The 114,751-nt window shown below is 41.7% G+C and overlaps 3 protein-coding genes across 7 annotated transcripts; 1 reads left to right on the forward strand and 2 right to left on the reverse strand.

Moving 5' to 3' along the window:
- Positions 1 to 3,069: 3,069 nt before the first annotated feature.
- On the reverse strand, positions 3,070 to 18,748 carry ACP7 (acid phosphatase 7, tartrate resistant (putative)). Of its 2 annotated transcripts, none has more exons than XM_061551533.1 (14): positions 18,684 to 18,748; positions 16,081 to 16,249; positions 15,516 to 15,716; positions 15,118 to 15,300; positions 13,973 to 13,998; positions 13,742 to 13,839; positions 12,200 to 12,262; positions 10,955 to 11,069; positions 9,243 to 9,356; positions 9,023 to 9,089; positions 7,513 to 7,580; positions 6,724 to 6,795; positions 5,575 to 5,712; positions 3,070 to 3,441 (listed from the first exon to the last, which is right to left on the reverse strand). In XM_061551533.1, the coding sequence occupies exons 2-14, from the start codon at positions 16,190 to 16,192 to the stop codon at positions 3,376 to 3,378; spliced, it is 1,323 nt and encodes a 440-aa protein (XP_061407517.1). In that variant the 5' UTR covers positions 16,193 to 16,249; positions 18,684 to 18,748; the 3' UTR covers positions 3,070 to 3,375. The 2 variants fall into 2 exon arrangements, with proteins under 2 accessions (XP_061407517.1, XP_061407516.1); XM_061551532.1 differs by lacking the exon at positions 18,684 to 18,748 and adding an exon at positions 18,393 to 18,656.
- Positions 18,749 to 19,646: 898 nt separating this feature from the next.
- LOC133342196 (cytochrome c oxidase subunit 7A1, mitochondrial-like) lies at positions 19,647 to 22,563 on the reverse strand. Its single transcript, XM_061551164.1, has 4 exons — positions 22,408 to 22,563; positions 21,184 to 21,270; positions 20,821 to 20,902; positions 19,647 to 19,948 (listed from the first exon to the last, which is right to left on the reverse strand). Exons 1-4 carry the CDS (start codon positions 22,420 to 22,422, stop codon positions 19,893 to 19,895), a joined length of 240 nt encoding a protein of 79 aa, XP_061407148.1. The 5' UTR covers positions 22,423 to 22,563; the 3' UTR covers positions 19,647 to 19,892.
- A 3,880-nt stretch (positions 22,564 to 26,443) lies between these two features.
- Positions 26,444 to 59,876, forward strand: LOC133342392 (A-kinase anchor protein 6-like). Of its 4 annotated transcripts, none has more exons than XM_061551534.1 (8): positions 26,444 to 26,837; positions 29,392 to 29,800; positions 36,634 to 36,882; positions 39,855 to 41,939; positions 43,674 to 43,796; positions 46,745 to 46,841; positions 48,361 to 48,539; positions 59,679 to 59,876. In XM_061551534.1, the coding sequence occupies exons 2-8, from the start codon at positions 29,498 to 29,500 to the stop codon at positions 59,820 to 59,822; spliced, it is 3,180 nt and encodes a 1,059-aa protein (XP_061407518.1). In that variant the 5' UTR covers positions 26,444 to 26,837; positions 29,392 to 29,497; the 3' UTR covers positions 59,823 to 59,876. The 4 variants fall into 4 exon arrangements, with proteins under 4 accessions (XP_061407518.1, XP_061407522.1, XP_061407520.1 ...); XM_061551538.1 differs by lacking the exon at positions 59,679 to 59,876 and adding an exon at positions 55,208 to 57,746; XM_061551536.1 differs by lacking the exon at positions 26,444 to 26,837 and adding an exon at positions 28,529 to 28,666.
- The last annotated feature ends 54,875 nt before the right edge of the window (positions 59,877 to 114,751 follow it).

The following is a 114,751-nucleotide window of genomic DNA, read 5'->3' on the forward strand; positions in this document are numbered from 1 at the left end:
ATATTGCCACCCGCAAGAATAGAACTGTCCATTTTATAGCAGATGGCAAGACATTGGGAATTCCCTAGACAAACCACCAGGTGGTCACAGGAATAAACTCTATACAAACTGCCCCCAGTGGCAAGTGTGCTGACCACGAGGCTCAGAAATCGCCTTCGAAATGTTCTAACCCAAAATGTTTTGTTGTGCCGAGGATAATTACATTCCTTTTATGACACTCACAATGGCCCAGTTTATATATATACACACACACGTGTGTGTGTACACCCGCACAGAGCAATTTTAATAAGTGGTGTCTTTTAGAGCGTGCTCATAAAAACAACCCATGAACTTATATCCAGCTGTCAACACCCACAAAAGCACTCACACCTGCTAAAACGAGACGTTTTCCAACCGATGCCACTGCCCCTATAGTACAGGGTGATTCATTTATAAAGAAAAAACCTCACTAAAACATTGGAGACAAACTAGATAGAATCCAACATTTATTTGAAAGCCTCTCTACGTGTCTCCCACCAATCTCATTACACCAACACTCTCCTCTGTAAGATACGGAGCCATGACTTTAACGACACTATATTCAATAGCCGGTTAAGAATAGAACAAGAGGGTCATTATAAAGCAGTGGTGGATTTATAAATGTATTCAGTTAAAATGAAATACTAATTTCAATGAAATGCTGTTTTTTTGTCCATTAAAATGTTGACGATATTTTGAAATGGCGTTTTAAATCGGGAAACCTTGTTCCAAAACCCAATTATCGCAACTTGTTGAACATGCTGAAAAAAACCGCAGACACATCTGGTGGAGAGAAACAGAAGCAAACAGGCAACAGCAATTTCCATGGAAATAGCACCGAGTCTCTGGAATGTAAGACAAATGCTTCGTCTAAATCTGAAGTGTCTCGCTGCGCACGAGCCATTAAATGTCCCTCCAAACAAACACCAAGGGACATTAAAAAGACTGCCTGGTGCAGTGGTAGATCGGGATGTTAAAACATCACAGGGAGTTAGAAATAGATGTTTTCCCCATTCTCTTGTCACTTTTTGATGCATTGGTGGGTTAGAAATTAATTATTATGGAAACATTATCAAACAAAAATAGACCTGAATATTTATATGGGTATAAAACATTTTATGCCCTGGAATTAGTTGCAAGACTAAAGCCATGATGTGATAGTCGTGTGCTCAATTAGTAACTACACTACTATTTTTATTTTACCAGGTTTAAGTCCACTAAGCGATGTAGCTCTTTTTTCGGAAGCAACCCAGCCACGAAGTCGTTTATCATGTGGAAATGTATCGCAGCCAAATACTCTAAACGCATGTTTCGAAATGTGGGGGGGGGGGGGAACTCGAGGACCCGAATAAAAATCCACGCAACCACGGGGAGAACATGCAAACTCCAAACACAGACGTCAGGGTCGGGATTGAACCCACAACCATTCTGTATACCAGGCGAGGTAGCTAACATCTCGCCACCGTGGCGCCCGAGTAAGCATTTGCCGAACATTTACTGTGTCGATTTATCCACGTGAGAATCTTGAGAGGTTTAAAGCCAAAACATCTTAAGACAATGTTTAGGTTTTGTTTGTAATGGTGACAATGATGATATACAACTTTGAACCAGGGTTTAGCTTTTGAGATCCACTCTTATTAAACATTTACAATTAAATGAACAAAAAATATAAATCCACCATGGTTACAAAATGCAATTAAAACGCCTCAGATGTGGAAATGTTACTTTTGATCGTATTTGAAAAACGATGCAATACGTGTATTTTTGAAGATTTGACGGTTGTGACTTCCAACTTGCATGGCGTAACGAGATCCAATGGAAATTATAAATTTAATTCGGATTACCATTTCAAAATGAACACTATACCAGTAGTTTGATGAGTTGTAATCCCACACACAGTGACAAATGAATGCATAGACTAAGTAACCTTTTGGATTCTTAGAGTAGAATGTTTATACCCAAGGCTCAAAAAACAGCACCGTCAATGCCAGTCGTGGTAAAGCACCTACTTTCATTACATTAACATCTCGCAAAATATAACTGGAAATTAAGTGCGAGCTTGACTTCCTATTTATATACCACACATTTCGTTCAAGCACACTTAGCTCATAACATGCGTGTAACTTTGCAAGGTCAAATCACAAAACTGCCAAAATGGAAACAATTACTGAAGCTCCTTTTGTACCGTGTCTTTGGGAGCAACACAAGTGGTGCAATTTAATGTGCCGCCGTGTGAACAAAATAGGTTTCATATTAAACCTCTAACGCAGTAATGCATTGCTTTTTGAAGTGATTTATCACAAAAAATATCGTTCCCAATGTGTTCTATCGTTATATATTCGTGGCAATGGTTGGACATTTTGTGCTGTTCTGTGCTCAAGGCACATACATAGAAGGAATATTCTCGAATATAATTAGATGTTGATATGACATTTAGTTGCATTGGGTAAATAACACTTATATCAAGATGAAAATGCAGCCTTATCATATTTGAAACTATTAATTAACTTTCTTTAAAAAGATGTTCCGAAAACATTCACATGTTGTGGGGCAAAAGTTGAGCTTTGCTTTTCATTTTCACACCATCTGCTTATCAATATCCTTGAGACAATTGCAGGGATGTGAAGTGTTCTCCAATGGATGTTTAGTGTGTCGTTTGCACCTGTTACTAGTTACGAGTGATTACGCACGTATTACGGTAAGTCCAGGGACGATCCAAATAAACGTTTGCAAAGACTTTCACAGACCAAGAAGACAATTTAAATAATAAATTAATGTAAATCAAGGACCACAAAAAGTATGAATTTGGAGCAACCAAAAGGAACTTCATGAATATTAAATAACCCAGGAAATATAACAAAACAATAGTATGGTAGTAATTAGAGATGTGATTTCCGTATCTTTAACACTGTTGGACATTGCATAACGTATCCTCGTGTTATGAAAATGTTCTACATTATAATCTATTCTTTAGAGTTTTCTCCATCATTTAGATAAACGTTTAGGTAACACACCAACAGACACATTTAGAAAAAAACACAATGGTCAGTCTGCTGTGAACTTATTTTATTAATACATTTGCAAAATTGTAAGCAGTAAAATGCACACCTCCATTCAGCAGTGCATTGACAGATATCTGTGCATATATATTGCTTGTGAAAATGTACACGTAAAACATTATTTCAGCAACATTAAACATGTTGTAAAGTGATCATCTGTATTTCTTCATAAAGTGCATACTTGCATAAAAATTGCATTATTAAAAATTAATCACACTTTTTAAAAAGAACAATTACTCAGTAGCATATCAATCAATTGTGATGGTGCATCTTGGTTGTTTTTTTTATCTCTGCAAGTTCAAACCCATGCTGCAACGCCGTGATTTTCTTTGATGAGCCACATACTGTCAATCACCTTGCCACTCTATAAACAAAAACAATAGCGAACAATTAAAAGCCTCTTTGCCATCATCATGGAAAATGTCATTCTAATGGAATCACGTGGCCAGACCGTGCAGCACAGAAGCAAAATGAAAATCATTGCACTGCAATCAATAATATAATTGCCTCTCCACGAGTTATTTAAAAATGCTTCTGATACTATGTGCATCAAGTATCATGTGACTCAAAACATACATATACAGTTGAACTTTTAAATATTACATAATGTCTCAATCATTTAGTGTCACTGCAGAGAATGTAACATAAATAAGCGGATATATTTCCTTCTTCGTGGGACCTCCTTTGCCATTATCAAGGCATAAGAATAGGTTTAACCCTTTCTGGCAATAACACAGGTGTTAAAATGTTAAAACACCAAACTGAAACCCTTTTCAAGGAATCATGTCTGCATCAACCACATACACTTGTGGTGAACATGTAAAAAAAAAAACACCGTGCTCTGATATTATATGATGCATTCTCTTTGAAACGGATTGGTCAACACCAGAGACAGCTTTCTTTTGAGCCTCGTCTCAAACAGTGTCAGACCAGAAGACGCTAAAAAGCGAACACAGCACAAAGACAATGCCACTATCAGAACATTGAGAGCTCGGGGTGAGCAGCTACATCATGGGAACTCCCTTGTCATTATCAAAATATAAGAATACGTTTTTTAGTTTCATGTTCACCGCAAGTATATGTGGTTAATTGCAGACAGGATTACTTGCAAAAGGTTTCAGTTTTGTGTTTTAACATCTTAACACAACTGTGTCATTGCCAGAAAGGGTAAAACTAATTCTTATATAATTCCCTCTCCCCACATGTGTCTCTCTGCATAAGAACGAACTTATGTTTCCACATCCAATTGGCTGCACTGCCTTCTGGGAGTGCATATCTGAACGGGAAGACCTTTTTTCTGAAAATAAGATTTAAAAAACTTTAGATTTGCTTCATGTCGACAGACAAATATGGTAAGAAGGCATTATGGCATCTTATTTATTTTGTCACTGACAATCTCCATAACAATGCTTAGTTATTATTATTATTTCTAATATAGTTTTGACTTAACTCGGATCCATTTCTAACAGAAAGGCCTTTAAACACCGGGCAGTTCACCAGCATTGGTTGTATGTTTTATGTTGAAGTTATTTTGCACCGGACGTAGCCAACTGTGCTAATCGGAGGTGCAGTTTAAGCAAGCCTGGGTGCTGATGAGACATTCAATGCTGAAACTAGTCCAGTTTGTTCGTATTACACCAATGCTGATGAAAAAATGTAAACCATATTTTTCCTTTAATGTTGGAGCTAAATATGGGAGACAGGCATTTTGTCTCCAATTGTTTATTTAAATAATACGATCATTTGGAAATGTGTTAACTGTAGCTGTTAAGCCTTTGTCAATCGACTGCAGGATAAAGGCTTCCAAATACCATGTCGATCATGGAGAGTATTTCACCATACTTTACCACACTGGGAAATGCAGGTTAGTGAGGAGGGGGCCCAATGCTGGTACAGATATTAATCGCAAATGATCTTGGCCATGCATGAGACTCAAATTAAGGTTGGAGAGTTCATAGTACACAGAATTAGAACAATTCCCTCCACCTTGAATTTGTTAGTCATTATACATTCACAAAAAGTGAAATATGCCATGAAGAAGTGCATATTTCATGTCATTTGCCCAGTTATTTGTGAATACATAACATCACCATAGCCTTCTCATGAAAGGTTTGATTAAAGACTGTTCCAATGCATGCAAATGGTCAATAATGTCAGATGGGCAATTTATACATTTCAGCATTTGTTAAAAACACTTTTCGTTATGCAGCACCCTGCACACATTTTGTAAAGGTCAATTATTAGTACTGTTCGTCCGATCTATAATTACAATGTGCAAAACAATCAAAGCTGGCAGATTGCAAAAGATGAACAAAATGTTGTTGCACTGCTTATCGTTTACTTTGACAAAAGCTTTTAGGATAATTACAGTAATTTGAAAAAAAAAACTAATATTGCCCCCTCTTTCAGGCCATGCTTTCACGCTCCAAACTATTAATCTTTTCAACTAAATAATGATTTCTGCTACTGCATTTCATGCTGAACGTGAGATTCCTACCTGGTCATCGGACACCTGCTCCAGGTATACATGGCTGCCATTCTGGATCTTCAAACGTGTGTATCCGTAATCAGAGCTCCTGAAAGCACTCCAGTCTCTAGCATGAGGAACGAACGGATCAACCCTCTCTCTGCATCCCTGTTGAGTGCACACAAATCAACAAGTCAAGGCATCCTTTTACCCGTTTATGGCGATGGTTACAATTAAAGCATCTCGTGGTATAATTACACACTATCCAATTTGTACAGATTTAAATTAATACCAACCCTTTGTTATGTACCCTTGAGAAACATTTTCCCTATCATTTCATCCCATGCTGCTGTTACCAGTACATTGCTGATGATTACAAAAATTAATCTATCCAAACCAGGCGACAGCAATTTGATGTAAAGGATAACAAGTGGTGATGAATGATAAAATCTATACAATGCCTATGGTGCAATTACCTGGAATGCACCCAATCTCATCAGAGTTAGACAGCTAAGCAGGATTTATCCTGGATAGTACAGTCCTTGGATGGGTAACCGCCATGTCAGCGGTGTTGTTATATGATCCTTATGGCAGTACCCCGATGTACCAAGTAATACAAAATGGCTGAGGCAATTAAATATTTATTTCTGGGACACTTTGTTTACAGGGGTGTACTCAACTCCGTGACTGGGTTACCAATCAACCAGAAATCAGTGCTACTCCGCGATGTCGAAACGCAGCGAGGATGATTGCGCTGAAACCCTGAACGTTCGTATGCACCAGAGTGCATCGTGTACAGCTCGTCGAGATGAGTCGATTGCCGCATCGCCGACCATCAACAGACTAAAAATTACTGCATCACAGGCATTATGCGAGAGCCGGGGTACTATGGTACCCCAGGGTACCGCTATAAGGTTCATGTCAGTGAGCTTTTACAATGTGGTGGTAAGCAGATGACAGTGCACCAAAATCCATTGTTGGATTGTACTTCTATTCCCCCACATTTATGCTATTCCCCTTCACTAATCCAAATTTACTCGCCTATTAAAGTGAATGTCAAAATTACCCTCGTGACCTGGATTTATAAAAGCGCTGTAACACCTGCAGGTGCAATAATAAACAATGTAACTCTTTAAAGGCAGTATTCAAAAAAGAGCAAATCGATGAAGAGCTACGTACCGCAGAGCCTGTGATGATATGTACAGGCCCTTTGGGGTTCACATACGGAAAATCTCTGCTGCCGTTGAGAACCTTGGCAAACAATTAAGAAATGTGTAATTAAACATTGGCACATTTTTATTTCCAATTTTGCACTTTGTTAATAATTCCCCCGAGTTGCAAACAGCTCTGTAATCAAATTTTTCAACATACCTTATGCACATTACACGCATTTTTTTTTAAAATAGCAAAGCTTAATTGAAGGGGGCGGGGGGGGGGTCTCCTCTCCAGGACACTGACCATTTGCATAATGACAAAAAAAAACGTCAGTTACAGGGTTCAATGAAGGTGTCCTAATTAAAGTATTTCATTAAACACAGTTGCACTCCAAGGGCTTTCGTGTGCCGGGTTAATAGGCAACTTGAGATGCAATCACTGGATATCACCCACGTTACAATCATCAGGTGAGACAGACCCCATAAGTCTTCACAGGATGGTTTTCACCAGCTGCCTGGTAATGTTACTGTCAATCACGAAAAAGCAGTTTCTGCTCCAAGCTCTCGAAATGTATTAACAAAGTAAAATACATTCCTACATAGCTGTCCTAGTCAATATCAGTCAACAAAGTTTAAGCAGAGCTCTGTGGAATGACAATTTTGGTGAAAATTATATTTATTGTAATATTCAAAGGATTTAGACGTTTACAGTAATAACGTGTGTGGAATTTCACCGCCGGGGGATTGATGCTGGTTTTATATTAGCAATTTAAATAAACTCCAATATAGAAACAAAATAGTTTTTTTCTCTTACCTTGTAGTCATAGATTGGCCACAGCCTCTCGTAAGAATGCTCATGAGCCCAAAACTCAATATCAACACCTTCATTTGCAGACAATATAAGCAACAAGTAAACAGCAGCATTAGTCAACAGCTACCCTTCCAAAACAGACCATCTAGAAATACTCTTTGGTTCTTTCGGTAAAGTCACGTAGGTATAAAATAAAATAAATCACAATACCTACGTGACTTTACCGAAAGAACCAAAGAGTATAGATTCCTGCAGTCACGAAAGCTTCAAATCAACATCTAGAAATATATACCATTTGTGTCTAAAAATTACTCAAACACTGAGGCTGCATCTCCAGCTAAAAAAAAAATCATTAATATAACTATTTGAAATAACATTCATCAGGCAGTGAAATATTAACCAAAGTAACCAAGACATAACTAGCTTTCTTGGGACTCATTTAAAAAAAAATCCAATTATTAATACGCTGCCTATGACCAAATCACCCAGAATGTACTCAATCTTGCCAGATCTCAGAAGCAAAGCAAGATTGAGCATGGATAGTCTCCACGGATGATCATTGCGCACAAGCAGGTTGACATTGGGCTGCAGGGTTGCGTGGTGAGCAGCAGAGGGCAGTGCAGCATAACGAATTGTACTGTACAGGAATACCTCTTATAGCGCTGCCTCTTGTAACGCCGTTTCCTTATAACGCTCTTTGTCCTGGAGGAAAATTCCTGTCTGGATTAGCCCTTATATGAAAGAAAGCAGACATGGCATTGCCCGTAAGGGCGTGCCTTTGCCCATATATGGTCTTGTGGAACCTGAATCGAGATGTCTATTTTATCGATTCTGCTCAAAATCGAACCAACAACGATGTTAGAGTATCGATTCGTCGAGGGTTAATCACTGCATCGATTCAATGGCAAGCGATCCATGGATCGAGTAATCTCATTGGTTAGTATCGCTTCCCGTGGAACGTGTTTACGGCAGACGATAATTAATCTTACGGCAAGCCCTGACCAAATGCCCTGTGGTGAGTGCGAAACTTTGTATTTTTTGTCATCATTAATAGTAATGTTATTTATAAATGCTTTAATACATTTAGAATGTGTACAGTATCATTATTAAGGCTATTACCGATAGTCCAATCAAGCCCTCACATATCAATCATAGGTAAAAACATTACGCTGTCAGTAATGCTTCTCCATTGGAATGTTATGACTTCCTATAGCGCTGTTTCGTAGAGTGCTCCGATTATCAAGAACGCATCCTGAGCGCTATAAGAGGTATGCCTGTATTTAAAACATGCACATTTATGCTCCCCACCATCACCACCCCACACTGAACCACGTGGTGAAATAGGGTCCTACATTGCCCATGGTGTTGGGGAGGCCCTCATACAACAGTGGATGGAAACAAGGGCTGTACCATGTATCATAATGAGTTACAAATTGTATTTCAAAGTTACATCCCTAAATGAAACAAACACTTATAGCGCAAGTCAGTCATTCATTACGTTTTTTTGTCTTACCATATATGAAGAAAAGTTTCTCCAAGCCAGGCATCACTCCCAAGCTCGAGTTGAATCCCGTTCGGACCTATGAATTTAATACCAGACGATATGATTGTGTTTTATTGATGTCTGTCTTTAAACAAGAAAAAATATGAATATTTCACACGAAAGTTGGATATTATTTTTAAAAAATTTTTTACGACAACAGACTTTTCAAAATATTCTATTCAATTCTCACCCGGCTGTTGAATGTCTTGCAGTCATCGGTATCATTGTTGGAGCAGTACATGGGCCGATGTCCAATTGTGATGATCCAAGGAGTCTGTTTTTTGTTCTCTGGCAAGCTGGCCTCCTGGTTATCAAAACACATTGAAGATTATTCAAGACACATGTGTGTATAATTGCTACATTTCTATCTGGTGGGAGATTCACTGAAATATACAACCTATGCATCAATAAACTTTTGTTTTAATCAGAAGACTGTTACAGAGTGGCCGGAGGCCTCCCCATGGCAATGTCATTTAATTTATATTTTATTTTTTTATTGGGTGCAATTGTGAACAACAGACATAGCAAACATTAGTTCATCTAATCGGTATGATAATTGGTTCACTGCAGCTCAAAGTCTCAGTCCTACAAGGCATGTGATGAAGTTAGGAGATGTCCATGTGCTCAGCATTTGAAGGCCCCAAGACCAAAATTGTTGAATTCGCCGACAATGTGTTCAGCGTGGCAGTTCCTTATCTGGACAGCAGTGAAGGAAGCTTCTGTCCAGGGAGCATGTTCTGGCAACTGGGGGGGTAAAGGTGTGGCTTGGATCTGACTGTGTACATAGAAAACATTTCCTACATCCACCTTACTCACATGGTTGGTTGGACTCTAAAATGCCAATTTTTGTTCCCTATGATCAGTTACAAATAAATGCGAGTGTAATGGTAGGCGAATGGCTCTGTAATTCTTCGTATCAGTATTAAATCCATTTTAGAAAGCACGATTGACGCATCATTCCATTTAATTTGTGAAAACATTGAGTACACAGGTTCCATCATTTTGCTTCGTTGCTGGTCCTGATTCTTTAATGACTATATAATTGTTTTAATCACATACCACAGGAGAAAAACCACTTCCCACGTGAAGATGATGATAATGTTCTAGATATCACACCTGCAAAAAGAACCATGGCTCTACACAGTATGAAAATAGGGGAAAGCTCCCAGGTTATATGGAATAAGCCACTCTTTTTATTTAGTTCTATAAAATGTGCACAATGTCTCCATAACCTATATCGTTTTTTTTCCCAACAACCTATGGTTTTCTGTCACAAATCAACACAGCTTGGAATCAAGAGATAAACAGGAAAAGAGCAGCTAGTTCCAGGTTTTTTGTTTGAAATGTGAAGCGTTAACCAAAGAAATGCGGATAAAAGAGCAGGTTTTCATCAATGCAATTAACATTGAGCATTTTGGCCACAGCAGGCAAGTGAACCATGGAAACCACTTGCTGAGGCACTCAACAATGCGGAATATTAAAGGTCATTGAATAAATGGTACTTTAATTTAATTACTGCTCTCTCGTTCATCGATCAGAGCAAGATATTGATTTAAAAGGAACGTGGCACAGTCAAAACATAAAACTACAATTGCATAATTGAACCTTTGATCCCTCAGTTAATATCCCACATCCTAACAAAACAATTTTGCAATGCTAAAATGTAATAGGGAGTGTTAACTGGTGCGTATCTTCGACATTATCACAACCAATTACATTAGCCTAATTAACATCACCGTAATGCAAGCTTCCCCTGAGTCACATCAACAAATCCAATCAATTCTATGACTGCGTAAAAAAATGCCACCGAATATGCATGGCAAAAACCAAGTCAAGGTGATCCTATTATGTCAAAAATGAAGCGATAATAAGGCATAATCAAGTTAAAAGCTATGCAATTACCTCTAGATCCTTCTTGAGCCACTCGTATTGCTTAAGCAGAAGGTCCAGGCCATAGTCTGTATAATAATACACCTCTGTGCTGATGGAAATGATGTGTGCAGGACCAATGTTCCAGCTGTCCAAAAGAATGGAGTAATACATTATTGCTGGTTTAAGACATGGCTGAATACGTATTGCTCAAAGTGTAAAATGCTTTTTCACAACATTGTTAAAACATAAATGTGTTATTGAATCATGTTGTCAACACCTTACTCGAAATTATACGTTACGGTAACTATGTTTTCAAGATAAAACCCTGATGAAATGTATGAAAGAAGTGGTAGTGAACACGGCACAATTGTAGTGACAAAGTCATTAGTAATATAAGATGGTGAATTCTTTCATCATGTATCTTCTCATGCGCATTTGAAAACCATTGTAGTTCATCACCAATGTGATTTCATGAACTATAGAAAATCAAGGAAATGATTGAACTTAACAAAGATGAGAGAAGGGTTAAAGTTACATGTTATGTAAAAGTCACTGAACAAAAAGAAAAGTGCTGGAGGGCTTTAACAGAAAATACAGGGTATGTATATCTGGGTAACTACCAAAGGTGGAATTGGTTCAGAATGATGACATGAAGAGGTGAGCAATAAAGAGGATTGAGTGCTTAAAAAAAAACATTGATCATAAAAAGCAATATTGAAATGTACCCAAAGAAGATATCTTTAAATAAGTGAACGTGACTTTCTGTGAAATACGCATCAGAAACCCATAATTGCTGTGTTTATCATTCCGTACGCCGATTGCTGTGGCAATGCACCTCACCACCCTCTCGCCATTCAATTACAAGTGGTATCTACATTATTTTCATTTATGTGGCTGAAACTTGCAGAATTGCTTTCACAATTTTACAGAATTGCTCTTTTATTTTCAACTGTTTTATTTTTATACGAACAATTGTTGCCTATTACTTAAATGGTACAAAAAAAATTACAAAAACCATTCAAATATATTTTACGTAAATAGAACGTAGACGAATTAGTGTCTGGGCTTACTGTTTGGGAGCAAATGGGAGGGGGATTGTTTGTATCTAGACTAAGGTCGAATTAATATTATGGAAAAGTCAACCTTTGTTAACTGCAATCAATCTCAAGTCACTGAAATAGGTGTCCTGTCCAACAAAGCATATACCCTTGTGATGACTAGCACTTTCAGATTATTTTGCGACAGAGGGAAATGTCCATGACTGCAATTTCTCACCTGTACCAGAGGCCTTCTGTGTTTCCAGGCATAGAAAACCGATTTCTGTAATTTGAAAAATTGCTGTAAGGCAATAGGAAACAGTTTAAAAGTCAGAAATGTAATTACAACAAAAAAGTTGTTAACAATACAGGATCTTTAACATGAAAACACAGCCAAGTCTCCAGGTAAAATAATTACAAATGTATGATGTGATACATATGTATTATACAAATGTACCATGGTTATAAACATTGTTCACAGTTCTAACAATGACTTGAGTATGCCTAGTCATGTGAGGACATAATAAACTATTGGATTTAGATGTGATAGTAACATCCCATAAAACGCATTACACTATGGATTGTTTTATACGAACATGTGAATTAAAAAATAGCACTAAATTCAAGCATTATTTAAGTCTGAACGGATCAAAACGGCAAGCTGCTGGTGTGAATGCTTTTCCGCAAGGTAAAATAAGTTCTTGAATTTTCAAGCATGAATTTAAAGCAGTCTACCATACAACCTTGCTATCAAGTTCCCGTTTCTCAGTTATATCTGCACTTATCAATTCATGTAGGTCTCACATCCACATTGATATAATGTAACATTTTCCTGCAACAATCATCCCCATGTTTTTCACAAGTATTGTTAAGAATTCTGTAGTCAAACCATTTTTAATACTTTTCTACCTTTTTCTTATGTTGCGGAGTTTCAAAAACCATGATGCATGCTCTTCTGTGGATGTGCTCCGCATTAGTTAAGGTAATTTTGACACATTGCTGCTCACAATGTATCTCTGTGCAGTGTACCCACTGATCTTTGGCCAATACTCCATTTATCTCCATGCTGTGTCCCTGCTTCTCTCAATCAAAACATCTACAGTGTGAAGTCCCCACTTCTCTCGTTTCACACATCCCCACACTCCGCATGGCTTCACTTCTGTCTATATGGCCCAGCATTAAATAATGTGGCTGCTACGACGTGCTCGTTATAATGCATCATTAGTGACCATCGAGGCCAGTGGAGTGGGAGATGTGTGGAGAGCCATCATAGGCGCGGAGTTATTGAAGCAGAGACAGAGATTTATGGAGAAAACCAGAGAGAGAAAGTATAGAGCTGGATGGATGGAGCATTGAGAGACAATACACATAAATGTATGGAGTGACAGAAGCTGAAAGTGCATGGCAGAGGTATGGACTAAGAACGAATCTTGAGAGAGAGTTATACAGCATTAGAAAGGTAGTGGAAGCAAGAAAGGGAAGCAGATTAAGAAGACAGCATAAAATATGCACTTTTTATGGAAGAAACTAGCAGTCCACAATTAAATGTTTTTTTCTGGCTCCCTGGAAATTAAGTGATGTTTCACTGTCGTGCTATGAGATTTAATTACAGGATTAGAGGCGTGGCATCAGAACCCGGACACCTAGGTGAGAACCTAGTTCACCGACCACAATGCAATTAATCATTTTGTCTGCATCACAACAATACTCAGGGCTCCGTGAGGAACATTGTGCATTAATAATGTTACATGCTGCAAAAGACCAGATTGGTTGACCTTACTATGCATTCTCGTGATTTCCAGGACATGTCATGTAGGGTACATAGGCCGCGATGGATTCAATCTGTCTCATGAATTCATCTCCAATCCTGGCATTGTCCTGAAATAAGATAAAAATGAATCCAGTCAACAGGACAATTATAGCTGTGGATGTTGAGATTTCCAAGACAAATAGACAAATACATGGGCAAAAAAGAAAGTTAATGCATGGTCAATCATACATATCTCCCTACCTCATCCATATCGTAAGCAAAATCACCTAAAAAGTACAAAGAAAAAACAAAAAATAACAATTACATGTTTATAATAAAAAAAATACTTTCATAAAACAGGCAAAATAAAGAACACCAATGTCGCAGTGTCTTGTAATTTGCACTACAGGTATCCCTTAGAAACGTTCGTTTTTATTAAATTTTGCATTTCAGCACTTGACAAATTAAGGACACTTTTCTGTTAACGAAATCGAATTTCAGCGTGAACGAAATTTCACATGGCACCCCCAGCCATGAGCTCAAACATTAAGGACCTGGGAGGCTTCGTCATCCATCCGCGACAGCATCACGGCATTCCTACAGTGCAACAATAATGGCTCCACATAACCTTTCCAATCATTCCAAAATGCAGATTTTTTTGGTGAGTGCCCTGAAAAGGTTAATAATTTTAGTTTTAAATGTATTATTCAATAAATGTCATATTTGTTTTAATTATTAGTAGTTTTGCATTGTGAAAACTGACAGAGTTAGCGTGACTTTCTGAAACACGTCCCTCATTTATAGTACTAAATTAGTGGAAAATACCATTCCGTTTTACATTTAGTTTTACTCATCTTTTTTGGAGAATGCAATAATATGGACCTCTCTTCAGTATATGAATACAATACAGCAACATAAATTGTCACCTAACTTTATCATATATTTAGAAAGGTAACCAACATTACATTCAGATAAGCATTTTCCAGAATATACTGTGATTTGTTGAAGATTTTAGTATTTGAAAAGTATTATATTTATGCACATTTTTATTGACAAAACATACTTTGTGTCTTACAGCAGAATATTCCAATTTAATTTGGATAAACTACAAGGATGACAATGTAAAGATATTCCACGTTGAAAATATTTTGTTTACACAGAAATTATAGTACTATATTTAACTATTGTTAAGTAAGACAAAATGTTACAAAGACCATACATTGACTTCCCCCTTTATTTAAGCTGCCAATTTGAGCCCCAAAAAACCCATGCATATTAAAGTGCAAATAATTGAATAAGACAGGTGAATAAATGAGTGGCTGCATGCATTAACAAAAATCATAACAAAGTAAATAAATAATTATCCACTATTTTTTTTTTACATTCACAACTCAGTAACTCCTTACCGACGTGCAGTATGGCGTCATACATGCCCATCTGAGTCTCCTTCTGCAGGCGAGCTAGAGATTGTGGGTTCTCGTTACCCATGTCTCCAAAGACGGCAAGTTGGGGACTCCAGTCAGACCCCTCCCGCATGGCCGAAAAAAAGAACATATCACTCCAGCCATCTGTGCTCCCAGAGTGGTAGACTGTCACACACAAAACACAAACCATTGCTATCAGTCGGTATGTATGTTGAACTTCTTTCGCACCGTACGTAGCCAACCGTGTTAATCGGAGGTGTGGGTGAAGGTAGATGCTGAGCAAAGGAATTCATATTGATCCATGAGTCATACAGCATTAGAAAGGTAGGGGAAATGTACATTTTGAATATTTAACATGTTGGGTTCTGTGGTGAACAAACCATATTGTGCTCCAGGATCCAGCTCTTTGACGAGGACCCGGTGGATGTACATGAAACGCTTCTCAACTCCCCCATCTGTAAAGATAGTGCTGCTTCCAATGGCCTTCAGCCCAAAGAGCTTGGATCCAAAGCGCGAATACTCAACGATCGAGTCCGTTTTATTGGTCGTCACCCATGTCACCATGATGGAGCGTGGGTTCCCTGTGAAGAAAATAACAGCCTTATTTTTTATACATATTAAGATGTGTAATATCATTTGACCTTAAATCGTGGCACGTGAAATATAAAATTAAATATTATTTACAACTATATGTAATATAAGACGTTATTTTACTCATTGTGTATATTCACTATGGTTTCATAATGGTGTTACATATAATTGTTGGCTACGTACGGTGCTAAAGAAGTTCAACATACATATTGTACTGTACTTATATTTGTGTTGCAAACTGACACTTGTAAATAATCTGGCCTTAAAAACCGTGTGACAATTGTGTCTGCTTTACCTCCAAGTGGTTCTATGGCTTGCAAGAACATTAACGGAGCCGTGTTTTCTGTCACGTACCGGTAGAAGACAAGTGCATTTGTTCTGGCTGGAATCCGATTGGATGGTCCCCTTTGCTGGTCACAGCCAGCATCATCAGCAGCGCACCGCACGTCCACATTGTTCCAGCCATTTTCTTTCTCTCACCAGTTCCTCGTTGTTCCAGAAAGCGTCTTTAAATGTGGTAGATCTTAAGGAGGGATTGACATTTGGATAAAAACGAGGGGCACGTTAAGATGTAATAAACGTTAGTGTTAAGAGTGGCTTATACAAAAGGATGACTGATGAAATGCAGGGACTTCAATTGTTTAACAGCATCATGTTTTCAACTGGTATAACTATCCAAACATGTGACTTAACACTTGCATACAATGCATATTAACTCAACAATTCACCTCATCATGTGACGTGCCTCTCCACTGGCAATATCATATTTTACTTTCCCTTCTCAATTGTAAAGGGTAAATGATATCCTAAAATTATATATCAGATAAATTCCACTGTATAACCTAGATGGCAGGAAAGTGAGTTAAATAATTAGTCGGGAGGTAAAATCCTGATCAGGGTTATATGATCATCAAAATTCCCACTTTTTATTTGATAAAATGATTTATCACTTTGACAGGTCAAATAGTTGGTGTGTTAACGGTACAAAGGGTCCTTCATTAAAACAAAACATTGTCTTTCCATTGGAAATATCAAAATAAGATGTTCCTATCCAATTGTAAGAGGTCAATTATTTCTTCACAATTAAATGTCCTATTCTGTAATATAATTATAATGCACTAGCATTACAAGGTCGGTATAACCTAAATGTCGGGAACGTGAGTAAATGATTGCAAAGTCGAGATGTGAAATGCCGGTAAGGGTTAAGTGATCAACGAAAATGACAACAGCACCACTTGACAGGTCGCATGGCTGGTGCAGTAAAGATACACGGTGTCCTATCATGAAAACATTGGACGTCTCGTGATCCTGTAGTAATCATCTCCGTCACATCACCGGGGTGGAGGGAATTGCAAACAGCGTCACTTGGTGCAGTCACAGCTGTTGGCCCATCGCCACAGGAACGTGAAATGGTTCCGGAGAAATAAAAAGATTAGTAACAGAGATTGTTGTGTGCTCCGACTCAGAATGTGAAATATAACGTCACTCTAACAGCACAGAAAATCGGCATTTTGTGTGTATGAACGATTGGTTTCGAGCCATAGAAACGTGGAACTTCAATCAGGTGCTCTGGAAAGAAAAATAAGATTTTCTTGATACTGGTTTCTTCATTAACTTTTCACCTTACACCACTTGCTGTGTTTAAGAACACGACTGACTGACTCATCGTAATACAATAATGTGGTTATCTCTCCCGTCATATTCTGGACAAAATATATATAACACCATCCAGCTCGACAGACACACACTGGCAACTTACTACATACGTTAGAATTACAGATACTATAATTCGATACATTCAAGACAGAAGCAACCTTATAAAATATAGTAGATACGATCTTATACCGTGCCACTCGAGCTATCAGACGCGGGTCGGAAGGTTAATTAGGGGAAGAAAACTGGTAGGTCAAGACCAAGGGCCCTGCCACAACGCTCTTGTGATGATGCCGGTGCAACAATGCTTTGGACGTCAACTCGCCACGTCTATTTTCCCTCCCCAATGAACCAAGTTTCAAAACTAGGGTGTCGGAAAAAGCCCGATACACACAATCTACACACGCAACTATAACGGGCTTGTGTGAGCTAAAGTCTAGCGGCTTTAAGATCAACAAAACTCAAATGTTTTCGAGTTGCCCTCCAACACACCGGTGTGCTGTTGTACTAGTATTGAATTGGCATGTGATGTGTACGTGACAAACCTTACTAATTGGCTGTGCCGGGTGGTGGTGGGTTTAACGACACATTGTATATTTACGAGATCTAACCCCAAAAACCTCTATAGATGAAAAATACAAGCGAACAAAGAGAACAGATCATTAGACCTCCTTTGCCAATATAATGGGTTTTTTTCCCCTTTTCATGTCTGCATTAACACATTTATGCAAAACATGAATCCTTATTAAAGATAACAGAAACAACAAGGCCGAGAGCCACCGAGCGGCGACAAGACATCGCTTCACTTTTCAAGGGAGCGCATATCTGTCAACCCCGTATCAGTGCCTAGCTTATTACAGACCAAGTGAGACCTTATTGATCACCCCGTTACCTTATACATCGCAACGTTCAACTTTCAAAGTCCCATCACAAGGGAGAAACACACACAAATAAGACAATCACCACTACTGCACTCACCGCTACACTCCTGTCAACCCCTTATTAGTGCCTACCTTATTACAGACCAATTCAGACCTTATTGATCACCCCGTGCCCTTATACATCTCAACGTTCAACCTACAAATTCCATCACAAGAGAGAAACACAAACAAATACGACCGTGCGCCGTGTGGACTTCAAAAAACCCAACTTCCCCGTACAAGAATGCGGAGTAAACCGCATGAGTTAACAGGTATGAGAGCGAGTGAGAACTCTTGTTTTAGTTTCGTTACAAAGTCCACTTCGTTACGCTTTAAGCGGCTAAATCCGTGTGGGTCCGAGCCGCGACGTTGCCGGGACGTTACCGCGGTGCCGACGAGGATGGAGCGACAACTCCCAACGCGGGAAGGCCACCGATCAGGAAGTCACGTGGACGTTTGTTTACGTACGGCAGCCCGTGCTGCCAAGACTGAACGCGTTTGTAAAATGCCGAGCACGGCAGCATTGGTATATTGACACACAAATAAGTAATATTTAAAAAATGCTTTTTTTAAAACACGCTTTGATTAAATGTACCGTTACGAGTAATGGCAGAACTCCACGACTCCAGGAGGTGGCCCCGAAGCTTGCTATAACGTAAGGGACTGTGCTGATTTACAGCCAACGTGAGTTGAGTGTGGACAATTAGACCCAAGCCAAAACATAATATGTAAAAAAAGATTGATTAAAAAGATATTTATTTTATTTTTAATGATAGAATATGGTATTGTCATCAGTATGACATACGTATACCAAGTTTGCAGTCGACACGCCATTGGAAAGTGGGTTAAAATTTAGTTACAAGATTTGAGGATAGACAACAGAGTTGAGGATACAACAGTTAAATAAAAGCGTGTAATAATACAAATAATGTGCGTCGTCTGCGTTCTGGTGACACAATTGAGGTTGCTACATTTTAGTGATACAATTAGTAGTTTTTTTGTTATTTTCTTTGAACCTATCTCCATGACTTTACAGAAAGACCCAAAGAATAAAAACACAATTATAATTTTATCTGCCATAAAAAAATTTCACCCGATATTTACTGCAGGGAATGTGAAATATTATAGCCAATTACATACGTTTATTATTAAGCAAATACATATCAATGCACTTATCGTCCTTTAAGTTCAAATGGGCTCATATCTGGTTATTAACTAAATGCATTTCTATTTGATGAAAAGTCGGGTATTGAATATTTAGAATACTGTACCTATAAAACGTGTTTTAAAAACACATACATGTGAAGCATGCAATGAAAGTATATAATAAACACACAAAGCATCACATTATGGCTGAAATGTCTTTATTGCCTCAATTTCCAATAATCGAATATAACAATATATTCATTAGGCATTTTTAAAAGCTCATAGTAACCTTAATACCAAGTCACAGTGGTGTTTTCAACACAACGAAAACAATATATGTTCATAAGTGGCTACTACTGGTGCAAGAGGCACAGAGCGGTGACTGAGGTGCACATCTGTTGTCTGTGTGAGCAGTTGCAGAGTTGTCTGCAATTCACGCTGACACCTTCACTTGTTGTGAGGAAAGGCAATCCATACGAGGCTTCCGACAACCCCCATTGAACCTGAAAACACACGGGCATCAGAATGTACACAAATTTATCAATAGCTATGTTGGTCAGCACTGAACCGTGGTAATCAGACATTAAGTAGAGTGTATTCTTTGGGTCTTTCGGTAAAGTCACGTGGATAGGTACAAATGAATACAAATAATAAACAACAAATATATAAAATAAACATTGCTTGTGTTGTGATCAAAAGTCGTAGTTTATTTATTTATTTAATATTCATTATTTTTATTTGTACCTATCTACGTAACTTTACCGAAAGACCCAAAGAATATGAATCCCTGCAGTCACGAAAGCTTTAAGTCAAGATATTAAGTAGAGTGGGTAAAACAATGTTCACTTCTTAGCAGCAGAGTGGAAGTCCCCTTATTTCAGGGACGGATGTGGCTATGGGGCCGATCCTATTATGCATGTTTTTTTTTGCGAATTCTACTCTGATTTGTGAGAAGACATGCGGTTATAAAAGCAGATACAAACAAATATAACCAATTTCAGGTTATTCCTGTTATCAGCACTCGAGTGTGGACAACAGGATGAATAACGTAATTCTAAAATGATGCCTCCAGGTCAATTCCGGTCTGGCATGGGTAAAAGGACGATTGTGCCACAACTTATGGTTGCTTTTCCTATCTGTGCAAAACCATGGAAAATACAAAAAACAATTCAGATAACAATGTCTGCTGTCTGATTCAAGGACACCAGATAAGAGTGGGTTTTCACCGTTATACATTGGATGATGCAATTTGGTAAAATTTTGTCTCATATGACTAAAATTTATGAGAAGTGAATATACATCGTTTTAGGTGCTACATTGCAACATATTGATGGTGACTGATTATAACTCCAGTATTAGCAAATGATTTTCTTACCAAAGACGGTTATGCCCATGGTCAACATGTACAGCAGACGGTCTCCACTTCCTCCCTTCAGGTGCACTGGGTGGTCATTCGCCTGTTGCAAATTCCAAGCACACAACCTCAAATACACAATGGAATATTTACAGGCCTAAACAAAAAGAACGGTTGTGCATGAAGATAATGGCATGCCCAGATTACCATTTCATTGGGGGAAACTACAGCACAAGTCTTAATTTTAATGGTGCGTTACTTGCAATTGATCCTAATGTGTTAAGCTGCTTCAAGAATAGTTGGTGGGTGGCGAGGAGAATTGAACATGTCATTGAATGCAGTTGTATCACACATTGCACTGTTCATATTTCAGTGTATATGGACCTGATATAACTTTTGCTTCTCAAGAACTCGGTTGACGTTGCTTCGAGTACTGGTGGAAAACACTCGTCTTCCACACTGCTTTAGTATCTGCAAAGAGAGTGAGCAAGTACACACGTATCATACCAATCTGTTAATCATCTAAATTCTAAATCATCAGCTGCAGCAGCCAATCTGCTGCTGGATGACCACCTTACCAAGCGGGTTTAGGTCACAAAGCAAGGGGCGTTGAGGTCACGAACCGTCAGATTATTTTAAACGAGCGAATACAGCTGAACACCTACCACTGGATAAACATGACTGTGGTGGCAGGACAATATGAAGAAGAAGATGATGGTCCTGAGATGAATCCACACTTGCACATAAAGCTCATTTCGTCACTCCATCTCAGCAGTGGATAATCCACCCGGACCGCTGACTGCGAATATATTTAATTGAAAACAGCCTCACAACATTGTGGCCATAGTGGTTCAGCGTGAATTGTTTTGGGATTCAACTTTAACACGGGTTGTCCCAGAACATACGTGGGTTAGATTGTGGTTGAAATCCATGTACTGTACCCCTAACCCTCTTGGAAGGTTGCAAGTACTGACCAAGAATGTTTTTGGCCACGTGCTAATGTTCTAAAATTGGCCTCCGACATTCAAACAAGGTCGGCAAGGGCCACTAACACAAACGAAGCGACATATATTCATGGTTGAAAGTTTAAAGTATTGTTACAACATTTGTATTATGTCGTGTGCGGAGTCAATCCACTGCTGGATGAGTTCCCCGAGCCACACACCCCACCGAATATCTGACCATACTTCACCACGCTGGTAATCATTGGATGACTCTTATCTGGAACATCACCCTTAACGTGTATCACTGCGTAAATACAAAAGCCGTGGCCGTTAGTATGCGACACCAACATATTGTCCTGGTCGAGATCATGTAGTTGTTTCGTGTGCTAATAATACACTGCAATCTTTACGAAAGTTAAAACCTAACGGGAAACGATGCGAAACCACGCAATCATTACCGCCAGCAATGCGCATTGCGTGCAACACAACGAATGACTTCGTACCAACAAAGATTTCGTGTACGACTACAAAACCACACCACCCAAAACTAGAACAACATTAACTACAACAATTTCACCCTAAGCCCGTCATAAAACATCTTGCGGTCAAACTTTTGTAAATCTGTGCCGAAGTGAATTTCCGAATCACAAGCAAACATACATACCACGGCACCCAACATGTTCCCAGGTGCTCCCGAAGCCACCAAACAAGTACAACCAATCTGTTTCAGCCGCTGGTATATTTTCTTTCACTTGGTCTCGCACAAGGTCAAGCAAATGCGCAACGTCGGGTGTAAGTGGGTGGAGCACGCATGGCCAATCACCAAAGTTGTCCTCCACGTGAACATTAAGTTAGGTCACCACACGGGGGCATCAGTTGTTCACCTCCGATGTTTGCCAGTGGTGAGAATTCGTGTTCACAGATTTCAAAAGCACACCGGCCACGCTGAGCTTGAGTTGATTTTGATTTGTTATGCGACGGATGGTCCCGTTCGGTCAGTCGCCCGGTTGTTTTTCAAGGGAGGAGGGCACAGCAAGAGCTCAAACTAAAGACGAAAAGTATCCACATCACTGGGACCTAAAGGAATATATATTACACAATAAACGAATACATTGCACTGGAACCCTTATGTCAATCACCACCCTTATAAAAACTGCATAATATGCACATGTGCAGCCCTTTGTCAATTCAATGCTGGATGATGATAGATACAGATATTTTTAAAATGTGGAGTAAAAGGGTAGAGTTGTGTTTATGTTTGTATTTGTACTGCTCCACAACAACGCACGAGTTTGTATCAAATATTACTTTTTTGCATTGAGTAGAGTGGCATCGTTGAGATGGACTAATCTTGCCAAGAACATTTGGTAACCTAGAAAAATTGTTTAACATGACGTTGCTCTGCTTTATCAAACACTGGTGGACAATACTAGTTTGGAAAACCAAGAGGCAGATGGACTAAAACACATTTGCATTTATATGTGGAGACATCAAATTAAGGTCTGCTTATTATATGCTATGAATAAAGTATTGACTAGGCAGGGAGAGGTGAAGCTTTTTTTGAAAATGTCTAGCATTTTTGGTTCGGTGCCAATGGGGGAATTGGTATATTGAATTGTGTTTTTCCTAACTATATTCCAATTTGGCTCGTGACATCATGGACATTGTACTGTCGTATCCTAGCATGATAATAAACTCTTGCAGTTAGCAGAAGATGTTACAGAACTACTTCGAAAGTCTTTATCCTCACTTGGGGTACAGATCTTATATGCCCTGGCCATCAACGTGTCACGCTGGAGAACATGATTTAATCATGGAATCTCGTGGTCTGACATCTGAGCCACCTGGCAATCTCATGAAAATAAAAATCAACTACGGTACGTATTTGTATTAGTGTAATTCCTGGTGCGCCGAATGGGACCTTCAACTCGCTACACTCGAGAATCCGGTTTAATCACTCGTGGCTGGCTGGATTCAATCCTTTAATTGCAGGCTCAGTGGTCTTACATGGCATGGTAATAACCACTGTGCCACCTCGCCACCTTGGTTATTGCTATGTTATCTACTTAAACAAGTACTGATTGGCACACGCAACAAATGCCCCAGGGGCTGCACATGATCATCCCTGCACCGCTAAATCAGTCGCGGACATGTCATTAGTTATTTAATCTACGCAGAGCCCAAATTGGTGTTTAGATAGTTATAGTAATCCCCCCACCCTCACTTCCTTGCCAGCCTCGCTAAATTTGTTTTATTCTGATGCCTCTCAGAGCAACTCATCATAAAGTTATGGGAAAGCCTCAGGAGTGGATGGAGATTGGCGAATTTTATGTGGTCAGACCAATGCCCAACTTCAGTACAATTAGAAGTAAACAACTGATTTGATTTTATTCAAGTGTTTTTCCTAATTAACTACCCAAAAAATATATATTCATACCCAGTTTACATTTCCCAAAAAAGACAAGCAATGTCTTCATATATATGTATCTCTTCATGTGAAAAAAATATTTTTTAACAACCCATCAGCTGAATTGATTTAGTAAACAGATACTGAGACCAAGCATCTGCTTTTCCATTGCTATTTATATTCACCACAATGGTGCTAATCATGGTTATTTTGTGCTATGTACCTTTTACATTGAAGTCACCGAAGCAGCCAGTTACACATTTATATGATTGGTCACCCACTCTCTCTGTTGCCACACCAGACTCTGCTCGCTCAGCTTGGAGATTGGGCAGGACAAGTGTTATTATTAGATAGGTTTCAAATGTAAGTATTACAGTAGTCAAATAATGGTGTTTTCGGTTAGGTAGATAACTAAACAAAAATTTAAGCACTGTATCCCTTTAATTATAACAATGCTGGGCAATGCTTCTATTTCTGTTTCTCAGCCATGGTGGAAATTCCATATTCCTAGGGCGGGCGCCAGTACATCCATAGCAATGTATTGTATTAAGCCAAGGGAGGGCACAAGCTCGAGGTTACGCACACTGTGGTGATGGAGCGATAAAATATCCATAATAGAGTTTTTTTTTGGGTTAGATCGCGTAAATATATCAATGTGTCGTTAACACCCACCACCACCCGACAAAGCCAACTAGTAAGGGTTGTCATGAAAATAGAACATGTCAATTCGTCATTAGTACAGGACTAGTGTGTAGTGTATAGTGTAGTATACTAGTACAGCACACCAGTGTGTTGGAGAGCCAAGTCACAACATTTACAATCTGAGTGCGACGTTTCGCCAGTAATTACAACCAGCTTCATCAGGCGACAGCCAGATTTGTGATGAGTGACGAATTGGTACGTTCTGTTTTCGTGACAACCCTTACTAGTTGGCTGTGTCAGGTGGTGGCGGGTTTAATGACACATTTATATATTTACGCGATCTAACCCAAAACACCTCTATTATGGATATTTGTCGCGAAAGCCTACGTGTTAAGCGATTACATATGTTCATATGCAAATTGTTAGTTGCATCGATAGACCATGCGAGATGGCAACGCCATTTGGAAGCAATCATTCAGCATGGCTGTCCATGTTTTCAAATATCCACTTACAAGTTTCAGGATTTAATGGGCAATCATGTTCAAGAAAAAAATATAAAAAGTAACTAATCATCATTAGCACTGCTTTATAAATACAGAAGTCCAAAAATATCCTCCAATATTCTTATCCTAAAATGTGTGGATTATTGGAGTCATGTGGCTAAAACTCCTAAAATCTGCATTTTTTTCACACAACCTCCCCCATCACCACATGTGTTTTACGTTCGACTTGGAAACGTATGGAGTGACCGAGCATTAAAAGAGTAGGCCAATGACCTCTACACTCTTATAGAGGATCTCCTCTCGTACCTAGATAGGTTCTAGAGAGCTTCAGATAAACATAAGCAAGCAATTTCAGGGCTGCACCTTCGTATGTTACACAATACACAGTCATAGGCTGATGTTTTAAGCAGTGGCCCTTATTCAGTACACCACTGTACTATAATCACAAGGGGCCGTCCATAAATGACGTCACGCACCTGGGGGGGGGGTCAGACACATTTGTGACGATGTGTGACGAGGGGGGGGGTGAGAAATGTGACGTCACATCAAAATGCGCAACTTTAAATAAATATAGACAACACATTCTACTTAATTAAATAGACTTTTTAATAAATGTTTTCTCCTACAACATCAGAGTGCAGCGCCACATTAAATACGCACTACAATGACAATAGTTGAAAGCGATTTGAAGCATGTTTTTTTTTTTTGGGGGGGGGGGGGCAGAGCTTTGTGACGTCATAGTTGAGGGGGGGGGCTGACTTTTGTGACGCCATGTGACGAGGGGGGGGGGCTCAAAAATCGTCCAAAATCGCGTGACGTCATTTATGGACGGACAGCAAGTACCATTTGCGGCATCTCCAATCAGCAGTGGATAGATCATGGGCTGGTAATCATCAGACGTTCATTTCCCACGGAATATTTCCTGGGGCTTCCCTGCAAGGGGGGCTGTGGCACATTTTTCCGAGCTGAGCCTCGGGAAAGGCCGGGTTGCAAGTGACCAAATTAGATGCGCAGCTCCACAACGCGTCGAAGTTTTGAATTTCGTGGCTTTTCCCGAGTTTAGACACTGAAACTAGAGCGTGGTTTTCCCTCCATCATCTGGCAACACTTGTCCTGACCAATGGGCCTCTGTAGGCGTGTCCCTTCGCCTGGGAAGCAGAAGCAATGCTGGTTTTGGTTGTTGCTGTGGTTTTTTTTCTATTGGTGTCATGAACGCGTGCGTTGCTCATACCCCGAATGGCTTGGCTGGCTGGCTGGCTAGGAGAGAGACCAGCACCGTGCCGTGAATTGCGTGTGGTGCAGTGATTGATAAAGGGTCGTTTTTGGAGCATTGGAGAGAGACACATTGCCAATGAGATAGAGATGCACGTCCAACGTGGATTGTGGCGAATTCGGCTGCGTTGCTCAAAAGATCGGGGCCTCGTTTTCGTGCGGGTGTGCAGCCGAACGCACTCGGGGTAGCTGCATTGATTTATTTTTATAAAGAAAAAAAAACACATTTGTCTCCGGGTGACGATGGCCTGGCATCTGGACAAGACTACGGTAAGTTTTGTTGTTTTGTTATTTGATTTAATTGCCACTGTGCCCTCCCGCTTACCTTACCCATGGGGTGGCACGGATTGAATTTATCTCATGCAGAGGAGGCCTTTATTTTACCATGCCCATTGAGATTTGAGATGCTTCTTTTGGATCAACCACACGGTATACAGAAAAATAATGCGTGGAAACTTAAGGGATACATTGACATGGTACAATGCTATACTTTACCTGTACAAGGTAATGCAATATTTCTGCGTGGTGGACATCAAAGGGACATTGCTGCGAAATCCCCCCTGTTCTACTGTGCAGTACTTCTATGCGTCCACGTGTTTGAACCCCTCCTGCAACTGGGAATGACCAGCGTGGGGAAGTATGGTTAAACAGCACCCACATGCTGGAGTGGACTAAGCAATAATAGACCGTACACGTGTACTTACTTGTACTATAATTACGTGGCATTTAATTTTAAATAACGGGCAATTGCAAAGTTTTTTTGGGGGGACTAGCCTGATGAAGACCGCTTGTCTTGCGATCGAAACGTCGTGAGTTCTTTAGCTTTTTTTATCTTAAATTTATTATATATTTTCTATTTTCTATCTACGTGACTTTACCGAAAGAACCAAAAATATGGGACTAGCCCTGCGTTGTATATGTTACATGCTTGAAGTACAACACACGGACGTGCATTGACATTGTATTCAGTAGAGATGTGTTTAAACGTTTGGCATGTTCATTTTTTTAAGTGTAAATAATATATACCTTTATTTACCGTACCACGTGTGGACTCAAAAGAGGACCATGTGCGTTTACCCCCCCCAACCACAATGAGAAGAATACTGTACTGTGGGAAGTCACTTCCATCACGAAAAGGCAGTAAATCCGCAACAGATACCCTTGGTAGTTCGAACAAATAAAGTTTATATGCCCTTGTGTTAACCTCGACACTAATGCACACAGCACACGGGTTGACAATAACAATGAACTGTACAGTACTGTACACAAAACTAGTCAATGTTACATGATATATCCTGCACTGATCAATGAGATTTGTTGAGCTGCCCTCTGCCGACTACCAATTAGCACAGCCCCAGAAACATCTAGAACAACCTGGCATGCATGCTGGTCGCCCATCCAAGCACTATATTTAAGTTCAATCCTGCTCAGAATAATCGTGGTGTATCAAGTCGACATAAACTTATTTATTACTCTGAATGCACATGGAAACCTACAGAGGCCGTAGTGCTGTTAAAAATAATGTTGTATTTATACGACGTGTCATGTGACCAAAGAACACCAAGCTAGAGTTACAACAATTTTGCTTGCTTGCCCTTCTGCTTTAATCCGAGTGGGTTAAAATCTTCTTTATTGGGGGGGTGTAGTGTGGGTTCGCAAGCTATGTGTGGATGGGTCTGAAGGAATAGCTCAAAATAGAAAAGACAAAAGGTCTTGCCAAGAAAGGAAAGCAGATAACCAAAGAATGTCCCTTTGCCACACGGGCACTCTTACTTTGGTGAGAGCTTTGCTTGTGTCGTGGCTATCCCTGGCAGGCATTCACAAGCACAGTATTTATTGGGGCACAAATCAGTGGGGCACAAATCAGTAGGGCCAAACCAAAGGAGATGTAATTAACAGAGTTTTATGTCCGCTTGCCAACGGGTTGTTACTTGGTATAAATGCCCACAAGGGCCAGGGTGAGCAAACTTGCATGCGTGTCTGCCAATTCCATGGAAATGCAATGTTTTAAATGTCGAACGTGGCACTGAGGCAATGTATAGTTGTGGCTGTATTTGCAAACCCTGATTGTTTGCAGTTGTCAAGCAAAAGGTCAATATGTAAGTTGTTAACCGTGCAGGTCTGGGCTTGTATTTTTGTTGATGGTTTCTCTTTGGCCACACTTGGCAGAACTTGGTTGCTATACTCGATCACACTTATGTGATGGTTCAACTTGGATGTGAGAACAAGTGTCCTGCAACCTTATATAGCCAACGTCACGTAGGGAAAATACTATGCTTGAGAGGTTTTAATTTACCATTAATATTTAACAAGGTACACGACAGTAGTTTTATATGTAGAGCTAAAACGTGCTTCTTACATAATCATGTAAGTAGTTGTGAGCAGAATGAATGGTCATATGGAGCCATTGTATTTTTTGTGTGATGTCAGTGACAGGTGTGTAATCGATGTTTAAAAATATAGTTTGCTAAGTATCATCAGTTATACATTTGAAATATTTTAGCAAGTCTGGTTTTATTTGGCTGAATTACGCTAGCTGGTCTGAGTTTACGTTTTCAAACAATAGGTGCTGCAAGAACAATTGGAGAGTAAAGCGCCTTTATTTAATGTTCTTAAATAACAAAATGAAGCTTACATTGTTCAATTGCCTCTTTGGCCCCACCTATTGTACAAAATGTGGAAAACACAAACTGGATGATTTCAGCCAAGCCACCCGGAGCACGACTGTCGTCCTGCAGCTTTTGAATTTCAATTCGTGATCGCTAACGGAAAAAAAGTTTCTTTCTCCAACTCTGCGAATAATACTTTTTTTTGTTCTCCATAGGAAGGCGACCGCCTGGGCATGACAGCTGCGAAGGCGATCATCGTGGCTGGTGTGCCGTGCTGGGCTACGTTTGACGGTCACCGAGGCTGCTGCTGCTGCTGATGAAATGGAGGAAGCCAGTGGTGGTGCTTGTGCAGAGGACCCAAAAGTGGCAGCAGTGGAGGGGGATGAGGAGGAGGAGGATCAGGAAGATGGAGCCTCTGCTTCCCTTGTGCCGGAGGATGCCGTGGGCTTCCCTGCAGGCAGGCCTCCCCCCGTGCTGGCTGGAGCGGACTGGTCGGCCGCCCTCAGTTTGCCCGAGACTGAGAGCTGGCTGGCACACATGAGCGGACGTGTGGCGCAACTCGGCCGGGAGGTTCAGAGGGACGTGGAAGGTGTTCGGACTGAGCTTCATCTGAAGCAGTTCAAGGTGAGTGGCTGCATGCAGTGTTGTTCGTTTTCACAATTGGCAGAAATACATTCGGACAAAAAATTCCACTCTGTTGACAGGAGTGCACGTACATCTTAAAAATAAACTCGTCTCCTTCGTTGTAAACAATGTCTTATGAGAGAATCATATTTGGATAATCTTATTTTCTATTGTTACGTATTCTTGTGTTTATATCAGTTGCAAATACTCGTTTCATTCTCTACTGCCTATAGTGTGATGTATATATAACTTAGTATTTGAAGTTAACAGCCGCAACAAATATTTAATAGCTTATATTGTATTGCCGTTACTAAACATTTCCATCGGTGAGTAATCAGACATTTATAAAGGTGGTATTATTCATAGGTGCGACTCTTCTGCATTGTCAGCCCAATGCTTAAATGTGTGTTCTGTTGGAAGTGCAAAATTAAATATTGATGATTTTTCTTCCGTTTAACAAAAGAGATAATTACAGTTTATCTCACACTGCTGATATAGCTAGAACATATGAATTATTGATTTGAGCATAGTGTGGCAACCTTTTGATGGCACTGTTGTATGTCTATGTTTACTGTACCGTTTTATAATGAGCTGCAAGCATTTGACAGCAAACTAATTTATTTTAACTGAACAGCAGTGGCTGGACATTAGTTAGAGTGTTGTGTTGCTTTAACATGGAATACAAAATATTTTCCAAACTAAGGTTGCTTGTAAAATGATCGTCATATTGCTCAGTGAGTAGAGATGTAACGATTTTTAACCCAGTGGTTCGAGTAAATTACATACAACATGTAATACCCAAGATCATCACTTCTTACACATGTGATTCATGAGCCGAGGAATCAATATCAATAAGTGAATCGATTATTATTTTTGATCCACTCATTGCATTGAGCTTATATGGAATGATTGCATTTGTTTTCTGTGGCAAAAATAGCAAGTGTCGGTACGTGAAATTGCCACCCACGCCAAATGTGTGCAAAGGAAAGTGCTGGAAAGAATTTACTACATGATTAAAACAGTGTGCAAATTTCCGACTCTTATTTTCTGCGTGCCTGTGTAATAGAGGTTGATTGATTGATTGACTATTTCACATGTGACAACCTATTGTGAAAAAAGTTTGTTTTTCAAGTGTTACTTGGATCAACAGGGGACAATAACGTAACAAAGCTTAGACTTGTAGAAAACGCATAGCAGTTCTACAGGAGACGTTCAGTTAAAACATTAGCAATAGATGCAGATTGTTAAAACAAGCAAACCGAAAAAAGTCTTGCAAAAGCAAGTCACAGTACACAAAAGGCATAGATCACTTCGGAGCAACTTTTAAAACATACTTTCAAAACAGGGTGCAGAAATTATATTGAGTAAATATACAAATGTGATGTATTCACATATTCCCCAGTAGACTATCCAGTTTGTCATGAAAGACGATGGAGAGGGAATGGACTTGATCTCCAAATTACTACAAGTCTGCACGGATTATGTACGGACCTATAACTCTCAATACTTAACAGAGAACATTTGAGGCTCATTTTAAATTAAATATAACTGAATCACCTATTTAAATCAATGACCGGATGAAGGCCTTCCAAAACGATGGTGATCATTTGGATTTTCTAATAATACTTAATCATATACTGGTCAGCAGAAGGTTTGGTGAAGGTGGGGACCCAGTACCTGATCAGATATCACTACTGGTGTTAGCCTTGGCTGGGAATCAAACTTACATCACAAGTTTCATAGTACAGTGTATTAACGACTCTAGTAATACTGTTGGCTTGTATTGTAAGGTATTACGTCTTGAATAAGTAAATAATTAAGCTGAACGGGAGTTCACTGCTGATGGCTTTAAAAACATGAAATAATATATACCTCTCTGGTAGGATATTGGAAGATAATCTTACTTTCGCAGAAGTTGCAATGACTACTTTAACAATGCATTTATTATTATTAAATCTTAACCTCAGGTGCACGCACAAAATGTTGTGCGTAAAAACTACGGAGTATTTACAGGTAATTGGTTAATATTGCGCCTGCAAGCCACTAGTGGCCACTAGTGGCTGCTATACATTCAGCACAACGTATATATGCACTTTTATTAATGGATTGAAGCACAATCTTGAATAGTACCAATTCATCAAATTGTTTAGGGGGTTGGATACGTGTTACATCAACTATCCCTTAACCACAATGATCATGTAGGTGCTAACGATGCTTTGAAGGCAGTCCTTAGCGGTCTTTGTCGTTATTCTGGCTTCTATAAGTCCATGTTATCACATTTCTCACAATTGATCTTGTGTCATCCTCTCCTTCTGCTGGAAAGTCTCTTGATCGCGTGATCTGTATGCAGATATGGTGGCTATTGATGGCAGTTTTTTTTTATAACATTACTAACCCCTGGGATTGCTTGTTTGAAAGATACACCCAATATAAGAGGATGTCCTTTAAAAACATGTGAAATGATGTCAGCCGTCTGCAATTAAAGCGATAGGATCTTTATCCAAACAAAGCCACATTTAACTATAACAATTTAGACATGTTAACTTCTTAGATGCTGTACAGTTATCAAGAGTACTGTATATAATATTTTATGTATTGAGTTCGATGAAAAATCATGTCCGTTATATTGTAGCATTGGTATCATCGGCCACGATCTGTCCACTGCTTTAATGATGCTTCTCAATCCTGTGATGGAATAAACAATCTGTCGAGCTCCGATGCACGATCCGATCTTTACCTTCCATCTCTTCAGTCGTTGTACTCTCAGTAGTCTTTCCTATTTTGGCTGCCACTGTTATTAGTAGTCCCTTTCACCAGCCATCATTCTTTTACCGATGTGTCCTACCCCTACCCAAGCCCAATTACTTTTTTTAACAGTCATTATGTTTTTTACTTGTGTATTTCCTCTAATCTCTGTGTTCATCGTCATGCATTTCAGTGCAACTCCAAGCGTGCACTTTTCTAGGCCTACGCACACTCTTTTAGCCTTTATTTCTAATTTTCTTTGTCAATGTCCATGTTTTTTTATCCCTATGTCAGCAGGTAATATTCACATTTTAAAAACAATCTTTTATAGCTACGTTGTAATGTTGATTTTCATTGTTATGTTTCGTTTTACAAAGGAACTCCACCCTGTTTTTTTGTTGAAGGAGCTGGGAATCATGATATAAGTATATTTTCTTAAATAAAAAAAAATGGCAGGATGGATTTTAGTTGTCAGATTCGATATTCCACACATTTGACCAAGTCAGCTTCTCCTGCCACTCATCATGGTCATTGGTCCCCATCATGAAACAATGGTCTCGTTTGTGCTTTAAATACTCGATTGGGTGTCTTGAATTTGGAAAGGCTCACTCAGCAACAGAAACACGGAGGGGGGGGGGGGGGGGAAAGGGGGGGGTAATTGGAATGCTGTCCTCTGGTAATGGTTTACAGATTTATTAGTGTAACTGGTCTTCCTTGAAGGCAGTTGAATTGAGGGTTGCTGGCCAAAAAAAGTACTACATTTCAGCATAACAGTGCAAGAGTTTGTTCCAATAAATAATATACAACTTTAAATACAGAATAAAACTTGCTTGATGCATTGAAGCCAACAGCATTATTGATCCAGGTATATTCTAAGAAAAAAATATAATAATGTACAGGAAAGCCCTTTGTTAATCCACTGCTGGTGGAAGACCGCATAACTGCATCAGTCATGGAGGTTGTTTGACCATACTTCACCACACCGACCCGTGCAGGTTGGTGGAGTAAGGGGGCTCAGGACCGATTCAGATATCACTCACCACTGATGTTAGCCATTGCCAGGAATCCACTAAGGTCACTGGGGTTCACAGTGCAGTTTGACGGTCAGTGTGCCAACACTCCACCTTCAATTACTGTCTTCGGCTACATATGCTGATCATATACTGCAAAAATGTATCATCTTACATAGATGCTATTAAACTAATTGTTTTCGCATCATATTTTGCATTACCAAAGTAACCAAGCTTGAATGCCAAAGGACACGATGGTGGTAACCAGTAACCACAACAGTGCAGTCTCTATGCAAAGGCTTGAAAGGGCTTTTCAAACTGTACATTCCATACAAGCAAGAGTAAAACGATCATTGGGGCTGGCAAGGTTAAACACAGACCGCAGAGAAATAGAGTTGTGCAGGTAAGACTATCAGTCTATCACCTTCAATACGCCACTGTTGACTGATTTTATGCTATTCTCCGTGCAATCTGTAGCTATTTATCTTTGATGAACAGTTCCAATGGAAATCAGTGTAAGCCACAATTTCCTTTTAGCGCGATATCGTTCGTTTTCGACATACAATAGGGCACCTGAGCCTCCTATTTGATTCAGCTGGATAGCTGCTGTCGTTTTGCTTTCTGATGATTGCATTTACTGTGTGATAGGGTCAATAGTCACATGCAGTTTATGGTCATAAACATGCATTGGGGTAGGTCGTAGTTTACATCAAGAGATATTAGACAAGCTTTATTCCCAGGCACTCTCGCTTTGCCGAAGTTGTGTACATTAACCAGAGTGTGATTATACAACTGAGTGCCATTGTTTGGGTTTGCCTACATAAATTATGCAGGAAGTGACTCCATAATCGGAATGTTTTTGGTAAAAAAAACATAAAACATGTGTTCTCCTGGGAAATCAGGGGCCAGCCCTCATGAGTCATTGTGCAGCTTGGAAGGAGGGTATATTTGATGTACTGTTATGAATTGTATCACATGTAACCCATTATGATGAGCACAATTTTAATGAAAGCTATCCTGCTTTCAAAGTAATTGAAATACAATGGGAAATAACATTTTGCATAATTGCCTTCCTTGCTGTACAATGCCTGTCATTAGTAATTTGTGCTCTCTTAGAGGATTTCTCTTTTGGCCCTTATGTATGAGCTGGGTGTACACTAGACTTTTGGCTGCAAGAGCACAACCAATCAGATGCACAGGCACACGTATTTGGGCACCACCTTCAACCTCACGTAACAGTCTTTTTTTCATATTGATCATTTTATTTATATACTCGGTAAAACCTCACTCGGTCTCAAGACTGTTTTCAAGAGGATGCCGGATTGGGATGTTTGGCAAACTATGCTGGTGAATGTTTCACCAGATAACTCAATGAAACTCCGTCACATTTGTGGGGTGACCCTCAAAGCTCTGCAACAGTTATATTCAAGAATCCACTGCTATAGTGTTATTTCCTGGCTACTTCAATCCAAGTTCATACCACCTGGTATTCCCAGACAGTCACCCATCTATGTACGAACAAGGCTTACCTTCTGAGATCTGACGAGACCAGGCGTAATCAGGATAATTTGCCTACAGGGTGATCTAGTGATGGAAAAATTAACCCGTCCTTTATATGCGTGGCGGCTAGAGTTCTCTCGTCCTCTGGCTTGAGATGGCTGCCACCTATGGGTCAGATGATTGCCTGCCACCATTAAGCAATTGGTAATTACATATAAAAAAGTTTTCCTAAAAAGTGTAAAGTTATGGACATTGTTTTTCACGAAAATAAATTGTCACGCACAACGAGTCTGTGTGCAAAATGTCAGCTCGATTGGATCACGGGAAGTGGGTTAAAAAACGACCGAAAGATTTGCACGGTCGTAAGCAAGCAAGCAAGTGAACTTAATATAAAGGATTTAAAAAGCACGCTTATCCTGCTGTCTCGGCTCCAAATCACATGTTGCCGAATGTTAATTTCCATCCTATTTTTTTTTAATGTGCAGATGTCTTAATCATTAACAATTAGGCAAATCATTTAAAGTGAGGGATTTATGATGTTGCTATAATTGGTATGTCTTCTCGTCATTTAATACCTGATCAAATCTTTGTTAGCTGTTCCAAGTAGCTTAACTGTCAGACCTCTAAATGGTTTCATAAAATATCTGAATTTATTGAGAAAGGTTTCCTTCTATTTGTTATATATGATATACGCTTCAAATCTAGAAATATATATGACCAGTCTTTGACGTAATGAAAACATGGCTAAAATATTCTGAGCACGCTTCGAAATCTCAACGATCAAACTGATTGAATGCTAAGGTAAAACATAATTTACAGCAGAAGCTAACAGCGCTATAATAAAATGAAAATCCTGATGTGCCTGTGATAGAATGCATTAGGAGGAATTCATATACTGTAGTTAATTTAGGATTGGATTGTTTGACTTTTTTGTGAGTAATAACCATTTTCCCTTATTATTTATTACTGAAGCATTTTAACACGTAGGCTTTTGCAACTAATATTCATATTAAAGGTTTTTGGGTTAGATCGCGTAAGTATAAATGTGTTGTGTCGGGTGGTGGCAGATTTTAACGACACATTTATATATTTACGCGATCTAACCCAAAAAAAGCTCTGTTATGGAGATTAGTAATCAGTGAATTAGTATGTTTCCTCTATAAGGAATTGTAATTGTAAGATGTATTACTTAATAATAGGCTTCCAGGCCGCACTAAACCTGTAGCATTATATAAAAAAAAGTTGTGATGACACCCACTGTAAAATAAACCTTAGGTTTTTTTCAAGCTTTCCTTGTCTTATTTGTATAAAAAAATTCATAACATAATTCGCAGCCATGTCAATACACTGCTGGTTGCACCTTTTCTATATTCTGCAACTTAATTTGCCAGAAATGTAAAATGTAACAAAGCACCCACTTCACGGTTGCCAGTTCATGGTGCCGTCTGATAACCACCGCGCCGCCAATGTTCATCTTTTAAGAACCCCATTGTACATTGCGCAAGCTAGCGGACCATGCCAATAGCCTACCACATTCTCACCGTAATCTCCACCTTTATTTCGCTCTCGTCGCGGCAGGAGATTTGCGTGGAGGTGTCGGGCCGCTCGGAGTGCGTGCGCTCCCTGCTGGGGACCGAGTTCCCGCTGAGGCTCCTCTCCCCAGCGTGCGCGGTGCCGGGAGCTGTGCGGCACGCGGGCCAGCGCTGGCACCAGCTGCGAGTGTCGCTTCAGGTGCTCCAGGAACGCCTGCTCCGGGAGAGCAACGGGCGCCACCCGCCCGCCGCGCGGAGCCTGCGAGCGTCGATGGTGACGGCATACTGGGACGATGTAAAACATTTGATCACTTTTTTTCCTTTCTGACGTTGTACATGTATGTATATTTTCCATGCATTGTGGCCTGCCAGTTGCAGCGCAACGTCTAGATGAGACGTATGGCTTGGGAGAGTAGGCGGAAATACCCTCCTGGAGGGGTTATAGAGCTCACTCAAATGGAGATCCTTCTGTCTGCAGCAGTTTGAAGAAGAAATTGCAGGGCTGCACCAGTTACCATTAATTTACCATTTTTTTTTATGTAACTTCATTTGGGGAAGTGACCTGACCAAGAAGTTGCGCGTTCACCACTTTCACGGTTTCGTTCCAGCAGCCACTCTGGTTATTACGTATTAACCAACACATACTATGCGGAGTCAGCTTCACAGGCGATGTCAAAGATCCCCAGACGTCATTCACAAGAGTGGGCTGGCGTCATGGCCCAAATATGAAGAATTCCACTGCAAATTACTCAGGATTTTGGATTGCAACCTTCACCCTCCTACTCTGAAAACGTGACAGAACCCTCCTGAAAGAGAGTCATCAGACTCGGACAGGCTTTACATTGGCGAAAAGCAATATAGATTTGTCAGAAATTAAAATTAAGAATGTAGTAATTCTCCCCTCTTGACGGTTCAATAAATTGTCACAATTCAGGGTCATGATTCGATTATTATGAATCGGTTGTGTTTTGAATATTATTTAACCAGAATAGACCCTAAAGATTTACATCTCATTCCCCATTGAATGTATAATCAGCCGTGATGGTATGACTTGAGAATAGATGGTGCTTCAAACAAACAAATGAATAGGATAAAATGGCAGTGGTGCACACACACATATAAAAAATACTCAGAATAGTCACCTATAACATTGCCTAATAGCAGGGAAATATAGCTGACAGTATTACAAAAGGTTATCGTTTAAGATCACACTTACGTAAGAAATTATGACTACTTGGTATCATGGATAAAACTGGACAAATGTTATAATGTATGTCCGTTTGCAGAGTTTATAAATGCTTTTCTGTTGGTCACCAGCATGGGCTATACGCAGCCTGGTTGCTTGGTGAAAAAATGGCCCTGATGCTTTTATATATGGCCACATTTTTTATTGTGTGTCAGTCATTCTTCATGTGTGCTCGCGCGATATGATAAGACGAATGAAATGTCTTGACTCGTAAAATCATCGATACATTGTACATTAAATTGTAAATAAGCAATTTTCACATCATCATCAGCCTTAATCTATCCACTGCTGGATGAACGGCCTACCCAATAAAATCTCCAGCTTTGCTAAAATCCCAATTAAAAGCAATACATTTGAGTAGGCTGTGCAATTCTGTGAAATAGGATGTGTATATTTTTTGATCAAACGTTAATAAGTGAAAAACACACTTTTTGCAAAGTGTGCATTATAAATGTCTGCAATGGAGACACGCACACACACCAAAGGGGTCACGATGGTGGCTGGCCTCTTTTCAAAAAGCTTTGCCACCCTGGAGGTCTCCCCGACTGGAGAGATTTTAGATGCAGCGTTTACAATTAAAGAGCGAGATTGTGCTCCAGTAATACCGTGTGCCCCAGGGCTGCCCCCTTAGATGGGATTTTATGGGCATGGCTGTGTCCTGCTGTGAAAGATAAGGAAAGTCACCTTGTAATCGTATGTTCAATTTGTCCACACAAAACACTTTTTTTTTACCACGAGTAAATCTCCCCCCCTCCCTTTCCTCCTTTAATTGCCCGGTTTATTTGTCAATCGTTTGTTCTCAATCTCGGGTAAACAGAATGTTTTTGTCGATAACAAATTGTGGGATTTGTTATTATTACTAAAATTTAAATGCACATTTCAGATCTGTTATTAAACTCTAAATGGCTTCAAATGTGTACACCCTACCTTGTGTGGTGTCTTGGCGTCTTCCAAGTACCCGTTGCTACAGGTGACCACGATTGCCAGATGGCAGGGTCGGTCCGAATAAATACAAAATCTGCACTTTACGGGTCTGTAATGTTCATCAGCAATTTCTGAAAAGAAATAAAATGTAGCATGAAACATTTCTGCGTCTAATTAACAGTGTATTAATGTAAAATATACATTTATTTGAAAGTGCGTGACTTTCAGTAGTTTGTCTTTTCGAATAAAAAAAAAATCTGAAATTGTTAAAGTAATGGTGAATGAAGGGCTGATGCGTTAGAATGTCAAGGACTTTCTTGAAGCACGGTAAAAGCAATTTGAGTATAGGATGCATTAAGTTGCCAGCTAAAGTCATCAAGTCATCACTGTCTCAGATTTGGTGAAATTATTTTCTTGTAATGCCTCAACCCGTGAAACCTTCCTAGGGTGCCTCATTATACACTTAACTGCTTTTCTACAATGGGAATAGCAGAAGAGTGAGAATTAATGTGATGTATCTGACATGAATCTTCCCTTGAGACCGAGCCTATTGGACCGCCTAAATAGAGGCCATAGCATGAAACCAAACCATTACTTTCTCACACGTTGGCCCAGAGGGAATTTATTTGAAAATGTCTTAATTAACAAGTGTACATGTGGTTCTCGTCTACATATTTACACTGGGTAAATAGCCTATGCTTAAATGGTTTCGGGCATACATGTATATTAGAATTCTATTATTTCCGATTGTAATGAAAATTATTACATTTTCATAATGACTTCATTGAAATAAAACATGTATTCTATTTTACATAGTATGTTCGTTGAAATACAACTGCATAAATTAACAATCCCTATCAAGTTGTATATAATTATACAGGGTGTTTAAAAAGATGGACCCGATTTGAAATCGCTTTGCTTTGAAATTGGGTCCATTTTAAAACACCCTGTATTCTAATGTAATGGTAATAAAATATAATAAGTGCATTCAATGTTTTTTTAATAAAATGTGTTATATAATGTAAAAAATGTAGTTGATGAAATATTACGTAGATTTAAAATTAATAAAAAAACGGTGTGTGTTTTATCTGTTCCAGAATAAGAAACGTGTGTTCCAGGAAGTCATCGGTAATATTGACACCATACAAGCACGTGAAACATTGTTTATAAAAAGTGAGCTTCCCATTGGTTATAATAATGTTCCATCGGATGAATTGCTTAAATCTTTTGAGGCTCCGTTACAATCTTCCTGCTCTGGAGAGGGCAATCCAGATTTTGAAAAACAACTCTGTGCATCAACCAATTTGAGCACAAAACGTGAAATATACGAAACACACTTCTCTAAAGATTTGAGGATGGAATTTTCTGAGCTACCTTGGCCGTCTAAGCAGGGCAAGAAGGAAGATAATGGTGAATGTTCACAGGTCGTTCAGGCATTACAAAGCGAGCAACTCGTTCAAAGAATACAGACTGATACCGAGACCTTGCAGGAAAGGTCTGCACATCAACTTGTGCCTGAACAAAAGACCACGAGTGCGTTGCTAAATGAGTCTCAACTCTATGGAGCGGCCACCAATGAGGACAGTATGTTTCAATCCAGCAATGTGGCTTCAATGTCTGTTGATGGCAACTCAAACAATTGTGGAACAGACTATAAGTCGAATGATATTGTTCACTCTGACATTTCACTGAATGCAAAGTGTAGGAAAGGTCTGTCAGAAAACAGGTTAGCAGGACAAGAGGGCTCCAGCTCGGTTAACAAAAATGAAAGTGCGTGTTTCGACGAAGCTGTGTCCCAGGGCTTCTCAAACTCTCGAAGGTCTCTGGGGGCATTACAACAGAACACAGTTTCTCACGGTAACCACCACAGACATGAGGTTGAAGTGGATGAAGAAGAATATACTTATTCCCCTGTTCATCTCGGTTCAATTCATTCATCAATGCATCGAAGAGGTCATTCCCAAATGTTCAATGGAAGTTTGAAGGATCTGAGAAGCTGCTTACATTATAGGGCAGAGCTGGCCACTTCAAACTCACGCCTGCGTAGAAGCAAGTCTGTAAATATGAATAATTTATTACCGGCTGGTGAAAGTTCGTTTCGAAGGTTTCATGGAACCAAAGCAAGTTCAATGCAGTCTGTTTTATCCGCTCCAGAAACAATTGATTCTTTTAGTAATAGACTGCCACTGTCGTCGAGTCGTTACTTTTTAGATATGGAGTATGAAGCGATGCTGGATTTTGCTTATCCACTCCATGAAGATGGACGAACTCGGGAGGATACCGAGGAGTTGAATGACCTTTTGCATCAAATAAAAATCTATGAGAATCATAACCCTACATGTAACAAATTAACCAAGCAACAATTGTCCACACCATTTTTGAGGGATGACCGATCACACGAGCGCACATTTTGCACAGCTGCAGGTGCAGCCCACGACGTTACAAATCTCTTGTATGTTGGTGAAGGTTTCAAAAGACCACCTCAAGGGGAAAGCCTGTCACCGGATCACATCTCGGCATTTAAAGTTATGCCAGTGAGCTGCCGTGGGAAGAAGCGAAATCATAAACGGAATGTTACAGAGACGGACGATTGGTATGGCTCTGATGAATACCTCGCATTGCCCACCCAGTTAAAAGAGGCTGAGGCTGTAGCACAGAATCTGGAGAACTTGGTGGATATGTTAGACACAAGTTCATTGTACAGATCATCTCTGAGCATTGGTGACCTTGGAACAGCAAGAAGCATTGCTGAAGACATCTCTTCTATTAGAAGTCAGGATGCAGGTGACCTGAGGCCAAGCCACAAAGAGAAAGAGATGGGTCAAAGCAAACTGTCAGTTTCTCTACCACATGAAAGACCACGGAGTGTGTGTGACTCTGTGGAATCTGGCCCTCTTTGTGATATCATGTCTGATGGGATGTCACCTGTACAATTCTCAACCAGCAGTTATCAAGGGGGTGGGTTCTGTGGATCTTTAAACGAACACCAAAACCTGGGCAGTGAAAGTGCCCGGAGCGTCCAGCAAACCGGCTGGAAGCCACGTGACGCGAGTAGTCCAGTCAGCGAGGGGAGACCCCCCACCCTGCAGAACTGTGGTCGCCACCAATCGCAGCTGATCAAGGAGATACAAGATGACATTGAGCACCAGATCAACAACACAGCCATCTGGGAAAAAATCGAGGTATGATAATAAAGTTAAGGTGCAACCCAGAAATTGTTCGTTCTTGCCACTGTTGGCAGGTCTTCCACTAGAGGGAGCTTTAGAGAGCCCCTCTAATGGATATTGATTGGAGTTAATCGACAAATGGCTGATTAGGGTGGAGTTGTTCAGTGGTTGGCAACACTGCACCATGAACCCAGCGATCTCGGTTCAATTCCTGGTCGCAGCTAAAATTAGTGGCGAGGAAAACTGAACAAGTCCTAGACACACTTGCCCCTTCACCAACCCACACTGATCAGCGTGCTGACATGAGATCACACAGCCGCCATGACCAACAGCATGGCGATTCATCCAGCAGAAAGTATGTTATTTGTTCAACATGATATTTATTTGTCAAACAAGACACATGGGCCATTGATAACAAAAAAGGCCGCCTGTTATTGTATTTGATAATTATAAATGAATAATTTTCCGACTTTTCAATCCACTGCTGGCACCCTCATGCTGTGACATCATTTGAGCTCACGCTGGACAGTGAGGTTTGTTGAAGTTTAGGCCAACAACTGGTTCATAGATCACTTACCACTGATGTTAACCGTTGCCGGGGATTTAACCCAAGTCGCATGGCGCATTGTGCTAACCACTGTTCCATTTCATGTTGCATGAACCTTAATGGTTGCACGTACTGAATATGCTTTTGAGTTTTTTGCGAATTTTACACAGGAAATAACCAATGTAATCCACACTGAGACCTCCTTTAACAGTGGCAAAATATAGTAATAGGTTTTTACCCTTTCAACTGGTACAAAAACTGACACCTTTATACAAGGCATCATCAGAGTTTCTTTTTTTTTGCATTTTGACTGCTTGTGTTGTGGTTATTGCAAACATGATGTCTTGTATAAAGGTGTCAGTTTTCGTACCAGTTGAAAGGGTAAAAACCTATTACAATGTAATCTATTCAATCTTTCTAAATAACGTTGCGAGAAATAACCCAACTCCAGGAGGTATTTTAGTTTTTGTTGATGTTTTGATCAAAGATATGTTAAAATAAATTGAGTTTTCTGTCAAATGTTTTGCTCGTATAATATTAATGATGTATTGAACCATGTTTCATTCTGCTTAAAAATCGAGACCCAAAACGAGTCGAACCATCAGCATTACATAATAAATCGCCGTACAAATAAAACAATTCCTACGATGCCAGTTTGTATTTTTGAGAGGGTGTGAGCTGACCTGAGATGGGGCAAACACGTGTTCTCTGTTTGGCATTCATGCATTTCCAATGCATGAGACGTACCTTTGTCTCCACTAGCAGTGCCGTTGGGTAAGGGGCAAGGTTGTGGGGGGGGGGACAGTCAATCCACTTTTAACTTGAACCAAAAATAGTATAATTATACACCACTGTGTACACGTCACCTTGCTGGGTATAAGGTCACAGTGGTGGGAATGCACCAAAGGCACTGTCAAAGTTGGTCTGTAGTGTTGTCATCATAATCCGCCACGATGTATCCACTGCTGGATGAAGCCATTGCTATCTCTCATGATCTCCAGGATAAATAAAGATTCTGATTCCGATCTTACGATACAAAAATCCATCTATATGTATGTTGAACTTCTTTCACACCGTACGTAGCTAACAATGTTAATTGGAGGTGCAGGGGAAGGACAACAAGCCACAACACAGCTCCTGCACACTAATTGAAAAATAATTAAATTCATGTTGACTCGTGATGCTTTTTTTTTCTTGTTTAGATGTTTGTAAAGAAACTTGATGTGCTGATTGACTGGCTGTACGATGCCATGGAGACAACCGAAAACTGGACACCCCCAAAGGCAGAAATAGACAACCTGAAGGTCTACCTGGAAACCCACCTGGTCAGTCTTAGTACCCAATTAACAATAATTGTAATTATATGTATACATCATTTACAGCTTTGTTAATCCACTGTTGGAAGAATGCCTCTCCATCCCATTGTTTGACCGTACTTCACTATGCTGGCCGTTGTGGATTGAAGGGTTGGTGCGAGGAACAACAGGACCTGTGGATGATGTTAGCTATGGCTGGGTGGGTATGGAATTCGGGCAGCCGGGTTCACAGTGCAGTGCGTAAACCACTGGCCACTGCTGCTCCCCACCTTGGTTCCGAACACTTTTTTTATTATTGATGGATATCGCTGCGGGTGTTATTGGCCGTAAAAATGCGCCCCATCCGCTTTATAGTGACCATTAAAGTTCCCCATGATGTAATTCGCCAAAGTAACGACTGTTGTGTGCTGGCGTCATGCTCCAAATTTGTAAAATGACCCTCATTGGACACCTGGAAAAAGGGGCAGCAGACTGAGGTGGGGCTGTACGAATTGCGATTTTTCTGACAGATATTGCAATTTGATTGGCGATTAAATTTTTGTTAAGTCAAACCTCAGTTCAATATCCACCAGAGGTGGGACAAAGTCATTGTTATGCAAGTCCAAGTCGAGTCTGAAGTCATCAAATTCATGACTCGAGTCTGACTCGAGTCCAAGTCACATGACTCGAGTCCACACCTCAGATATCCACCGTCTAATAGATTTAAAACATGTGATGGAGCATTACCACATGATACTATCAAAATATGAACTGCTCTATATATTCTAATGCAAGGATGAGAATGTATTTATTAAAATGTTTTCATTGAAATAGAACAATCAAACATAGAATAATTGTTAAGTGAAATGTAGTTTTTTTTTGGGTCTTTCGGTAAAGTCACGTAGATAGGTTCAAAGAAAATAAAAAATAACAATGATGACGAATGCTTGTGTTGCGATCGAAACGTCGTAGTTTTTTCTTATTTTCTTTGAACCTATCTACGTGACTTTACCGAAAGACCCAAAGAATCTGAATTCCTGCAGTCACGAAAGCTTTACGTCAATGTTTAAATAAAGTTAAACAATTCCAATAAGAAATAATATGACTTTTCAGATCGTAAAAAATCGCAGCCTTTTCGATTTGCTAATCGCATTGTTTCAAATTGCGATTTCGATTTGAAATCGATTAATCGTTCAGCTCTACTCGGAGGCATTTCTGGGTAAACAAGAATAATACAGGGAGGAACAATGTTCCACACTGCCCACCAGGGATTATTATTTGTCTGTCTTTCGTGCATATTTGTCTGTCGTGCACGAATGTGCTGTCCAACCAAGTTCCTACCTGCCCACTCCGAAGGAACGTGTTACATGATAATAAAATAACGTCTTGGTGCACTGCTGCCCTCTGCTGTTAGAGGTTACCTTCGGCAATTACAAATGTGGGTTGACGGTCCTCGGACTCGCTCTTGAATGAACTAATCTGGCATCAGGTTAACTTCTGGATGTTATAACAAGTACGTTGATATAGATCCCCTCATTTAATTTTCAAACGTAGATAAGTTAAATCAATTAAAGGTGGGTGGCAAAAAGGTTTTATGTTGTCGTGTGCATTGTTTTGTGTTGGTTATGTGCTGTTGAAATGGGCAGTAGCCATGTGGTTGTACATGCAATCATTGACCAAAAGGTGGCAACATTGTACCGCTCGAACACGTTTGTCCCACTGCGTTGCTTTTGCAGTTGTGCGGAAGAGTTCTGCGGTGTGTTTTCTGGATGTACCGCGTGTTGTTTTTGGCACCATGTCCGACGTTTCGCGCCATGTGTTGGGAGCCATCTCAGTCCTTGAAGAAGCACGTGGATCGAATCGTCGGACATACCGACCTACTGAAAGAACCAAGAATATTTTTTTATTTAAAGCCTTCGTGACTGCTGGGATTCATATTCTTAGTCACGTAGAAGGGATCCAATAAAAGAATAAAAATATAAAACAAAATTCTCACGACGTTTCGACTGCAACACAAGCAATCATCATCAGGTGTGAAATCCACAGCATGAAAATTGTCTTGCTGATGATGATTGCTTGTGTTGCAGTCGAAACGTCGTGAGAATTTTATTATTTTATTGTTTCCCTTCTACGTGACTTTACCGAAAGAACCAAGCTTAAAAACCAGTCTATAGTCTACATTATAGACTGCCAGTACGCTCACCGAGGTTAAGAACCAGGCCACAGTCTACATTATAGACTGCCAGTACACTAACCCAGCTTAATAGCATGGCTACAATCTACACTATAGACTGCCAGTACACTCACCAAACTTAATAACCAGGCTACAGTCTGCATTATAGACTGCAAGTACACTCACACCGATTAAGAACCAGGCTACAGTTTTCATTAATGTTTTTAGTTTTATTATTATTTTTATTTAATTTTGATCATTTTTATTTATATTCTCTTAATTTGTATTATTATCTTTATATCTACGTGATTTTACCGAAATAACCAAATAATATGCCTAAAGCACTATTTAATCCACATTTTTCCAATTTAGATTTTTTTAAACTTCAACTTAACAAGTTATGTTTCACGCATTATTTGATAAACCATTTGTAACTGACGACAGTCTAATCCAATGCTGGAGAACCTACAGCCCGTAGCCCAAATAAGGCCTGCAACTTATTTCCATATACTCCGCGTCGACATCAGGTTTACTACAACTTCTAAACAGCCTGCGAATTGTTGTTATCAGTCACTCTCAGCATCCGAGCCGCACTAATCGAGTAATAGAGGGGAATATGTTTGGCCTGGCAGCACTGTTTCTAATTTAGTGAGATACAGGTGAGCCCTTATTATTTTTCATGTTTTTATTGAATAAGACTAAGCTGTGTATTAATGTGTTGCCCACCAAATATATTTGGAGGCTTGTTCAGCCATGTGCTAATCTGTAATAACGCACACTCAAATCAGATGTTGTTCTCTTGCAGTGCTTCAAACTCAACGTGGACAGTCATTGTGCTTTGAAAGAGGAAGTGGTACAAGAAGGCAGGAGACTTTTGGAAATCCTTGTTTCTCAAAAATCTGGTGAGTGTCTTGTCCAATTGTAAATCATCATCGAACAGTCCGTTAACCGGTGCAACGCCGTTCATTTGCAGAATAAATGTTTGATCTTGGACTCGCACCAAATTAATATTGGTAATCTTGACGCTGAGATTTTTCAGCATCGGTTTATAATTATGGCTGGTGTGTTCAAAACAATAGCAAATAGGGTACCTAAATACAGTAATAAATAAAAATTCCAATAGCACAATGGTTACATATTTACAAAAAATATACTTTTGTCTTCAGTGTTGAAAAATCAGTGCTTGAGCAACCTGGATGCTTTGAGCGAAGAAACCGGTGCTGCATTGTTAATTTGTCTGCCTAATGACTTCCTTTCATGTTTCTGGCTTGCTCCTGATAAAGGCCCATCAGGCAACACGTTGGCAGACTTACGGGGCATTTTCTCATCATTGCTATAATTAGTTTTAACGCTGTGGCATATGCCATAAATATCTTATGATAAACAAAGACCTCACATAATTATCAGCAAACAACAACAAAGTTATCTGTGCACACTTGAAGTGTGTGACGCTCATTTTTAATCCTGCGATTCGGAGGTGGGATTGGTGAATCACACATCGCTCACTATGCATGTGACTCTCAACCTACGGGACTGAGGTGGCAAATAGCAGCACAGCAAGTAGGTTGCTGAACCATTGCTCAAACGTTTTGAGTGCTGTCTCGTCACACTTGCAAATAATCTTCTCCAGGCCCACCAGTTTGTCTCATCCATACTGTGTTTAAGCACAATACTGCAAGGTCAAGACACTTCTCTTTTTAAATCCTTTATATTAAGTTCGCTTGCTTGCTTGCTTGCGTGCTTGCTTGCTTGCTTACGACCGTGCAAATCTTTCGGTCGTTTTTTAACCCACTTTCCGTGATCCAATCGAGCTGACATTTTGCACACAGACTCGTTGTGCGAGACAATTAATGTTCGTGAAATTTTTTTTCCAAAATTTTACACTGTTTAGGGAAAACAAATTAAATATTTAATTACCAATTGCTTAATACTGGCAGACAATCATCTGACCCATAGGTGGCAGCCATCTCAAGCCAGAGGACGAGAGGACTCTAGCCGCCACGCATATAAAGGATTTACAGTGAAAAACTTTGTTTTTACGGGTTATACTTATTAATTCTTCCTTTGTACTGCTCGACTGTGGAATTCCCTCCGCTCTTCTTTTTTCCCCAGGTTATTATAACCCTGCTCAATTTGGAAAATGCGTTAACTCGAATCTATGACACCTTTGATATCGCTGTTTGTTGCCGGCCGCTTGGCATTTTGGGCTTTTGGGCCTGTGCTCGGCAACCGTGATAACAAAAAAAAACAGTTTCCTGCCACGAGCAAAAGACACCCATTGAGGACTTGGTCAAACATCCCAAAATGCAGGAGAGACCGTCCTTTACGGTGAGCCATGAGTCTCACTTGTGAGGCATTCCCGGATGATGGGAGAGAACGTCGTGAATAAGCTCGCGGCGGGCGGATGCGTGCGCGGCACAGGTCTGAGGGACACGCTCGATCGCATCGAGAGCCAGTGGCAGCAGCTGCAGCAGCAAATCTGCCGGCAGCACGGCTGGGTGCAGCGCGCCCTCGCAATCATCAAGAGTGACGTCCTCACAGGCGCCGAGGCGCTGTCGGAACGCGGGGGCCTCGAGATCGTCGCTGCCGGTGCTTCGCAGGTAACCGCCACGGGAGTGACCATCCCCCAACATCCCTATCACCCTCTACCCCCTCCCACCACCCTGCCCTGCTCTCCCAGCCTCCCAGTGGACCTACGGGATGTAGTAGCAGAAGCAGCAGCTGCACACGCGAGCTCATCTGCCCGAAAGGCGCGTCTTTCTCTTTTATTTTGACGGGCGCCATGCATCGCGAGCGCGAGCTGCGATTATTCCCTTTGTGTCGCATGCACGCACCTTGCCGCGTAGGACACTGCAAGAGCAATGAAAGGAATCAATCACGGCGTATCGGCGGACGTGGTGCCGTTGGAAAATTCTTTATTTATTTGCGCGCTCGTTTATTTTGTAATTGATGCAATTTTAAACGTTGTGACACTCCCCAAAGGCGAGTGGTTGCATTCACTTGGTGTGATTCTTTTTAAAAACTGTCCTAGCGTCCGCGTCGAGGCATGGAACTATGCAGGTTACCCGACTCTTAATGTCAACGCCCTTTACTGTCACGCGCTTCTCAGATCCCAGCAGTGTGCCGTTTTTCTGTGGTCAAAAACATGTTATGATAAGATAACAAAACGTGTACATTAGTCTACATCAAGTCTTTGGAATAAGTCCAGTATTCAGCACAAGGAATATGTTTGAAGATTAATATTGTGTGCCACTTCTGTTCTTGTAATCATTTTTAGCATTGTATGTTGTTAATAAAATAAAAAAATATGAAGGATTTAGCATAATAAATTGTTGGAAATGTGGGATATTTCTTTAATAGAACACATTTTGTTGGTGTCAAAAGCCGTAACCTAACATTGTTAGAAAAGATGCACAAGCATTAATGGCTGAGTTAATGTTATTAATATAAGTTATTGAACACAATTAAGTTCACCAAAAGATGTTTATCAATGACCTCTAGTAAGTCTGAACATTTGTTATCGTGTGCTCTTATGAGTTCAGTCCGTCGCAAATGCGCGGTGATCACTCAGAGGCTAGAGGATGGATCCTGAACATTATCTGGTGGCTGGCCCAAAAACGGTGCTGGCCATATCGCACAAGGTTTGCCCACGGGTACAGCTTGGAGACATGTTATGTTTACCAATCATTATCAGCCGTGGTCAATCCACTGCTGGATAAATGCCCTCGTCGTTGGCATTCACAATTGTCCTACAATTCCACATTCCATCGTGCCTATTGACGATGAGCTAGTATCATTGTTCCATGCTCCGAGTGGTTGAACTCATGGGCATTTGCACTCGTTTTTTTCTATTACCTCACATTTTCAATGGGCAAAGCAATGTGTCCTGCTCAAACCCGCTTACATTACTTAATAGTCAATATGATCTATTTGGTCACTGTGTTCTTATATGTATTAACTAGCTTTATACTGCCCGGCTTCGCCCAAGACTTGGATTCTTGTCTTGGATTAATACATGCGGCGGGTGGGGGGGGGGGATGCGTGACGTCAGCAGGCACACTGCGTGACGTCAGCAGGCACACTGCGTGACGCTGCCGCATGCGGGTGACATCACAGATGTGACGTCGCAGCTCACTTGTGTGAAAAATATATCCATTTTTGTGCCCTCCCCCCCCCCCCCCCAAAATACAAAGTCTATTTTTATACTTTTGCATTGTGTACAGTCTGGAAGCTACCCACATGCCAAATTTCAAGTTTGTTGCAAGTTGGGAAGTATGCTAAACATTTCGAACAGTCACACATTCACAAATTTCTCTTTTTTATATATATATAGATTTGTGTGATTCCCACTGCCGCTCTCCATGATTCTTTGAGCAGTTTTTCCCCATGTTCTTAGTTGGTCCATGTGTATGATCCACATGTCAAATCAAGCAATATACACTGATTGAAAATAGTATTTTTTTTAGCCATATTGATATGTTGATTTTCGTTATCATTATTTTTTCTAAAACACTCCATCCTGCGCTCGCTCACCTCTTTCATGATTTTCATCCTGGTCCGCTTAAATTCATAATTGCCCTCGGTGTACATACTCTTGTTACGTTTTCCTGTAATGTCCGTCCGGTGATTATTTTTGTCCAAAATACTTGTTGTACATGGCTTTTGTATTTCCTAATCTTCAGCCGTATTTTTCAGCCTCCTCTGTTCCACGTGAAACGATGAGTCACTCACTCCAATTCAAATGTACAAAGTCTCGAAATTACTCAGCTGTGCTTCAATCTTAATAGCAACAGTCATTGTGTAAATCTTTTCTAAAAATACCCAGCGCATTATATAAAGAGCTCGTTTCACTGTATAGTCTATGCATTTAAATGTTAGAGATTGTTATGTGTTTTGTGGCATTTGTTGGCCTGCACAAATACAATAAATAACACATATATGCTCTGGCTCAACAGGCAAACATAAACCGGTAGCTAGTGATGCAAGTTTCTACACTGCATCGCTGTTTGCACCATGTATCTTCATGTCCCATTAATCCTCACAACTGAAGGTGAATGTGCATATTGTGATCAGTCTTGTATGATATCCAGCTGCCTGTATCATACATTTCTGTAATTCAGTTTTATACCTTGAAATTTGATGATATTGGGGCTACTGAAGTTAACTATCTGATTCATGCCCAGATGCTTTTTTGTTACATATTTAAATTTAGCATATTGATACAGCTTAGTTGTATCTGCTGTGTTGAAATTTTCTCATAGGATAATAGACGGGGGAAAATGCAGATGTATAAATAATTTTTCATCTATATTTGAAGTGGACAAATAGATTTGAACAGATTTCATATTTCATGAATTTCTCAAATCAGCAAAAAAAAACACTCAGTATTTTTGGCAGATTTATCCTGAGTATGTGAATGTTCAAAAGTCGAAGTGAATTTCCTGCTCAAATGAGTATTGGAGCAGTGCTCTTTTCCTGTTCACGTCCCTGAGCCAGTTGTGAAAATTCAACAGTCATATGGTGGTGGCAAGTCTATCCGTAGGACTAACCCTGTTGACTTCCTCACAAAGTGGTACTCGTTCAAAACCAAATTGCACGGCAATCTTTTTGCCTACACGTGGGTGCAGTGACACATGCCGCGCACCACATTGAAAGCTCTTTATGCCGCTTGACCGATGCAGCAGAATTTTGCGTCAATGTTTTCGCCAAGTTCATGGCGAGAAATCTATTGCGATCGTGAATCCAGATGTGATTGCCGCGGAAGTCCTTTGCTCTCTGAAATCGGAGCAGGACCATGAATTGTTGAAGATGCAGTGGTTCACTGAATCCCTCTGGTCTCTTAAGTGCCAAGCTCCACCAGATGAAAATGGATTATGTGACTGTTGTAATGCACAAAGTAGGCGATTGTGGGAATTGTATAGAACTGAACAATTTACTACTCCAACTCATTTACTTGGAGAACTTTTATTTATTCTTTTTTTAAATATCTTGCTTGAAAGCTCTTGAACATTCAGAGCTTGCATTTGTGGGTCATCTTAATACAATTTAACTTTTTAGCTTTTTCTCCCAATTATATTCCAAGTGTGGTGTCGACATCCAGGACACGATGCTAGGACATTTCTGTGTGAAACTTTCATAGCGAGCAGTGCACCACGTGGCATAGGGGATGACCCTGGAAGGTGACATCACGTAATAACTTCAGAAGTCTCCTGAGCAATAATCTTCAACCGCACAGGAGGCGTACTTATTATATGGCTTGCAAACGGTGTTTGACTTGTGGCAAGCTGATTTTAATGTTCTCAGAGTTAGTCTGCCAAATTAAGTGAACCATTTTTTTTTTCTGATTGTATTGCAGTTGTCATAAGTATCCATTCGGAATGCTTGCAGAGCAGTGCATTAACCTGAGTTATGGAATTGTCCACAGAAGGAGTATTGTAGAACTAACACCTGTTTTGTTGCCAGAAAAAAGGGGAAAACCTATTCTCATATTTTGGTACTGGCAAAGGAGGTCCCAATGTAGTAGCTGCTCACCCCGAGCTTTCATTACTCTGATAGTGCTTGTCTTTGTGCTGTGTACGCCTCCTGGCGTCCTCTTGTCTAACACCGTTTTGAGACTAGGCTTAAAAGAAAGCTGCCTCTGGTGTGGACCAATCAGTTTCAAAGACAATGCATATATTATCAGACTATTTTTTTTTTCGTTCTGACCACAAATATTGTGGTTAATGCAGACATGATTCCTTGTTAAAGGTTAACACCTGTTTTGTTGCTACAAAAAAGGGGAAAACCTATTCTCATATTGTATAACTACTTCTGATATCTTATTTTCACACGAAAGGCAATGCACAGGGAAATGTCACATGGCAAGCAAACTGATATATATTTTAATAGTTATAATGTTTCCAATATTCATGAAAAACTAATTGTTGTGCGGTTATTGGTAAATCCTGAAACTATCAAGTCACTACACTTGAGAACTCCGTTTAAGCACAAAGGTGGGATCTGGATTTGAACGCAGGATCTCAAATGTTACAGGCGAATGAGTGACCTGGCCAACCTTTGATGAAAAACCATATTCGACATGTTTGTTTTATATGTGCATGCATTCATTGGGCACCAGGGTGAGACCATCAACTGGCTATATTTGAGAATGCGGTTCAACCGTGAGTGGCTTCCTGGATTTAAACAATGGATCTAACCAGTGCTGAATCACGGCTCTGCCAGGAGATTCGCTGCCTGAGCCACAGCCACTTCTATGTTTTTGAAGGTAGACTTTTGGTTACGTAAAATGGGGAATGTGATATTAAAATAATCAAATACTGCATATATATAATACAATTTGTATGTATAAGGTCTCTAAATATGAGTGGATTGCAAGACTAGTCATACTAATTGCTTAACTTAGGATATGCCAACTGATGCTTTTTTTCGTTCAGTGGCCAACTTTTCTTTACCCGGATAATATCGACAATATTACTTTTGGGGGAAAATCAGTGTGAAGTGTTCCATATTGGGTATCTGAAAACTAATCGCATATTCTGTCAAAACAGGTTAAATCAAGAAAAGTATAACTGCTGCTCACTGGCCCTTTGCCAAAGTGATGTTATCTGGCACGCAGTGCGATAGAAAAAAATGCACACACACACACTTGCAACTTCAGATTTGGAGAAAAACATCTAATCTGTCACAATTTAATCTCATGCCCGCGTCTTGGACGTTGATGTTTGAAAGGGTTAAATCTACCCTTGTGTTCCCACCTAATGCTAGTGTACTGTAACCTTGAAACCGGAAAATCGTTACAGGCTGTTTATTTTCAGGCTGCAGTGCATGCGGTTTATTAGTAGCCATTACCCAAGAGTGCCGTTCTGACCGTCAGCAAAACTAATTACTGTGGCAGATGTTAGCTTTTCATTACAGCATTAATTATTTTTAATCTCCAACAAGCTCAAAGTAGTGCTTTCTGTCATGTAGAATCCACGTTTTGGTTATTTGTACATAAAACGGCACATGTCACATTGATTTCAGCGTACGACTGGAAGCTTCCGATATGCAAAGCAATGCAATTGCTCATATGGCGAGCGGGTGTGCATATTCTCAAGATGCCGATAAAAGCTCAGCGCGAATACATTAAAGGCGGTGTCGTGGCATTCTATTATTTACAAGTAACAATACTTTCACCTGGCAAACAGTAACTTTAAGGCTTAAATTAAAAGAAAAAAAGTTGCAAGCAGATGCCAGCCAGGAAGCTAATGGCATGATTTATGTAATTATTTTGTCATTTAATATTGTACTTTCAGACGTACAGCACAATATTACCACATTTAAACACAAACTCCACATGCACAATGCTAATGTTGCCCCCTTTTCACGTCTTAGGACTGAACAGAGAATTGGAATTCGGGTTGAAAACCTAATCAGGCTGTAATATACCTGAGAAACATAAATCACACGTTACATTAGGATCTGAAAATGAAATTTGAGAGTTGTTTTTGAAATGTACATTATAAATCGATATTAATTCATACAAGGGTGGCTTTAGGTGATTGATTGATTGGACAAAGAGCTCATTGTGATTGGCTGATCAAGATAAATACTCAATGTAGACAAATAGCCATTACTAATCTGCGTTTCTTCAATTAACAGGAAATATTGTGAGACATGGAACTCTGAGCAGTGGTAACCGGACCCTGCGCCCAGTGATCAGCAGTGATAATAAAATAGAAAGGCAGACTTGCGATCCCACTTGGTTAATAAACTTGGAAAAATGCGTTCACCATCTCGTCAGTGTTTGTCCTTCTGATATAAAATGACTCCCGAGAAAAAGATATCAGAGAGTTTGCACATGTACCTCGGAGGCACAACTTATGCCATGTTTCTCTTTCATGCGGTGTGGAGTTATGTTTTCACGTCGAGGCTGGTGAGTGGTGAACCAGCGGTTATCGCTTTAGGGGTAGTCTAGTGAATATCTGAATCGCTGCCTGCAAACGATCGAAGGGGCAGTGCCATATTATATGGTTTGGAATTGCTGACCGCAGTTGCACGGTGTGGGATATTCTTACATTTCCTTTGGTACAGGAGATCGTCGGATCTGCCGTGAAATGTTCTGATGTGATTCAATACTGGCAGAAAACGTGATAAAAACATAATCCCCATGTTATACCAGCGTAACAATAGAGATAACACAAAACATCTACGAAAGTGTTCATGTTGCATTCATTGACAAACATGATCATTAACAAAGTCGTGTCTCTCTCCCGCCTGCTGTCACCAGGTTAGATTTCTAAGCGAATGACGCCATTCTTTGACCAGAAGAAACTAATTATTGATCAAGACGCTGATACCAACGCATGCCCTGTTTACAACACATGGCAAGAAAAAAAAGCAATTATTTCCCAGTAGAGATGAAACACGTAGAGAGATGATTTCATCAGATTATGAAAAAAGCCTGCTTTCATGGATATAAACATTAAAGAGCTGCTTCTGTACCTAGCGTAAGTTAAATCATTTGATACATTGCCGGATCGCCACTTTGATGTAAGACAGAGTTCATTTAAAGGTATTGCATATTAAACTGGAAAACTGCATGATCGTTTGAAGTGCTCTGTAATTAATGTTTGCCATTGATGTTAGAGTTCTGTTGATTTATCCACTGGAGCCTGGAAGATTGTCCCTACATGATACTGGCTGTAAACAATTTAATTTGCGCCACCTTAATTACAGTTTATATTAAAGTTAATTGCATAAATTAATTGAACCGCAAGTAAATGCTTGCTTTGAGCAGTGATCTTGACTTGATTACATTTTAATTATCCAGATTTTACAGCACTACACTTGCTGAAAAAAATATCCTCTTGTCATCCTACATGCGTTTTTTTTAAAATACTAAATGCAAGTTTTTTTTAAAGCTGGAACTTTTATATTCGCAGTGATACAAAGATGTAAAAATAAAGTTCCGGTTTAAAAAAAAAATCCATTGAAACTTTTTCTCACGCGCAGACATATCGCTGTTGACATTGCGGAAAAAGCAAAACTTTTATTTTTATGGCGGAGCAGACCTCTACCGGCGACGCCTAAATCGCCCTCAAAATCCATTACACTCACAGTAGTCCGTGCAAGACAAATGCGTCACAGTGCACTGGGTTTCATTCCGGCTCCACATGAGTGGGAGAGTTCCCACTGTCAAGCAGTGAACAGACAGCCAACTGCGCAGACAACACCCCGAAGTTGTGTGGCTACAACGCACAACAGAAAGTGAGCATTTGGGGGGTAATCTTGGCTTTTTGATTTGTATCTGTATATTATATTGTTGTTCGATGGTTGTGGTTAGTCCCCCATATTTCGCAAGAACATAAAAAAATACGTGCGGAGCATTTAAATGCAGCAATTGTGCAAATGAATTGGCAAACGTTATTATGTATGGATGAAGGAAGCTATTTGCACGAAAAAAGTGAATGCAATGTTTGTGCCTGTATGAAATTGTTGTTAAGTGTGGCTATACATTCCCCCCCGACAGATGAAGGTGATTTTTTAAGAAGCATCATCGGATGCTATGTTTCCATTGCGGCATTGAATGAGATGTTGTGTGCATTAAATATCCTGAAAAAGTTCTTAGACGTAAAGTAATGGGTCACACAGGCACTTATTATGCACAAGAGACTTGTTTCTAATTGGTTTGCATTTGGTTGTCGGTCAACTTTAGAAAAAATATTTCAGAGATTCACACAACAGCAAAATTGACGTGCATTACTCCTGTTTACATTGTGCCTGCTGCACGCTTTTATTTTAACTGGATGAATGATGCGTCAAACAATTGCAATGGAAACATCGCCCGATACCACGTTAGGTTGTGTTTTGTTGTTGTTGTTGTAAAATTCAACTTGTGTACATAGAGATTAAACATTTGTACGTATATTTACAAATGTGCGGCACGCAAACAAATTACTATTTTCAGAAAGATAAAATCAAATAACGTGTTAAATACTTATGAACTAAGTTATGAATACAACAAATAGTATTACATCTTCAGGAATATTTTAACAAGCTTGCATACAGATTAAACATGTTTGCTTAATTATTTAATTCAGATAAAATATATTGGGTAAAATTTGATGAAGATAAGGGTTATAGACCAAGAAGAATTTCGGGGTTGGTTTGTATTTTAAATGATTAGATTTTTCTTTTTTAGTACAGACTTTATCCAGAGTAATTGCACACGCCAATATTATATATAATGAATGTTACTAATTTAACATTGATATGTTCTGCAAATTGTGTGCACGCTCTGCGTTATGTGCACAAATGTTCACATCAGACATTGTGTTTATAGCATCCGATATATTTGAGTATTTTTAAGAATCTTTAAAGTTTGGCTGATATATCTTTCACTGATGGGAATTTTTTTCTCTTCACATACCATCATATCTTTCGGTATACACCATGTTAAACTGCAAATATTGTGTAAAACCAATGTTTTTATTGCCATTATTAAAGTACCTTGCATAGGTCAATCTGAAGTGAAGGTCAAATGCTTACATGAAGGATGGAGCAAAATCAATGTGCTTCTTTAGCCTACCAACTTTGTTAGTATGCAGGTCACTTCTGCATTGCCTTCAAGCATGTTTGCACAAAAAGCTACACATAAAGGGCAAGCAACCAGCATTTGAATGCATTAACCGAACGTTTGCTCTAATTAAATGCATTCGGGTAGCAAACAGATATCAATAATTCAATGCGCGTGACCTAATCATTGCAAAATTATTTATTTGTTTCCCAAGCCAAGCTTCGTAATATAAAAAAGGTTTTGGGGGGGGGGGGGGGGAAACCAGTACAATGATTAATTCGTCATTGAGTGCAGTCCTCGGCTATGAATAGCATATTAATATTCCGTGCTGTTAGTCTAGACTTGATTCCCACCGTGTTCATTGCTTGTATTAGCTACAGCTGCGTAGTATAAAGCAGACGAGTAGCCGATCACTTTTCTGCACAATTGGACATTGAAAAGGTATGCTCAAAGTAGTATTTCACTTTTATGGCGTGTCCTCTGAACACGCATACAGTTTTCATTATAAATATGATATGCCACGGTGTATTTCAATCGATTAACTTTAGTGCTTTTCTGATAGTGAACAAGGTATTTACTCTGGAAAGAGATGGACAACAGATGTAGGCAGCTGTTGCTGGTGTTTATTCAAGCACTACTAATTTGCCAGCAGCAGAGGGCACAGCAAGAACAGGTTGGGATATGCAAAGAAAGAAGGGCCCACATTAAAATTCTGGGGAAAAGGAATTATTGATTGGCTGAAACCAATTAACAGCTGTGTAAGGGCTTACTTTTCAAGGTTAATTCAGATGTTTAGACCATCAATTAATGCAAAGCAAGTGGAATCGATATGTTTAGGGCACAACTATTGTTTCAGCCGGAGTCGTGGATGAATTGATCGACTTTTCTTTCTTTGAAAGGCACTGATACAATATAGCGTATTGCATCAATAGAGAAGATCACCGGGTGATTGCCAGAAAGCGAGCGAGCAGTTCTGACAGCCTAATTAGAAGCGCACACAAATGGTCTTAATTCACTTTTTGGTTTACCGCTTCAATTGTGTGCCTCCACCGAGGAGACATTCCCGCTTTATAATTCAGCAGCCTGTGCCTTAAGAGAAACGGACAAAAGACATTGGTCTTTTCACCTAAAAAAAAGCTTGGAGCTGGTAAATCAAAACGTTAAAATAATGAGCGGGGACGGGTGCTTGTGTCTGTGTGTGGTGTACCAAGGTGTCTTTACTCACCACGTGGTTCTTAAGAATGCAGTGGAATGCAGAAACCTCAGATGAATTGTATCAAATTTTTTGCCTTCAAATAAAATGCCATCTAATAAAAGCTTTTCCCATCATTCCCTTTCAAGAATAAAAATGGTAGTCACATCGGTGTAATGGAGTGTCATTTGAGACCAAGCACATTTTTGTACTTTTGTGTGAAACTATCTTATTTTATATTAATTAAAGGGCCTGTTGGTGTATTGTATATTATCCTTGAAGAAATTGTATTAACTTGCTTTTGCTGTAATTTGTGTTTAAAATGTTTTTGCCGAAAAACTACCTATTGGAATTGTAAAAACGGAAACATGTCAAAATAACAACTTCTGTGTGTAATTGTTTTTAATACCATTAAATATTGAAACCTATTAACATTTCGTCGTGTTTTATTTTATAGCTACATTACAGCAATGGACACTTAAAGCTTGATAGCCTGATCACTTAATATATATTTCTCGGGATTTGGAAGAAGGGGGAGGGGGGATTAATTTCACGTGTTATCCATACATTGTCACAGATTTAAACAGTAAAAACCCTGGGCGACATGCAAGGAGCATACACCTTCACGCGAATTCGGGTCATCCTCGCAGCGGCTTTTGGCTAGCCACTGAACAAAGGCGGTCACTGCATTGCGCCCTTTCGGATACGCTTCTGCGGCCGTCTGGAACGTTCTTCTGATATTAGGAATCCACTGGAGCTATGCGCTTTCAAATAATGGAGATTGAACACTCATTTCTTTAGACTTTTTTGTGTCTTTTAGATTTCCTTCCCCGACACCTCAAATGAACACAGTTGACTAAGTACGGTGCGAAAAGTTCTACATACATACACTGCACAGAATGCATGTTTTAAATCCTATTGTCATATTTGCAGCATCTTTGCACATGGCCAGTGATGTTCCTACGAAATGTATTGCCCCTCTCTGTTCAGAGCTCGCGTGGTAAGGGAGGAACTCACCTCAGAAATGAGTCGGTCCGTGTGTGTGCAAGCAGCCGGGATGATGCCACAATCCCCGGCAAGAACAGGTACATTCATGTTTGTATGTATGTTGAACTTCTTTCACACTGTACGTAGCCAACCGTGACAATTGATGGTGTGGGGGAAGGACAATAAGAAACACTAAAAGGAACGAAGGGAAAAGCAAGCTGAGTGTTGTACCGTTTGGTACTCAAGTTGTGGCAGCTTGCAAACATCGGTTTTGCTGCGCGAGAGTTAGGTTCGGCATTGTTAATAATATAAAACTTGTTTCGGCAGGATATTTAATATCACTGGCTAACAAATTATATCTGGATTTTTTTTTTGCATACGGCATGAAAGGTTAACTTTTATTTAATTAGCTGTTCACGTTCCTTGCGTGCATTTCTGTTGTGACGGGACGGCGAACTGCGAGTACGGCACTGAGTGAGTGGTGAGGGGTGGGGAGAGGGAAGTTGTCCACGTAAAACCCTGCAAGGGAAATAAAAAATATCCACGTTTCTACTTAATGAAGAGTAATTTGATATGTCAGGTGTCCTTGGGGAAATCTTTATTATGCGGTTAGACAGGCGTAGATTAAAGAATCGAGCCAGAAACGGTGACGGGTCTGTCAGACCGCTCGTCCACAAAGATTGTCTCTGCATGAGTTCTTGCAACTTTTCTACAAATAGTAAACACCCCAAGACAATCTGAAATCTGCATCATAAACAAATTCTAAGTCATCCTCTGTATATGTGCATCATAAACAAATTAGATGCCATCCTCTGTGGTTGTCAGCTGAGTTTTTTTTCTCATTCTGCTGAGAGCAATATCGTGTTTACAAAGTCTTGAGGTTTGGGTCGCCATTACAGCAATGTTGTACACAATTCAAAATAAATTGATTTACACAATTTCGGTGGAGTCAAATTGAACGAATTAAAAAAAAGTGTATAGCCCCGTGTACATCCACTGCTGGATGAAGATCTCCCTCTGTGCTGGTCATCAGAGAAGCAGTGACACCGTGGTTTAGCGTACAGCACAGCGAACCTAGCAGCCTAAGTTTGATTCCGAGCCATGGCTAACATCTGGTGAGTGATATCAGAATCACCTGAAGACGGGCGCTTGTGTTGCGTTCAAAACGTCGTGATTTATTTTATTTTATTTCTACCTACGTGACTTTACCGAAAGAACCAAAGCGTATGGATTCCTGCAGTCACGAAAGCTTCAAATCAAGATTGTACTGACCAGCATGATAAAAAATGGTCAAATAACCCCATGACTGACACAGGATGGGGAGGCCTTCATCCAGCAGTGGATCGTGAAAGGGCTGTAAATCAATCTTACACAATATATCACAAGCATTGTATATACGTAAATAATCTAACATGTTGCACATCAAAGTGTTTATGCCTCCACAGATTCCCATATACGTTTTATGTTTCTGCTATATTTGAGGGCAGCTTCTTTCTAAGGATGAAATGTATTGACTTCTCTGCAGAAATAGAAGTTACGTTATAATTGATGTGTACTTGGTATGGATTCAAAGGCGGCTTAGATCTGCTCTTTGACAAAAAAAAAATCTGCATTCTAAATTTACTTGTCATCTCAGCAAGAACATGTAACCTCCATGAATAATTTAATTATGAATCAATTAAAAAAATCATTGCAGTCTCTTGGCTTGCTTTTGCACACTTTGCGTGCTTGCCTCTCGCTGTTGTTTGTTGACGCAGTGAGAGGCTGCGTTTGTTCGACGCGCGCGCGCGCGTGCCACGTGCCCGCGTGTTGCGCTCTCGCCTCGTCCCTTGCGTCCAGACCGACACGTCCCAGCCGAGATTACGGGGGGAGCGCCGATTGGTGGGGCTGTGAGACCGGAGCTTGCCGCTATGTAGCCCGCCCCTGCTTGAACACCTTTGTCATGTGAGCGCTTCGGGAAACAGCGCACGCTTTTTTTTTGGGAGGTGGGTGGGAGTGTTGGTGGTAGTGGTGGTGGTGGACGGAGTTTTACTTTAATATATGTTTTGCCTTTGGTCGGTGCTGTTGAGTCACGTCCTTCCAATATGCATTAGGCCACTGGGCAGAGGGCACAATCACCTACTGCTGGAGTCTCCCGCCGTACATTTGTTACATTATACAATTGTCAGATCTAAAGTGTGATAGCATTGCCCCCCAAAAAAAGTTTAAAGGCAATTTACATGATAAATGGTTAAATAAAAAAAACCCGTATCAGGCGTACATTTCGAAAAAAACATTTTTTAAACACGCCGTCAGAATCGTCGATGTGTACAAACAGTGTTCAGTACATCGCGAGGCACATCTATTCCTGCTAACCTTTACGAATGCAAAACATTCACAGTTAAGCCTTAGATCAGTGATCTTTATGAGCAGGGTTTGCAATTAGCAAACATGGCTTCACTCCCCAAGGCCTAATTGGTACATCCAGTGTGAAGCAAAATGGTAATAAAGCGACGTATGCGGGCATGCCTGGCGATGTATGTTTTGCTAAAGAGAGGTTAAAATCATGTTATCTGCATCTTAGAACACCGCCGAGGATTTACTCGGGCGCACCCTTGCTTATCCTGGTATCGCCCGTCAAATTCAATTTTTCGGCTCTAGCCCGCTTTATGTTTTGCACTGAATCAAAGATACGGCTTCATTAGGAAATGGGAATGGCGAGGCGTGGGATTAATTATGAATGGCAGAGGAGGATCGAGGGGAGACCGCAGTGGGTTTCTCGCAGCAGTCACCTTGGCTGGGTCTTCACCGTGGCATCGTCCCCACTCCCGCTCGCTCCCCACACTTGCACTCTCTCTTTCTTTTGATGAGATCTGCCGTAAAACGGACCATGAGTGATGGCTTATGGCACCCACCGTGGTTGCGATCTATAAAATCTGTCTTCTGACTTTTATAATCCGGTCTAAGTGGGTCAGGGTGAGCGAAGAAACGGTCCCCCACTAAAAATCAGTTTCAAGCGAGAGGGATTTCTCAAATCTGCACGTCCTCGCCTCGCGATGGGTACTAGACCCCCACGTGTCGCACATAAATGGACCGGATTCGGACGCATGGTCTGAAAAAGTCTGACCACCACGAGACTACTACGACTGATACGCGCGCGGGGTGAAACGCGACTTTTATTTTACGTGGTCATAACCGGCGGCGGCCGCGTGTTTTTGTTGAAGCAGGTTAAATGAGGGGGAAAAAAGTCGACATAACCAAGTTATTTACAACCAGGTCTCTATATCTGTAAAATGTCCACTGCAGCTGTAAAAAAAAAAACATTGCCAATGGTAAATTTTGTTCACTTCTAAAACAACCACTGGTGTGTGTATATATCTGTAAGAGCATATGCTGTACATATTATAAACATGTTTTACTAGGACTATCTGTAAACTCTTATGAGATGAAATCATTCGTTTTCTTAATATTTTTTGTGATGTGATATACGCGTGTGTGTACATAAATAGGCGTTTCGTGCACAGCGCTGGTGCGTTGAATCGCGTTTAATATTGCATTTCCATCATTGTTACAAACTAACAAGCCATCTGGGCATGTCGGCCGTGTTCCATTAACCACTTTAATATTAACCGTTTGTTATGTATATGCTTTTCCATCACATCATTTATGAACTATTGTGTTTCAATAACAAGGCATTTTTGTTTTAATTAGGTTAGACCTTTGGCAAGCCAGCACAGTTAATAATAGACTGGTACATTTGTTAGCATTTTTCTAATCCCAAAGTGCTTTATTATTCCAGCCTTTGCATAAGTCAGTGGTTTTTTAAAGTAAATAAATAGCTTTAAGCGTATTTTTTCCGTAACAAGAACAGCACCAGCTGGGAGTTTGTCTACTGTTTATTGCCTTTTTATTGGGGAAATAGTAATTTGCGTCTGTGTTTGAGAAATCTTCCTCTGTAATAGACGAGGATGAAGTAAGGATTAGATGAGGATATGTAAATACCAAATGCTCTTTTCACGCAATGTGCAGGCTGAGCTTGAGGACGAGATGTTTAAAAAAAGATATCTCATATAAGTTTAATCTCAACAATTTGCATTCTAAAGCCATCCGTGTTATCACACGCAAGGTCAGTTTACAACTCAAACGCAGACTGGATTAATATAGTTTAAAAATCACAGTCCCCTTTTAGTATTAGTTTCGAATGTTATAATCATGTGTGCAGCTGGCCAGAGCTTACGATTATTATTAATACGTCGGGGGTCATAAAATCTGTGAAGAGCGTCCCCCCCGCCCGCCCCCATGCAACGCTGCATTTTTTCAGCACGCAACAAACTGACTTATTCGAGCGGTTCTGCAAAAAAAAAAGTAGCAATTATGAATGGATAAACGAAATGTTTTTGGTTACGGCCTCGAAAGAGAATGGCAGGACACACATTGCGTGACAGCATGCCGCGTCTTCGTGCTGCGTTATCAGAAGCCAAAAGCTCGCGTAATTTTCTATTCTGCGTACAGGCACCCCGTGGGTAGCCTGTGAATCGACGGCAAACACTGCGCCCATTGTCTTGTCGGTCATTCGAGCCAGCCTGCTTTGAGGTCCAACGGGTCTGTGCTGTGCCAGCGTGCCTGCCCAGATCAGCAGGTTAAAATGTGTCTCACGCTTCAAAAATGAAACCAATGAATAAAAAAAATGTGAACGACTTACGAAAATAAGAGGCATTGGTTGGGGAACGGTGGCGAATTTTAGGTCGGTGAGCGACCCCGAGTTGCAAATTAAATTAAAGAAAAAAATATTTGGTTACCCTGTTAGTCTTAATTCTAGATTTGAAGTTTTCGTGACTGCAAAGATTCATACTCTTTGTTTTTTTTTCGGTAAAGTCACGTGTTAGTCTTGTGAACTATTCGTGAACTATTTATTTGTTTTTTGAACAAGTTGACTGTGATAGCTGCGGATATTATGAAACGGATGGATATTGTTTTATTACGGTGTTTATAAAAGAGCGTTTATGCTTGGAACATGTTTCATTCCTTCTTTTTTAAATATTGAATCAGAAAAGGTTATCAAAACTCACATTCAAATAAATCAATCAATCCGCCACTTTTGCACTGAATAAAGAATACATTTATCAGTTTTTCTCACAGCCTCTGGCTTCTAACTTGCATTTTATTTCATAACATAGACTAATTAATTGTAAATTATACGTTTACCATTACCTCATGGTCCACGTGAGGATTGTGTATTAAATTATGCACAGTTGAATTTCACGTAAAAAAAATTTTATCCCGACACATAACCCAGTCAGGGTCATAAACGCTGTATACACACCGATGTAGGTAAGAGGCTCCATGATAATTCTCCTGTACATAATTGTGAATATTGAAAGGGAGAAATAAAACCCTTGCATTGCTAATTTTTAAATTAAAAATTCAGTTTACAATATAATATTATTGTGTTTATTTCAGTGACTGAATATCTACAGTATTGTCCGTTTACACACTGCCATAGTGTACTGGACTCTGGAATCAGCTATGATCTATCACCTGTTAGATGATTGCCTCACTTGGCCTTTGCCAGCTCTTATAACCAGCTCTGATTGCCTTGTGATGCAACAATCATTTTAAGTTCAAGCTTGTTCAATTGCGGTGGGTTTCCTCTTGAGCGTGTTTGCTCCTTGAACTTCCACTCTTTCGTTGACCTCAACCGTGTCCATCATCCCATTTAGCACAGCGTCCTTTACATTTAACGTATCTAGGTATGTTGAATTTCTTTCGCACTGCAACGTAGCCAACCGTGCTAATCGGAGGTGCGAAAATAAAAAGCATGAATGTTATCTCAATAAGGAACAAAATCATACACTGTAACATGCTTTACATATCGTGGAGTTGTGACATCTGTAGCTTTGCTGCCAGTCACATCACACCCTCGTGCGTTTGAAAGTTCCACCGGTGGAGCGCGCGTCACGAACGTCTGAAGTCACCAGGTCGGTGCGGATTTTGTCACGTGAGCGAAGCAGCGTGTGACGCGTGGTGTTCATGACGGGGAGTCTGTCGCACCGGTGCGAGCGTGGTGTGAATTCTCCGAATCCTCCCACCGCGTGAACATTTGTTTTACAGTTGTGAGGATTCCGCTGAGCGATATCTTTATTTTTTTTGTACAATTATTGCACGTGAGATCAATGTAATGAAACTACATCAGAACGATTCATCTGTCGTTTATAAATATAGTTCCGAACAAAAAAGTGTGCTCGCTTTTTTGTTTCCTTTCCTGAACAATCAACGAGCACTTGGCGCTTTACAGGAAATAATGTATGTCTTTTGTTTGGAAAGAAATGTAGACCGCAACTTCAAGTATTGGATTTGGGTTAAAACATAATTTGGCCCATGCTGTTTTCGGCAGTGCTGCAGGGATATTAAAGATCAGTGTTCTTGTAGTTGCGTTGGCAGTACGTACTTCTCTTATACCCCTGGTATTATTTAGGGGCAAAAAAAAATCGATGTCCTGTTTCGACTCAAATATTGCAGCACAACATCACAGGCGTGCGACTGCCTTGATGCATAATTTAGGGGCCCATTGCGGCAGCCTCTGCGTGTGTGTGGTGTGTGTGAAGATCTCTATCAAAGACACATTTTGGGACCTATTATTCCTCTGCTTCTATAGAACCGGGAGGCCAAGAATGGAAGCAAGGGGGGGGGGGGTGGTGGGTGTGGGAGGTTTGGTGTGGTGGCCAGTGTAGTTGGGTTGGTGATTTGGAGAGACGGGGGGGGGGAGGGGGTGTTGGGCGGTGGGTGAAAATTCTGTTATTGTTAATTGTGCGGAAAAACAGTGCTGACAGGCGCTGTCAGGTGGGGTAGCTGCTGGCTAAACGGTTGGCTGAGCCCAAGCCCCGGTCGCCCCGCCGAGCCGAGAGCATTGCCAGCCAGCACCGCGTCGAGGGCGCACGGGGCTGGCCCGCGCGCCTCTCCCGTTGGCCTCTCTCAGGGGCCGCTGGGACGGGATTGGAGTGGCCGCGCACCGCAATTTGTAGGGAGGGGAAAAGGGTCGTGGGATGTTCCTCGTCTGGCGGAGTGTTTCCATGGCTACAGCAATCGTACCGCCTGATGGATTGTCTGGAGCGCGCTGCTTAATGTACTGTTTTCATTGTGGGCCGCTGTCGCTACACGTTAACGGGCGCCCGGTGCTGCTGTAAAAGCGGGGTAAATCAGCGGCTGGCATTACAGCCGGGCCCGCGGATCGATACGTGGAGATGGACCCTGCAAGGGGAAGGGTTGTGCGGTTTAAGTCAGTGGCAAGCAGGGAACCGCCTGCGTTTTCTGCCCGCTGAAGAATGACTGATGTGCTTTGGGGGGGCCTTTCTGGGGTGCTGCCAAAAAATACATCCATTGAGATTAAGTGATTTTTATACTGTAGTTTTTGCAGCGGGACCTGTTTGAAATTTGTTGTTTTTTTATTGACGGGATGATTTTATTTATAATTTATAATCATGGTCATTTGTTATTTTATTTATCCTATTTCCAATACCAGTTTTTTTTTATTCGTTACTAAATGGCTATGCGTTGTGCGTACATTGCTTTGGAAACATTATTTTAATTGGCAGTACCAGATTTCCATTTCACTGTGAGTCATTGTTATTGTATGTGCTCTCTTATGTGTGTGTGCGTGTCAGTGGGGTATTAATGATCTATTTTTACACTGAAATAATTGCACTGGATGAAATTATCGCAACTTCTCTAAGGCATTTTTTTCAAGATTAAAAATCCAAGATGCATGGATTTTTGTCTAAGTTGTCAAAAGAAATCAGCTTTGTTGAACGCTGCTTAATTTATTCAGCCACTGGGGCTCGGCTAAGCTCCCCTGTTCTTTGCTTGTGTGTTTCCTCGCCTTGCCCAATGAGCCACTGAAAAGATGATTGCATGCTGCATTTTCTCAGGCCCCCACTCTCCCCCCAGCCGCTTGGGTACTATTGATTCAACTTGGGCACCATTGTGTGGTGGAATCTCCTAGCAGCCAATTTCCAGCAAGAGGAGATTACATCAGAGGGGCCCCAGTTTCATCTCCTTTGCATGCGCTTCCTATGGCCGTGTCAAGGTTAGACCCGCTCCAATCCTTCACTTAGATCGCTTTCACAGTAATGGCTGCAAAGATGTACAGCCCTTTTGCTGAACATGGCCTACACCGCGAATACCTGCCTTAACAGAGGCGGGCAACAGCTGATATTCACAACTCGCGCAGGTTCGCTTGATATTTTATTTCAATGACTTTCGAATTACAAAATCCATACCAGTTGAAGTTATAAATTTGTATTTAATGTGGCCTTGCGTGTACCTGTCTGTGCGAGCAGTAGATGTTTGTGCTGTTTCGTCCATGTTTGCCGATACACTGGCATGTATTATGTGGGTTTATTTTTTTACAAATACACAGGCCATTGGAACAAGTGTAAATATACATATTTAAAATTATAAGTCACTGAAGGTGTAGTCCCGTGTATTGTCTAACAAAAAACAATTAAATACATTCTACACATTCTCAACCCACCAAATGGATAAAGGCCTCCCCAATGCCACGTCCGTCGTGGGGTTTTTGCTGACCATACTTCACCATGCCAGTCAGTGCCAGTTGGTGAAGGGTGGCAGGAGAGCTGGACCGGTTTCAATATCACTTGCCACTGATGTTAGCCGTGGCCAGGAATCAAACTCGTATTTGCCGGGTTCATAGTGCAGCGCTCGAACCACTGCTCTACTACAACCAGAGCATATTCTTTTACAATATACGATACTTGCCATTGATTGCAATTACTTAGTCTCATGCTTGTCACTTTTCACATAAACACGTAAAGACATTGATTTAAAGGGGAGGGTTAGGGTGTAAACTGGGGACATACACTTGACATTCCAGTCCTTTTTTTTTATCAAAGGGTAATATCCATCAGGAGGTAGACAAACGTGCCATTGTCAATACGAGTTCAGCAGCGGGGGGAAATGTCGGGCAGGGGATCATGGGCAGAAGGGTGGGGGTATGCTTGGGATGTTGTCGATTCAATGGGAATGATTTTCTGTGTACATATTTATAAGAGGGGTCCTGCCCGTAAGTGTAACGGTTAGCACACTGGACCCTGCAATTCAGAAGTCGCCGGTTCGAGCTCCCACTTCGGCAGTTTAAACAATGGGCAACTATTTTTAACTCCTCCGCCACTGTCCACTCTCCAGCAATATGAATGGGTAGATTACAGTTAGTTGAATGCCAGGTCACGTGCGGTGGAGGCTTTTTTGCCAGTAGTGGCATGAGCAAGCAATTGTAGGGCTGCACCTTTACCGTTTAGATATTTAGCAGCCTCCTAATATCTGAATGTTCAGTGCTACGTGATTTTCTTTTTGTACCGCAAAGTCCTAATCATTGTGAAATAGATGCTAAGCACAAATATTGCTGTTGAATCTTGCTCAGTGGAAACAAAAGGAGAGAATGTCCAAAGTTACTTGTGACATCGACGTGTGGCCCTGAAATCGGCTCGTGGTGCAGGTGCTCGATTGATTGCTATATCACGTGACTGTACGAGATGGCCACGGCTTGGGCAGGCTTTCATCCAGCAGTGGATTGATAATGGCTGATGATGATAAGGGACCGTGATTACATTTTTCCACATCGATTGTTGTTTGTCTCATCGATTGATGTTGTCTCATCAATTGTTGTTGTCTCATCCATTGCTGTTTGTCTCATCCATTGCTGTTTGTCGCATTCATTGTTGTTTTTACTTATCGATTGTTGTTTATATCATGGATTGCTGTTCGGCTCATTCATTTAATTTGTGTTCGTGCTTATTTCTGTCTCTTACAGTTTCCCCCGCTCCATTAGCCTGAACGTAAGATTCGTGTATAATTAGCACACGTTGTCAATCATCGATTTCTCACTTACAATTTTATGCAGGTTTTCCTTTGGGTAAGATTCGACTTAGTCTGTGAATTGATGCTTAATCACATGCCGATTCTTTGCCCGTATGTGACACTCTCAACGCTGATTGGTGAAGATTGGGAGCATATGTGGGGCAGCATAGAAGTACAGAGCAATGGATTATGCTGGACTGCACTTTACTATCCACCAAGTAGCCAATTTGCCCGTGACGTTTGCCCACCTAAGTAGTTATCCTTGTTAAATCTGACTCCACCTGCGCGCATTGCAGGTGATGTGATCATAGGCTAAATGCAAGCTAGTATATAAGCTTATATGTCCCCTACTGCTAGCAATATCAACATAACGGCAGCTCATAAATTATCGATACATTAGCCCTGACCCTAGCCACTGTTGCGTGTCCTCCGCAGGATCAATCGGATATATGTGTTGTCCCCGCTCCCCCATTGCTTCGTATGCTCTCTAAACAGAGAGCACGACTGACTCCAGTGCGTTTGTCACTTTTACTGACCGTTTAGTTTGCGCGTTCACGGGTGACTGAACTGAGATCGCAGAAGTTCACACAGGGCACTGGGAACCGTTTCCCGATCGCGGGGAGATCGCGTTCGTGGCTTGTCCTCTTTAGTGGCTTCAACTCGCATCTTCCCAGAATGCCGCCTTCGCTGCTACCCAGACGCAAGCGCGTTCACTCCCCGAGCTTAACGGCCACGTTTGGGTCTATACAATACGTGTATGTACATGATTTAGTACCATTAATATTTTAGATGTGTTCAATCCGCAGGATTAATGTAAACCCAACAGGGTAATCTGTTTATTTTTATTTTATTTTTTCAACAAGTGCAAACACAAGTCGTGCGTTGTGCCACACTAGGCGCGATAATTAAAGAGGTTCTCGTCGCAGTTTGCGCCCGCTTGACTTACACGCCCGAGTTTGCAGGATGTCCCGGTTTTTTTTTTATAAAAAAAATTGTTCTGCAAACACTGCTTGCCCAAAATTGCCTGCGTTCCTTATCGCATGAAAGCATAGGTGGCATTCTCTCTCTCTCTTGCCAGCCCACCTCCCCTCCCCCAAGCAAAAGGCAGATCTAAAATACAGCCATCAGTCGCCCCCACCCACCCACCCACTCTCTCCTCTTTTGTCGGCAGGTAATTTTAGCGCAGACAGAGATAACCAAGGGGATGCCGGCACGCGCATTATGATTCTATCAGCTTTTGTTATGGCGAGTAATGCTCTGCCGGTGACGCGGCGTCGTGTCGGCCTCCAAACTCAGGGACTTGATGTTTTATTGCTGCGCAGAGCCGCTTTGTTTATGAGCGTCACAGCCACCCGTCTGTCTGATGCTCGGGGAGCTACTCCGACCTGCAGGGAAAGGAAATTAATTTGAGATTTATGCCAGTTAATAAAGAAATGAAAGTTTATGGCACTGTGAGAATTGCACGTGAAATGCCTCCACAGAGTGGTCTCTGGGAATTGCAATCTCTTGCCGTCGTGTTGTGACCAGAACAATCAAGGAGTAATTGTCACCGTCATCATCATTATCAATCCACTGCTGAATGGAGGCCTCCCTAAGCCACCTCTCGTGAGCTTGTGCATGATACTGTATCTAAATAAAAACTGTTCCGATGAAGGTACAGAGTGATTTGATTTGTTGTTAATGCAAAGTGAAAATCATTTAAAATTCCAATATATGAAAGAAAATGAAGGGGAGAAGATATAGATTTTTCAATACGCATCAGTTAAGAATGATTATTCCACGACTTAAGCAGGATTTTCCATAGTAGCATCTTCAGAAATTTATTATTTCACCTGTCAAGATGTAAATATGCAAACAGCGAATGTCGCTGGGCCAAATGATGTCCATAATTGTGACAACATCTTTGAGACTTGTCCGTTGTTGAGATAGAACATTTATTCTCGGTCTTCATTAAAACATGAAGTAAAATATTATTTGCAGTTTCACGCCCATGTATATACCGTCATCATCATCCTCCTTGATCAATCCACTAGTACATGAAGGCCTTCCCAAGCTGTTACCATCTCTTATCTCTCATGGTCCCACAATGCAACAATCCACTTGCGCGTATGTTGATTTCAGCAACACATCTCTATTCTAGATAGAAAAATAAACCCCACTGCATCCTTGCATTTCGATGAGTCCAGCTGCTCTTCTTTGAGTGCTAAAAAGCCCACCCTTCGGTGGGTTATAGGCGAGCGGTCAGGTTAGTATCGTGCTGACCCATGCCAAAATTCCTCCTTGGGGAGCTGCCGACAGGGAGCGCTGATTTATAACACACGTTTCCATGTGTGGCATTGACGGGGTCAGGCAGTGCGGGTGACCGTCCCGTGCATTACCGCTGATTCCTACTGTGCGTGTGTAGGTTCTTGCGGTTGTGCTTTATGGCGCTTCGTTGTGTTTTCGGGCCGTACCGCGGATTGTTCTGTGTGATGTATCACGTTTTGCTCCATGTGCCGGAGAGCTGAGAAGCTACCGGCACGCGGACACGTGGAGCGAAACGTCAGCTATCGTGCTGAACAACAGGCGGTACAACTCCGGAAGACTCGCATCGGAGAGCCATGCAGTACAAGTGTTAATATCTGCGCAGTCGCAAATGTGATGTGGTTGTAGCATGACATGTCCGTGATAGACTACACGATGCTGTGTGTAGGGGCAATGAGTGTGGACACACAGGGACACACTTTCTTGACAGGTGCCTGTTGTGGCACGCAATATAACTTGAGTACTCTGATTTTTCGCACACCGTGAAAGATTGTGCAAACGTCAAGTTTTAGTTGTCCAACTTTGTTAAACTCTGACATGATAGTGTTTGAAAGTCATGAACGTGCAGTGCATCGTACATGCCGAGCGCGTACTAATTTATTTTAGGAGTCAGTATAATCACACAGTAATCTCGGGAAGATGGACAATATGACTTGTATGACTGATAAATTGAATTTACCCTAGTGTTACTTTTGAGCCATTAGAAAGTTTGAAAAAAATCTACTTGTCATCAGGAAAGTTTGTGTAATTAAACATAAGGAAGGGAAGGAGGCATCAATTATGCAGAACCATAATGAGATTAATACCGTTATTATTTTTAAGTGCTGCATTAGTGCATAAAAGTAGTAACAGCAGCGTTAGGAAATTGACATTAGCCAAGCTCGTATTGACCTTGCAAATACAAAAGCATCTGCTTAATGCATTGCGTGTGGTTATCTGCATATTGTGATTATTCCCATTGTAGAAAAAAAATGTATGTTGCAGCAATGTGGACCATGGGGAGTGGGCAAAATATTGGAAATTTAATAATGGATTGTAACGAAATACTTGTTTGATTTGTTTAAGTGCCACCACATATTCATAAGCCATTGTCGTAGCCGTGAGCTGCTGTAACGAGCGTTACGGCCGGGTGGCTGAGTGGCAAAGCGCGTGGCTCGCGTTCGGAATGTTGCGAGTTCACATCCTGGCTGGTGGGAGAAGGGAGGGGGGTCACTGTGCCCATCATTTCTCCGGGCTCATTAAAATGAGTACCACATCGTGAGCAAGTCAACGTCGGTATGTCTTATGGATAGACTCACCCCCCCCCCCCCCCCCGTTGTCGATATTTGCACCACTGATTCGCGGATGTACACAGGAGTTGAGCACCAATGCCTTAATGCTCATTTGAGCAGGAAATCGCTTTGACAAGCGCTGCACCTTCGATCACAGTGAATGAAAGTCCAACTTTGGCAATTGTCGTGCGTGTAGAAAACCTCCTTCCCTAAATGTTTACATTTATATTCTGACAAAAATAAACCATTCAAATGTTTCTTATCCTAACGAGAGCGTTCGTTTTTAAAAGTTCAGGCTGTAAAAACAACGTGTACGTTGTGAAATAGATGGCAATCGATGGGCGTTGAAGAGATATATCCGTGTAGGGTTTAAGGGGGCAAATGTGAGTCAGAGCGCTGAGCCAGAGCCATGGTGGAACCTCGGTTCGAATTCAGGTTTCAGGTGCCCGTAATTCAACGGAGGTTATCAAGTGCATTGAATTCATGATGTCAGTCAGGTTACCAATAACTGCACACACAAAAATAACTATGCTGCAAAATGAATTGTGAATTATTTTACCTGTTGATATTAAACGAATTAGTTAAATTGGCATGTGATGAACCCAGCTCTCTGCAGGGCATAACTGTGTTGCAAATGAGGTTGTTGAAGGAATTTGACAAAATAGTTGCTTGAGATTGTCTTCCAGGGCTGCTTCCTGACACAGGGAGATGCACAGCTATCAGTTAGAGTCTTGCATTATTCTGAGGACATACACCGATCGCACGATTTTAATATAATTGGAAAAGCAAAAAAAATGTAATGCAATCAATGCGCTTTGAGGTGGTCAATATACTCTAGGAAGGACAATATGATTCTGACCAATCTTCATGAATTTTATATTGCTAGATCTTCTATGCATGGTTTATTTTTCTCTGGATACCACAGATAGATTCCATCTGCCAAATGGTAGTGAGTGCTTGGCCAACATTTCTAATGCAAGATCCTCTCTCTGCAATAGTCTTGAGACCGAGTGAGCATTTCCTGAGAGAAAAAAAAGACAATAGCATTCACTCCAACATTTGATCTTTAAAAAGACAAGTTAATTCCTATTGAGATGTAGTGTTCCTTATTTAAAACGAAATGGAGTGAGAGATAGAGAAGTGGAGGGATTCCATGAAACATTTTTAAACAATCTTTGTCAATCCACTGTTGGATGATGGCTTCTCCATGCTGTGTCAGTCATGGGAATTGTTTGACCATACTTCACCTCGCTGGTCAGTGTGGGTTGATCGGTTCAGATATTACTCGCTTACCAATGTTTTGTTGTGGCCAGGAATCAAAATCAGGTTCACTGGCTTTGTAGTGCAGTGTACCAATTGCAGGTTTGGCAAATAAGTCTTCACCAGTCCTCAATGTTCAGAAGATTTCACATTTGGAGCTAGAAATAAACTGAAAATAATTGTTGCTTTTTTATCATCATCATCATCATCATCAGCGTTAGTCATGGTGAATCCACTGCTAGATAGATGAAGGCCTCTGCAAGCCGCAGGAATATTTTGCAATCCTGCACAGCACACGAGCTGATTTCATCTTTCCATCTCCTCGATAGACTTATTCTCAGAAACGTTCCATTCATTGCCTGCCACTCTGACCATCCTTGACATTGGCCATTATCTCCTTCTAGCTGTGACAATGTCTTGTCCAAGACCACTCAATCTTCTTAACATTTTGAATGATGCCATTAGCCTGGATAAGTTCTCGAATCCACGTATTCCTAGTTCTGTCTCTCGGTGTAATTCCAAGCAGGCCATCGTCATCAGCGATCCCTCGATTCAAAGGTCATCTCTACCATAGATTTACACATGGGTCCTGAGATGACTCAGGAGTCAAATCCTGGAACGACGAACCTATCTGCAGACGGTAGAGACGTTGCCTCGCTGGTCAGCTGCCTGCTGGCAGCGTGTTCATGTCCTTCATTCATTCTCTCTCTCTCTCTCTTCAGCTTCGAGGGCAAAGCGTTTCCCCTCGAAGAGGCCCCATTGCCTTATGGAGGATGTGGCGACGCCATTGAGGTCGGCTGATGGCTCGCTTCTCCCAGATTGAGATACACTCCCAGTGTGTCTTTGTAGCATTTTCTGTGACCACCACAGGATCTTTGACCGTGGGTGAGCTGGGAGTAAGGAGCTTGTTCTGTACACACCTTTCAATTTTTGTTTATTATTTTCTTTTTCCATGAGTGACCATGTTTCTAACCCGTATGATATCATAGCATGTAGTATAACACTGAATAACAACAACAAAAATCAGTGTTGCTTCCTCGAACATTTTTTCGCAGAATCTCTTCACGCAGTAAGCAGCTACGGCAAACGAAATATGATGAATATTATTGCTATTCATACATCCGTGCACACAGAATTGAGAATGGCAATGCGCGTGACAAACAAAACACCGTCGGTGTATGTGCTTCGTTTTCGATTTCGTTAAAGCTCATTATCGCAAATTGCTTGGTCACCCTTCCAGGGAGCAGCGGGCAGAGCGAGGAGGACTTCTAGCAGAACCTGGCGATGAATGCACTGAATGGGACTGGGCAGCAACGCTGGTTGGAGTAGCTAAGCTCAGGGACAGACGTGCAGACCGAGGAACAGGCAGCTCTTTGGACAAAAGAGGCAGTCTCTGGCTGCCAGGATTCTGAAAGGGCTGGTGTGAAATGTGATGTATGATCCTGTCTCTCAAGCTGACAGTCCCGTGAGCCAGGCCCCCACAAAAAGCATCTCCTTTCAGTTCGCTGCTAGAACACACGGGGTTGGATGGGTGAAGGGAATAGGCGAGGAGGAGGAGGAGGGAGAGGGGGTGAGTGGTGGTTTGGGATAAGAAAAAAAGAGAGGAAACAGAAAGCTTTTAAATCACTCCTAAACACTCTCCCACCCACCCCTACCCCCACCATTACCCCCCCCCCCCCTCCTTCCTCACCAACACACTCTCACACCTCACAAAAAGGAAACCATTACTCTCCACCCGTGCGCGCTGGCAGTTCCATTTGTATTGCAATAAAATTTGCCGGGGTGGTGGAAGAGGAAAAAAATAGCAAACTTTGTGCATATGCACTTCACCATCCTGTTTATTGATAATGAAAATAATGCATTGTAAATACTGTCCCCTCCCCCATAACTATTTGATGTTAATGAGCTTGAACCTTTTATTTTGTGAAGTTTCACATTACGTCATTCCATGCGAGGGGGTGGGGGGGGGAAATGCAAATCGAGTACGAAAAAAGACCCCCATCTCTTCTCTCTTCTTTTCACTAAATAATTTACAAACGCATTGCCTTTGCAGTGAAACAATGCTCAGAAATATGCATAGGAGATGCGGGGTGGCTGTTAGTGCATTGGACATGCTACTCCACTGACCTGGGTGAGATGTTGGTTTCTGAAGACAACGGATTTTGTGACTTTAGTCGGGCCAACATCGTGAGTGAGTCGACAGGGTTTAGCACTGCCTTAAAAACAAGTACCTGCTTAAATGAGTGTGCGCAGAGACTTGCGGAAACCAAAGGAAGTTAGTCCAGGCCCTCTGTTCACTATTTCATTATCATCATCATCACAGTCAGCGAACATCTTCCCAAGCTGTCACCATCTCACACGGTGATAATCGACCTTGCGCGTAGCTTTTTGCGGTTGTGCCGTACATCTCTCCGACGTGTTCCCGGGTTGTGCCGCGTGTTGTTCGACACGATGTCTGCCGTGTTTTAATCCACGTGTTGGGAGCTGTCCACCTAGCACCTGCACATGAGCAGATGTCATCACTCCATCTCCACGTGGGGTGCACTCTGGGGCCTGTTTCTCCCTTTGGCTTTACTCTTTACCCAGGCAGCAATGTATGGTTTTGTCTGGCATCGTGTATTGCTTTGGCTGATATAATTTATTTTAAATATTGTGCCAAAAAGCTTTGGGTTACTGGGGTTGGAACAATCCTCACACCCCGTCCCACTACCCCAACTCTCTCCAACCCAGCGATTCAGTGAATTGTTGCGATTCAGGGTTGCAATTTTATTCAAGAAAATAAATAAATGTTTCTGTCCTCTCTCGCTTGTCTCATTTGTACAGTTGAGTTAATTCCGTTCGTCTACATGCAACAATGCTATTCAATTGCATCTAATTCGCGTACATTGCAACGATGAACTTTCCACTCCCGTAATTCAAATGAAAACAGCGTGAGCCAAAGAATCGATCTCTATCGATGAAACGACGCATCGTGCCGTGCCTAATGTTCACTTGAAGAGTTCTGCAGTTGACGTTTGCAAGGTAGACAATTGACTGTCAACGGTCGTAAAGTCTTCTTGCATTTCCAATTGTTTGCAGTGCAACCAACACGTGACATTGGCCCGCAGTTTTTTTGTATCTGGACTAACGTTTTATAGGATGGAGTGGTGGTGCATTGGTTAACGCATTCCGCGACGAATCTGAAAAATCTAGATCTATTCCCAGCCAGGGCTCACATCAGTCGCGAGTGATATTGAACCAGTCATGAATCTCCGTGCCCCTTCGATTCCCACTGCCTTCATTAACCTGCATTGACCAGCGTAGTGAGATAGGGTTGAAACAACACACGTTAACGAAATGGTGTTGGAAGGCCTTCATCCAGCAGTGGATTTTAATACTGCTAAAGTAGTTCAATGTGGCATTATAAATGTGGTTATTTATTTTCTCTTTAGATTTATTTTCTAAAGAACATCTTGCAGTTGAATGCAACCGAGTGATAAACTGAACCAAAACATCCAATTGCTTTACGCATTACAATGTCTTTTTCAGTGAATTCATAAAAACAAAAAAACACAATGTGGGTTTGTACGGGAGGGAGTACTTAAATTTATCATTGTGAAAAAGAACTGCTGTTATTACTCTGATGTTTTTTATAGCGTGCACAAACAAAACTGTAAAACTGATGATTTCTGGGTGTTGCATAGTCTTGGTAGGGCAATACATAATGAGGGAAGAGATAAAGCATACTACATGAAAGCATCTAAATATACAAATGAGAATAAAAACATACACAAGATAAACAAAGACAGAGTCAGGGGAGGTTTGATGATATCGCCCTTACTAATTATAAGCTATAAATGTAAGTATCGAGGTTTGCGTAATAGGGAAAAGGTAGTTAAAGGTAAAAGTGCAGCCCTGAAATGTCTTCCTCACGCCACCCCTGGCAGAAGGGCGTCCACTACAGGGAGCTCCAGAGAGCCCCTCTAGAATGGATTTGGCCTACTCTTCCATGTTGGTTAGACGTCTTGGAAAGATGTGGGAGTGGTCACACTTTATCCCACCACACACGACCTGCCGATCCACTGACTTGCACATCCATTTTTTTTTACTGCTTGGTGGATAGAGGTTGGGTATTTAAGAAACTTGCCCCCTTTCTTTCAACTGCCCCTGCTGGGATATTGAACCATGGGCATCCTCTGGATGTGTCTATGGTCTGAGAGTGTTATGAATGTTGACAGCGAGGGGGAAGGCCGTCCAACATAGTTGGTACAGAAAATTATCAGCAGCAGCAGCGACCTCCAATCCAACTATTTAAAATCCTTATTGAGTGCTGTAGTGACGCATTGTGGGGAAATACATTTCAGCCCTTCTCTATCCACCAATGGATAAATGCCTCCCCCCGTCATGTCGGTCAAGGGGATTTGTTTGACCATAGTTCACCGTGCCAGTCAGTGCCAGTTGGTGAAAGTTGGGGAGGGCAGAATCAGTTCTAACATCACTTGCCAATGATGTTAGCCATGGCCCGAATCGGACTTGGGTCGCTGGGTTCATAGCGCAGCGCATTGAAGACTGTATCACCCCCACCCCCATCTAGGCACGTTGCATATGTTGAGATAGAGTGTGGGTACCCACCTCTTCAAAGATGCCTGGCTACTTTGGAAGAGTAGGCCAAATACCCTCGGCTCACCAGAGCTCCCTTCGCGTAGTGTTACCAAAGTAATTGCACGAACCCTTGCCTATTATACAGCATTCCAAGTGGTGCACCTCGTTGTTTGAAACGTTGTGCCCATGGATATGGGGCGCGATGCACACATTGGCGCAGGGCCATGTAAAGCCTGGTGAAGCGCTCCGTCTCGGTGGAGCTAATGGGAAAAAGAAATGCGGAGAGAGCATTTCGCCGGATTAAACGCCCGTTGGCCAGCACGCGAATGGTGCCTGCGGTCACTTCGTACAGAGTTGGGATTAATTAAATTATTAAATCAGTGACCATCGTTCAAGCTTGCTTTCAATTGATGCGATGTCATTTGGTAAAAGTTACTTGGCTGTGAAGTTAGATTGCTGCTCCCGAGAATTAAGTGCTGTGAAAAAAGAACTTAAAAAAGTAATCGTGAGTGTCTTGTTAAAAAACATTTTCTTTGGAAATATATATGTATATTTTACAGTCGCTATAATGTATTACGGTGGTGTGTTAATACTTTATTTGATTTTCAGTGACCGCTGGATATTTACTTATGTAGGTAGAATTTATTTCGCACTGTACTAGCCAACCGTGCTAATCTTAAAATAACAACAATGATCAACAATGATCATTGTCGGCTTTTTGTCAATTCCACTTGCTGGATGGGGGCCTCCCCGAAGCTTCATGGGGATTGGTCATGGGGATTGTTCGACCATATTTCACCATGCTGGTCAGTGTGAGTTGGCAAAGGAAGGGCCAAGAGCCATCCAGATGTCACTCGCCAATGATGTTTTTTCCATGGCCAGGATTCAAACTTGAATGCCCGGGTGCTCAGCGCAATGTGTCATCGCTGCACCATCGCTTCACCCCATTTAACATTGAATATTAGTTAATATTACACTTGGTATCATTTAATTAGCTGAAGGTTTGTGAATATTTTTAAAGAGCCAAACCAAGTGTGCATATATAAAATCGCAGCTGCTTTTTCCAATTCTTGAAATACTGCAATTCTGTAAGCGCTATTTTACGGTTCTTTGACAGATGGCCTCATGTAAAAAAAATGGGTGGCTTGTAAAGAGTTAATCAGCTGCCAAATAGCATGACCGTAATTATGTTTGAGATGTCGCGCGTGCCAAAAAATAGCAAATTTGCACACATTTGCGCCAGTTAATATCGTACCGAAATGCAGCTCACGCAAATTACCTGATGTTTTATGACACTCTTGCTCTTTGTTGCACGATCTTGGATTTTCTGCCTTTCCGAACCACCTAAGGGTATAAAGCGAGGAGCGAGCACGCTTGTGCGATAAGCCCCAGCGTCGGGTAGGCACTGGGGGGGGGGGGACCAGGTTGTCTTGCTGGGTGGGTTGGCCGCGTGGAAGTGAGTCGGGGCCGTGCAGAAATGGGGTAGGCGGTGGGGGGTGCTGACGGGGTTGATTTGAGGGCTGGCGGGGGGCCAGGTGGCAGGGAGTTATATGCTTTCTGCAGCGCGTTAATTTGGCGTGCGATTGCTTGGGTCTGCCTCTCCGGCATCCTCTCCTCATGTCTTGACCTTGGGCGAAGCACCTCATTAGAATATGGAGCACAGGAACGCTCTTCCCTGTCTCTGTTTCTAATCAGAGGCGATTCATGCAAATACGGGAGCAGCGACGGGCTTTCGTCACATCTGCTTTGTGTGCCGTGATTGACGTCTGGCTCCTTGGGGGGAGGGCAGTGGCAGGGTCCGGCATTAGCACAGGGTGTTACTGCTGATCCTCCACGGTGACTCCCGTTTAGCCCACTACCACGGATTGATTTTTAATGCCCAAGATAAATAGTCCAATTCAGCTTTGTGGCGAGTCTTTGAAGCTATCCACCTTCCGCCCCTCCCCCCCTTGTATTTCTCCACTCGTTGATGCATTTGAAGAAGCGCAACGATTAAACATGTAAAATGGCATGCAGAATGTGTGTGTGTGTATGTGTGTGTATGTGGTTTAGTGGGGAGCGGTGGTGTAGCGGTTAGCGTGCTGCGCTACGAACCTGGCGACCCGGGTTCGATTCCCGCTCACGGCCAACACCTAGTGACGATTATCTGAACCGGTCCTGGGCCTCCCCTAGGTCGACTCAGCCTCAAATGAGTACCTGGTACGATGTGTAAACATCGCCACTGGGGAGACAAAGGCGGTCGGGCGTGGTGCTGGCCACCCACCCCCTCGTGTGCCGTGCTGGCCTTCATAGGTGCTCGCTAACAGCACTTGCCCCTACAGTCTGTTCAGGCTATACAGGGGATCTTTGTCTTTGTCTTGTATGTGGTTATTATCGGTTAACATTGTCAACGTGAACCAATATAATTGCAACGAAGCAAGCTAGCCACTGTCCCCGTTAGTGTACATGTTAAAATAGAATTTGTCATTGACACGGTAGGTTCTAATTAATGCTAAAAACATACTGGTGAGAAGATATTTTTAAATATAGATTTCCATCTAAGTACTGCACTAATATGGTATGAAGTTGTACGTTTAGTCGCATTGCTAAAAATGCCCTTTAAGCTAATTTATTTTAAATATAATTTTAGCACAATAAAAATGAAGACAAAATTAGTACTTCGCTTGTATTTGAAAAGAAAATATTTGTAAACATCGATAACCTTGGGCTTCACTGCTCCGATAAGTGTCACGTGTAAAATGTGCCAGTCGTTGATGCTGTGCAATGACACTTAAAATCTTTTGTGAAGGAGGGAAACCCAGTTGTCGTGACCAGCCAGCACCTTGTGACTTATTAATCACATGGTTAATGATAATTGGTTCTTTACCCTTCTATCTGGCAACAAAACTGACACCTTTTTGCAAGGAGTCATGTTTGCATAGACCGCAATACCTGCAGTCATAAATACAAACAAAAGACATAACTCTGATAATGTGCACTGTCCCTGAAGTTGATTGGTCCACACCCGAGACAGCTTTCCTTCGAGCCTAGTCTCATATGGGTTGGACCAGATGACGCCAAAAGGCGCACATTATCAGAGTTATGTCTTTTGTTTGTATTTATGACTGCAGGTATTGCGGTCTATGCAAACATGACTCCTTGCAAAAAGGTGTCAGTTTTGTTGCCAGATAGAAGGGTAAAGAACCAATTATCATATTTTTACTGGCAAATGAGGTCCCCATAGTGCACATGGTTAATGCTCAGGTTACGGGTCACAGGTTGTAAGGAACCACAGTCTTGTAGCCTGGAGCAGTCCTTAAATTAATGTGTGTATTGCATGAATGAATGGGATCAAAGTGATGATTTGATAAAGAGGTGAGCGATAGCAAGATGGAGTGCATTTATAAAAGTGAATTTGATCATGAAAGGCAACGTAACAAAACGTCCAACAGAAAGTAATGTTTCAATCAGTGCATATTACCTCCTCAGCCATGGATTGGAAACATGGGCAGTGAAAAAGAGAATGTAACACAATGATGGAAAGTATTATGGAGAGGTGCATATTTGAATAGAGGAACACACAGATGAGGGAACAAACAGCGAGCATGTGGCGAAGTATGTGGGTGTGGCAGGACACATCGTGAGAAGGGATGGTGGCTGATTGTCAAGACCAGTGATTGAATACCGTCGAAAGTACACACTCAACAAGACGATGACCACCCTGGGAGATGGAGTGGTGAAATGAGCTCGCGTGTAGGAGCTGACTAGATTGTGGCGTTGCGATGCCATGAGGGTGTTTGTGTGTGTATGTTGAACTTCTTTCGCGCCGTACGTAGCCAAACTGTGCAAATCAGAGATGTGGGCGAAGGAAAACAAACTAAACACACAAAGAATGCACGAACAGCCATCCAGCAGTGGATGGATCAGTGGATGGATCGTGACCGATGATTACATAGTTAATGTATACTACATTAGTATACCGCAGTACAATTACAATGTGACGTATATTCGGGCAGTGATTCGATTAAAAAAATTAATGTTATATCGGTTTACTGTGTTTTTCCCATCTGGATAGTACACGTTTCTTTTTCTGCATTAGCCTAAATAGCATTAGCATGTAATTTGCATACAATTGTCATATCATGGAAATAATTATCACGCGCACGACTTGATGCACGTATGGTAGGTCTAAAAACACATTTTAATCGATGGATCGATTCATTATAACTTACCGACGTAACAACGCACAGCACGGAAAACTCACCCTGGCTCTAACAACTCACCATACATGACGACAGTTGCCACCATCTACCCAAAAAACATTTCGACATCTTAACCAAATTCTGTTCACGGGTGAATTCTTTTGAACTCACGAAATGTCAAATGTTGACTTGTGCTCCGTGAATTTGTTCAGTGCAGTCCTCAACTCCGCTTTGTATTTTATTTTTCATGACAGCTATCGCCACCACCATTTTATTAAAGTATGTTAATGTTGAGCAGCAGAAGAAAAAAACAAAATGGTTAAGTTTTTTTTTCTCGCAATGTCATTATCAGTTGTTTTAACAAAATTGTGCCAAACGAGGGAATAGTGTGATGACGGGCAGGCAAATTGGTGCTCTTTTAAAAGGCCCGGTTAGTGTCAGTCGGGGTTTGTGCATATCGCGGCTTCTTTGCGTGCGCGTGTGTGGATACGCGCGTGAGCCGTGAGGGCTGGTGCATGAAATCGGCGTCACGCGTTGGATGATGCAGGTGATTTGAGAGCGAGGTCACATTAGCCACACATGCCTTGTCAGTGATTATACCGCTCGCTGTGCGCAAGCGCCCGCGCGTATGTGCGCGTGTGTGGGGAGCGGTGGTGCAGCGCTTAGCGCCCTGCGCTACGAACCCGGCGACCCGAGTTCGATTCCCGCTCGCGGCCAACACCGGTGACGATTATCTGAACTGGTCATGGGCCTCCCCGAGATCAACTCATCCTCAAATGAGTACCTGGTGTGGTGTGCAAACATTGCCACTCAGAAAACAAAGGGCATGGTGCTGGCCACCCACCCCCTCGTGTGCCGTGCCGGCCTTCATAGGTGCTCACTAACAGCACTTGCCCCAACAGTCTGTTAAGGCTACACGGGGGATCTTTGTCTTTGTGGAGTGCACACAAGGCCCGGTTGTGAAAGCAGCTGATGGCAGCCAAATGAGGGCTCGCGTTCTCGCCCTGCTTTCAAAGAAATACGCTTCAACACAAGTGAGACAAGTTGTAAGAATAACTTGCGTCGCTCAGTGAAGAAACGAGCGAATGGTACAAATGAATGGCTCTCCGGTGTGTTCTCTGGTCGGCCACCGCTTGTTGTTTGACGGCACGATGCTGGACAGCTCTACATCACAACCACGAAAACCCAATGCAGGAGTACAAATGAACGAACCCACCATTGTACATGAAGCCGAAATAGAAAAGATAGTTCCCCGTTTCTTTTTGTTTTAGTTCAGCAACGCGCTATTGAATTTAACATCGTCGTTGATACTGCAACGTAGAATATTGTATTGTTTGTGTAATGATCAGTGGTTTCGCCTGGTTGGCATGGGCCCTGCTGGAATAAATGAAATTCCCCCCACCACCCCACCACTCTTCCCTTTATCCCCCAATTTGTAGCCTGGTGCCTGGGACCCTCCAATCCCTCCAGATCATTGGGTCCTAGTGCAGTCACACCGCCTGCACTTTTAAATCTAGATAGAAAACTCATGCGTTTAGCACGGCGTTTTTGTGTTTAGTGTGTTGCCCTTACCCGGCACCTACGATAAGCACGGTTAGCTACGAACGGTTAAAAGAAGTTCAACAAACATGCAATAGCTAGGCCACTGCTGGGGTTACATTGTCCACGATTTAACGGGCGCCTCCGAACACGTGACGATTTCCTTGACTTCCATGCCCGGAATATATTAATGTAAATTGTTTACATTTGATCATTGCTTTTTGCCTCATACAGCCAACATCTTGTCTATGTTTCCTGATGTTGTATTAGCAATTACTAATGTTGAAATTTATATCATATGTAACTCAACGCTTTATTTGGGATATTTGACATTTTTATTTGTGCTTTGGAATTGCGGTTTACTGTTTTTTCGCTGTACATTTGTTACTTTTTTTAACCCAAGTCTGCCTTTAAAGAATATAATGTATTCTCAATGGGGGTTCACCTGGTTGTAAATAGCCATGACCTTCCTAATCACCAACCTTTTAAGCAAGAGGGAAAAAACCCAGTTTCACTAAATTTATATATAGTCCATATTTATATTGTAAATTGTGTAAATGTACCCATACAAGTGACGTGTCCTCGTGCAGCCCGTTTTCAAATATTTACGAGGACCTAATGTGCGTTTGCTACTTTCTTAAATATAATTTGTTACGGGGATGTTAATCTTTCCGTCCCTTGATATTAAAGTTGGCAGATGATGTTGGCAGCAACATTAACGCAGTCTAGGCCAAATGCAAAACATTATTTTTTTTCTCTTCGCCATAACTTTAATTCATTTCAGTTTTGGTGAAGGCAGTGACGCTCTTGAGTACAACATTAGCAGCAGCAATTATGCAAATCAATGTTGTTTACACAACTCGAAGCACGGCCTTGTTAAAATGTTGCACGCTGCTCGCGAATGTCCTTAAAATGTCAGTGCACGCTCGTGAACACAACCACGCGACGTGTACAACCGGAGCCGGTGGCCTGCTCTAACGGCGTGATTTGTTCATTTATTTATCATTCCTTTTTTGTGTGTGCCTTTTAATCCCCCGATGCGCATTTGTTGACTGAGAGAGAATGCTTTGGTTTTATCTGAGATGCAGTCATCTTGTTATCTTTCGGGTTACAAATGAACTCAGGGGTTAAATGTGAAGTCCTGCATCGACTGATAAATTGCGTAATTTCTTTGTTTAAAATGGACCATTATTGGTCATCAATCATGGCGAAACAATGATTTTTGCCGACTGAAACCGGTCACCTTGTGGCCTCCACCAGGGCCTTATCCATTCCTTCGATCTGTACAACACCAGTCGTGAGTAAGGAAACGTAGGCACCGCCAAGGTCTGTTTCAGAAGAAGCTGCCACCAATGCCACAACAGCAGAACACAAGTGGTATTTGGGGTAATGTTGATCGCTCGACAGCTTAAGTAACTTTGCTATTGCTTTTGCAACAATAAGACGGCAATGTCTTTGTCTTAGAGGTTAACAAACCTTGCCGTCTCCTCAATGGAAATCCACTTCTCTGCCATGCTTGCGCACACGTGGCACCCACCTTACACGATGAACGGGCAAGGAAATAAAAACCCAGGTTCTTGGATATAATTGCTGCACAATACTCTTGTCAGTTTCTTTACCCTGGAAAGCCTGATTGTTGAGACTCTTCTTTTAAAGCAGGGTTAGGCAATGAAATGTTTGGCCCCTTCCATTAATGAATGCTTTGCTTAATGTGGGCGGATAACCTGGCGAATCGTGAGAAAACCCACGCATACGATGAGGGTGGCCATCAGCACCGCCATCTCCTGGCCAAGTCGCCGCACCATGCCTACAACACCTGGCAAACCCCCGTGTCCAACCATGCAAGCACTCGGTAATGCTCAGCCGTGCTTACCAATATCCAAGGAGATTGGGCACATTGCGGCGGATATGGCCTCTGCACATTTACGATCAGCAGATTCATGATATACGAATTATGGGTGACTATTGTTTTGCTTTCTTGAAAGTGCTTTATTTTGCATGTGTACACATTTATTTGCGACGCTATAATGCATTTTCATGTTTTTTAAATGTGTTTTTTTATCTCACGTTTGCATGCTGCCTAATTTACGGATTTTGTGTTATATTGTCTTTTAAGGGCTTTATTGTTATAATTGTTGAGAATGCGTCTTCGTTAGGGTGTTTAAACTTACTGGGTTTTGCCAGCTGCATTAATCCATCTACAGTGACATTATGCAAAGACGTTGTCATTCACTGCTTGATGCATGATTTGTGATGTTTTGCCCACATGGCAGCATTAACTGAACAGCCCTTAAGAAGCCTGCGGAGGCTTGAAGCTGTTGTGAACATATGGCTAATACGCAGAAATCTCACTTTTTGTTGGAAATCAATGTGGCAGAACAAAGCGAAGTACAGGACCATCCCCAGCCATTTGTAGTGTGCAATTTTAACATGCTTTCAATTGCACGCATCCTTTGTTTATTCAAACGAGCACTCTGCTATTGAGCACGCATCATATGTTGGCTGCATTCATAAGTATGTGTGTACCTATGCAATCCTTAATAGGCTCTTCAATAGGGCTAATACCGCTAATGGTCGGAGGGTAGGCAGGGTGGGAGTGTGTGTGGAGGTACATGTGGAGGACGAGGTCTTGAATGGGACTTGGACAGTGGAAAGGAATTTGTCCCGTGTCATGCGTGGGTTAGGATCAACGGTAAAAAACGTACTGCGAGCTGCGATGGGTCGAGTTTGATAAATCGCTCGCACAGCCACGCTCGGACGTACAGGTGTTTTACTGTTCATTTTCCAGCATTCAAATCTTCGGGGTGCCAGGAGCTGTGCAGAATTGAATTAACACACCACACATAATTACCTGCAGTAGTGCACCCCGATCGTTTATAAATGCATCTCTAGCCTTCCCCTTTTGAGCCCTGCAGTCCCGGGGGCTGCGGTTTGACCACAGGTGGATTTGCTATTTAAGATTTTAATATATACATCATCTGGGGAGTAGGAGAGAGCGAGAGAAGCAGGGCATCACACCAGGGCACACTCCCGGCAAGCCCCGCGTTGGAATGCTGCGTTGCCCAGAAAACGGGTTAGCAGCAGCAGCGGCTGCGGTTGCGGTGGGGTTGACCGGCTCATGGTGGAGGGGGGGGGGGGGTTAGGGAGAGACGGGAACGGCGGGGAGACGGAGGCCGTGCCGCTGGGATGCTCGCCGAGGAACGGCAGGTAAAGGTTGACATCTGCCAGCCTGCGACCCCCGACACCAGCTGTCAATGCCGCTGGCCACTGGGGATCCCCGCTCCCCAAACGCCCCCTGCACCGCGTAGGCCTCAGTCCAGCTGCCACCGTCCGCCTAACGAGACCCCTGTGAGCACGAGCACCTTAACCCTTCCGCTGGCTGTCACCAGTACGGGGCTGGGGTTTTTTTTGTTTGTGTTTTGCTGCCGGTTTTTTATTCTTGCACCCAAAGAATGTGGATTTTTTTTCTTTTTTTTTGTTGTTGGCGTTTTGGTGCAAATGTTTTTGAGCGTGCTGTGTTTCCGAGATACCTTTGGTTTGCAATCGTGATGGGATTTTGTCAAATTTACTGAAAGAACAATAAAAAGTTGTGCTTGAATGCCCTACATTTGAATGAGGTGTATTGGTTAGAAAGTTTTTTTTGTAATTTTTTTGCAGCCTGGTGCAACTCTTTTTATTTCTAAATTCTAGAAAAAGTGCAAGCTTTTAAAGTGATTATTATACATCTTGACTTAAAGCTTTCGTGACTGCAGGAATTCATACTCTTTGGGTCTTTCGGTAAAGTCACGTAGACTTTTACCGAAAGACCCAAAGAGTATGACTATACATTTGCGCCTGCGTGGACACGCATATTGGGGTGTTTCATGTCGCATTTCAGGAATCTTGGTTGAAAAGTGTAATGATCTTTTTTTCACAGTCTCCCACCTCCTTCTAATGTATTTCCTGAACATAAGACACTGCGTTTATTTATCCTTTTGCGGTTGACGCAATCAGACTTGTGTGGACGTGCCCGTGGGTCATTTCCGTAACGACATTTGACGTCGTCGAAAGTGACAGGTTTGGTGAATTCCGTCCGTCTCGGCTTCATTTTTTCTCGACTTCCTCCAGCCGCGAACCTACAGGGTCGTGTTTTTTTCTTTTGAATTCGACGTACGGTGGCGAACGAAGTTAGGCGTACACACGCTTCTCGAAGCGTCACGAACAAACGTCCGGAACATCGGGATCCGAGCGTCAACGCCGCTGCAACCCCAGGAGCAAGAAGCCACGCACAGAGCCGCCTGCGAAGGGGCTCTGGGTGTTTACACAGAGAGCTGTCGAGGCGTAACTCGGCGCTTCTGCGTGGGGGGTGCGGCCGGAGCAGCGGCGGCGGGCGGGCGGGGGGGGAGTTCTCAGACGCAGCAAGCAGAAACGCAGCAGATGTCACGGCGCTTAAGACGACGCCTCACACTTTTCAGGCGTCTCGTGGGTAGGTGGGGGTTTTGCTGGTGGTTGCTGGTGGTGGTGGAGGAGGGGGGGGGAGGTGCAAGGGTAGTAGTCAGGGTTTGGAGGGAGGCAATGGGGAGGGATGTGAGCAGAGTTAATCCTCCAAACTGAGATGTTTTCAGCAATTACTGTCATCGCCTCGCCTGGCTAATACACCGGCATCGCCCTGCAATTAGCAAGTCCGCTCCGAGGCAACAGTCACTGGTGCGAATTTCATTACCATTCCTTATCGTTAACTCCTGCACAGGAGCTGCCGCAAAGTGCTAGGCCGTCTAAACTTTGTCTTGATTGGATTTTGAAATAAGTGATCGTCGTTTTTTTTATCCAAAAATAATTAACTTCCCGAAATTAAATGTTTTTTTTTATTGTCCTCGTGTGGCACTCTGAATGAGCGCAAATTTTCTTTCATTTGTAGCCATGCAAGTTTAATTCACCTATTCTTTGAGCACTCGTAAAAAATACGGCCAACATCGTAACCCTTTGTGTAAGGAGCAATGCTGGCCCATTTGACAGTAATTGTTTTTTGATTGAGGCTTCCATAGAGGGAACCACAGCTTATGTGTTTGTGAAAGTGTGGGCTAATGATCAGGATGGAAACTATTAGCGCGAAAATATAATAGAGAATACGATCAGTCCTTCTGAACATAATTGACGTAACCGGCTTTTTTAGAATGGAGGAAGAAATTAATGTTCATTATTCTTGTTTTTATTACGATCAGTTCCAGTGTGTAAATAGACAAGTATTAACGCTCAAGATAGTAATTACCGTCGTTGCATAAAGATATGTTTTTAATGTGTTCTTTTTTTACACTCTTCTCGAACGGGGTTTTAAGTCAATTTATTTTACACGTAATGGGTTTTTTAGGGCAAATTTTTACGTTTAGATGTGTTTTCAGTCCAAGTGGAAAATTCCCCAGGGTTATTAATACATACTTTTAAATTATCGAAATTTAAGCTTTTCAAGTGAGCCGTTTTTTTCCCCTTTCCATACCCTCGCAGCTTATGAGGTTTTAAAAAAAAATCAGCCGCCTCCTTTTAATTGCGTCTGGAACTGTTGCTCGCGCATACAAATTTGTCGATGCTTTGCCCCCGGTGTTTTCCAGTCCTGCCATAAAATATTAAGTGGCCATGTTAAGTCGGCGGCCTCATCTGCGGCGCAAGGACATTGCGGAAACACTCGTGGTTGAAGCTTGTCACCAACTGTGCGCAGCGTCGCATCGGGATGGAAAACTTGGGACAGAACTTTCTTTTTTTACGAACAAGAGATTGCGGTTACTGCCAGAACCGGGGCCCTTCATGCTTTCTGGGACCACAGTGCTGAAGGTCTTCGTCACGCTGCCAAAAATAACAGCGCTGGCTTATGACCCTCGCTTAATTTTACTCATCGCATACGCAACGAACGTTGTGTGACGTTGAACGGTCACCTCGGTAGCTTAATTTTACTCCGCAGCAATGCATGATTTCTTTTTAATGAATGGATGCATCTGAAATGTACAGCTTTAGGTGTTTTTGCGGTTGTGCTGTATATCTCTCTGGTGTGTTGTCGGGTCGTACCGCGTATCGTTCGACACGAGGCAGAAGCTTCCAACACGTGGAGCGAAACGTCGGACATCGTGCTGAACAGCACGTGGTACGACCCGAATGCACATTGGAGAATCACTCATTGGGGAGTTACGTAGTTTGTTTCTCTGTATAAATAAATGTGCACTATACATGAGAGCACAGCGACTAGGGGAGGTTTGATTCACTGCTTCGACGATTTTATTGTCTAGAATCACTTGAAGGTTGTATATTTTATTAAAAATATTGTGAATGCTAGCGCCGCTGGTGGCAGTTGGGGTCACGCGAACATTACAATTTGAAATGCATTGATTCTTGCACAAGCTATTCAATGCTTTTTTTTATCATGAGCTTAAGAATCGACATCAATCGACGAATCAATACATTGTTCCCGATCTAATTTGCACACTGAAATATACGTACATTTTAAGGGATAAAAAAGTCACACTTTCTTTCATGTTTACATTTAGCCGTTTGGCAGATGTTGCCTTGCCGGAGGGTTTCATTCCTGGAATGTGTATATTTCATGGAATTACAGCATTCCAGGGTTTTCCAACGAAAAGGGGCAATGAGAAATATGTAAACTTACGACCAAATAGCTATACTTTTGGACATATTCATAACTCGATAAAACATGTTATCAGAGAGTGCAAACATACACTTTCTTGTGGTTTGGTGGTAGTGTGAATAAAAAATGTTATATTATTTGCCTACGTGCCATACGCCTATGTCGGCTACAATCAGGTTGAGGACGTAAGAACTGGGTTATAAAACAATTGATTGTTATTAGCAATGGATGCATTTAAGCATCGTCTACTGCTGAACCATCAAAATATTCCACGGCATTTTAATCAAGTAAAAAGCCCCTGTGTCCAAACAAGAGAATTACGTGACCTTGCGTGCTCCCTGCATACCATACATTTTGCATTGATATTTTTGCTTCGAGTAAATAAGCATGCACTGAATTATACACCGGCTTTTTTTTTAAATGGAGGATGAGATTCAAAACAATTGGGTGGAGTATTTGCAAACTTGACTCTTTATTGTTTTTGTTACAGAGATTGTGACAAATTTAGCTCTGCTTTACGCTAAGGTCTGTTGATGCGTACATGAATGATGGACACGAATAATGCACAGCAGACCAATCATTCACCCAGCATAGCAGCTAATTGGCATGGACACAGGCTCCGCTTTTCAAGCCATCCGTCCACTGCCGCTTACGAACAGCCAGTTTGTGGGCGCGTTCCACCGCGTACTTGCTTAGCGTTCACTTTCAAATGTACGGTGCTTATCGGCCACGTAATGAAGCGTCAATTCGTCAAACAGTGTCACTATCTAAGGTCGCGATACGCGCATCGAACTGCGTGTGGAGGAATCGATTGGCTCTCTGATGGATGTCGGGAGTTGCACCGTGGGTTCTTTGACGTAACGTCCAACATTTGCCTGCGCGTGCCGGCAACTTCTTGAGGAAGTCCTCAAGAGGTTCCCAGCACCATGGAGTAGAACGTCGTGAATCATGTCGAAGAGCATGGGACATTGCGTGGAGATAAAACATCGGGCATTGTGCTGAAGGACACGCGGGCACAACCACGAAAACTCATGGGACGGATCCGCAGCAACACTGTGGGAAACGATTCTCAGTGATGCATGTGACATGCACGAAAATTATATGCTAATGTTACAGTTAGGCTCATGAAACAAGTAAAACTGCAAATGTGACGCAAAAATTCGAACAATATAAACAAGATGGTAAACGAGACAAAAAACTGATTCTTACATCGAATCATAACAACAATTGTTGACAATGTATCGAACTCGTGGAATGTATACATGCCAGGTGGTTATCCTGTAAAGCCTTCACCTGGGCTTCATCCTAGCTATAAGAAATATAAGCAATGCAGAAGTGGTTTTTCATCGAGATCATATATTTTATATAATAATGATGATAATATTAATTAAAGCCTTTATCTCAATCCTCTGCGAGATGAAGACCTCCTCCCTCTTTGTTCCATGGGGGTTGTTCGACCATACACGTATTATAGAATTTGAGAGCATGCTGGTTCACCCCCTGCCATATTTAAACACTCCAAAGCAGCTTCAACAAATGGATTAGGAATTTAAAATAGTGGGAGTATATTTTTGTAGTGTTATGTGTGGTATGCCCAAGTGTTGCTGTGTCTGCGTGTGTAGAATTCTTTGAATGCGAATTATTCTTGTCTTCAAAAGGCCCTGCCTTCAAATGGGTTTCTGTGTGGTTTAAAAAATGGTAAACGTAAAAGTGCAGACCTGCAATTGCTTGCTCACGCCACTGCTGATGGAAGGCCCTCCACTGGAGGGAGCTGTAGAGAGCCCCTCGAGAGAACATTTAGCCTATTCTCACGCTGGTGAGTCGTCTCTGAAGAGCGAGGGAGTAAGCGGACTTTACCCAACCACACGTGACCTGTCGGTGGTGGTGCACCCCATCATACCGTTGAGTGTGCAAAGGCGGGAGGGGATTTAAGAAGCGTTCGTATTGTCTCAACTGCTGCACCGTGAGATTAAATAGAAGTGGCAACCTCTGGATCGCAAGTCCAAAGTGCTACCCATTGCAGCACGGCAGCCTATCCCCCTGTAAGGAATATTAGTAAAATGCATTCTGTAATGTATAAAGAATAATTAAATGTAATTAAATGCTTGGGATAAAATGTCAGTTTAATACATGCACTGTTGTCTCCCACAATCACAGGAGCACTGCCATCACTTTAAATGTCTAAGCAGTATGAGTAGATTGTGTAGGAAGTAAGATTGGTTAACCTGGGTTGACAGACAATTTAACCTCAGCATGAAGCTGCAGATTTCCATATTCACCACACTTCTTTCTGCAATCTAGCCAACGAAAATATTTTTCGGAGAGAATTTCACTTCGACCCAATTGTAACAGAAGAAATGGAGACTGTTTTAAGTGATTGCCTTTTGGGTTTTAACCTATTTTTTCAAACGTGTTTTCGTGTTTTAAAATATGGCCCAATAAAACACGGGTTATTAAAATTTACGACCGGGAAGTTTTTTTTTATTGCAACGCCCACTATACAAGCGTGCGCCTTCATTACCGAGCCGAGCCAAGTTTCTTTCACATTAAACATCACACTCATCACTGCGCACACACAGAGCACTGCTGATTATGCTTTCGTTCTAGCATTTAATTATAACGGAATAATATTTAAATCCAACATTTCTCCCCGCAGAAATTATTACATTGCAATGTCGACCCAATTGTTTTCCCACTAATTGTTTATTTCTGTTGTTTACATGGATTTCCAGGTAGTCTGGGCCTCAATAAATAACACGCTGGCATGCCAGTCCATTAAGGGAGCCTTCACTTTTGTTCGGGGATTTGGCTGTACATATCTAAAATGTGTGCACATAAATTCACATGCTAATTGTTACACACATGCAAACAGATACACGTGTTAGTGGCGTGGACTTACACCCACACGCGCACACTCTAATGCATATGTGCTCGTCACACTGATATACAGATATACATCACAGTGTTATTTCATGAAATAAGCAATTAATTGCGCAGAACTGGCACCGTCGTTAATCTGCGCAATGGTTCGAATGCATGCAAGCTGCTTTTGATTAAAATTGGGTTGTCAACTGAGTTCATGTCTCAGTTTGGTCACCAATGACCATACAAAAAAAAACATCACTGCGGATGGGAAAGTTCATAATCAACGTTTTTGGGTTTAGATCGCGTTATTTATAAATGTGTCGTAACCCTCCACCACCCGACACGGCCAATCAGTAAAAAAGTGTCACGTTGACAAAAGACAAATAGTTCACTGCTTTAGCCCACCGGTGTGTTGAAGCATGAAAGCACAACATTTACAATTTTTGAGTACGACGTTTCGCTGGTAATTGCATCCAGCATCATCGGGCAATTCGCCCGTTCATTATGAATAATATTGGTCGCGAAAGCCTACGTGTTAAACTGGATGGGAAAGTGATACCCGCTCCTGTGTGGACCAGGGGTCACTTGAAGGGATCTCAGACATAGCTCTGTGATGTCCGCTTCTGTAGGCCATTCTCTAACATGAAGGCGTTACACCGCTCTGCGCGACATCTGAACGGATTCTCTGTCTCATGACATGACACCTATTGCAGGAACGGGTTCAAGTTTGGCAAAAACACAAAAGTAATGATGGAATAGGATTGTTGATGGCCGACCTATCCGGAAACTATAGAGAGCTTGCCGTTGGTATTGATAATTGTGTGGTAAGTGATTTGTTTAGGGGTTTTATAATTTCGTGAAAACATGTGAAGTATCCTCGGACTTGTGGAAAGATGTAGAAATAAAGAGCCTATTGTCCATAACAGATTGTTTTTTTTGTTAGATTGCGTAAATATACATGTGCTGTTACATCTGCCGCCAACCCGAGCCCATTGACTCCCTTCAAATGTCCTCGTGTAATATCGTTTTACAGTGATTGTTCGGCTGACAACAAAGCCTCATCGGTGAATTTGGCCCGACCCGTACTCAACCTTCTGCTTTATAGGAAGTGGTTCCTCAATTATCCTCATGTCGTCCTCATTGCATGGAATTCCCTTCTCCCTGCCCCCAGAGCTGTCGACTTCCTCCCTCTGTGCAAGTTCAGGCTTAAGAGATGTCCTTCCCCCCCCTCTCCCTATGACTGTACCTCTGTGCATTAAACACGTAAAATAACGTCCACCATATCTATACCGTACAGCGTCTTGTGATATGGCCACATTAAGACGCTATGTAAATCCACACTGTATAGTATGATTGTATTTCATACAGTATATGCTGGGCAGTGCCAGGATTTTTTTTTTACGTTTTTCACTCGTCCCCTATTCCTGGAACATGTATGGCACGTTCCGATGTTCACTGCTTGTACCGCGACCTATGGAACCATGATTGCAACTAAGATCTGTACGCAAGACTCCCGTGAAATAGAGCCGAACAGCTTATTTGACCCTTGCTTTCTGAAATAAATAAAATCTATCTATCTGTACAAAAAAGACACCTTGCCCCAGTGGCCTCTCACCTGGATCTAAATAAAAAGCTACCCACGTGCACACCGACACGGGGCTGCTACCTCTTTGCACCGTTACTTTTCAGCGAGTGTATCGCAAGCGAGTGCTCTGTCCCTGCGTCTTCCTGGGGCGCGCTCAGGGTTAATTTAGGCACCTCGCCTCGACACAGAGGGTGCTGAGCTTTGTGTGGGCAGGAGCAACAACGGCTTCTCAAGTGCTGATGTGTTTAGCAATGCTGAATTCACACATCTACCGGCGAGCATTTATTTTCGTTCCCTTTACTAAGCTTTGCCATTGGACGTAAAAATAACCGTCAACACCGTCATCGGTCACGATTTATCCACTGCTGAATGAAGGCTTTGACAAGCCTTCGCCATATCTCGCGGTCTTGCGGTGGCAGTAAAAAGAGATTTTCTTTTTTATAATCCTGGAGTTGAATCGCTACCCCGAATCATGAACATCGATCGGATCTCTGGGGCGATGAATTGTTACATGCCGAGTTCTTACAATGCTGTTTAACGACAAGGCGGTCAGGTACAAATACAAGTACAGATGTACCCTTTCATCATCATCATATCATCAACAATGATCTTTCCACTGCTGAATGAAGGCGTCGCCACCTCTCACCGCCTTGCAATGTGTAAGTCCATCGAGCCGAGCGCCGGCACTTTCACCACTGGACGTAAACCAGTGACCAAATGGTCGAAATTTCATTGGGGGCTCAATTTGGGAGTCAAAAGCAGCTCGTAGCTGCGCAAGTGGAGGGGCATCAAACATATCCATAGCGACCAGAGGAAATATAAACTAAGTCACCGTGTTATAAATATTTCATGTTTCAGGCGACAGGTTTATCCAGCCTCCCGGCGGCGCGTTGGGGCAGAGAGAGAGAGAAAGACGAGTGGCAGGCGGGAGGGGAGGATGCGTTTCCACTCTCTCGTGGCGCGTAAACACAGAAACACTTGGTTGCACCGAGGTCTGTTATAAACATTTGCTCGCACACACAAGAAATCCCCCAACAGCACACAGCAGAAAAAAAAACTGTTACAGCAGCGTACTGTAAACACGGCAATGATACCCGCCATGTGCTGATTGGTGCTATGCTTGATGCCAAAGAGGAAGTGATAAAGTGGGTGTTTGGTGTTGAACTTCTTAAAATTAGTTTTCAATCTACATTAAAAGTGCATAGCTCCAGTGGCTTCCTAATATCGAAAGGAAGAGCGTTCCAGACGCACGGTGTGAGTGTGTGGGGAGTGGTGGCGCAGTGCTTAGCACACTGTGCAGCAAACCTGGCATCCCAGGTTCTAATTCCAGTCATGGCAAACATGAATGGTAATTATCTGAACTGGTCATGGTTCGAGTCGGCTTTATCAGAGTACTGGTGCAGTGTGTAAACATTTGCGTTTGCTGGGAGACCAAGGCGGTCGTGAGTGGTGCTACTTTGTGGTCTTCGGATACGATCCCTTACAGCACTTGCCACAGCAGCGTCTGCAGGCTAAACAGGACATCTTTGTTTTTGAGGGGGTGGCAGCAGCGGTTGAGCAGATTTTCCCCCCTTCTTTTACAAAGCGATTGGAAGCACAGGATGATCACAAAGCCTCTTCCAAGACATATGTTGGAAACAAGTACATGTATATAGTCCATCAATGTTTATTCTTTTAAATTGGCATTCCAAGTTGTTTTGTCCAAGTTGGTGTGCTGTCGTTAGTGGAACATGGTGATGACTGTTGGAAAACTGGAGCTTTTTAGCCTCCAGAAAGCTGAGCTTAAATTCCTCGAGTCTAAGTAAAGATTTTAATTCTGATAAATCGCTGCCTGTTATAGAATAACGTGGTCTTGGGTTTCAAGTTGTTTTTCCCAAGCCATATTTGAGTCCACTCACTGCTGGATACTTTACCACGTGAATCAGTATGGGTTGGTATAAATATAATAACGTGCGTTTTTGGATAGCCACCTTCAGATATCACTCACCACCGCTCTTAACGTTCGTCGGTAATTGCACTCGGTCTGCTGAATTCAGAGTGCAGTGTGCCCTGCTTATTGCTGTCCGCTTCACAGTTGACGTTAAAGAACCCCTCGCGTCATCCGCTGGAGTAGACCCATTGTGTGCCGGTGTCAGGGTCCAAATTTGCCAAATTTGAATATTCATAATATAGGTTTTTGGGTCAGATCGCGTTATTTATAAATGTGTCGTAACCCTCCACCACCCGACACGGCCAAACAGTAAAAAAATGTGTCACGTTTTCAAAAGACAAATTAATTGACCTCTTTAGCCCACCGGTGTGCTGAAGAGAGAATCAACAGCATTTTAAATTTGAGTAGTGCGACGTTTCGCTGATAATTACAATCAGCTTCATCGGGCAAGAATGGTGAAGTTTACCTGTTGCTTCCGGTCTTAAATAGAGCAGCATCAGAGTGACGTCATCTGATACTGCTCTATTTAAGCAACAGGAGAGCTTCACCATTCTTGCCCGATGAAGCTGATTGTAATTATCAGCGAAACGTCGTACTACTCAAATTTAAAAATGCTGTTGATTCTCTCTTCAGCACACCGGTGGGCTAAAGAAGTCAATGAATTTGTCCTTTGAAAACGTAACACATTTTTTACTGATTGGCCGTGTCGGGTGGTGGAGGGTTACGACACATTTCTAAATAACGCGATCTGACCCAAAAACCTATATTATGAATAATATTGGTCGCGAAAGCCTACGTGTTAAATTTGAATATTACCCCACAAATTCTCAGTGGGGATTAGTTTGTAGTCCTGCCCCCGCACCTCCACATGAGCACGGTTGGCTACGTACGGTGCGAAAGAAGTTCAACGTAAGTGCAGCAATCATCGCCCCCTACTGGCAGCCTGTTGCCTCACGTCACTCTTGCAAATGAGACGATCGTGGTCTCTCGAGTTTGTGACCTGGTGAAACGAAATAAATGAAACCACCGCAGCTGACCAACGGCGTGTGGAGACATTAATCCTGCAGTGGATTGACGAAGGACTTGAACTTACAATTATTAATTCTGAAAATCTACAAAAGGAAAATAGGAATCAGGAAGTGGAGTCAAGTGAGGATCTACACTCTCACCAAGGTCACTTATTGAAACATTCGACGATGTATCTTGCAACTGTTAAATTGGTGAAATAAAGGCTTACACACCTGGAGATTGTGTTAAGAATCTCAGATCTGCTGATGATAGTCGTTTTAACGCAGTGAAAATGAACTGCAATAAATCAGTGAATAACTTTACATAGAAAGCTGCCAAATTTGACTCACAATAACGATGAGAAAAACAAAAGTCGTGTCCAACTAACAAAATAAAATATGCATTGAAAGGACACAACTTGAAAACACAGCACTGCTGGACGAACACAGCAGTTAATGAAGGCAATTCGGTATCAAAATGCGGAAATATAGAGAACAAAAGCAGGATGGAGTGTTAATATTTATATATATTTTTATGTTATTCTGTTATGATGTTAGATTCTAGATTTGAAGCTTTCGTGACTGCAAGGATTCATATTCTTAGTTTTTTTCGGTAAAGTCACGTAGGTAAAAAATTTAAATTAATAAAAGTAAAATAAAAAATAAAAAAAAATCACGACGTTTCGGAGGCAACACAAGCTTCCGTCTTCATGTGGAACCGTCACAGCACGATAGCTGTATCAAGTACTTGATATTAATTTAAATTTTTTATCTACGTGACTTTACCGAAACAACCTAAGAATATGATGTTCGAGTTGATGTATGATTGCTTAACTTGTACATCTTTGTATTACCCCTGTAATTTTCTGACATTGCCGACCCCAGCTTGGGCTGGACGCCTCTGAAGAAGAGCATCATAGCTTATCAAGTATGTCCGGCTGAAATAAAATGTCTCTTTCGATGTAGAGGCTTTTGGAAAGTTGAACAAAGTAATGAAAAGGAGCACACCGATGTGTCTGAATCGGAAAAGCTTTCAATCAGCGCACACCGCCAAGCTATGAAATATTGACGTGAAACATGGACATTGGCAAAGAAAATTGAAGAAAAGCTGAAACGTTCACAAAGAAGCGTGGAGAGATGCATGCCTCAGGATTGCACTGCACCACAGGAAAAGGAACACGTGGATCAGGGAACAATCACACATTCAGAGAAATCATTGACGGTGAATAAGAGTACATGGCCTTGGACAGGACTAGTCGCGAGATGGGGTGATGGCCGATGGACGAGATTGGAGATGGAATGACATCCAGGTGAGAGAATGCGTTCAAGAGGATGACTGCATAGAGACGGACCGATGAGAACTGATGGTAGCCGCACTGGAGATGCCGGGATGGTGATGGCGCAGGGAGGCCTTCATTTAGCAGTGGATAGACAATGCCTGATGATGATGATGATGATGACCAAAATAAAAGTGCATAAAGCTATAACAGATTGAATGATAAAACATTTGCACCATATGTTTTCTTAGCAAGATTTTGTTTTCTTCAAAGTACTATATGAATAAATTTAGTAAGGCAATAGCATGCATGCTTGCACAGGCAAGCATTTTCAATAAAATTCAGCTAATGCCTGAAAGTGTTACCATATAGTCGACTGAAATGCATTGTTGTGCCATGCATTTCAAAAATGTCCTCTAAAGTGTTTTAGGTTTGCCTTGTATATACATCAGCAGAGCTACCAGAAAATTACACCACTAATAGACACTCTTCTCAAATTTAATGGCCTTGAAATTATTGAATGCACATGATCCATCGATGTTTCTTTTACTGGTGCTGCTGTGCTGTATCGTGCACGGAAGTGCCAGATTGTAATCTGTTTCATGCTGGTTTAAAGTTCCTCCGCAAGAAATTGTACATTGGCTTTTTTTTTTTGCATTGAAATGATTTACTGCGTTCATTAACTATTTAATTAGGAAATTTCACACGAGTATTCTTCGGGGCCCATCCAGGATTTCAGTCCCAGCCGATGTAGAAATGCAGCTCCAATTCTGTCAACACCATTTAGCGGTAGATGCGGAATTTGAATCACAAACGCAAATCTTTGGTGGTCCTGAGCATTCCTGTAAATTAGTTACTAGCTGCCTGAAGCTGTTTAAAAATCTTTCTGATTGCATTGTGAATTCAACAGCGCCTCAATCAATTATACAGAATGCCGCTGCCAATCTCATCGCAATAATTGCCACTTTTTTTGTTTTGTTTTCATCCAGTTGTGTTTTGTCGCTAAATAATTTATCGGATGTCAACAATTTATCGTTGAGATTAATTTTTTTTATATCGAGGTGGATGAAGTGAGAGTTCTTTCACAAGTGTAATGTATTTTTCTGTTCAAGCAACATGTATCTGAGCGTTGCCAATGTAATACAGCGCAGTAGGTGCTCATTTATAAATTATTTTACATTTAAAAAAAGGGCATAAAAATATAAATATTACAACACTCGTGTCATAGCCCTCATATATAATAGCAACATTACCATTGATACAATATTAATACATAGAAAATCTACTGAAATATACATTAAAATGAATATAAAATATGTAGCACTCAAATTTGCATATTTCATTTTGCTGCTTGTGCCAACAGTCCCCTGTTTAGAAACCCCTGCTGCAAATGTCTGGCAATTGGTAAATATTTAACTCACTGGAGATAATAATAATAATGATAGGTTTCAATAAGTAAGTTAATATATAAGGCCAATGCTATCTGTCCAGGCAAAGGGGCAGCCCTGCAATTCCGTGCTTTCGTCACTGCTGGCAGAAGAACTTCCACTACAGGGAGCTCAAGAAAGCCCCTCTCAAGCCAAGGGGTAGTTTAATCTACTCTTCCATGATGACCTAACGTTGTATCTATCGAGATCATAGGGGGAAAAACTATTGTGGTTTTGTATAATTTCTTTAAATTCCTTCGATTACGATTTCTGTTTGAGACATATACACTTCGCACTGTATATCATTATTAATATTGTAACGAAAACAAAAACAGCAGGCACTTTCACTCGAAATCACGACAAATGTTTTGGCTTCACGTTGTGCACCGCGCCTCATTTGGGAACAAAATGCGTGTGTGTAATTTATAAAGATTATACCACACAGATGTGTACAATACACGGCCATCGATAGGAATTCATGTCTGCAAATATCTCATTGATTGTGCCATCTTTTGGGTAATTTGGATAAAATTGTGCTCAACTGCATACGAACCACCGTTCTCATGGAAAGAAACATTTAAATTGTAATGTTTATATCTTCAAAGCCTTCTTTTAGTGTATCACGTGCTAGAAAACCGAATGTCTGTATAGTTTGAACCCATCTTTTCTCGTGCATTGTAGATTATGCATTTAAAACGAGATTGGAAAATCTCGTAAGCATTCTGTTTTACAAATAATTGTTTTCTTTTAATAGAAACCATGATTTTTTTTTTTTTAATCGGCAGTATTAATCATTTCCATGCTTAACAACGTGTGCTATTGGGATTATAAAAACTTGACGTTATTAATAACCCATGTTACTAGCTTGCATGACATAAGTGACAGCGTCATTACTGCACACTGAGCTGTGAATCCATTGACCTGAGTTCGATTCCAAGTCATGGCTAACTCAAGTGGTGAGTGATGTCCGTCCTCGGTCCTGGGCCCCCAACTCCTCTTCATCAACCCAAAATGACCAGGATGAGCATTTACACCATTGGTACTTCATTTGCCAGTAAAACATATGATAATTGGTTTTTTACCCTTTTATCTGGCAACAAAACGAGGTACCAATGGTGCAAATGCTTACCCCGAGCTCTCATACTCTGATGGTGCATTGTCTTTGAGTTGTGCGCCTTTTCGCGTCATCTGGTCCAAACCATGTGAGACTAGGCTCTAAGGAAAGCTGTCTCGGGTGTGGACCAATAAACTTAAAGGACAGTGCATACATTATCAGAGTTATGTTTTTTGTTTGCATTATGACTGCAGGTATTGTGGTCTATGCAAACATGACTCCTCGTAAAAAAGGTGTCAGTTTTGTTGCCAGATAAAAGGGTAAAAAACCAATTATCATGACCAGGTTGGTGAAATATGGTTTTAAACAACTGCCCCCTGTGACTCACATAGTGTGAAGCTATTCAACTTTGTTTTTTTATTTTTCACCACGAAAAGCCTAATGAGCTGTATCGCCCTTTTCCAGAAGCGACCTGGCCGCAAACGATCGCTCAGCTTATCACGTGGAAGTTTAGAGCAGCCAAAGACTCTAAACGCACGTTTCTAAATATGGAGGGGAAAACCCGGAGGACCCGGATGAAGACCCATGCGGATAGAGACACAGACCAAATGTACAGCAGGCGTCAGGGTTGGGATCTAACCCACGTCCTCCGATATTCCAGACGAGGTAATTAACATCTTGCCACCGTGACGCCCCGTGGAGAGGCCAACAATGGGGAGACCAGCATGAAAAGACCTTTAATCCAGCAATGGGTGGACAAAGCGCTATAATAATAATGATAAGCAGGTGCTACTTAAGATTAATGTGAATAACTTAAAAGGGGTTGAATATGTGAAGGTGCGTTCCCAAACATTCTCCCGCTGTGTGTAACACCTTTACTGATCATGCAAGGAGCACGTGCACACGTGTGCGTTTAGATGAACGGCAGTGCTGCGTTCCTCACATTGGAGCAAGATCGTGCACGGTCAGTGGCTTCACAGACGACATCATCGCCATGCACAACTGACTTTAGTTTCTCATCACCAACGCTCTTCCCTGCTGCCACCCACAAACTCCTCCCAGATGTAACGTGGCCCTGCTTTGCTTGTAGCAGCTTAACCATGTCATGTCCAACAATTGACACGTCCCAGCACCTACCCCTCCGTGCACATTTTTAAAGGTCCTTATATACAGGATGCTTACATTTCGATTTAAAGCTTTCGTGACTGCAGGGATTCATCTTCTTGGTTCTTTCGGTAAAGTCACGTAGAAGGGAAATAATAAAATAATAAAAATAAAACATAATAAAATACTTATTATATTATGTTTAATTTAATATTTTATTATTTTATTATTTCGGTAAAGTCACGTAGAAGGAAAAAAATATATAACATAATATAATAATTATTTTATTATGTTTTATTTATTATTTTATTATTTCCTTTTACGTGACTTTACCGAAAGAACCAAGAAGAGGATGCTTACATTTTTTTAACACTTATGTGAGACTATCGTTTTTAATGGAAAAAGAACGGACAATGCACTGTAACATGATAACAAATGTGATGTTAGTAGCTTCAAAAAGCCAACGAGTCTCCACTTGTTCGCCAACATTGTCAACACGTTGCCTGGAATCTTCTCCAGGTGGTCTCCAGAGCCCGGAGGCACATTTCTTGTGGTATGATTTCAAATTCTCGGAAGTGTCAACATTTTTTTGAACCACCCCGTATATACGTGTGTAACAAATACATTATATATATGATGTACATTTTTCGGCCCTTTTTGTGTTGATCCGCTGCTGGATGCGGTGCCTGTGGATGCAGTGCAGGTCAGTGGGGGGCTATTTCACTGTGTTAATGCACTGTGTTATTTCACCGTGTTAATTCAATGTGTTATTTAAATGTGTTTCACCAATCTGCACTGCTCAGTAGGGATTGGCGAAGAGGGGAAAGCATAGACGTGGGAGCATAGATGAACAATACAACAATATAATTTGCTGTGCTATCCATCTACTTGCTCACCATGTCCACAACCTATAACAACCTGTTGTGCATGGCGGTCATTTATCTAATTTAATTCCAGGCTCAACTCTGATAAACAATTATGCAATAAACATATCCTATAATTGATGTGTTGTTTGTTATTATAGAGACATATTGTCTGCTTATTTTATTTGTTAGTATTACTATTTTCTGCATGTAAAGTGGCTGAAGGTGCAGCCCTGCATATTGCTTGCCAATGACACTGCTGGTGGAATGGCCTCCATTAGAGGGAGCTCTGTGAAGCCTCTCTGGTGCGGATTTGACCTCGTCTCCTATTCTGGCCAGACGCCTTGGAAGAGGTTTGAGCACCCACGCTTTACTCCACCACACGAGACGTCATTTGTGGTCAGGTCGTTTGTGAAAATGAGCTATATCGGCAAGTGGACATTACCTGGTTGAAACAAATAACACAAGTTTAGGTTAGTGTTTTTACTGAAGGTGTGTTGTGCATCCAGTTGGTGAATTTTCCAAGGCGCGTCCTTTTAAGTGACGCAGGCTGCTGCCGGCTGGTGAAGAGTTAATGCCCGTGGCACTGCTTGTGTTGACGCGTCTGTGTCGCCATGCCTGCCAGGTGAACGGCTGCCGCATGTCCTGCTGGGGCAGTGCCAAGCCCGCCATATTTTACGGCAGCCTGTTGCAGTCGGGCATGGATGCCGATGGACTTGATTAAATGCACACGTTTTGGCTATGACCCCATCACAGTGTTGCAGTCGCAGTCATCTTTTAGCGTGGGTAGAGGCCGGCCTGCTAGCTCTGACGGCACGAGTGGTCTGCGTCCATGTGCGACTAACTACCTTGCCCAGCTGCCAAAGTGTAGCTTCATGTCACTTGGCTTCCCAATTTCATCAAAAAGTGGTGTTCTTCGAGTAGCTGGGTGGCTCAACGGTCAGAGCATTGGATTGTATGTATGTGTGTTCAACTTCTTTCGCAGCGTACGTAGCTACTGCTGTAATCCTGGGCTAGAGTCTGAGCAGGCACCGTTGATTATTTGACTGGGTTCTCAAATGTCATGAGTTTATGCTCTCAGCTTGATTACTGCATACACAAAAATACGACGTGAAAATATGTTTTTTTTATTAATTTGGAAAAAAAATTGTTTTGACGAATACACCTACAGTATTTGTTTGTTTGTTTGAGACGAACTTTCTCTTGAGCAGGACATGTGAGAAAATGCAGCACCTCCTGGTGTGGATAAACGGGGTCACTTTAAGGGGTCTCTCAATTAGTTCTGTAATAACTACTTCTGTGGACCATTTTCTACTGTGAAGTGATACACTGCAATGTGAAAGTTCCAATTGGGTTTTATATCTCATGGCCATGGTGCCGATAGTATGACTGGCATAACTTTTTTTTTTACACTATGATTACTTTCCACAATCAAGGCGACAAAACAGTACTGTGCTTTCAAATAATGAAACATGTAATATAAGAAAACTGAAAAAACATCGCACTGATTACACTCTGAGTAAGATATGTATGCTAAACAAATGTGAATTTTAATATTTGACATTTAAAAACATATTTTGTGATTATGAGTACAGTATTTGATTTCAATTGATATTTGAAAGCAATGCAGCCTGTGGTTTTCTAGCCAGTATCATGCACATGTCTAACCTTATCAAGATTCAAATGCATCAACTCCTTTGACTGTCATAGGGACACCAACAACAAAAACAAACTTGTCGTAAAGCTGCCCACTATGTCGAGGCTTTGGCTTTTGCTCAGCTGATTGTGGGATGAATTTTAAATGTCACGCAATTCAGCATTCCATATAGAAGGCAATGAGTGTGCTTAACCGCTGTATGTGTCATAATATTAATTTGATTGCTTCTTTTTCACGCACATTTCTGTCCTAGAGAAAATCGGTGGTTAGAGGTACTGCACTATAAAGCCGGAAACTTGAGTTCGATTCCCAGCTGTGGCAAACAGCAGTGGCGAGTGATATCTGAACTGGTCTTGGGTAAATTTCGATGTAAAGCTTTCGTGACTGCAGGGATTCATCTTCTTGGTTCTTTCGGTAAAGTCACGTAGAATGGAAATAATAAAATAATGAAACAACATTCAGACGCTGTCTCCCCGACAGACCTGGTCTTCACCTGAGGACGGTTGCTTGCGTTGCGGCCGAAACGTCGTGAGAATTATTTTATCATGGTTTATTTGTATTATTTTATTATTTCCATTCTACGTGACTTTACCGAAAGAACCAAGAAGATGGTCTTGGGTAGCCTCTTCTCACCAAGCCGCACTCACCAGTGTGGTGAGGTATGGTCAAACAACCACTGCCGAGGGGATGCATTCATCCCAGCCATGGATTGGCAAAGGGCTCAAAAAATAATAAAAATGTGTGTTCCATTGATTTTGTTTGGGCCATTAATTGGAAAACGATATACAGCTGGCTGTTTGCATATGTTTAGTTGCAGAGCGTGCATAAAAGAGAAGCCATGATTTGTCCATAAAACACATTATTTCCTTCAAGACCTTAATTGCTGAATTGGTGCAATTTGATGTGTCTGTTTACCATGACCTTTGATGGTAAATTAAACACCCTCACTGGCTCTCGATTGTTCAATATACATTTCTGAACCACGCTTTAGCAGTGGTCTTTAAGACATGGATTAATTCTTCCCGAACTATATTGTCGTCTCGAGAGACGTTAATCCAGCAGCAGTATTTCACGCTGGTGCAATGTGCCCTTTGGAGGAACTGTTTGGAAATTGTCTTCATCGCATGATAAACGCGTCGGATGAAATTATTTCTTATGTGCGGGCTTTGTAAGTCTCCGGGTGGAAAAAAAAGTAGGGGCAGAAATATGGCCGTGCAAGGAATTATTAATTCTGCATGAGTCCCTGTGCTTTAAAGGTACCAGCCAAGTGAAAATGTAGCTGATGCTGCAGTGTGCCGTATTGCCTCCAAAGATATAATTCTGAAATGTTTATGGTCTGTCTCCGCGTTGGCTTCACAATAAACTGCATGCCGAAATGTGACTGCAGTGCATTGTGCTAAGATGGCCAACATAAATGCTGGTGGGGATCTTCATTTTTGGGGTTTACACGAAGGAGAGAGTCGGGGATGGATGATGAGGGGGTTTTGTCCACTCATTGTGCTAAGGTGGCTGCTGTTTCTACACATAAAGCCACTACATTTTCAGAATTGTAACCATTTAGAGGGGGAGTGGCGGCACAGTGGTTAGCACACTGTGTGGTGAACTCTGCAACTCAAGGTTGATTCCTGAGCGTAGCTGAACTGGTCCTGGACTTCCCCCTTCACTAAAACGGCACTCAAGTATGGTCAAACAATCCCCAGAACCAATTCAGCATTTGGCTGCTTCCTCCAGCAGTGAATTAACAAAGGGCTGAAAATTATAAAACTAATATTTTAATGAGTGAGAAGCTCTGCATTTCATTTTTTTTATACATGGCGATATCAACTAATCACATCACTGTGCCTAAAGTTTAATTTAATGTTTGAAGCTGAAATTTAGATTGTTTTCTCTTACCAGCGATCAAACGTTACCGAGCTAATATTTATGTAAAGCATTTGCTTGTTTTACAATTTAATTACAGTCGGTTCATTCATTTTATAATGGCTTTTTTAGTATGAATTTTCATCTGCAAAGTTTCATTTAACTTCTTCTGTGCCTGCCCTGCCATTCAATGTTTTCTCAGCTGCTTCTGTGCAAAAAAATATATAATGAAGAAAATACAGTTGCAGCTATACCTCATATAGTTGCACTAAAGACCTAAGAATTATTTAGGATTTTGCAAATGAGCTGTGGATGTTTAACTGCTCCCGGTGGATATGTGGGTTCGAACCGTTATGCTGACATGCCTGGAATTAATGTGCTAGGGCACCGCTGCCTTTTAGAGCTGTGATCTGGAAATGCTGCAATATCTGCCATCCATCACAACACACTGAGCATAGCAGAGCCATTAAAAGTGCCGGGCCTGTAGAGCCAGCAACACCAGCCGTGGTACTTTGTACCAATGCGTTTCGCAAATTCCATCTGCGCTTAAGCGGCAGCCGTGTTTAAAGGTTGCCATGGCCCATCACGGTTTTGTATTAAAATGTAACATGTATTGTGGGCGAGTTTTGCCTTGCTGCGCTTTGTTTATTAATATTCACAAAACTCGACAAAAGTACTGCGCGCTGGTGCGGCAAAGGGCTGGCTCGCCCACATACATTGAGCCACGCATCCCAATTCATTGCAATGCTGCAGTGCATTAAGCCGGCTTGCATGGGACCATTTAATAACTTCACGCATGCATACATGTGGGAAAGGGGGTTGTGTGCTCGTCTATGCATATGTGTTTATATATGTGCTAGCAAAGCATCTAGCATGCTGCGAAACAGGCCCAAAAACCTGGGATTCATTCCTGACCTTCCTGACCATCGGTGGCAATACATTGCAATACAATTTGGATTTATGTCGCATCTGAATGTGAGCACAACTCTTAGACGCCGTGTAGAAAGAGCGCGGATATTAATTTTGTAGATAGAGCCAATTGGATCTCGGCAGGGGAAGGATAAAACAAAAAAAAGATGTCGGTCTTCTACTTGAATGGCCAGCGTATGTTTCATTGCAAAACTTAGCAAATTTAGCTAAAAATAACACACGCACAAAAATACGCTTGCCGATAGGTGTGTGAATTCAGCACTTGAGAAACCGCTGTTGTTCCTGTCCACACAAAGCTCAGCACCCTCTGTGTCGAGGCGAGGTGCCTAAATTAACCCTGAGCGCGCCCCAGGAAGACGCAGGGACAGAGCACTCGCTTGCGATACACTCTCTGGAAAGTAACGGAGCAATGAGGTAGCAGCCCCGTGTCGGTGTGCACGTGGGTAGCTTTTATTTAGATCCAGGTGAGAGGCCACTGGGGAAAGTGTCTCAATTGTAAGGAAACTCTGGCGTCGCTATCCAATGTACAATACAATAATCCAATACTAGCTTACTTTGTGTAGCCTTTGTACGTGTGTGCCACGTGTGAAGGTGCTGCACATAAAACAGGGTCAATTGTTTTGTTCGTTTTATAGACGTAGGCAGTCAGTCATAGGCAAAGGTAAATAATTGTACATCTTGTGCCTGGACTTGACTATGAGCAGTCAGTCAGCAGCACGGATTGCTGGGGGGAGGCAGCAGAGGAGAATGAGTGTCTTGCCAAATGACCGAAGGTTGACTGGGGACTTGGCCTCAGTTGCTGGAGAGGAGACTGCGTGGAAGGGAGTTGAGTCAGATGAGATGTGAGATGGGATAAATGGACAGAGGGCAATGCCATGGAGGATGTTGAAGACGGTGAGTGCAATCTTGCGGTAGGAAGTGGTGTATGATTCTGAAATAGGCCTCTCCTTGGTTGACTCGGCCTCAAATGAGTAAATGGTAAGGTGTGTGAAAAAAATGTCTGGGTCTGGTTCTGACCACACCAATTCTTTAACATTAAACGGGGGATCTCTGAACTGGTGCTCTCCTAGGTCGACTCAGCCTTAAACGAGTACCCGATGCAGTGTGTCAACATCATTACCATAGAGATGAAGTTGGCAAGGCAAGAAGCTGGCCACACCAGAGTCCTGGCCCCAACAGCATCTAAGTGCTATATGTGTATGTGCTTCTAATAATAATGTTTTTTTTGCTGCTGCTGCTGCTGGAAATGTAAAAAGTGCTGCCAATGAAAACACAGCTGTTCCATGAGGACTGAGATGGTGGAGGGCTTTACCCCTCACTGGGTCCGTCCGAGTCGGCTTGGCAGTGGAGATCAACAGCCGAAAGGGAGCCTTTAGAGGTACTTTGATCACAAGGTGCTCCCTCCAACCCTTCCCCTCAACCCATCTCCTTTCCTCCCCTCCCCTCCCAACTCGAAAATCTCCAAACGCAAATCAAGCTCTAAATTAGAGCCTTCAATTAAATTGCGCGTTTACACATTGGCTTCCCAATTCCCTTACGTGAGCCTTCAAATTGCAAACACTTTGAAAATGTTACAGGAGCTGATTTCCCAACAAAAGTGGCTTTTTTTTGTTCTGTTTTCTTGAAAATCCCTTTGATTATTTCAGCTTTCCAGATCATGCTCTGTGGGATGTCGATGAAATTTGTTCAGAAGAATTCCATAGTTACGCGTTTTTCAAAGACTCGGAAGATCTTATTTCCCGACAGTTTTGGCCTCAATATACCGGAATTGAGCTGGGAAAATGAATTGCGCTGCGTTCCTTCCAAATACGCGTGAATGTTTGTCGGTTGTCAAGCTATCGTATCTATCCTCAGAATGAAAATATTACGGTGGTTTTCAAGCAAATATGGTTTTGAAAACAAATTGCGTGTCTAAGTTCTCTGCCAGTGCATGGGTTTTTTTTCTTCTTCAAAGATATTATCACAAAGCACTGACATCTGTTCTACAAGATCATGTAAAAAAAAAAACCCAACGAACATGAAAAAACGACTTGAACGATTGCATATTCAAAACATATCTTTGTATTTCGTCAGCAAAGCAAACAGAAAATAAATGAGTTTTTGGCTGAAATTTGGTTGGTTTCCAGCGTTACGAGCCTACGCCGCTTCTAGCTGTGCAAACATATGCACTTTGGCAAGCTTTTAAATTACTAACAAATACACTCAGAATTAAACTGTCAAAACGAAGCGTGCACATGAAATTTACAATCCAATCTGAGTGCCAGCACATCACTGGGCCGCTCGTATAAGGTAATTTGCACCAGTCGAAGCTACGGGAGCCCTCACCTGGGACATCTCAGGCCCCGTAATGATAGGAATTGCAACTGCCGAACATATGTTGGGGAGAGATGGTTACCGGTGTAAAAATTTAGACGTTTCGTTTTAATAAATCTGCGGGATATCGGCCACGTCATTACAGCTCGCTGGCTGAAAAGCAAGCTTTGTCTGCGAGAAGGACAATCTGCAAGCTATTGGCTTTTTCTAGAGCTCCTTAAATCCCACCCTGCATGCCGCTGTTTCATCATATCAGTTACGCAGGCTATGCGCTGTCGTTTGGTAATTTCGCTTTTTTATATCTAGAAGCGAGAGTAAGTGTTACATCCGACTCAGATTTATTTTTACACTCATCTTACAAGTCTGTTATGAACTATGACTTCACCACCTGAAAGTACTTTATAGCACATTTTTCACACACGTGTTTATATATAGTATGTATATAACTTACTTCCAGCCTTCTGTCAATCCACTGCTGAATGAACACCTCCCCCACAGTGTCAATCAGGGGGTGGATGGGGTTCGTTGACCATACTTCACTACGCTGGTCATTGTGGGAAGATAAAGGTCGAGGGTGGATAAGAACCGTTTCAGATATGAATCGCCACGGATGTTTGCCATGGCCAGAAATCCAACTCAGGTCATTGGGTTCATAGCCAAGTGTGCTAACCACTGCGCCACTATTACTCCCCCAATGTGTATAATTCTCTATATATATTTTATAAATGATACACAATTTATGAACATATAGGTTCATAAAATGGGTATTATACGTGAGCTTTTACTTCTCCAGGAATAGCTAAACAATGACAAATGTGGTCTCGTTGGAACCAGAATGATGGTCATAAATTATAGGATAATGAAATTGGTTAGTTGACCTTGGACATTTGAAATAAAAAAACATATATATACTGTATCTGTCTGAGAATGCCATGGAGTTAACCTACATTAAGTTACAATAAAATGTTATATTGCAATTTTAAGTCAGTCATAATGTGCATTTTCAAACGTGGGTATATTCATAATAATTCCCTTCATATACCCAGAAAAATTAGTCACCGTAGTGTACTTATTTTCAGGAGAACCTTGCATTGAGATTTTTGGCCAATTCAATTAATGAGTGCTTTGGCTTATTTTAAGAAACTGGAGTACCTGGAGAAAACTCACGCGGACAAGGGGATAATACCTAAAGTTCCTCACAGATAGATTCAAGAATGTGTTGATGTACTGCCATCGCTTGGCCACCTCACAGGCCCGAGGCATTGTATTCTCATTGAGTTTCCCATCCAAGCACTCACCAGGCCCAAGGCATTGTATTCTCATGGAGTTTCCCATCCAAGCACTCACCAGGCCCAAGGCATTGTATTCTCATGGAGTTTCCCATCCAAGCACTCACCAGGCCCAAGCGTTCTCAACGTCTGAAATCTTACGATACTGAGCACGCGCAGCATGATTTGATCATCGGCACCTGTTGATGCCTCTGATCAAATCAACCGATCTTATCAGACCTTGGAAGCTAAGCAGGGCAAAAATCTGGCTGGCGCTTCGCTGGGCGATCATTGTGCACAAAGCAGATTTCTGTTGGCTGCTCCAGGGACCACGTTGTGTGTCGTGCTCCCACGTTACTACTCCCAGCCTTCACCAACCCACACTGAGCAGCGAGCTAACGTGTGGTCAAATAAGCTCCACGACCCGAAACAGCGTGGGGAGGCCCTCATCCAGCAGCGGATTGACAAGAAGCTGCTGTACATTCATCTAAATCAGCTAAAGCCTCCCATGAGTCACGTAACTTCTGTGTGGCCATCCCCCATTCTGAATCCCTCCCGTCTCCCCATCCCCTTGTGAAAACAGACACCGCTCCGTGCAGTGTCGAGACACTGACGAAGCTTCTTCCTCCCTTGCCACGTCTTTCCCGACTCTTTGCTTCCATTGTTCTGTTCATTTTCCTTCTTATTTCCCAATTCTTTATTTTCTCTCTTGAATTTGCGAATCTCTTTTATTTGTTTTTTTTTCATGCATCGTATTCCGGACTATGTTCCCTTTCCCGTGGCGTGCCACGGCTGACGAAGTTGCCAGCGGACAAGTGTGAATGCTTCTTTGGTTTTTTCGGTAAAGTCACGTATATCATCATGATGATTGCTTGTGTTGCAATCGAAACGTCGTATGCTATTATTTAATTTATTATTTTATTTTTATACGTGACTTTACCGAAAAAACCAAAGAATAATTCCTGCAGTCACGAAAGCTCCAAAATTAAGATTGAAGTGTGAATGCATTCCAGCCGGGTTAGTCTTGAACTTCATCACGTCATCCGCACAGCACGCATCAGGGAATTACTCCGTTCAGGTGCCACGAAGCCCCCCCCACCCACCCCCTTCTACCCCCTTCTTTTATCCTCTTCCCCATCATTTTCTAGAACTTTCCATTCATTTATCCACCAATCCCATTGATTTCTCCCAACGATCTCCAGACCCTCTCGTTTCCGTTTTAGTTTTCCTTGACGACCAGTCCGATGTGAATGTTCGCCACCTTCAAGTCCGAGCCAATGCCCTACGCCGGCTCCCCCCTTGACAGCTCCTCGTCAATGAGAAGGGGGGGGGGGGCGCGATTCGAACTTGAGAGGCGTTGGACCCGCTGAGCGAGCATCCATCCATTTATTTATCTCCTAATAGGCTTTGCCTCTGGCATCCCTTACACAACTATGTGGAGTACATGTGTTCAACTTCTTTATCGCCCTACAGAGCAAACCGTGCTAATCGGGGTGCAGGGTGAAGATGAAAGTAAACATGGACTTGGAGCCTCCCACACACTCACGGGTGCTGGGTGCTCACTGTCAAAAACACAGCCTCATAGCCCCCCAGGGCACAGCGGGATTGCTATGGGCCCCACTACCATCTGCATCTATTGAGGACAGCAGGAACGCTCCAGGGAAGAGGCTCGTGTATGGAATGTGCAGCGCTTACAGGTGCATCGCTTGCAATTTTAATGGCAGAGCAGCGCTCTTATTTAAAATGTAGCGTGTGTTTGAAGGTGTGCATGTCGTCCCGTGGCATGTGTACGAAAGCATCTTTGTACACGTAGGTACGTGTGTTTGTTGAACTTATTTCGCATGGTACGTAGCTAACCGTGCTAATCCGAGGTGCAGGGGAAGGACAACAAGCTAAACACAAAAAGCAGTTCTCAAGAAATGAGATTTCAATCTTGATTTTAAAGTGCATAGCTCAGGTGGCTTCCTAATATCGGAGGGAAGAGCGTTCCAGACGGCCGCAGAAACGCATTTGAAAGTGCGCGATGGCTCGCCAAAAGCCATTGCGAGGATGACCGGAGTTTGCGTGATGCTTTATGCTCCTTGACGAGATCAGCGAGGTATTGTGGTTCATTTGTGGAAAGCACTTTGTGTACAATGAGTGTGATCATATAATGTATTCGTTCAGCAACTGGAAGCCAACGCAGCTCAGAGAGCACCAGACGGACATGGTCGGATCACGACACGTGCAGCAAAACGCATGTGTAAGTAAACAATATCTTGTGATTTGCATGCTGTACATAATGTATGCATATCATACCAGCAGCAACTAGAGGTGCTATCATTTACTGTGAAAAAAT

Source organism: Lethenteron reissneri, chromosome 14 (genome assembly GCF_015708825.2).
Source record: "Lethenteron reissneri isolate LAM-NWPU_2019-01 chromosome 14, ASM1570882v1, whole genome shotgun sequence".
Classification (NCBI taxonomy): domain Eukaryota; kingdom Metazoa; phylum Chordata; class Hyperoartia; order Petromyzontiformes; family Petromyzontidae; genus Lethenteron; species Lethenteron reissneri.

What these genes read in the sequence shown, in the direction of transcription:
- LOC133342196 (XM_061551164.1), bottom strand. An exon ending in AGAAGCAAAAGTTATATCAG is followed by an intron (nt 20,903 to 21,183) that starts GTCCATATACAC and finishes AATTTGCAACAG; the next exon opens with GCGAATGACCACCCAGTGCA. An exon ending in CATGGGCATAACCGTCTTTG is followed by an intron (nt 19,949 to 20,820) that starts GTAAGAAAATCA and finishes GTGTGTTTTCAG; the next exon opens with GTTCAATGGGGGTTGTCGGA.
- LOC133342392 (XM_061551534.1), top strand. Translation starts at nt 29,498, where the DNA reads ATGGAGGAAGCCAGTGGTGGTGCTTGTGCAGAGGACCCAAAAGTGGCA. An exon ending in TTCATCTGAAGCAGTTCAAG is followed by an intron (nt 29,801 to 36,633) that starts GTGAGTGGCTGC and finishes TCGTCGCGGCAG; the next exon opens with GAGATTTGCGTGGAGGTGTC. An exon ending in TCTACCTGGAAACCCACCTG is followed by an intron (nt 43,797 to 46,744) that starts GTCAGTCTTAGT and finishes GTTCTCTTGCAG; the next exon opens with TGCTTCAAACTCAACGTGGA.
- ACP7 (XM_061551533.1), bottom strand. Translation starts at nt 16,192, where the DNA reads ATGGCTGGAACAATGTGGACGTGCGGTGCGCTGCTGATGATGCTGGCT. An exon ending in GGATCCTGGAGCACAATATG is followed by an intron (nt 15,301 to 15,515) that starts GTTTGTTCACCA and finishes TGTGTGTGACAG; the next exon opens with TCTACCACTCTGGGAGCACA. An exon ending in GGAAATCACGAGAATGCATA is followed by an intron (nt 12,263 to 13,741) that starts GTAAGGTCAACC and finishes ATTGCCTTACAG; the next exon opens with CAATTTTTCAAATTACAGAA.